A 113,338-nucleotide genomic window follows, 5' to 3' on the forward strand; every position below is an offset into this window, starting at 1 on the left:
TGAACTCTTTTTTTATCACTACAATCACTTCACTTTTTAAACCTATCAGAATATCATAATCAATAGTCAGTAAAAGCATTATTTAAAATAATAATCCTGAGTAATAATTCTTGCATCTAGACTTTCTTCGAAGTCAGAGGTTCCCAAACTTTTTAGACCCATGACTCCCTTAGTATACAGATTATTTTCAACATAGCCTTTAATACCAATCAATATGAGACTAATCTGAAATATGTTAGGCAGACTACATTTTGTGGCACAAGCTAACTAAATATAAGTGTTACTATTTCATAAGACTTCATTTCTTTATTATTAAACTTTACCGATATCTATTTTTCTTTCTCTTACATTTTTACGTACTACATTTACATTTTATATATTTACAATATATCACAATTTGAGAATCACTGCTCTAAGGAATAATAAGTCTAGGTAAGAATGCTTTGTACTAACTACATGCATCTTTAATTTGGTTTGTCCGCTGTTTTAAAGCCTAGAATTATTATTATAAATAATAGTACTTATACCGACTATCTGTAGTTTTAATTTCATTTCAGATATATCTTTAAAAACTATTATACTCATTATACTACAGTCATTCATGTTCATTTAATTAATATAGTATAATAGAAGACTGCACTACTTGAAACTACACTTGAAGGTCTTTAATTATTCAAGGTAGCAATTATGCTTCTTATCTGTCTACTCTTGCAATGTTAACAAAGATTCCCTAAAATTATTTTTTAAATAATTTCTATAACAATGGGTAAGACAAATGCAGATACGTGTCATTTCCTTTTATCTGCCCTTGTTTAAAATGGATGTTATTAGATTTTATACATCGCTACATCCATTAATATCAGATAGACGACACGCTATTCAATTGGATCCTTATTAAATAACGATCGTCGTATCTTTATCCTAGCCATACTGAAATTTTTCAATTACACCGCAATCTTCAGGAAAGCACTTTAAAAATGACGATGAGTCAGTGTTACGTATGGTATGGGCGTTATCAGTTTTTGATAACAACTAAGAAACAGAACCTAATGGAGCTACCTATTGCTATTGAAATTCCACATTTCTTCATACTTTTTCTTTTCTTTTTTTTTACTTTCTACTGTTTCACCAAAATTTCACTACAATTTTAATTTAATTCGGTATTTATTATGTGACTTTACACATATTTTTAAATAATAACACATTTACTTCTCCTTTATTTAACAAAGTAAAATCGAGGGGAATACTATTCTTTATCATAATATAATAAATTTCCTTTGTTCTTACTCCGTTAATAATTACAATTGCCCGTTAGAATTCTAGATCATTAAATTTTTATGACTGTTTATTTTGTATGGCGTTATAATTTCTGGAGTCGTTTATAATTCTCCAAACAAAAAATTTATTAACACGTTTTCAACTTGTACTTTTTTAAATAATTAATTAATAATTAATTTCAATATATATATTTTTTGTTTAATTAATCAAATACTATGTATTCTACTGCCTAAACACTGTAACTTTCTTGTTAACAAAATTTCTTACGTAACTATTTTCTATATTTTCTATAACTTTTACAGAAATAATATTTCACTGCTAAAAACTGTTCATAAAAATTTTTTATTCGGAGGATCAAGAACGACTTCATTAATTACTGTTTTCTACAACAAAACAAATCCGACAATTACTTATTATAATTAGAATTGAATAAATAAACTACTCAACTGAATAAACTATGACGTCTAATAAATCCATTTCAATTCTTACACATGATCGTGTCTGTCACGATATTTTGAGAAAAAATGACATTTATGGTTTTTTTTTTATCACGAGACTCGAGAGATATGATAATGATGCGCTCTAACGCGAGAAATAGCGAAACAGATAATTATAATTAGACGTGCAGAGGAGAAAAAACTTAATCACAACACTGTGAGATAATCAAATTCAGCGGGAAGCTTGAGTTAGGTCAGTGCCATTTTCATAGACTCGTCTGTTTCTCCTCAGAGATTTTTACTCGTGGTACATAAACAAAGATTCATATATCTAAATGCACATCAATAATTATATTTTTTTTGTGATTTATCTTTTCACTGAAAAAACATAATACTCCACATGCAAAATTAACATTGATGTACTATTGCTTGCATAAACTTGCCGTTCCAATAAAGCATTTTCATTTCAATCGTTTTTCAAGTGTTCATACTTTAAATAAAGTAATAATTAAGTACAAAGGAAAAATAGTTTTCGGATTAATTGTAAGTTTTTAATGTAATATGATTAGCAAAGAATGTAATTTGTTAGTAATATTAGTATACCTTACGAGTGAAATAAGAAAAACTTTTAATTATATACTTCAGATCGAACAGTAAATCTATAATTGACAATGCAGATATAATGGGACTATAAATTACAAATGCTTGAGAAGTGTAATAGATTTGAAATATATTTATGAATTTCATTCGGAAAGTACGAATATTAAAAACTCTTATTATTTATTTCTCAACAGACATGTCCAATATTTGATACTATTACTCTTGCTCAATCTGTTAAAACATAATCTACACTGTTTATAAAATGTTTGTTTATCTCTCAAAGTAATGTAATTTAGCAACAAAGCATGAACTTAACTACATAAGAACTGCTCAATACAAAACTGAACTTCCTTTCAATGGAATATTGTTTACTGATAGGACGTTTGAATACTTAAATAGTTAAGTAATCTAATACTTGAATATTATAACTGATAGAGTGGCTAAGGCCAAATGTTTTAAATTCCTATGCACAACAAAACACAAATACAACAAATGGATGTTATAATGGTGAAGCAAACCGTAAGGTTACATACATTTAAATATTAGGTAGACTGAAAAGTAACGTCGTTTTTAAATACTTGTTTATCACTCAACTCGTTGATTTTATCGATCTGGCATTGAAAATTTGTACACTAATAACAAAAGGCTGTTGATAACGATGGCGAATGCATAACTGATTAAAAATAGAAATTTATTAAAAATCTGTTTGAATTTAATGTAATAAAAAACGACATTACTTTTCAGTTTACCTAATACATTCGTTTTAACTGAAATTCTCAAGTATGAGTACTGAAACTACAGAAGCAATAACTAGAATTTACAATTATTCTACTAAAACTATTAGAAAGATCTTAAAAAATCTCAACACTTAATTGCAAATGACGATAACCAATATCTTTATATCTATTATCATTATTTGTTCTTTATCAAGAGTAGTGATAATATATATATTTAGAAATGTACATCCATGCAACTTTCACAATCGCAAAATAAAATTTTCTCCATGACATTTAGATGCCAGTGTACGTACAATGAATGTTACATTAGTCATAACATACGATTTACAGAGAAGAGATCAACTTTATAGATTACCAAGATTGATCGTATAGTAAATGACATTAGGCGTTACTACAGTTACGCAGTAATAACATATCAATTATCAATTTCAAGCTTCCGCAAAATTATTCACTCAGTTTCTCGAGAAACTAAAGAGAATAATAAAATTTTTATCGGAGAAACACCGTGAAAGTTCTCGTGACAGTTTGAATAAAGGTAAAGAAGAAAATCTGTCAAACTTACGTAAATGAGACCAGAGTAGTATCTGTCTTTGAGGTTATGCAGCACAGAGGCTTCGTTTAGACACGTTAACTCAGCCATGTCCTCGACCTTATCGAACTTCGGCGGATTCATCTTCTGGATATCATCTTTCGCGACGAAGACCCGTTTTCCAGTTTCAGCGATCTCCACCTCAACCTCGTCACCTCGTTCACCTTTTATCCCGGCCGCGACGAAACCCTGGGTTTCGTGTGGCACCCAGACGAGCTTCTTTTGCGTCCATTCCGCCTGGGTAGCGGGGTCATTGAAATTGTTTCTGTCAACGGAGAGGAACCGTAATTCGGGATCCGAATGATCCACCCTCGAGTCGATGTCCGCCATTTTTGTTTTCGAGATCACTAGCTCCTCGAGCCGGCTTCAGGGACGAGCGATTCCAAGGACGATCCTCGAGAGACTGATCTCTTCGTGACAAGGACACACATGTAACTATTCAACTCCCGTTCTCCCGTCGTACACGATTGTTAATTGTTCGACAGTGGACCGAGTAACCTGAATTATCAAAGATTCGAACGATACGCTATTCGTTCTCCTTCGAGACACAGTGTTCTTCTACCACCTTTAACGCTCTTCGAGATTGTTTTCTTTCTCGCTCCTCGCGGCCATCTTCTTTCCTTCTCAAGCCGAGAATAATGGTGGGGACGAAATTTGAAAGTACGCTGCGTAGCAGCGCTCATATCACTTTGTGACGTGTACCACGGGAATATTTCATTGGCCGGCGGCTAAACGTGCCGACCAATCGTTTAATCGGAAATTGTTTGCGCACAAAAGAATGCGTTGGCTGTTTCGCTTGTCTTATCCCTTCGACCACTACATACTTAGAGATACGGCTTCAGATAAATGCTTTGAAGCGAAGATAAAATCATCTATGTGACGTCACACGAGGGCAAAGTAACGATGGAACTTTGTCGTTCAGTCTGTAGTAAATATAAGGGTGTTCCAAAAATGTTGTAACACCTTGAAAGGGGTGGTTCGGGAGGTGATTTGAAACAACTTTTTCCTTAGCGAAAATGTTGTCCGAGGCTTCGTTGAGGAGATATTAACAAAAAACCCCGACCAATCAGAACGCGCGTAGCGAAGGCTACGCGCTAGGCGGCCGCGCTCCCCGACCAATCAGAGCGCGAGTATGCCAATGGAGCGCCCGCTGATTGGTCGGGGTTTTCCGTTAATATTTACGCAATGAAGCCTCGGAAACATTTTCGCTAAGGAAAAAGTTGTTTCAAATCACCTCCCGAACCACCCCTTTCAAGGTGTTACAACATTTTTGGAACACCCTGTATTTTGCATTATTAATTATTAATCTTAACTCTTATAATTTTAAATAATTCTTATCATAACTTATTTTAGAAATTGTAATTTTGAAATATTATATTTAAATTATAATATTATTTCCTTATAACTTGTTTTAGTTTGAAAAATAGTAAAAACAATATACAGATGTCAAGAGTAAAGTTATTTATTTATAATTATTGGTTACAAAATAAAATAGTTTTGAATGATGCAGAAATATTATCTTGTGACGTGACATGAGGTCATCTTTTCCCGTTATCTTTGCTTCACTTTGATTAGTAGATCCGTGTATACATACAGGCCGTGTCTCAAGTACACATATATGATCGAAGCTTATCCCAGGGCCGGCGCAAGGCAGGTTCAGCGCGTTCGCCGGAACCCGGTCTCGCATTTTGAGGGGCCCCGCGGTCTACGAAAATTTTGATTAACTTTTTACGGAATGATGATACCATTAACAGATGCAAGACATTTTTTTATTAGCGATGATTCAGTATAAAGGAGTGACAAAAATCATCAAAGTATTATTATTTAATATTTATCTTATAAAAGATATGTAACAGCATTTGTAAATAAATAATTCCACGTTGTAAAATTTAAATGTAGGATTTGAATGTAAATTCAGGCCCCGCAAAATTTTTGAACCCGGCCTCGCAAAAGATCACGCCGGCCCTGTCTTATCCATATTATAACTCAGAGTGTTTAATTAACTTTAACAGGGGTGAAACTTTTGTCAAAACTTATAATGTTCGCGTTCTCGTATTTTTTAATTATTGCCTTGTCGATTAAAATTGTTTTCATAAGAAAGTCCACTAAATAATTAATAAACTACATGATCATTTCAACGTTTTAATTTCTAAGACCTCAGCTGCGGTGGTAAAGTAAAAATATTCTGAAAAGGACCCTGCAGTTTCTATGTCCAGCACTTTCAAATATTTCGGAGGCAACCTTGCCGAAACTTTGCAGATATAAATATATCCATCACTTTCTATCGACTAGTAACTAAAAAAGGAAAGAGAGACAGAGGAGAACAGCGTAAAGCGCGGCAATATTTAAAACATAATATAATAAGAAGTAATTTTAAAACTCCTTGGGTATGTAGTGCATATTAAAGTATGCACGCATTAAATTACTAGATGTATAAACTAATTTTTTATATACTGTGTGTCAAAATGACATATCAGTTTGGATATTAACATTCCCACATACCCACCATTAACAGTCTGCTAATTATTTTCTATTGACAGAGCAAAATACAGCAGTTAATGAAGCCTTTGAAAATGTATTGTTATTAAGTAAATAAATAAAAATATTACTTTTGTTAATAGAGAAAATCTCAACGAAAAATGAGATGTTTGAAAATTTGAATAAATTTGTAACAATACTGTTACAATACTATTATTTTATTATTAATGTAACAATACTATTACTGTTTCCTTTATTATTTAAGGTAATTTAAAGTACATCAATTATATATTCATTATATTGTGAATATATTTATCATATAACAATATATTGTTATTGAGAACGAGTACATTTAATAAGAAAACCTATTTACTCTCAAAAATGTAATGTTTCAAATATATACAATACTTTTTCAAAAAATTTTTGTATCTAGTGACTTTGGCAATACTTTAAATTGTTTAAATTGAGGCACTTTGACTATACAGGGTGTCCCAAAATGTTGTAACATCTTGAAATGGGTGGTTCGGGAGGTGATTTGAAACAACTTTTTCCTTAGTGAAAATGTTGTCCGGGGCTTTGTTAAGGAGATATTAACAGAAAATTTCGACCAATCAGAGCGCGCGTATGCCGGTGGAGCGCTCGCGGTAGCGAAGGCTACGTGCTAAACGGCTGCGTCAATGTCCTTCGATCATTGAGCTCTATCCTAACTGGAGTGTGAACAACTATAGGAAGAAATAGAGGCGACGGAGGTCCGAGAGAAATACAAAATGGCTGGTTCCGGTATTATCCTATAGCAAATCTATTTGTAGAGGGGGAACAAACGTACGCCGTAACATAACCTACCCGAACATCGCTGAGCATCGTCGAGTGAGTTACTTTCAGATTCTTTTTCGCATAAAATTGGATAAATACAATATAAATTGAATTGTGACAAATAATAAAATTTAACTCTATACTAAATTGTATATATTTGTATGATCTAAATTATGGTATGTAAATTATCTATACTATTTCATTATTATATCATTATTATTAATGTTTCTATCGTTTTATATATAAATAAAAAGGAAATAAAGTTCAAATCTGTACATAATTAATCTGTAAATAATTCCTAGAGGGCCGCGAAATTCAAACAAAGAGGAGTCTATTCTCCCTCCACACATAAATTTGCTATAGGATAGTACCACCTGAACTACTCATCTTGCATCTCTCTCGGACCGACCTCTCTCTCGCAGTTCATACTCCAGTTAGGATAGAGCTCAATACCTGCGATGCACGTCGAGTCACTTGTTCGCGTAAAAGCGCGGCCGCTTAGCGCGTAGCCTTCGCTACCGCGGCCGCTCCAGCGGTATACGCGCGTTCTGATTGGTCGAGGTTTTCTGTTAATATCTCATCAACGAAGCCTCGGACAACATTTTCGCTAAGGAAATAGTTGTTTCAAATCACCTCCCGAACCACTCGTTTCAAGGTGTTACAACATTCTTGGGACATCCTGTATACCTATTGACTGCTAACAGCCGCCATTATGCGTTCCAAGACCGGTAGCGACATCATGTCCCAAAAGCGGCCAAACTAAGAACTAATAACTACTCATAACTGCGTGATTCTGATTGGTACCAATTGGTACTGCTCGGAGAGTTGTAAAGGTCAATCCCCACAATCAGTGTTGTAAGATGCGAAGATTTCCGACTGCAGCGCCGTCTGCGGTACAGTGAGGAAGTTTTGATAGTTTTCATCCGGTCCGGAGTATCGAGAATTTCCCCCACCATGCACATACACAACTCCACGATCCGCGCGTACGTGAGCCCAGCGCTTCGGATGACTTCGGACAATTTCGAGAGTTGAGAGGGACGGTGAATATGAGCCTTTCTCTCTCGCTCTTGAAACGTTGAGATTCCAGTCGCCGGCGCCGGCAAGGTTGCCGTTCGGGAATCTTTCGTCTTACTTACTCGTGCTGTACCTATCACGGACTCCTCTTCATTGTTACAGGCTTAGGACGGTATACGGCAAACGGCAACCCCAGTCGCTGGCAAGCGACACGAGCCATCGTAATGCGATTTTGACTCACCAGACATTTTCACTTGCCGACTGATATTCTTCTAATGAAAAAAAAATTTGAGACTATTAAAAAAATAGATTTTTTCGAAATCTCGAATGTTTGTTAACACAATTGCGTTTAAATGGCTGAATAGATTTTAATGAAACTTCATATTTAGATTTCATATTTTCGTCTCAAAATCTGGTTAATTTTTTAACCCAATCGGTTCATGAATAATAATAGTTACCTCTTATAGTTCTATCATTTTTCGTATTATTTAGTATAAATATTCGTTATTCGTAAAAATTAAAAGATTCACTAAATGAATCTCACAGGGAATTAAATACTACGTAAAAAAGTTAAATGAATTTTTTCCCTGTTTTCGCTCATAAAGGATTTTCGTTCGTGATACACGTAGGATTTTTCAATATCCGAATTGCAATAAACCGTTCACATTTTCGATAGACGCTTTAACTTACATTATGGGCACCAATACTTACTTGACAACTACAACTTGACAATTACAACTGTTACAGCGAACAATTTATTAAAATTGAATAAAATTTATTTTCTTATAATTTTCGTATAAAATAATTGACATAATTAACAATTAATTCAAATCTGTGTTGTTTTTTGCTTCCTTTCTATATTTATTAAACATCTATAGAAGACAAAAGAATCAATAAATATGTACATATAAAGGCGTGTTAAAAGTTATTAAATTTCATTATATCTGTTCGTGTTAGTTTATTTATTATTGTATATTTTGCCTATTATACGTACAGTATGTATACTTTTAAATTATTTTGTAATGTCATTTGTATAAATTATGTTCAGTTATGAGATAATCAGTTTGACAATAATTTTTTCGATGTATTATATATGTATGTATCTATTGGGTGTTCCGCCTTAGTGATACAGCGCTCTAACTCCAAAACTATCGGCCGAATGCAAAATTTCTAATATGGAAATTGCATGGTAAAGTGGGGCTCATATTTCAGCGAGAAGGGATTTTTGTTAAGTTTGTTATATAAAGAGATATAATGGTCAAGTTTCGTTTTTCAAATAGAACTATATATTTTTCTTTGATATCATGCGATAGTACTTTTCAAGACGAATTCATTAAGCTTTAATGTATTTACCCGATTTTTATTAGTTTTTACGCTATAACGCTTCAAAGTTTGCTAATTTTCAAGGAAAAATCTTGGTTCAGTCCCATTGATGTGGTAAGCACCATGGGGTTCGTAAAATCAATACGGAGGGCCTCGCTTGCGATTCCAGGCCCAAGGAAGGAATACGGAAAAAGTATTGACCGCTACTGATGCATTACTTGTAGCGCCGAGAATTTTCTAGGTAGGTAATACTTTTCCTGTTTTCCTTCCTTGGGCCTAAAATCCCAAGCGAGACCCTCCGTATCGATTTTACGAACCCCATGGTGCTTACCACATCAATGGGACCGAACCAAGATTTTTCCTTGAAAATTAGCAAAGTTTGAAGCATTATAACTTGAAAATTAATCAAAATCGGGTAAATACATTAAAGCTTAATGAATTCGTCTTGAAAAGTACTATCGCATGGTATCAAAAAAAATATATAGTTCCATTTGAAAAACGAAACTTGACCATCATATCTCGTTATATAACAAACTTAACAAAAATCCCTACTCGCTGAAATATGAATCCCACTTTACCATGCAATTTCCATATTTGAAATTTTGCATTCAGCCGATAGTTTTGGAGTTGGAACGCTGTATTACTAAGGTGGGACACCCTGTATATGTATAGGTATATACAATATGTGATGCAAAAGTGAATAAACAGTATGATAGGATGAAGCGATAGGGCTTATGAAGTGAAGGTTTAGTTTTTTACTTTATACCGATAGGCACACAACCGACCACACGCACTCACACAGCACTATGAATGACAGTTCTTTCTTACACCATGGTTACGGTATCCCGCAAAAAGGCTCGCGTAATTTAGTACCAACAATGTGCAAGCGGAGCGCTCAAGTAGAAAATCTCCAATTCTTCACAACTTGCATAACACAAAACCAGAGATGGGCAAAACCCTAGACTTCGAATAAATCTGAAGTTTGCCGATGTGTTTGTCTCGTTTCCTTCTTTGGAAAATGTTCAACAGAAGAAACGAGACAAATATACCGGCAAACTTGAGATTTATTCGAAGCCTAGCGTTTTGCCCATCACTGCACGAAACTACCAAAGAATATTATTCTATAGAGCGGAGATATCATAAGCTGAGATTCTTTACTCCACCGCAGGCGGCGCTGCAGTCGGAAATCTTCGCATCTTGCAACACTGCCCACAAGAATGTGGGTGAACTTTATTTTCTCTCACAGAACTGTTCCACGTTTTTTTCCATATTACTACATACAGGGTGTCCCAAAAATGTTGTAACACTTTGAAATAGGTGGTCCGGGAGGTGATTTGAAAGAACTTTTTCCTTAGCTAATAGAAAATGCCGACCAATCAGAGCGCGCGTATACCGTTGGAGCGGCTGTTGTAGCGAAGGCTACGCCACAACCGACTCTAGAATGGCTACGTGCTAAGCAGCGGCGCTTATACGCTACCGCGGGCGCTTCAACGGTATACGCGCGCTCTGATTGGTCGGGGTTTTCTGTTAATATCTCCTCAACGAAGTCTTGGACAACGTTTTTGCTAAGGAAAAAGTTGTTTGAAATCACCCCCCGAACCACCCCTTTCAAGGACCTCCAACATTTTTGGGACACCCTGTCTATGAGTTTTTCTCACACCTTTTTTTACTGTAACAATTGGCGTTCGATTTGAACATTCGCGCGCTCACTCGATTCTCACGCGCTTCACCTTTTCGCTCTCCACTTCTCAGTGAGCCATAATTGGTCGGAATGGTCGATCCCCACAAGGATCACTAGTTCATCTAATCGTTACTAGATTCTAAATTATCTTATGAAGATACACATTCTCAAATTATCTCGTTGATCCATGTGGTCTATACTTCTCCTACTTCGTTACTTGGCTACTTCAGGCTGCTTCAGGCTACTTGTAGCGAGGGTAAAAGGGGGTCTTTTTCATTTATATTGTTAACAAACACTAAATATACGAAATGTGTAAGATTCATCAATTATAAATTATAGGTTACAATGCTAGTATTTATAATTTTCTTCAAAAGAAGTTTCATTTATATTAAAAAATTTTAATCAATCGTCAATTTACTTAGCAGAGGTTGATGAAATAAGTTACATCTTAAATAACACTGCCAACAAACCACGAAAAGTTTCAAAATATGGCTTGTACCTTACTGGAATAACAGGTAATATAGCTAAAATGAATCAAATCAGTGTCTTCGTTAACCATTGTGAAATCCATCAAACATAGTGTTATACTTGTATAATTTTTGTGTTACTTTTTAGGAGGTATCGCAACAGCTATCAGCATAATATGTATTCCATTCGTGAGCCCTGCATTTCGTAAAATATGCTTGCCTTATGTGCCAGCTACTAGACAACAAGTTCAAAATGTATTGGAAGCCTTAGAGGGATGTACTGGGTCTTTAATTGATCTTGGCAGTGGAGATGGACGCATAGTAATTAACTTATTAATTTAAATTAACTTATCAAAATGTATATATCATAGCATTGTTATTCTGTGAATATATTTTAGGTTTTTGCAGCAGCAAAAGCTGGTTTCAAAGCTCATGGTATTGAATTGAATTCTTGCTTGGTATGGTATTCTAGGCTGAAAGCCTTATTTACAGGACTATCATCGCAAACAACATTTATAAAAAAGAATCTATGGAAACATAATTTGAAAAATTATGACAATATTGTTCTATTTGGCGTTGATCAAATGGTATATTCAGAAGATTTTATTTATGTCTTTCTGTGTCATTCCTTATTAACTAAGTGTAATTCATGTCCTACAATATTTACAGATGCAAGATATAGAAAAGAAATTCATAATAGAATTACAAAAGGATTGTACTATAGTTGCTTGCAGATTTCCACTTCCCAGTATGAGTGCAATGAAAGTAGTTGGTCAAGGAGTTGATACTGTTTGGATTTACAAAGTTTCAAAAAGGACATGAAATTATATGTTTATTCTTAGGTATGAATACAAGATATTTATTATTGTTATAAATATCATATAATTATAAATAGTACAAATCATCGAGATTCTGTGGTACACAGTCTAGTAAAATTTTTTGTAACATATGAATAAATAAATATTTTGTGTCTTATATTATTTGTATTAATATCCTATTAATATATGTATTTTTATGTAAAAATATATTGAATATTCTTATGGTAAAGAATTAATACATGGTTTGTTTTCTATTTTTTAAATAATATTTCTAATGTTTCATACAGAAAGTCAATCTTCATTCATATATATTTTACAATCAACATTCAAACACATTGCATACATTTTAAATATACTGCCAGGAAAAAAACTGCATTTTTTAAGTACTTTTAAAAATAAAAATTAAGTACATTCATTTTTCTGTAATGAAAAATTGAGCCATCAGATTTAAAAAACCCAGTATCGGTATACTTGTATGCAGAAGCATCGAGAATATAGTCAATTTTTTTTGTTCTTTCAAAATTGCTAAATACAATAAACTTGGTAATGTAAAGATATAAATAAATCCACTCAGTGCACCAGTATATCGTACTATTGTACCAATGTATGGTACAAAAACTGCAAACATAATACACACACATACTAAAATGATATTAACTAAAATGACACAGCATCTGTTGGATGTTTTGCATATCGACGAAAGCATTTGAACGCGTAACATATACGCAAGCAATGGAAAAACTGTCAGTAATTGAAAAAGTAGAACGATACGAGCACCGACTGTTAAGCCGCTCCATTTTTGAAAATTATTCAATACATTCTGTAAGGAAAACAACTTTCATTTAACATTTTCGTCGGTACATTTCACACGTTAAATATCCTTATATTTTACTTACGTCTTCGATGCATGATTTGCTGAGGGGAAAACATATATAAAATACTACACCAACTATAATATAAGTCAGCGTAACAAGAAGATATGCTATAGAAAGGTCTCTTCCCTACAACATAATGACATAGTTTGTCACTAAATCTGTAAAACTACAAATTTACGAAAGAATCGAAATTACTTACATTCTTACTTTGATCATGATTACTTTGCATTACAGTAATTATGATGTTATGAATAAAAAATGACATTGCCAACATTCCAGAAAGAGCAGGAAACGAGGATTTCAATGACCAATTAATTTCCCACTCTGTGTCATCCATGTTAATGCCCCATGATGCTGATTTCACCAAGACAAAGATAATCAAATATATGATTGATGCAGTTCCTGCGAGATACATAGAGTTTTCATAATTTGACAAAGTAAAACATAAATTTATAGGAGAAAGTCATATGTATGTTGAGACCTAAAAAAATATCAAGAAAGCAACTAATTACATGCAATGGAGCTATTGGTAAAAAGAAAATAATAGGTTTTACTTACCAAGGGAATTAAATTTCGTGAAGAACGTGGGACTACTAAAATTTAAAAATGGAAATATCAATAAACCAAGAAAAATGGGAACTGTTTTATATAGATCCCAAATTGGTCCTAAAGTATTGTATGTATTCTCATGGATTATACTGGTATTATTATAAATAGTGTTCTTTGGGCACAATACTGCAATTAAAATTAATATATCAACACATTAAAATAATTATAGTAGCTTTTTTTTATATGTATAAAATATGTACCTTCTGAGGGATGAGAAGCATTGTCTGCTGCAAAATGTTCTGGTGTTGCAATTATACTATCTGCAAAAAACATAATGTTAGTAAATTTTGACGAAATTAAGTTAGTAAATTAGACGAAAAATAAAAACTTTAGTTTGTATTTACCATATATAAAATTTACAGAATTGTATAAAAAGTTAGTCATCAGTACCCAGTAAGCAATGGTTGCACCCAATAAAACAGTAATACTAAAAATTTTAGCAACATATTCCGCCGATTTATTTAAATATATTCGACTTAGCTGCATCACTTCTATACCTTTGTGTCCACCTTAAATAAATTGCCATAACTTTACTGTTACACTGCAATTTTCAATATTATGTTTTGTGTTGCCTTCTTACCATGATATTTATGTACAAGAAGAAGACAGTAAGCTGTATATAAACAAAAACCGCTCATTAGAAGTATGAGAATAATACCAGGTATAAAACCAGCCATTTGAATACCCCAAGGTATTGTTAGCATAGATGATCCTAATATAGTGTTCCATATCGAAAACCTATAAATATATAATAATGTGTGAGCACAAACTATAACTACCTTGAATAAAAAAATGTCAACTATGACAAAAGAAGACGATCATATAAACATCTACTTTATAATGATTTTTCTATGAAGAAATAAATGATGTAGAATGTGTTTTAAACTCATAAGAAAATAAGTTGTAACAATTCTGTTCATGCATATACTTGGCAAAATTATCGACATATGTACATGATAAACCATGACAAACTACAAAAGTAACGAAATATATCAACAATTTTCGTAACGTAGAGTTTGTAAGTACAATTTGTTTCTTCATCATTTTTTGATATAATTTCATTTTATTATTTTATAGTTCTATTAATTGAATATTTGAAGTGTCTATTTCTTAATGAATAAATATTAAATCCCTTTTAAAGTTTAAATTATAATCAGTTTATTCTACTCTAAGGGGTCCCTAGACAAGTAAGGAGACATCTTCAATTGTGCATCGAATTTTTTAATCAAATTTTTTTTATATGTAAAAAAGGGTATGCAGAACAATCTCTGAAAGTAGGGAAGGGCAAATCTTTTCGTTTTCGAGAAATAAATTTTTAAAAATAGCTAAATTTCGATTGACGAGTGTCGATCATACAAGTGTGAAAGTTATCATAAAAACAGCGTAGCGCAGTCGGTAAATTACCAGGTTGCGAAGTCGATCTTTTGCGCTGGGCGCGGTTTGATCCCGGTAGGAGGTACTTATTTTTTTTTTACGTTTTCTTCTGTTTGTATCATATTTTGTTATGGAAGCTATCTTTATGTATCTTAAGATTATTTTATAAAATATCGTGCAATTTTTATGTTTTTTATCGTATTGAAAACACTTATACACTCATGCATGAGTGAGTGTTAGAATGAAAATACGTTCTGATTACTTGTTGTAGATATTTATATAAGTTACGCGGATGTCATTCTGAGGGAGTTTATGTAATGGCTGTGTGCAATGTTTGTTTGAAATAATTAAATTGTTATTTACAGACTATGTATAATGACGTATATTTTTATAAAAGCTTGTAAATACTCTTTTAATATATATAAAAAGGTAGTTTCCATAGCCAAACATGATAAAAAATAAGAAACCGTAAAAAAAAATGAAGTGACTCCTACAGGGTTCGAACCGCGTCCAGGAGCGCAAAAGATTGATTTCGCAACCTGGTACTCTACCGACTGCATTACGTTGCTTCTAACAATTCAACACTCCGATACGATAGACACTTTTCAGGGCCGGTTTTAGCAATATTGGCGCCTCAGGCAAGATTATCGTGGTGCCCCTTCAGAAGCTTACAATTTTTAAGAAAAGAAGACAAGGTAATAATATTAAACGATGAATCTGTAGGTAGATTGTAAAGATTGTTTAACTACAATATATACCAGCTTTACTAATCTACATCGGACTGCGACGCCCCCAAAAATCTGGCACCCCGGGCGGTTGCCCGACCGCCCCCCTCCCCTAACGCCGGCCCTGACACTCGTCAATCGAAATTTAGTTATTTTAAAAAATTTATTTCTCGAAAACGAAAAAGAGTTGGCCCTTCCTACTTTCAGAGATTGTTCTACATCATACCCTTCTTTAGATATAACAAAAATTTGATTAAAAAATTCGGTGTACACTTGGAGATGTTTCTAAGATGAAAAAGGGCGAAAGGGAAATTTGTTCATTTTTTATTTTAATATTAAAGAAAGTGCATAAGGGTAAGATGAAAAAAAGTAGCATATATGTAGGTGAAATGAAAAACCAAAAAATGGCTGGTACGGTTAGAAGCTAGCTACGGGCATTGACCTTTCGGGTGGTCGTCTGTTGCCCAGGCAACCGACGGAGCACTAACCCCTTCTAATGTGAATATACTGTGCAGCAGACACAACCACCCGATGGTCGACGAAACGTGAGCTACCGGTAACCGCGTTCACCTTGTATTCCCATTCGTTTCCATGTCTTAAAAGCATGTTGCCGCAAGAGATCAAAATTTTCAAAACTGTTGAACGTTCGATGAAGCTAGAAACATCTCGACATGTGTAATTTGGAGTTCCTTCTTCTTTTTCTACTAAGGGTACGTTAACCAGGCGCGTGCTTTTAGGATGTGGAAACGAATTGCCGTTTACGTGATCCCTAAATAGTAATCTAAAACACGATGATTAATAGTAGTGAAACTTATTACCATGAAAACGTCTGGGTGTTTTCACGATTTTTCATACTTAATCATGGGGTAGGATCCTGACAAAAGGAATTTAGACACGAGCAGGTGAGTCCAATGCATTCTAGTAATCATTTTAGTATGAAATATTTGTCATCGGCAAAAATAACTCGTGTTGAGTAAATTTTGGCCATTTGTTAATTTATCGATAGAGTTTATGTGTATTACTTCAATTAGACTCTATTTGAATAGAAAATTATAAAAATGTTGTATTCTTATATGCCACGATATATTAAAAGATAAAGCGTAATCCTGTTTATAAAATCAGACAAAAAAATTATGTTATCTATGCACACAAGACATTTTTTATGTAAACCTTCTTTAAAGTTTTGATACATATGTTTAATATACGTCATACAAGTCAAGGAAAATGATCTGAAGCTTAACAGAAGCATACATCGCATTTATCGTCTTCAAAATGCATGAAGACATTTCTGATGCAAGATTTCATTTTTCTCTCGTCATCATCTTTCTAAAAATAATGTCTGGCGACTGATAACAAAAAATTTATGAATGTGATTAGATTTCAGAACGCTGTACTAAGAGTATTGACCCAGAACCCTTATTGATGATAACATGATAGCTTATAATTTCTAATTAATATTACATTATTCTACCGTGCTAACTTTAATAATAGGTTTTGTCATGCACAAGTTATTTCCTCTACCTACTTGGATATTTTATAGCGGTTGATTTTTCATTCTACAATAGTATTTAATCATATTTAAAATATAAATTTTGTATAATACTTACACAGTGACTAAAGAGCTTTGTTTTGGTTTGATATCATTGCACACAGCTTCTTGTTCCAGCAAACAAGATTGAGATAAAAATTTACTTGTAAAATCATTCAATATAGATTGTTTACTGTTTGATTCATATTTTTCGTTATTAAATATCTGATACAAAATAGGAACAATAAGTTTTATTAAAATTACATTAATATTTTAATGAAATTCATATGCCAGGACACAATTAATTATCATCATTTTTACACTAAGGACATTGTTTTCAAATGAAATGATTTGTACTGGAGTATCTCGTGAATTGAAAGAGGTTCTAACAAAGACAACTAGTTATATATACATCTGTATGTCTATAAGCTATTCAACCTTGATAAATATAAGAATATTAGTCTTGTAACAAAACATGCAATTTTATATAGTTTGTGGTATTCTCACCATATCAGTATTATGAATTTCATAACATCTGTCTTGTGTTACATTTAATGGACAAGACGTATTTAATGATAGTGGTATAACTAATGCGTGATCTTGAGCAAGGGGTGGCGGTCTCTTTGGTATTACAGTACCAGTAGACTTAATGCTACAAGTTTCTACGCTACCATAACTATAAAAAACATTTCTAGTAAATAATTACTGTTAATAATACTATAATAAAGCTATTTAGTATCAGATGCAATATTTGTTAATACAACATATATGACTTTTTCCCAAAAAAGGAAAATTGAAAGTTTTTGTAAAAGTCAATCCCGATTTTTTTATTTGGATCTAAATTTGCATCTAAATTTTTCTTGAAAAGTTATTTTTGTTCAGAAACTTTCTTTTCTAGGACCAAGTCACTTATAATAATACTACAGATAAATTAATTTTAATACTAATTTGATAATAATATTGAAATAAGTACTTGAAATAGGTATTAGTAGGAGTACACTCCAAGTCGCTTGTTTCAGAGTCTTGAAATATAACAGAGTCTGTGCTCGCTTGGGACTCTGAAGAAAGTAATGGTGTACTTTCAGATCCACTGTCATGAATGTCAATATTCCAATCGTTTGGTGTCTTATGCATGTTGCGCTTAATATTTTGTTGCGCCACAAAGACAGAACTATTATAATAAACGAACTATATTATTAAACGAAATACATTTCATTTACATATTTTAAAAGTGTACTTACCTACTGTAACAATTAGTAGCGCATCTGAGTGTGATTCACAAAAAGTTTAAAACATGTTTTGGATTAACGTTTAAAGTAAACTGCAGACTCAATTTTAAACACTCACGAATGATATATTAAAACGACGGTTCCGAGTTTAGTTTGTTTTTTGTAGTATGGAAATTTATTCACTTTCAAATTACACTACGATTATTGAATCAACAATAAAAAATCGCTTTGAAAACAACACCTTTCTTGATGCGCACGCTTCGTGACTGAAACTTCAGGAAACCCGTTGTTTTAAACAACTAAGTGTCTGTTTTGTAAACCCGCGTACTTATATCGGACATCCTTGACATAACAAGCTCCCTCCTCCTCATTTTTCTTCATAACTAAACTGCCCATCGTAATGAGCAACGGTCATCTACAGGCGCGAGTAATTTTTACTTAAACATACAATCAAATTCTTTTACGTATTTTCGTGGGCTCTCAGCGTGAAAGCACCGAAACGTATATAATATAAAAAGACACGATACGTGTTTGTTACGCAATCATATATTTTTTTTTTAAATTAACATATACATATATATACATATACATATACATTATAATATATGAAATACACTACAATACAATCAAACAATTTCGAAAAAGAGTACAAAAACACGAATCAAGAATAATAATAATAATATCAAGAATAATAGGCTTATCATTAAAGATATACGCAATTGTTTTTCAGAAATTTATAAATAATTAGCAACGGTTGAACGAGAGGCTTGTACAGAAAAGCATCCACCGTACGCAATCAAATTGTTTTCTTTCATTCAATGTTCATTCTTTTTTTCTTACAATGCTATCTCTGACTTTATCTCGCCCTAAATCTGACACGCGTTCGATAATCCGTAAAATATTATTGAAGTCAAATTGTGGTACACATTCTTTATTATGAAATAACGAATGTTTTATGAATAATACAAAAATAAGATGAAATTTGTCATGGTGGGTAAGATTCTAGAAAAAGTGTGTACAATGGACATGTTTATCTTACACTCGAACGATAAGACAAGTATGATTTGCCATTTGGATTTGTAGTTTTGTACATTTTACGTGATTCATATCGAACGGAAAGTACTACGTAAATCAAAAATACTTGAATATTTTATGAATATTCGAATATGGAAATTTAGAGCGAAGTACACATTTTTACGTTTTTTATATATTTCTTATAAACATAAATTTGATAAGTTTGTGAGAAATGTATGAAGAGGTTGGAAAAATTTGTGAACGATTAATTGTAATTGTCCTCCAATTGCATTCGATAATTACAATATTAATTGACGTCAGCCGGAATTACAGTTGCAGAAATGATTATCCCCAATTGTGATACAAACATGTATAAATATCATTATACAGCGTGTCCCAAAAGTGTTGTAACACCTTGAAAGGGGTGGTTTGGGAGGTGATTTGAAACAACTTTTTCCTTAGCGAAAATGTTGTCCGAGGCTTCGTTGAGGAGATATTAATGGAAAACCGCGACCAATCAGAGCGCGCGTATACCGTTGGAGCGACTAGGCGTCCGGGCTCATACGCTACCGCGGCCGCTCCACCGGCATACTCGCCCTCTGATTGGTCAGTGTTTTTCGTTAATATCTCGTCAACGAAGCCTCGTACAACAATTTCGCTAAGGAAAAAGTTGTTTCAAATCACCTCCCGAATCACCCCTTTCAAGGTGTTACAACATTTTTGGGACACCCTGTATATCATTATATATTAACGTAAATACAAATACTTGTTTGCATCCTACGAGTTAGTGTACGACAGAAGACAATATCGTCGAGGCTTGTTTACAGTCGAAAAATGTAAACACATTAATTTTCTTCTATCGTAATGGAAAAATGTTGCAAATAATATCGCTAACGAAATATCTTAAACAAAAGTAAAGCTTGAAAAAGAACGATGAACTTAAAGAACTTCTAGTTTACATTATACTATTCATACAGTCAGTGTAAGAAATATTCTTACAGCAACCAATTTAAAATAAAATTAATAAGAAAAGAAATAAGAGGCCGACATTAAACGTTAATTTAAAACTTTAATTTACGCAAATTCTGCTCTAAAAATATGTAGGAATGTTGGTCAGTTATTTCTTCCCCTAAAATTTATTTAAAAATAAATACAAGAAGTATTATTTTGAATTGGTTTTTGTACGAATACTTATTAGACTGACTGTATTACACTGACTGTATACTACGAATGTTCATGATCAAATCGTATTCGTCGAATATTCGAATCCAGAAAAATGAACAACCCGGTCCCAAGAGACAAATTTAATTTGCCATTTCTAGTTCTTCCCAAGTATGATTCACATCGAACGGAAGCTACTGCGAAGATCAACAATACGTCAATGCGGGCTTCTATCGTCGAGATTCCCTATCAAATGTTTGCGACCGATTATCAATGTTACGCTATGAGAATATTTGTTTCGCATTCGAACAATTTCTACTCCCGGAGAACGATATTATTAGTCGTTGTTAAAGCGCGGGCGCAATGTTTCAAGATGGTGACCCGTGCCCTTGCATGTCATTGGCAGACAAAGTTCAGTCTGCTAGCTGACGCCGAGGACGTGTTATGAAATTATCGAATCTGATTTCTTACTGTTGACTGAATTAGATTGCAGGACGGTCGTATTCTTTGTTTCAGTTATCGTTCCGTTGAACTGCAATCCCGTCGAGATATGTCGAGTGCGGTGACGAGTAGAATAATCGAGACCCGAGTACACGAGGGCCAAAAGCCGGGTACTTCGGGATTACGCAAAGCCGTGAAGGTTTTTATGCAAGAGCACTACACGGAGAATTTCATTCAAGCGATACTCCAGGCCCTTGGCGATCAGTTGGCTGGTAGCACGTTAGTTGTAGGCGGAGATGGAAGGTATTACGGGAAAGAAGCTGTTGGGAAAATAATCAGAATAGCGGCAGCCAATGGTGTAAGTTGTCTCCCGTTTTATCAGTTTGCATTCAATTTGATTTGAATACGTTGATGACGGTGGCGAAGAAAAAATTTGAGGTCATTCTAACGGAGAAAATGTTGCTTCATATTCTGTTGTCTGGGTACACATATTACAGTTAGATCTCAATAAAAAAAATGAAATTGAAAAGAAGTAATAGATATATTCGAAGTCATAGACGTTTCTTATAATGATAACAATAGTAGAGGAAAAATGTCAGACTATGCAAATGAATAGAGGCTAAAGATATTTTATCTACTGCACGTTGAATAAAAATTAGAATAAGAATTATACATTGAATTATTTTACAGTGATAGATAAAAATTAATAAAACTCGATCACTCAGTAAAATGTCCACTGTCAACTTTTCATTTGTTTTATTGAAAGAGTAGCAAAAGTAGCGTAACGTTTTTTAAATGCTTTAGGTAAGAAAATTGATAGTGGGTCAAAATGGTATATTTTCAACTCCAGCAGTGTCCACTATAATAAGAAAGTATAAGACCCAAGGAGGAATTGTCTTGACGGCATCCCATAATCCTGGTGGACCAAATGCTGATTTTGGTATAAAATTCAATTGTGACAATGGCGGTCCTGCTCCAGATAACGTCACAAATAAAATTTATGAGATCACCATGTCATTGAAAAGCTATAAAATTGCATCTGACATAAATATAGACATAGATAAGATACAGAGTACTACTGTTCAAGTTGATGGAAACCAATTTACAGTAGATGTGATAGACTCTGTGGATGATTACTTAGAACATATGAAGAATATCTTTGACTTCCCAACTATCAAGAAGTTACTTCAAGGAAGTGCCAATCAACCTCCTTTCAAAGTACTTATTAATGGAATGAATGGAGGTATGAATTATATAGTAACATACATCTGATTATTGCTACATGATTGCATATATAATAAAAAAAAATATAAGTTTCTTGTCTTAAACAAGGTTTCATTTCATATTTCAATCTTCTTAATAGAAGTTAATGTTGTACTTTAAAGATTATAATTATTGGAATCATTTACAGTTACTGGACCATATATAAAACGAATATTCAGTAGCGAATTAGGTATTGATAATTCAAGTATCGTTAATGTAAATCCTCTGGAAGATTTTGGAGGACTTCACCCTGATCCCAACTTAACATACGCCAAAGACTTAGTAGATGCTATAAAAAATGGCCCATATGACTTTGGTGCTGCTTTTGATGGAGATGGAGATAGAAACATGGTAAATTGAACTTTTGAATGGACACGTAAAATAAAGTTAAAACATGTATAAATTTATGTTTACATTTGTCTCTCTTTAGATACTGGGAAAAAAAAGTTTCTTTGTCACACCTTCAGATTCATTGGCTGTATTAGCTGCTAACTTGGATACGATACCATATTTCAAAAAGACTGGTGTTAAAGGGTATGCTAGATCGATGCCAACAGGTGCCGCTGTAGATTGGGTTGCAGCTAAAAAAGGTGTTAAATTGTTTGAAGTACCCACAGGCTGGAAATATTTTGGTATGTTATTTTAAGCGTAACATTTTATGCACATCAGAGTTTATGGATTTTATCCAATACAAATTATATTTTATCGCTATTATCATATTATTAGGTAATTTAATGGATGCTGGGCATCTGTCATTATGCGGAGAAGAAAGTTTTGGGACTGGCTCTGACCATATTCGTGAAAAAGATGGAATATGGGCATGCCTTGCGTGGCTTAGTGTAATTGCAAATCTTGGAAAATCTGTAGAAGAAATATTGTTAGATCATTGGGAAACGTATGGAAGGAACTTCTTTACAAGGTAAATATTTATATGGAAAACTGAATCAATGCATAGTTTTGTGCTATATAACTGAAATAATGCTAGGTATGACTACGAAAATTGCGAATCCGAAGAAGCGAACAGAATGATGCACCACATTGAAACAGAAATACAAAAGCCTGAATTTCTGGGTTCTAAATTAACATCTGGTGCTAAAACGTATGTTGTCAAATTAGGTGACAATTATTCGTATGTAGATCCTGTCGATGGAACCAAAGCTACTAAACAGGTATTGTTTGAGCTCGTACATTATGCATAGTAAAGGAATGCGATATATCACAAATATTGAGATATTTATATAATTTTGTATGGCAGGGATTACGAGTACTATTCGAAGATGGTTCCCGCATAATATACCGTCTGTCTGGTACAGGAAGTTCTGGAGCTACTATCCGTTTGTATGTTGATAGCTACGAGAATGATCCTCAACTTATAAAGAAAGATGCTCAAGAAGTTCTTAAGCCGCTGGTTAATATTGCGCTAGAGTTAAGTAAATTGCGCGAGTTTACTAAACGCGATGCACCAACCGTTATAACGTAATAATACATGCCCTTTATTGTTGATCTTTATTTTATCCAAAATGTGCTTTAAAAAGGAAAAGTGAACTTGTCTGATAACATAAATTAGTTAAGTAACGAAAGTATTTCACGTTTTAATGTATTCACATACACATCGAATGATGTTACGAATGTCGGTATTTTAGTTACATTACATTTCATTCAAATTATCGTATAAATATCCACAATATGAATTCACAGAAAACAAGAAGTGTGCATGTACGAATCAATATTTTGTATTAAGTACGATTGCAGAATTAAGAGTTTGTACAATAATCGCGGTGGTGCAAATTGTTAGGACACAAATGATTCACGAAAAATATTCAATGTTCAAACCATAAATGACACCTTGTTTCATACTTTTCTATAAAACTTAAAACTGCCTTGTTTTATTATACAAATTTTAACTCTGGTATGGTTATCGCAGTAAGACTTCAAACACGTAAATTCATTAATCGGTAGTTCCAAGATCACGTGTCTTTATATGTGGAAGCATTGTTTGCAAAAGGTATTCAAGCATGCAGAAAGATGGAAATAGTTTAACCCTTCGGTGCTTGTATAATGTAAAAATTTGTAAAATATATTCAATTATATTTTTAGGTTATATCTTTTTAAGAAATTTTGTTTTTTTTTTTAAATTGTATGTGTCATGTAATCGATCGAAAGATGAAAGTATACAATTAACGTTAATTTATGTAGAATAAAAAGAACACATTATTTATACGTTCGGAGGAGACAATTTACAATATAGGTCTTTTTATGTGTACAAAAGTATTGAATAGACGTTTTGTATAGTTGAATTTTACTTGTACATGAACGAAACAAACGTATGTATATATAACATATTGCGATATTAACATCGGAGGGTTAATGAAAAAGCGTAAATTCAATTGTAATTGAAAGTAGCATACCATGTTATAGTGACTGATCTTCAAATATTTGAACTTTCAAGGTCGCTATGAATTTGACAGCATTATTTAAAATTACATTTATTACAAATTGCAAAATTATTACTATTAATTGAATCTGATATATGTAAACGAAATTATAGAATTTGAAAAAGAGAATATTTTTTGTTTAACTATTGTATTCAGTATTTTTTATTATGAAAGAAACTGAGTAACAGTAAATACATATGTAGATAGACACTAAGTCGATTGGTATATTTGCTTATGTAGATAGTAATCTTATTCATCTGGAAAATATTGGTAGATTTTTATGTTATTGCTGTACATTATTACTAGCCATTCTTCATATCGATAGTTATTTCAAATATCGTCTAATATTTTATTTTATAATTGTCTATTTAGTATATACAAGATAACTATATATTTTCTGTTCTATCGTGTAATGATAAAATTGAGATTTGAATCGATAAACTTAAAAAGAAACACATATGTGTAGAAAGTGTCGTCTCAAATTTCGTCAAATCGTGAGAATTATTTCTGGTATCATGATTTAACGAAATTTAAAATCATCAGTATATTTATATAGATTGAGAATCTTCGTTAATAGGATATTCGGTACATTATGTTAATAGCGTACAATATAAATATATGGAATTATATAATTTTTAATGATACAAATTTAACTTTGTCATATACAATGACTTTTAATTTAAATAAACTTGCGTAACTCTATAATTTATGAAATGTACTGAATATCTTGTTAAAATTAATTGATAGAATAGGATACATTTAAAAATGTGTAAAACTAACTAAAAAATTAATTGGTGTTATTTGTATGTGACAAAATTTGTAATCGACGTGATTGACGAAAATTTCCAAGAGGATTTGAAAATTCTTATGAATATTAAAGAAAACAGATATCTTTTCAAGAAAATTGTAAATCGTGGCAAACGATTTATATCGTGTAGATTTCTCTCTAAGAAGATATAAAATATCTTATAAAAGCGCATCGTTCATTTTAGTTACATTTATTTCATTTTCATATAAAGCGATGGCAGTATGCAGTGATAGATGTTTGAAGAAATGCAATCTATTTTTGTGAAACAAAATTATGAAACTGTAACAGTATATATCTAACACTACTGTAACTACGGAATTTTTGAAAGAATTTAAGGGAAAACTTTGTAAATAGTTGAAAGGGGGAAGGATACTTGGGGACCTGAGCCGACACAACTCCCATTCAATTTCTCAGTTACACCACAGACAGATATGCAAACGACATAATCCACGAATGCTCAAATTTTTCTTTCCTATCGATGAATGTATATATTAATCATTTGTATCTCAAAAAGAAACTATATCAGAAAGAATTGAAATGTAATTAACAATAAGTCTGTCGGTCACTCAACTGACCAAGTATTTATACGTGTTTGTGATCAAACATATATTAAAAATGAGTTACTCTTAAAAGAAGAATAACTTATATTCTATTTGTGATGTAACATGAATGTTGTAATGTGGTAGTAGTGTCATAAAGACCAGCAATGACTGCCGATTTTAATATAAAGCTATTAACATATAACATTTGTATCATATTGAATACTAATTATTCATTGTAGGTATATGAATGAATGACTTTCCATAGACACGTGATCGAAGATTGGATAATATTTTAAGCAATATCGCACTTTACAAAATGTAACTTGTTTTACACTGCTTTGTGTTCATTTTCATCAGAGCTGTAAATTCTTAATTACAATTACAAAACGATTACTTGGCCAAGTAATTGAATAATTGCCATTACAATTACTCTGTCGCATGTAATGGTATTTCCAATTACTTAATTACTACCAGTAATCCCATGCATTACTTAATAATCACTTATAACGGCCCAGAAAGTAATTAAAAGGCATCTCAAATCTAAAGTAGTCAAAAATACCTAAAAGTTATTATAACTACTTTTGGTATTACTTTCAAGTAATTGCAGTAGCATGGACAGTAATTGTTAAAAGTAATGATTACTGTCTTCCAATTATTTGTATTTACTTTGAATTACTTTTGCCACCGAAAAGTAATTAGAAGTCAGTAATCATTACTTTTAACAATTACTGTCCAAGTAGCTGCAATTACTTGAAAGTAATTTAAAAAGTCGTTATAATTACTTTTTAATTACTTCTAGGTATACTTAACTACTTTAGATTTGTGACACCTTTTAATTACTATCTGGGCAGTTATAAGTAATCATTAAAAAGTAATTGAATTACTCAGTAATTAAGAATAAGGTATTGCATAATTACAAAAAAAAGTAATCAACAATTACTTAAATAATTACTTTCCAATTCCAAAGTAATTGTTCCAAATTGTAATAAATTACAAAATAATCATTACTTTACAGCTCTGATTTTCATCAATTTCAAATAAAAGCAGGCGATACAACTGTGTAAAATAACCATATCAGAAGTATTTTTGAGAATAGCGTGTTTAACTCTACAAATGATCATTTTAATAAATTTTGCCTAACGAAGCGTGCACGTTGTTTGTTGTTAAAGTAAGATCAAATTTTTTGCGATAATACCAAAAATATTACCAACCGTGTATTATTTCAGCGAAATGTAAATGTATTCATTTTTATTACATTGGAATACATTTCACTTGCAAGTTTACAATATGTACATCGTAAGAAATAATGAAAATATGATTTTTAATAAATCGAATTTACTTTACTGAACAAAAACATTTTACTATTATGTAAAATTATTTTTTCCACGTATACGTCGCTGTTTTATCACGAAAGTATGATGGGTGGTAGACATGGAGGGTGAATTACCGACATTTGCCATTTAATAATTCAAAATGCAGAATTCCGTTAGCAATATGTCAGATATGAATAGCAATGAAGAATGGTCGAGCTTTTGTTCTTCTTGCAAATCTGTTTTACATTCTATATGTAGCATCGGAGATTTGTCTGTTTTAGACGAATTAATTGACGAAAACAATGTAAAAACTTGGATTGAAAAGTATCAGAATATTATCGAAACTAGCGACGCGACAAACAAGAAAAACGAAAAACGAGAAATAAATAAAATTAATAATGATCAATCAGATTTCCATATAAATAAGAAAGTAAAATGTATCGAACCTTTGAATAAAACAGACAAGTATCAATTTGATAGATCAAAGATTTTGTCTCGTGAGATTATAAACATAGATTCTATGAAAATAGCATATGATCAAAATATTGAGCAAGAGGAAATATATGAGATATCAAACACAAAAGTTTTACCACACAATGCTAAAGAAGATACTGAATCTGTTAATGATAGTTTCTTTGCATCAAATTTTGTGTCTTCCATAGAATCACAGAGTACCGCACAAAACATTTTACACCACCATAGGAACATACTCGACATTGCTCAATCAATATTAAGTCTTAGGTGAGTATTTAAAAATGTACAAACCCTATGAATAAATCTCATTTTACTAACGTTTTTCTTAGCAATTATATTGACGATATGGGTAAAATGATACTCCAAGGAATTCGTTCAAAACAGACTGTTCAGAAGTACCAAAATTATGTTAATAATGATCTCTCAGATGGAAATCAGGCTGTAAAGACTTTGAAAAGTCAAGATCTTCCTATATATGGTTACAATTCATTGTGTATTAATAAGAAATAATACAAATTTATCGATCTAAGGTTTCAAAAGGTTTTTATAAGTGGTTTATTAGCTATAAGAGATCAGAAATGTGGTAGTCTCTATATTAAAACTTTAATTCTATTAGAAAAGGTGTCAGCACAAAATATACAAAAATATAATTTGATATATTCATTTAATCTATGCCATATCAAAGTCATCCCTCTGTAACAAAAAGAAAACATATAATATTATTAAATATAATAAATGCAAATGCAATTTAGATATTACGTCACATGAATATAGCACTTACAGCGTTATTATATTCCAATACATGTTTCTTAATAGCAGACGTATCTACCCAAGTTACAAAATCTTCTAAATTTCTAGTTACTAAAAATGCTGGATCTTTTACAACTTCTGCGCCAACTCTGACATGCCCTTGTTCTACCAATTGTGTTGCCATTTTAATGTTTTGGCTCATCTTACTCTGTACCATGATAACTGGGAGTCGTCTTTTACAGAATGAAACAGCGCTTACATACTGTGTCAGTGCGAGATCCCACTTTGTCTTTATAAGGCCCATCATGTATAATTTTTCTAACAATAATGCACTCTGTTCTACTCGAAATGGGTGTCCTGCGTCAACTTCTTTAATTTTATTACCTAGTTCTCGAATTTCACGTGCTAACTTGTTGTACCTAAAATGTAAACAATCCTATATTAAACATTTCTTTTAAACGTACCTTATTAAATTTTAATGAATAAATAAACTTCCTACTTACTTTGCATAATCTTCTCGTTTTTGTATTCGATATCGTTTTAAAATTTTTACTTCTTTCAAATTGTTGTCTGCTTCCCATGATATGAAATCAACCTTTTTTAGCAACTTCTGTTCGTGGTACTTTAGTTTTCGTACCATTTTTATGACAAATTTTTATTTCAACCACCACGTAAAGAAGAATGTTATGTATTAGTTCGGTTTGCTTGAAGAATAGAAGAGGTGAGAAGAGGCTGAAGAGGTTAGGTCTTATTAGCACGAGAGCTTATATATACTTTTACTCATTTTCGAAGTAAAAATGATAAGATCATGACCTTTCCTAATAAATTCGACTAGTTGTGGGTCATTACTTTAACATTATTATGTAGAGATCGTTTTATTAACTATAAATAACATTAATATGTACATATATTCATTACGATAAGGTTCTGTTAACCTAATTTCTAAGAGAAAGTTATACATAAAAAGTTTTATAAAGAATAGCAAAAAAACAGTTTGATAAACTAAAAAAATAATTTAAATTTCATTAAACGATAATTATTATACTTTCTTCGTGTATGAATGATATTGTAAAGGAAATGTTGAAGATTTAACATTGATATTTGTTACAGAAATTTTAACGTTAACTTTATAAAACGAAAATATTTATCCATAATTAATTAAGCGAAAATAATAATTTACAATGAATAAAAAAGACTATGAACCAGCACCAGGTGATGGGATACGTTCACTCAGAAGTACAACATTATTTCGTGCGGTTAATTACGAATTATATATTAAACCGGTAAGATAATTCCTGAAAATTGAGATAAGTGTATGAGAATAAACATAATGTAAATAGTAATGTACTTTTAATTAGAGCTGTAAAGTAATGATTATTTTGTAATTTATTACAATTTGGAACAATTACTTTGAAATTGGAAAGTAATTATTTAAGTAATTGTTGATTACTTTTTTTTGTAATTATGCAATACCTTATTCTTAATTACTGAGTAATTCAATTACTTTTTAATGATTACTTATAACTGCCCAGATAGTAATTAAAAGGTGTCACAAATCTAAAGTAGTTAAGTATACCTAGAAGTAATTAAAAAGTAATTATAACGACTTTTTAAATTACTTTCAAGTAATTGCAGCTACTTGGACAGTAATTGTTAAAAGTAATGATTACTGACTTCTAATTACTTTTCGGTGGCAAAAGTAATTCAAAGTAAATACAAATAATTGGAAGACAGTAATCATTACTTTTAACAATTACTGTCCATGCTACTGCAATTACTTGAAAGTAATACCAAAAGTAGTTATAATAACTTTTAGGTATTTTTGACTACTTTAGATTTGAGATGCCTTTTAATTACTTTCTGGGCCGTTATAAGTGATTATTAAGTAATGCATGGGATTACTGGTAGTAATTAAGTAATTGGAAATACCATTACATGCGACAGAGTAATTGTAATGGCAATTATTCAATTACTTGGCCAAGTAATCGTTTTGTAATTGTAATTAAGAATTTACAGCTCTGCTTTTAATGCGTTAGAGGCAGACTTATTATTGCACAGCAATTTTGAAGAATTGAAATTTTCAGAATAAAGGAATAATGCTTTTTGGAACTATAGCAATATGCGGTTGTATAGGATACATAATGTTTATGCGACAAAATCATGATGGTGCGAAGTACTACTCTGCGGTAACAGCGGACGGAACAGTTGTTACGAAAAAGAAAACATCCAAATGGTCCGAGTGATTGAAATTAATTTACGTAAATTAGTAACATTTATTTATTGTTGATAATGTTATTTATACACTATATTTTATTTCACAATTACTAATTTGTAGACTACTCGTTTCGTTTATATGCGTTTCAATGATATGTAAATAAACATGTATAACAATATGTGTAACATATAAATGCAACTATATTTTGTACATAATACTATTTTCAAACATATACCCGTTAAAAATATTTGCTTTCAACTGTCTTTAAAGTAATATTACATTGTCACCTTCCTAATCTCTATTGCTTTATTTAAAATTTAAGACTTGCGTAAAAACTAGGGTAATATTCTTTTGGTTATATTGTAGTTTTTACAAAATTATACATCATTTTATAAAATATAATTCTGCACATTTATTTTATATAAATACATAGAAAAGTAATCCTTGCTACTGCTTACTCAAGTTATCAACTTTGGCAGTACTTATAATTGTAATTTTTACAAAAATTTGAAGGTTGTGAATTTGGTCCAGACTTTTGAACAGGGAGTGTTCTAAGCTTAAATGTTACAACAATTTTACTAAAAATATGTGTGTATATATACATATATGTATGCCTGTGTATATAGCTATTCTGTAAATGTTACAAATGTATACTTTTTCTTTTTTGTGTAATGTATAAACATTTAAAATACTAGCAATACATGTGTGAACTGAGATTTGGAACAGTAAAAATAAAAACCCTGATTGTACTTTCTCTATAGAGTACTTGGAAGATATACATTATTCATTAATTGTTTGTCATATTGACTTTGATTGAAAACTTTAGATTCTTTATATCAATGCAATTCATAAACTACTTTGGAAGCATCTACTAAATGAAGAAAATTTTTCTATAATATACATCAAACATCTACAAGATTTATGTTAAATAAAAATTGTGTATTCTTGAAATAACATTCCTTCTAACAGTTATGGTGAAACTATGTTTTTAAAGTATATTATATAGTTATATAAAATTGTTTTCTCTCGCTTCTCGTTAAAATAATGGAAATTACATGAATTAATTTACAAGATCATGTGTAATAAATGCCACTTGAAATAAAACATTTAGATTTTTTTAGTAAAATGTATCATGATTTCTAGTTACAATTGAATTGCAATCATTCCTTCATTATAGATCTTGAAAATACATTTAGTCAATATCAATTACGCGATTAGGCATTAATACTAATATTTTTAACTTTCGTAGTATTTCAAGATTTAATAAAAACATAGTATCAAAATGAACGTTTGCAATAAATACTTCTTGCTCTTTTCTAAACTTCTAAGCTCAATTGAAAATTAATTTCAATAATAAGCGGTTCTATTTGCATACATTAAAATTTGGCAATTCATAGTACTTTCTGACGGTTTGTACTTTTATAGATAAGGCGATTTGTGACAAAACGATTTAATTTCTGTAAGAGATAAAAATTTGTGTTGTTTTTTTCAGTTTATCGACAACGTAAAATGTATGCAAATATTTAGCTAAAAGCAGCTAACTGAGTTATGTATTCTCGTAAATTAAAAGAAGATTATAACAACATATGAAAATAGCATCTACAAAGGAGTTTTATAGCTCTAATGTAACTTGAATCCATATAAAATATTGCTATACTTCAACGATGCCTTTGGTACTAAAGCTTCAACAACAAGTAAACTTAGTACGATATTCCGTCGTATCTTAGGAACCCATTTCAACATACGCAACTTTTATCATTTTGTGGAAACATTACAACCGTTTCATAGATCGCGTTGGCTACATAATCTAGGTTCAGTTCGGTAAGTCCACACATATTTATTCGACCGCTACGTAACATGTAAACATGATAGTGATTTACCAAATGTTCAACTTGTCTCTCTGAAATAATAATTGGTAATTAACGATACGTGAAAAAAATGAATAGTTTTTTTTTTGGATACTCACCAGTGAGACCTGTGTAACAGAACATTCCTATTTGTTGAGTAATGTGTTCCCAAGTACCTGGAGTTCCTAATCGAAGCAGTCTCTCGTACAAACTTGTTCGCATTTCTTTTATTCTCCCAGACATTGTCTCTATATGACCTTTCCTGAAACATTTGAATATCATAGTTAACAAATGTAGCGTATTTCTAAAATTCATAATTTCTAGCAGTACAAAGACAATACCATTCTTGATAGAGATCCGGATTTCGTAGCACAGTTGCAACTATTCTTGCTCCATGATTAGGTGGATTGCTATACATTCCTCGAACAATCAACGTCAATTGAGACTTAGCTTGAGCCATTGCCTTTATATCAGACATAACAACTACCAAGTTTCCAACTCTTTCGTTGTACAATCCAAAATTTTTAGCAAAACTTTGTGCGCATATAAATTCTATTCCACGTTCAGCAAACATTCTTACAGCATAAGCATCTTTGTCTAAGTTTCCACTAGCAAAACCCTGAAAAGATTTATTTGTATCATTTTCAATATTATTTTATTTTTTAAATAGATATTAAATTATTAACCTGGTATGCACTGTCAAAAAGTGGAAATAGACGTTTCTCTTCTACTAAATCTGCTATTTTAGCCCATTGTTCAGGGGATGGATCACATCCAGTTGGATTGTGAGCACACGCATGAAAAATAATTACAGAATTCTCTGGAGCATCTCCAAGATCTTTAAGCATAGCATCTATGTCAGCACTACGAGTAGTTGGATTCCAATAAGTATATTCGCAAGCTCTTTTGAAACCACCATTAAGGAATACAAGTTTATGGTTCTCTGCGGACATACTGTAAGTTAAATATCATACACTGAATATGATTATTTCATTATATCAGCAGTTCTCAAACATTTTGGTCTCTGGAGCCCATTATATTCCTACAAATTTTTACAAAGTTCCAAAATGTTTCTATATGTGTGAACTTTAATTTTATTAATATATAATTTAGAGTTATCTTTTTTTAAAACAAAAATATTATTATTTTTAGTGAAATAAGCAGAGCCCCAGGGTTCCGTGAACCACACTTTGAGAAACTCTGCATTATACTATATTTTAAAACACTCACCCCAAGTAGGTCTGCTGTAATAGAATGTATTATAGTGTAAAATATGACTTAAGAATTCAGCTGCAACACGCAATGCCCCGGTACCAGATATCGTCTGAATACCAATAGCACGACCTTGTGCAATAATAGGAGAGTCTGATCCCAGCAACATACGTGTTGCTGCTTGACTAAATGCATCCAATCCCAAAACTGGAAGATATTCATGATTTTGTAATTCATCTGCTGCTAATGATTTTTCCACTTTTCGAACAACAGGTAACACCCAGGGCTTCCCCTCACTGGTACGATAAGCTGAAAATAATTTGAACAAATTGTAATTCTTTCGGACTCTTCCTAAAGTCTTTGAGAATATATATTATTAATAAAATATAATGTTCTTTGTTTTTAGTCATAGACAAAAATTTTGGAATAAATTCATATTTTCTTTGGCTATAAGAATAGAAATTAAATTATTTAATTGTAACAAGTTTTTGTTCATAAATATTTTATTAAACCTACAAAATCTTTGACTTGTCTCATTGTCAAAAATATAATTACTTCAAATGTTTCAGAATTATTTAAATTCATTTCAGGAGTATTCAAGGTTTGAGTGCTGATTATTTTTCACTGAACAATAAAATATCATATCTATCGTGTAATATGTTATGTAAGCACCAGATATTCATGGAGGTCGTTCAAGATCATTCTCATTTAGGAATGAAATGTACGAGTGTGAGAGGAATTCTGTTTACATATTAATCTTTCTGTATTTATTGCATATATGCACATATATATATATATATATTTGTTTTTTCAAATTGATTAAGAAACTTGTATACATATTAATTATTCATTTGTCACATTGCTCATGCATATGTTACGATAAAAATAATTCATATATGTACATACCTCCTATGGATAGATTAACTTTTTTCTCGTAACTATCTTCCACGAAAGCTTTTTGTAGAGCAAAAACCTCTATCGGTGGTCCTAATTTAACCCCGCTGAACCTCGAAGACATCGTTCCAGAGTTCAAATATCAGATGACAGCAACTATGTAATCGACGATTCAAAGTAAGAATTTATCTGATGACACCATTTTATATAGATCTACACATATACAAACCTGCTGTAATCGCTGTGTGGCACGTAATTCGAATATCAATCGCAAATATTTACAAACGAGAGGACCTTTCTATTCGCATATTCGCAATTGACTGATACCACTGGATACCACTGATACGAACAGTTGATATCCAGCGTATACATGTAAAATTCTACTAACGAATATAAATTAAGTTCATCTGTGTGCGTTAACGCGCTTTATGCTTCGTATATGTTCGTATACAGCCGCGATCAGCGATGTAACGCAATGTTATTCTTTATTGCTCGCAGGGCCGGCGTTAGGGGGGGGGGGCAGATTTTTGGGGGCGTCGCAGTCCGGTGTCCCTAGTATACGAATATACCGATATACAGGGTGTCCCAAAAATGTTGTAACCATTGAGCTCTCCTAACTGGAGTGTGAACTGCGAGAGAGATGCAAGATGAGTGGTTCCGGTGGTACTATCCTATAGCAAATTTATGTGTGGAGGGAGAACAGACTCCTCTTCGTTTGAATTTCGCGGCCCTCTAAGAATTATTTACAGATTAATTATGTACAGATTTGAACTTTATTTCCTTTTTATTTATATATAAAACGATAGAAACATTAATAATAATGACATAATAATGAAATAGTATACATAATTTACATAAATTACTCACTCGACAATGCTCAGCGATGCTCGGGTAGGTTATGTTACGGCGTACGTTTGTTCCCCCTCTACAAATAAATTTGCTATAGGATAATACCGGAACCACCCATTTTGCATTTCTCTCGGACCTCCGTCGCCTCTACTTCTTCCTACAGTTGTTCACACTCCACTTAGGATAGAACTCAATGGTTGTAACACCTTGAAACGGGTGGTTCGGGAGGTGATTTGAAACAATTTTTTCCTTAGCGAAAGTGTTGTCCGAGGCTTCGTTGAAGAGATATTAACGGAAAATCCCGACCAATCAGAGCGCGAGTATGCCGGTGGAGCGTAGACTACGCGCTAGGCGGCCGCTCCAACGGTATACGCGCGCTCTGATTGGTCGGGATTTTCCGTTAATATCTCTTCAACAAAGCCTCGGACAACACTTTCGCTAAGGAAAAAATTGTTTCAAATAACCTCCCGAACCACTCATTTCAAGGTGTTACAACATTTTTGGAACACCCTGTACATTCCCCTGACGGGGCGCGGGCGCCACGATAATCTTGCCCGGGACGCCAATATTGCTAAAACCGACACTGGTTATTCGGAATCAGTTTTATCGAGAGGTATGTAGAATTTTTGGAATTACTACCTTATCGACTGTCGCGTGTGTTGTATAACACTTTACCGATCGGTAGCGTTTCAACATCCTATGCCCTTCTCATCGGCCGCTCGGCAGCAGATCTTCCCTGGCACCGGGAATTGTATAAAAATACGAGAGCTTACAGAGCAAAGCAACTTGTATCTCAATTCAAAGTAACAAATACTTGCTAGTTACCATAGCAGTTACCGGTCGGTGAGCGTTGAGGACAAAAAGTCGATTAATCGACTACCGGTCGGTAAAGTGTTGAGAGAGGGCGTCGCGTTCGAGTAAACAGAACAGGTATACGAACCTGGCTCGACAGACGCACGGAATTCCAGGACACTTCAGTCGGTTGTTAGACGCTGTTGCGTGCTCGTTGTTTCTTTCTCTTCGTACCAGTTACCGTTTTCATTTTCTTGTATTATTTGCTTCACGTGCTGGTGCTGTACACTCTCGGATTACCGTGCGAAAAACGACTGCACAGTGAGTACTAGTAACGATTTTAATTTTTTTACAATTTATTGTTTCGTTCGAGCGGGATGCTGGGACACTGTTACGATCCAACGTTGCATATACATACATATATCATCGAATTCTTTAACATCGGGCACTAACCAGTTATTTACATATTGTAAATACCATTTCGTGTACCCAGATATTAATCGTGATTAGTGAAAGCTATGACATACATGTGCTAAAATTATCTTAATCGAACAGTAGGCGATTAACTGTTCCGAATGGTTTCGAACGCAACTCTCTTCGAAGCATTCGCGTGAAGGACATAACTTCTCGGTGCGACTGAATCACAAGTAGATTCTTTCTCTAGACACAAATCTTAACTAACAAAATGATGTTCGCGATTGAATGAATCGCTGTATGTTGTTCTCATTCGCTATTATTGAAATACTACCACCACTCGGGCGGTTCCGATTAAAACTAAATCAAATGTTTATTTTACTGTTATAAAGAATCCGTGTTTTGTATTTCTCGCTTTGCAAACGAGAGCCGTGGCGTGTTCTGAAACACAGCCAAGCTTCACTGGTCGCCTACATTCGTTTTCACGAGGTGAAAGATGAGGTTGTTGCTTTATTTAGTATCGAAAGCCGTATGTTAGGGATAGCGATTGTCCATCGGGGTTTTTGTACCTGGTCTCTCGGTGAAATTTGGAATAATCGATCAACAGGTTTTCTTTGTGGCCCTGAATGTTTACACTGAATTTTCTACTACCGTTTGCGATCGATCGAGGATCACGCTCTTGTTTCTTGGAGTTCATTTGCACAGTAATTATTCTATCGAAACGCCATTTGGATAAAGCTAATCGCTGATTTTTTTTCTCTTCTGTAGTGTACCTTGAATTTGTATAACGCTCATGTATCGATATGTACTACGATCGTTGTACTTGCGTGCGATTTCAACGTTTAAGTTTAAAAATAGACTATGGATTTCTGTGGTTATCGATGTAATTACAAATTATTTTAGTCCGCGATGGTTAATCTCGTGTAAACGCTTAGACCTTGAGACTTTTCAACTAGTTGCAAGGGTATTTTCATTTCTCCTACTGTTATTAGATGTAACCAGGGCTGGTTTCAGCAATATTGGCGCCCCGGGCAAGACGATCGAACCCGTCAGGGTTATATACAGGGTGTTCCAAAAATGTTGGAGGTCATTGAAAGAGGTGGTTCGGGAGGTGATTTGAAACAACTTTTTCCGTAGCGAACATATTGTCCGAGGCTTCGTTGAGGAGATATTAACGGAAAACACTGACCAATCAGCGGCCGCTTCATTGGCACACTCGCGCTCTGATTGGTCGTGGAGCACAGCCGCCTAGCGCGTAGCATACACTACGTGCATTCTGATTGGTCGGGGTTTTTTGTTAATATCTCCTTAACGAAGCCTCGGACAACATTTTCGTTAAGGAAAAAGTTGTTTCAAATCACCTCCCGAACCACCCCCCTCCACGAAGTTTCAACATTTTTGGGACACCCTGTATATTGGTATATTCGTATACTAGGGACACCGGACTGCGACGCCCCCATAAATCTGCCCCCCCCCCCCCCTCAACGCCGGCCCTGCATGTAACAAAGGGGGAACGTAAAATATTCGAAGTTTATTCGTTATTACAGAGTAGTGTTCAGAATAATCAAATATTAGCGAGAAATATAACGAGATATTTAATAATAAAGTTTCAAATTTGGTCCACTTTGAACATTTAATGGCGGAGTTTCAAATTTAATGATGATTTAATACGAAACGCGTGCTGATGGCGCAAGATGCCAAAAGCAAGGAGGTTCGAACAGGACCTACATAGATCCACAGGGCCGGCATGACCTTTTGCGGGGCCGGGTTCAGAAATGTTGCGGGACCTGAATTCACCTTCAAATCCTACACTTAAATTTTACAACGAGGACTTATTTATTTACAAACGCTATTACATATTATATATTTATAAGGCGAATACTAAATAATAATACCTTGATGATTTTTGACACTCCTTTAAACTGAATCATCGCTATTAAAAAAATGTCTTGCATCTGTTAATGATATCATTCTGTAAAAGTTAATTAAAATCAGTGCCTTTTAGTTGGGTAATTTTCGTAGACCGCGAGGCCGGGTTCCGGCGAACGCGCTGAAACTGCCTTGCGTCGGCCCTACAGATCCAAATAACGAAAATTGGAATGACAGCGAAGACTAGTTTCCCAACTCTTATTTTGCGAAATGTAAAATTACACTTTCTAAGAAATACTACTGGAATGAGTAATTCTGCAGGCTTATCATTTTCCGTTGGTTTATGAATGCATCGAGATTTATCTACTACGCGAATCAATGACCGTGCTACAATTTGCATTAGTCGAAGCAACTGATTCAATTAATTCATGGAATCGAGGTCTGTCATATTTGATTAGCTTCGTAGAATACATTTGTTTACAACAATCGAATGTTTGGAATGATGCATTTCAAAATGTTGAGAGTACAACTTGAATTGAAATTCAAAACTGAAGTTCAAAATTAAAGTTCAGAAAGTAACAGTGAAAAAAAGTGGACGTATTAGCACGTATTAGCCTAGATAGCGTCAAAGATTTTGCTCTTTGGAAGTAGCGTGGGTCAGCGATGACAGGAAACGCCTCGGTGAAAAGGGACATTTCGCCCGTATGGCCAGTCGAGAGGATCGTTCAATGAACGCAGCCACCGTATTGGTGGTTGCTTACGCGTGCTTGCAAGACCGGTCATAGGAACGCGGGCATGTTGTTCCCATATGTAAGTACACGGTGTTTCAGAATTAGAAGCATTATGTCGCAACGCTAGATCACTAGAGATGCCGTGAACTGTTACTTTTGAATCACTCGTGATTCAATCACGTTCATTCTCAATCACGATGATTTTTCACAGTGATTTGTAATTCTTCGTGATCGCTTCTGATTGGCACAGAACTTTCTTTTCACTTTTCACGAATCATGTTGTTCTTAGGTTATATATGTATTATAATATAGTTTAAAACCAATGTTAATATAATTTTAATACAATTTAAATTTTCAATTCGTAGTTTCTTGAATTTCCGCTAAGGGGAGACAGCGAGACACTAACGATAACAATTAACACTTTATTTACCGGGAGCCTATTTATAGGCTTTTTAATTGCAGTATTTAGTTATTCCAATTTATTTACTGTGTTGATGGTTGCCTACTTACAATCTTCAGTGTTTGGAAACAGACTTTGGTTTTAATGTACCCAGTAATAGTATGGAGGAATTATTGTCACCCTAGATTGGCATATGCTACTGTAGAAAATTCTTTTTTGAATTAAAGACTGTTTCTAAATAGCCCGGTAAATAACGTGTTTTTTTTTTTATTTAAAAACACTTGAGGCCCGATTCAGGCCTATGTGTGCGTCTCTTTATTGTAAAAAATTACATTTTGTATATATATTCTTACAACATGTAGAGAATTCGTACATAACAGAATTATCTTAATTTTAATAGGAACATTTGATAGTACTTTTTAGTAACTTATGTCTAACTTATTCTAAGTGTGCTGTCAGAAAGTATAAAGTACTTGCTTTGGACATTATAAAACTGATCACAGTTTTAAGTTATTATGTAACAAAAACATGAACTGCTTCTGAAACGCCATCTTCCGGATCACGGTCGTGATCGAAGTTTAATCACGACTACGATCGTGATTACGTGATCACCGTGAAAACTCATTGTTAGTGATTTTCCACGCCATCCCTAATCCTAGGCTTCAGCTAATCGAAAGTTTGCCACGTGTTTCGTCTTTTCCAAACGTTTTTCAAAGAAACGACCCAAACATATGGGAAAACCTCAGGTCAGTCGAAACCTAGGGTTTTCCCCAAATCTGCTGAACCGTAAATTCGTTTTTACAATGCAACCGTTACACCGACCAATCGCATTCGACCTCCAAAACCATTCACGCGGCTGTTCACTCGTGTCGGAGAAACGGAACTGTCGCGTCGATCGCGAAAATGCAAACGTGATATTAAGCGTAATTAGATGAAATGACGCGTGATGACTTGATTTTCCGAGAATGACAACGTGACATTCGCGAAGGGAACAATGTCGGGTACTCAAGGTCATTCGTAAACGAGCCTTTTACTGGAATTCGCGCAAATGTATTTTTTTGGAAGGATTCAGAAATATCGGTCGGTTAGAATTATGATTCCAGAATAGAATTATGCAAACCAATTTGCATTTGCCTCTTTAATTGATTAAGGTGCTCGATTTGCCTGATTGGTCGCTTCGCAGGTACATTTTCACGTGACGTAAAATTGTAATTGTCAACAGTAGAAATACACGTTTAATTTTAAATTATATAGTTCCAATGTTAAATGGAGACATTAAACATCATCGTGTTTATCATCGTGAAAACTGAAACGTTATCGTGACGTTCTAATCACAGATATCGCGTTCCCATGATATAAATCCTATTCTTCTTCTATTCGTTCTACTGTTTCTTGGTAAATTATTACCTCAGAATATCTTGTAAGGTTTTCGATTATAGATATATTCATTTCGTAATACTTTCAGAACGCGCCCGACTCGTTCCGCGGCTTTCGCGAGACTCTCCTGTTCTAATCCACATGTTCGGTAACATGGGTCGAGTCACGTGACTTTCGAATTCTCGAGAATCTTACAATCTTAATCATGATAAATTAACTATCGTAATTGAAAACAAAAAGCGGCTGCACTTTACTTTGGCGGACTTAAAATTTTTAAGTTTCTTTTACATAATCCCGTAGATTTTGTCGAGAAAAATCCGGAAATGCTAGTTTTAAGGCGAGGAATCCATTGGTTCAGAAGTTATGAGCAGTTAACCCTTTGCGCTCGAGGCATTGTTCTATAGAATCAGATCCAGTCCATTTTTATAATAAATTTCTGTAAAACCAAAAAACTCTACTTAGAAAAAAAAACATCTACGAACATTCGTGACTCAATGAATTATTATTACAATTTATAAATAGCTGTATTCTGATATAAGTAAAATTAAAATTGTACGTTCAAAAAGTCACTTTTAAATTACATATGTCGAGGCGCTAGTTCTAGAGGCGCTCCTCGAGCACAAAGAGTTAAAAGTGACATTCTACCGTATTTGACTAACACTTTCGACGCTATATTGCCTTGTAGCTATACCCTGTCGGTAAACCAGATTCTCGGTGGTGACGGACTACATTATGTACTACTTTGATACAGGGTGTCCCAAAAATGTTGGAGGTCCTTGAAAAGGGTGGTTCGGGAGGTGATTTGAAACAACTTTTTCCTTAGCGAAAGTGTTGTCCGAGGCTTCGTTAAGGAGATATTAACGGAAAACTCCGGACCAACCAGAGTGCGAGTATGTCGATGGAGCGTAGGCTACGCGCTAGGCGGCCGCGCTCATATGCTATCGCGGCCGCTCCACCGGCATACTCGCGCTCTGATTGGTCAGTGTTTTCCGTTAATATCTTCTCAACGAAGCCTCGGACAACATTTTCGCTAAGGAAAAAGTTGTTTCAAATCACCTCCTGAACCACCCCTTTCAAGGTGTTATAACTATTTTTGATAGCTGCCATATTTCGAATTAACAGAGTAGATTTGAGCCTATTTTTTCGGGGAGGGGGTCCTAGAGTACGAGTTCAACTTTTGAATTGTCTGTCAAGTACGGTAAAAAGGTTCACTTTAATAACTTCTAAACTAGTGGATTCCTCGCCTGAAAATCACCATTTTCGGATTCCACTCGCCGAAATCTACAGGTTTATGTAAAGACAACTTAAAAATTTTAGGTCTGTCAAAGTAAAGTTTAACCCAAAACGCTCCCAAGAAGCTGAAATGTGACGTCGATCGGTCAAGTGGCCTTGACCGGCCTATACTTTTGAATCTTCCTATAGCGAGACGTGCAACTCGTGTCACCGTTTTGTGCGTGTAATTCAATTAAGTCTGCGCGCGACTGATCGCAACGGTCGGTTAGGTATTTTGAGAAATCTGTCAACTCTGTCCTGAACGCCTGGGAGAATGCACTAGAGCGCGTAGGGAGATACTGGAGCTCCTTGAGAAGGAGAGTGGCGAAACTAATAACAGATTACCATATTCCAGTCTCTTGCATAGAAAAAATATATAAAAATAGTAACAGTGACTTTCTACCATGGGAAATGTGATCGCTGCATTTTTTTAATCGTTTAAAATTCCTACCTACTCTAGAATAATTAAATAAATCTCAAAAATATGTCTATTATTTTTTAATATCGGTGATAATATCGAAGATTCGAGCCTTTTATCGAGGCAAGAATGGTCGTCGAGACGAGTTCAATGTGTAGCAATAAAGGATCATTCAAGCCTGCAGAAAGTCGTGAATTAGTCCTTTGAAGACCAACGTTCTTTCAAATAAAATAATTCATGGGGGGTTTAGCACAAAGGACAGAATTATTTTCATCTCTCCTCGACTCGCACGATATGTCCCTTACCTCGCCTTTCACGTTCCATTATTTTTTTCGCAATTTATTTTTGCACGATTCATCCAACAGTATACAGTGGATGTAGTAAGTATTCGTACACTGGTCAATAAAAAAAAACTACGTTCAATTGTAATTTATTAACTTCTTTTTTTATAAACAATGACATTCTACATATTCTTGGATATCTCTACAATAGATTCAGTATAGAAAAAATTAGTTATTTATATAAGTTGCAAAATTAACAAGAAACAACAATAAATCAATAGTAACACAGAAGCAATAAGTATTCGAACAAATATTAAATTTTCAAAACTTCATTAAAAAAAAACATGAAATTTACATTAATTTATAAATAATTAATACTTCGTGGGATTTCATTTTGATTTTATAATTATTGCAACTCTTCCAAGCATTAAATTAACTAAATTTAATGTTATTCGGGATGGGATCTTCTTCCACTCTTGTATTCAAACATTTTTTAAGACTTCTTTACTGTAATTTTGATGTTTCTAATTCGTACGAAGCTATAAACTGATGTGTTTATGTTACAAATTCTACTGTAACTGGTTCGTCATAAGAATCGTACAAATACTTATTGCTTCTATATTTTTACCCATTTTTCGTATTTTTTTCGTTAATTTCGCAAATTATATTAACTAATAACTGAGGGGGAGAGGGAAAAAGGGGTGGTGGACAGAAGACAGAAGGAAGGAATTTGGGGAAGGGTTTGTACGGAAAGAAGGAAGGGGAAAAGAGGTAGAAGAGGTGTGGGGAGAATTAAAAAGGGAGGTATTACAGGTGTTAGAAAAGATGGAGAAGAAGTATAATAGGAAGGAAGGAAGAGACGAAGAAGAAGAAGAATGTAGCGGAAGAGGAATTGAAAAAATGGAAAAGGGAAGGAGGAAGTGGGGAAAGCTTTAGGAAGGCAAGAAGTGAGTTAGGTAAAATGAGTAGAGAGAAGAAAAGTAGGGAAAAAGAGAGGTGAGAGAAGGAGATAGAAGGGATAAGAACAGAGGGAGAGGTATGGAAGATTGTCAATAGGGGAAGAAAGCGGAGGAAAGAAGTGAATACAGAAATAGAGATTGAGCTTTAAAACGAATATTTTAGAGGGGTGTTAGGAGGAGTGGGCTGGAGGGTCGAAGGCGAAGAGAGAGGAGAGAGGGGGGAGGATGAAGAGAAGTAAGTAGAGAGGAAGTTTGGGCGGTAGTAAAAAAGTTAAAAGAGGGGAAAGCAACAGGAGATGACGGAATCCCGAACGAAGTATGGAAGTATGGGGGGGAAGTAGCAAGGTAAAAATTATGGGAAATTTGTAACAGGGTGTGGAGAGGGGAAGGCTGGCCACAAGAATGGTCAGACGGAGTGGTAATGCCAGTGTTAAAAAAAGGAGATGGGACAAGAGTGGAGGAGTACAGAGGGGTGACGCTTACGCAGACGGCGTACAAGGTGTATGCGGGGGTGTTGGCGAATAGGCTAAGGAAGGAGATAGAGGAAAGAGGGATTCTACCACCGAATCAGACAGGATTCAGGAAGGAAGTGGGGACAATGGATAATATTTATGTCTCCAACTATCTAATAAACAGGCAGATAGCACGGAAGGAGGGCAAGATGATAGTACTGTTTGTGGACTTGAAGACAACTTTCGATTCGGTGGATAGGAAAGTATTGGCAGAGTCGATGAGGAAGGTGGGGCTGAGAGAAGGGCTGGTGAGGAGGTGCATGGAGATTTTGAGGGAGACGAGAAGTAAAGTGAGGGTGGGGGAGAAAGAGGGGGAGAGTTTTTGGACAGAGAGAGGGGTGAGACAAGGATGTCCGCTAAGTCCAATGCTCTTCACGATATTACTGGCGGATATGGAAGAGGTACTGAACAAAGGAGGATGGGGAGGGGTAAAGGTCGGAGAGGAAAAAATATACACGCTGACTTATGCGGATGATAAAGCGGTGATGGCGGAGGATGAAGATGGAATGAAAGGGGTGGTGGCGAGATTGGAAAGGTACATTGAGGAGAAGAAGCTGGAGGTGAATGTAGGGAAGACGAAGATGATGAGATGTAAGAGTGTGGGTGGGAGGAAAGGGAAGGGCAGAGAGATTGAGGAAGTGAAGAAATTTAAATACCTACGTGTTAATGGCGAATGGGAAGCAGGAAGAACAAGTTAATGAGAGAGTTAAGAAAGGAATGATAGCGATGAGACAGGTATGGGGGATAGGAAGAAGGAAATTGGCGAAAGATTGGGGCAAAAGGGTATGGCTGTTTGACAAGCTGGTGTGGTCAGTTATGGGGTATGGGGTAGAAGTATGGGGATGGAAGGGGAGGGAGAAAATAGAGAGGGTTCAGGAGAGATTTTTGAAATGGGTATTGGGAGTGGGAAGAACAGTGCCAGGATACATGGTGAGGGAGGAGATGCAGAGGGAGTTGTTGAGAGGAAGGGCTGGTATGAGGGCATAGGGATATGAAAGGAAATTAAGTGAAGGGAAAGGAGGGGAGCTGGCGAGGAAATGTTGGATGGAGATAAGAGGGAGAGCACTGAGGGGTAGGGTTTTAGGAGAATATGAGGAGAGAATTTTGGGAAAGAAAGGGGTGGAATATAGGGGAGGTGGAGGAGTGGAGGGATGAAGGACGATTGAGAGGGGAAGAGATAGTAAGAAGGGAGAAAGAGGTGCAGAGGGAAGAAAGGTAGAGGAAGATAGTGGAGTCAAGGTACAATAAGTGGTACAAAATGATAAAAGGAGAGGGGGTACCAAGGTATTTGACGAAGAATTGGGAGGAAAGGAGGTGGCAGGATATAGGCTAGGGAGTAAAATGAAAGGGGGAAGGTATTGGGAAGAGGAGGATAGAAGGAGATGCAGGGTTTGTTGGGGAGGAATAGAGTCGTGGGAGCATATGTGGGAGGAATGTACGGACTGGGGTAGAGAAAAAGGGTGGCAGGAGGTTGTGACGGAGGTGCTAGGAGAAGAGGAGGAAGGAGAGGTGTGGATGAGGAGAGTGGAAGAGATGAGAGCAAGGACGAGCGGCGGAAGCGGAGGTCAGGAATGAGCGTGTGTGATGAGGGAGGGGATGAATGGAGTCTCTCTCTCTCGCAGGTGTGAATGGAGTGAAAAGTTATATGTAAGGTAGAGAAATAAGGCTTAGTTGTATAAGTAGTGTTAAGAGGAAGAAATGTAAGCGGAGCGGAGGTCCGCTTGTACTCCGCAAAGAGAATAAACTATAACTAACTATTAACTAATAACTGTTGTTTGGACTATATCTATTCTAGAGATTTCCGAGAATATGTAGAATATTATTGATTATATAAAAAAAAAGTTAAGAAACTACAATTTCACACAAAAGTTTTTTTTGTAAATTGATAGGTGTACGAATACATTCTACACCCACTGTATGTGTGCTTCTTGGAAACCAAATATTACGTTCTCAAAAGCAGCGACCATAATCGTCTGTAAAGATATTTACAGTATTCAAATATCCTTTCTACTAAATTATCACTCGAATCTACAAACTTTATGAACTCGTGCCTGTTTTCGTAACAAACAATACCCAGAACAACTCATCGTTTCTTACCGTTTGTCTTTCACGTTCGGTCGTTCCCTTTGTAACACAGCTTTGTACAATTTGTTCGAGCAATAACACGAGCAATTCTCACACACGCGGCCAGACTTTTGGCTACACTGGCCATTCTCGTTTTCATCGATAAAGGGATGCCAGTGGAAGAAAAGGGTAACGCCCGAGGACATAGGCTTGATGGAATACCAAAGTGGTCGTGCAAGAGTCCGATTCGTTTCGCGATTGTTCCTTGTTTACTTTCGCTGAAATCGCAGTTAATCTGTCGTACCATTCAGCAAACGGGGACGAAAATTATTTTGAATAACGAATGACGAATAAAAACATGGTACAGTCATTCGTTAAGCTTTTAAGAGTTTAATAAGAAATATAATTTCGTACTACAACTACAATTCTATAAAAAGTTGTTTGCTCTTTTTTCGTTATTCGATATTTGCACGCGAAGAAGTATTTCGTGTTTGGCCTCGTGCAGTATATAGAGGAGATATTTACACGTTACAATGGCAGTGATAAAATTAAAGATATAGCACGATTCTTTTGTTTTCGAGTCGAGTAAATCTGTGTATCACTTTTCACGAGAATATCGGTAGAGTTACGTGGCAGGTATTTTGGAACGAAATTACGGAATGCACGTGCACTAATGGCGGTGTCTAATTAACGTATGTATTGTGCTCGTCAATTACTTGTACCGTTCTCTGCGACTATAGTAGAGAGCTGGAAGAGAATGACTTCGGGGGAAATCGAAATGTAGCGATCAGAATTTTCGACAAAGATTATTTATCTTGGTTACGAATTTTAACAATTCTCAGATAGAGAAACGATACGACAATAATCGTTTTCGATTTAATTAGTTTGTCATTTATAGACTGCGGAAGTTTATGCACAATAAATATGTAACATGCATATGCCATTTATGCATAGGTATACAAAATGGTATATAAAATGTAGTATGATAAGCAATATATTAGTATGTTACAAAATATTTACTGTAAATATACATATATGTTAGCGTCCGATCAATACAGTCAGTGTAATAAGTATTCGTACAGGAAGCATTTATTTTAAACGGAGTGCTGTACGAATACTTTTTACACTGACTGTATATTGATGTTCGGAACAGCTGATCTGCCGCTGTTTGCAAGCGATGGGTTCGCGAGGAGCCAAGACGTCAGGGCGGACGTCTGACGATGATCCGAAGGCGTCTCCAAAACGAATGTCGCATGACCGATGAGTTACCATCGGTAACGCGTAAACTAGGCTAGCAACCTGACGTTGTATTTCCATAATTAATAATTAGCTATATTGAATTAAACAAATGATATATTGTTCTAGAAAGATCTGGTCACGGAGTGGGGAAGGCATGGCTTTCTAACCTGAAAGAGGACCAGAACTTTCATATGAAACAGATATATCCTTTGAAATCATTTTTATCATATATGTATATAAAATACTTTTCACAGTTACTCCGATATATCATAGTTCGCGTGAAAATAAATCACGAGCATTTTTTCCAAATTTAATGTTGTTAATTTATAGCGTTTGTCTGTCAAAGTTAATTTATACGCGGCGAATGACCGCTCTGTGTCACACGATGTAATCGGTGCGTACTTACATTTACTCCAACATTGTACTGGCACAATTATTGATCCTTGAACACCCTCGTTATTTAAAATACTGGAAATCATCGATGATGTAGAAAATTCTACATTCTTTTCTAAAGTAGTAGTATAACATTTTTTTCTAATTTTTTCACCGCAATCGCCAGGAATATTTTTTAAATGTATTATACTATTCATATACAGGGTGTCCCAAAAATGTTGTAACACCTGTAAGAGGTGGTTTGGGGGGTGATTTGAAACAACTTTTTCCTTAGCGAAAATGTTGTCCGAGGCTTCGTTAAGGAGATATTAACAGAGAGCCCGCGGTAGTGTATGAGCGCAGCCACCTAGAGCGTAGCCACGCCTACCGCGGGTGCTCCGACGGCACCCTCGCGCTCTGATTGGCCAGGCTTTATTTGTTAATGTCTCCTTAACGAAGCCTCGGACAACATTTTCGCTAAGGAAAAAGTTGTTTCAAATCACCTCCCGAACCATCCCTTTCAAGGTGTTACAAAATTTTTGGGACACCCTGTATATTCCGATTGAATTTTGCGATAAATGCTTCTATCATCGTTATCATTATTATCGTTGTCATTAATAACAAAATTGGAATCGTTTTTGATCCAACTTAGCATTAACGCTTTTCTGCTTTTTCTAACCTTTGGCATTATTAAAAAACTAAGGCACACTTAAATATATTCACATTTCCACAGAGATCACATTAACTGCAATAATCGAACCGAAGTATTCGAGTTTCAAACACAAATTGTCACAGCTAACGCTTGATTAGCAACAAAGAAATATGGTTTCATATGGCCTTTATGTATGTGAACACTACACAATTGCGATACAAAAGTTTGGCGATAGATATTTCACATAAGCATGATAAATAACATATGCAATAATATATTGAATATAAGAAATTAAAAGAATTCATCTGTCTTCCTGAATGCGTTCAATGGGTCTTTTAAATTATTTTTAAACGTAAATATACAAAGCATATGAATTATGAAAAATATATAAAATAAAATATGTATTTTTATAGTACTCTGATCACAAAACAAATTTCTGTCCAGGTCCCATTCTTTTAACTATTTCCTATAAAAATATGCATTTACATAATTGACTTGCACTTCTGCAGTCTAGTCATTTATAAATACAGGGTGTTGGTTTTGATAACACTCTACGTCTGTCGATCGAAAATAATACGTGATTTTACATTTTACTTTCCTAATCAACCGACACTGTTAAATACATGAATGTACTTTAATGCAAAGCAAGTATCTGGGTCAATGCGGCGCACATAGACCGATCCATGTGCCTGACATAATTCTAGCGAAAAAATTGAAAGTCCTCTTCGGGAGTATAATGGACAATAAGTATAGCACATCTTGTACACTTCATTTTCTAAATAAAACTCAAGGCTAGCTTTTATTAAACGGGTTATGTAGACAAACCTGTCCCATGTTTAATATCAAACTCTGCTGGCCTGTGTACATTTCACGTGATTAATGACATGCTATAATTAATGACCAGTATTTCATATTTACAAATGTAAAGTGAATGTAGCTTGATGCTTGTAACTTATTGAGCTTGTTACATATAATTTGTTGATGATGGGTTATTACTATACTGCGGATCTTTATGCATTTATAGGAAATTCGAATTTGCAATAATCTACAAAATCCAAACAATATGCAAGAATATAAAAAAGATTGAAAGTAAAGTTCATGTTATAATATTTGCAGAATAAAATAAATTCGTATTTAGGTTCAATTTTTGTAGGCACGTTCACGAAGATTTTATTTTGCGTAAACATCCGCAGTCTAGTTATTACTGCTTCAATCTGCGATGTTACCGATACCAGAGGAAGCGTCCTTGAGCAACCAAAATATTCGTCGTAAACATCCGTCGGTAGGAGTGCGACACGCGCTATTGATATCATGAAAAATTTCGTTTCCATGACCCGCGATAGAAAATTTTATCACAATGGTCAGGATGGAGCTTTTTTAGAGACAATCTGCACGCGAATCCCACGTTATGTAGATGGATCGATGCTGAACTGCGCCAAATTGTTGCTGCAGTTGACGTCCTAGAAAATGCACACTCTGTGGTCAAGAATTTTTTGTGGTATCGTCCCATCTCCGTTATCTGAACAGTTCATGTCTTTGTAGAGGATCGACTTTCCCATCGAATCGTTCCTCTTGCATCCACAGGGTGTACTATTAAATCCAAAAGACTTTAATATTTCAATTTTCTATATAAATGAATCTGTAGAGGTAGGCTACTTTGTAATTATATTTTTCCTCCGAATTTTCGATATTTTTGGATTTGTCTAATCTCATGAGGGACGAAATTTGAATTGGATTTTTGTTTTAAATAGATGTTAATTATGTAAATCAGATTTAACCCCTTGCGGTTGTATGTCTGCTCTCAGCCACCACAACAAAGAACCATACTAATCTTACAGGGTGTCCCAAAAATGTTGTAACACCTTGAAAAGGGTGGTTCAGGAGGTGATTTGAAACAACTTTTTCCTTAGGGAAAATGCGTGTAGCGCCGACGTTTATACGCTACCGCGGCCGCTCCAACGGTATACTCGCGCTCTGATTGGTCAGTGTTTTCCGTTAATATCTTCTCAACGAAGTCTTGGACAACGTTTTCGCTAAGGAAAAAGTTGTTTCAAATCACCTCCCGAACCACCCCTTTCAAGGTGTTACAACATTTTTGGGACACCCTGTATTGTATTCCGCAGACTGAAAAGATTTAAGCCATTAGACAGTAGTAATAGATTCTAAGATATTAGTGTAATAATAGATTAATGAAAAGATCGTTAGTAATTATATTAAGTTATACAAGAATATGTGAACCAGTGGGTGAAATATTTACATGTTAAATTTTTCAAAGACGGAGTACGGAGCAATAAAGTAATGTGTTTACGTTACAAACTCTAGTGTAAATGGTTCGTCATAAGAATCGTACAAATACTTATTGCTTCTATACTTTTATCCACTTTTCGCATTTTTTTGTTAATTTCACAAATTATATTAACTAGTAAATGTTGTTTGAACTATATCTATCTTAGAGACTTCCGAGAATATGTATAATATCATTGGTTATAAAAAAAGAAGTGAATAAACTACAATTTCACACAATAAGTTTTTTGGGAAATTGATCGGTGTACGAATACATTCTACAGCCACTGTATATACTTACACAATAATGTGTTTTAATGTAACGCTTTTATGTAAAAATTATATTTCATAGTTCTCCATCATGCGGTATCTTTAGGTAACTTTCTTCTTGCCATTTTGGAGTATCGTTTTTGAAATATTTTAAGCAGCCAGACTGCCTAATTACACTTTGTAAAATATTATTTGGAATTCTACCAAATATTTTCGACTATTTGGTATTTATTCCAATCTGTTACAGAAAAAGTAACAATACTCAATATTGTCTTTGAAAAATTTAACATGTAAATATTTCACCCACTGGTTCACATATTCTTGTATAACTTAATATAATTACTAACGATCTTTTCATTAATCTATTATTACACTAATATCTTAGAATCTATTACTACTGTCTAATGGCTTAAATCTTTTCAGTCTGCGGAATACAATATAAGATTAGTATGGTTCTTTGTTGTGGTGGCTGAGAGCAGACATACGACCGGAACGGTAAAAAAGTTTTGGTGGTTGAGAGTAAACATACGACCGCAAAGGGTTAATGCAAACATTTGCGAAACTTTGCAAACAATTGACTTATAATGTGTTTCTGATTGATGGTCTTCAGGATGCTTTGTATTATTCGCAGTCGACTCGATTTGAATATTTCTTGTTGAAAAAATTTATACAGACTACTCAAATATGTATGAAAATAGGATAAAAAGTTCAACAGAATTAATTTTTTTTGTCCATCTTAAAATAATTCACGAAAAACCACTTTTTTTTAGACCTTCTAATTCAGAATACCCCCTTAAGACGTCCCTGAACTGTCCCCATGCATATTATTTGTCTACGATTTTAGAAACTTTCGTATGATATAAGCGGTCCCCATCGTATCATTTACCCTGCGCACGTAATTCGTTTGACGTTTGCCTAACGAAACAAAAATTACACCGTCGAAGTGTACACGAGGGGGAAGGAAAAACACTACAGCTGGTCGAGTTTTGCGTCAGACGCGGGTTTCGTGCTTTCACTTCTGCCCTAGCGTTTCGGTTACGTAAGGAAAATATCGTGCCGTACGATTATCCGGTGCGTAAGTTCTTACTTCCAGTTGTAACGGACGCGCCCTCTGAATGCATTCGATCCGTTGCAATTCGAACGTCATGGAAGCATGGAACCTCCGTAATAGAAGGGACTGCGCACGTAAGACAAATCGCGCTAATATCGGTTTGCATAAACGACAGGCTTCTTGCCCGCCGCATAAGTGCGGTTATTATGTATACGTGCAGATGCTCCGTCAATTGTTCGCTATTGGTTATACGATAGTGATTCGGTTACACTTTGTTCTGCGGAACGTATTACCCTCGCTATTAAATATCCATAGTATACTTACCGTGCTCGATGTATAAATAAAGAATGACGTAATTCGCAGAAGTCACAACGTTAACATTATCCCTTAAAGTATTTATGTAGTATGTTTGAGATTCCAGCCACTCCTTGAAGGTACTTCTTTTATGTACTCGAGAAATATTGGTCGATATATTTGTATCGCATTCCGAAAGATAGGATTTTTCGCGCTTGCAACTTGCTACGAATGTTTATTTGATATGAGATATTAGATACTATCGATTCCTCGTAATTGATATTGATAATAGAGTCTCGATTACCTGATGCTCTACGAGAAAAACTGAAATGTTTAAATTTTTTTTAGTAAATAATGTTTAGATTGATTAATCAAATAAATTGAAATATGTTATTTAACACTTTCACTGCGGACGAAAGTAAGTAGCCATTCGCTGGGTGCTGCAATTATAATACTTTTTTTAATGAAAAATTTGTTACAAATGTTCTGATATGATTATTTTGAATAACATATACAGGATGTCCCAAAAATGTTGTAACTCCGTGGAGGGGGGTGGTTCGGGAGGTGATTTGAAACAACTTTTTCCTTAGCGAACATATTGTCCGAGGCTTCGTTAGGAGATATTAACAAAAAACCCCGACCAATCAGAATGCACGTAGTGTAGGCTACGCGCTAGGCGGCCGTGCTCCACGACCAATCAGAGCGCGAGTATGCCAATGGAGCGGCCGCTGATTGGTCAGTGTTTTCCGTTAATATCTCCTCAACGAAGCCTCGGACAATATGTTCGCTAAGGAAAAAGTTGTTTCAAATCACCTCCCGAACCACTCCCCTCCACGGAGTTACAACATTTTTGGGACACCCTGTATATTTATGGTATCTTATTTTATATATGGACCGTTTATTTTGAAAGTGGTGTAAGTCCATTTGCAGCCCGTAAGTATACATCAGTTTAGTAAAATACGCCTAAAACAAATTTACAGAACCAAATTACGTATTGATAAAACAGTAGAAACATTGCCAGATTTCATATAACTTGGCTAAATTTTTTTTAATTAACAAATATGTTAACCTTTAATTTTTTCGAAACAAGAGAAAATGGACCATTTTCAAAATAAACGGTCCATATAATATGATTGCCGAACAAAAAAAAATGAAAACTGAAAAATAATAAAACAAACCGTATACTTTCAGTTTGACGCACATGTGCGTCATCCGCAACGAAAGTGTTTAACTATTTAATCGTAATTAGTACCTCACAAATGTATAATTGCTCAGTTAAGATTAGAAGCCGTGTAATTAGTTAAAATTCATTGATAAGTGTATAATTGGAATTATGTATTACGCGTAGATAATAGATGTAAACAATGCCCACTGTATTGTGGGTCATTTCCATTGCATCGTTCAGTCTGAGGTCACGGTTCTATCTTCTATCCGTTCTGTGTTACTTTTTGTGTCCTGTAAACAGTGAATCTCTACTATTGCGAATATTATCAAACAGTACTAATGTAGACTGTGCATGTAGAACGCAGAATTACGCTTTTGACAAAGGAAAGGATGGTCTGGAATACCAAGATACGAAATAATCTCTACGATATCGCAAGCAATTGGTACTTCGAATGCATTCCTTATCTAATCCCTTAATTGTTATCTGTGATCCACTCTGATTAAAGCAACGCTTTAATATTTCCACCTTATCTCACCCTTCGGGAGTGGTCGTTCGTGATTAGATAAGAATATATGGCGATTTAAAATTGTAGTTCGTCGACCAACATTAGTTTTTACGTTAACTTTACTTCGTCATTCATGATACATATATTCGTAGAAATTATAATAAATATTTTCTGTTATATTCCACACGTACATTGTGTTATACAGGGTGAGTCTTCTAACATGAAGACCTCGAGTAACTCGTAAGATATTCGTTGTACGACAAAATGTTTCAAACAAAAGTTGTATGTTATCTAAGGAAGCATACAGTGCTCTAATCTGTTTTTTATTACCATACTTTTTTATTGAGATATTAGTGTCTCCTTCAGTCTTTTAAATGGAATGTTTAATATTTTTGTTCGAATTCGGATAAATCATCAAATTTTGCGTAGAAAAGTATTACACAAAGTCGGACTTCAAATGAATAATTACTAAGCTATCTTCAAGTTAATAATCTTCTATTAGGAAATACGCTTAGTCAACGTGATTCTTAACACGATTTTTATTACGTCGACAGGCCATGTCTGTAAACAAGTTCCCTGTTAGATATTAGAAATCATCAACACGAAATGCCTATTTACTATCTCAGTAAGCGTTAAAGTCGAAAGGTGCTACATTTGTATTACGATGTTCAGTAACAGTAAAAAATATGATATAATAATTGTTTATGGTGAATGTGAAGAAAATTCTATAAGAGCTAAGATCTTGTATCAAGCTAAGTATCCTGATCGATATCAGCCATCGCATTCTACCTTCTTAAGTCGTAATTAAAAAATGAAGTTTATCGCAAACCACCAACGACAGTGAAATATGTATATGCCAGAACGTATTATTAGTGCATGTGCTGTAATAATCACAGAAACACTGGAAAATGTTCATCACTCACTGGTAATTCGATTACGTATGTGCATTGACTGTAATGGACAGTACTTCGAACACCATTTGAAATAAAACTTTTTTTATAAATATATTAGTAATTATTCATTTGAAGTCCCAATTTGTGTAATACTTTTTTACGCAAAATTTGATGATTTATTCGAATTCGAACAAAAATATTAGAGATTCCATTTAAAAAAACTGAAGGTGACTCTAATATCTCAATAAAAGAGTAAGGTAACAAGAAACAGATTAGAGCGCTGTATGTCGCCTTAGATACCATGCAACTTTTGTTTGAAACATTTTTTTATGCAATGAATACCTTACAAGTTATTTGAAGTCGTCATGTTAGATGACTCACAATGTATGTATACATATATTGTCAAATGATTTAATAACGTTCTCATTTGGAACATTATTTGAATTTCTTAATGTTTATAGCACTTGTTACTGCAAAATTTATAGTTTTGTATGTATTTCGACAAGGAATTTACTGAACCCGATGAATCCTTTCACATTTAGTTGCACATGTATTCCTGATGATACCATTTGCAGCTATACAAGGTGTCCCAAAAATGTTGTAACACCTTGAAAGAGGTCGTTCGGGAAGTGATTTGAAACAACTTTTGCGAAAATGTTGTCCGAGGCTTCGTTGAGGAGATATTAACGGAAAACGTCAACCAATCAGAGCGCGCGTATATCGTTGGAGCGACCGCGGTAGCGAAGGCTACGCGCTAGGCGGTCGCGCTCATACGCTACCGCGAGCGCTCCATCGGCATCCTCGCGCTCTGATTGGTCAGTGTGTTCCGTTAATATCTCCTCAACGAAGCCTCGCTAAACATTTTCGCTAAGGAAAAAGTTGTTTCAAATCACCTCCCGAACCACCTCTTTCAAGGTGTTACAACATTTTTGGGACACCCTGTATAATGCTGATAACTATTGTTACTGCATGAAGCCTATTGCGTATAGATTGCCACTAAGAAGTGTGAAATAAAATAATTTTTGAAAAAAAATATACAACTGACTTTGAAAAACATTAAAACTGTACTAACAAGTATGAAATAAATTCTAGTTAATTTATATGAATACTCACCAGTTCTAAATATAATTGCTTAAGACTATGACATAAAATTGAATGGCCTTTCCTGTACAAAGCGTGATTTGTTCATGTTGTTGTATATACAATAATTAGTTGCAGTTTTTGTTTAGGAAAATTGTAAACAAACTCGATACCAAGAAAAAATGAAAATTCAAAGAAGTATAGTATTGTTTCGTAGATATCCATTACGGTAAATGGTACTATTACAAAATAAAATCATTTTTGGAAAAATAGTATAACCAACTTCGAAAAATATTAAAACTCCACTAAAAGGTATGAAATAATTCCTATTTCTTTTATATTAAATTTCTATTTCTTTTATAGTAAACTACGTTAAACAACCTTTTCGGAGGCGGCGCAAAATTAAAAATTAGTTACCCTCAAAATTATCAAACTTGGTTTAACTTTTTGTCGGAGGAACAAAAAATATGACTTTAAATTATTGCTATCATTATGCAATATATTTTAGACATCATATGTATTAACAGTATTCAATATTCCCGGACCCACCAAATACTATCATAACCGTACTCAGACAGTATTTCCATGTAAACAATATACATGTTTACATTAACACCATTCAATATTGCCGCCTCACCAAAGACTCACTCAAGCAAAAATTAAAAATATTTAATTTTGCGCCGCCTCCGAAAAGGTTGTTTAACATAGTTTACTATAAAGGAAATAGAAACTTAATATATTATTTAATATAATTTAATATAAAGGGAATACAGATTATTTCATACCTTTTAGTGCAAAATTAATATTTTTCAAAATCGATCATATTTTTTTCCAAACATTATTTTATACATATTAATTCTGTATAATAAGAAAGACCTAAATCAGAGGTCAAAGCGTGTATTACTGTAAACGATAATGCTTGCACCATCTATCTGTAAATAATTTAAATCTCAAGAGTGTACCCTCTCACCAATCGAATTATAATTGTTACGCAACGATTTAAGCGTATCGTTATTACAAAACTGTTATCATGTTTTGTTTCGGTTTACTTCCTCCATTTACAACTGATAGTGGGTAAAGCCTCGTTATGTTTCGTCTTTTGTAGATGATATGTTTCATTATATCTTGCCTTTGTCTGTTTCGACGTCGTTAGGCTTCGCATTCGTTCACAGGCTTGAATTGAAGAACGTTAATCCTGTTGTTTTCCACTAAAGGAAACGCTCTCACTTCTTATTGTTATTCGTGGTTTAGTCGTCGTTAATTACCGACTTACGTAAAGTCATCACTTCGGGTTGAAGAGGTCTCGAGAAATAGATTCAATAAAAATTCCTTTTCTTAAAGAAGATTTATAGAAGTATCCCTTACTCGACACGTCTACGCCATTGCAATTTATAAGATCGGGCTAGCGATAAGCGTAACTATCGCGTAGGATCAGACGATAGTTATAGGCTACAACTCGTAGCTCGTAACGTTCCTAGAATACTTTGTACCCCGAGAATATAAAGCATTTCCCGCGATAATGCTGATCGCGACACGCTTACGCCAGTGGATTCTGTAAGATGGAGGTAGAGGTGAGCGTAATAATCATCTAGAACCAGACAAGTCAACCGTACGTAGAACAGGTCGACAGAGGAGACCCTCTAATGGCTCGAGTTTTACAAAAACCAGACGGGACACACGCACGTATTGACACGTAGTACGACTAACGGTGTTATGCTTGTATCCCGGGAGAAGGAATGCAGGGACCAAAAAAGGGGAAAAGGGTATTTCTGCGTCTGCCTTGTTCGATAAATGCTTGAATTTCTGTGTCAAAGAATACTCGTTGCAATTACTGGTGGAATAAAAATTGGTAGATTATCTGTAATTTGAAAAATACCTCTGTTTTAGGGGTTCACAATGTTATGTTCCTTTAAGGGGGTTATTATGATAGGACATGAAAAATTTTTATTTAACAAGGGCAGGACATGACGTTCGGATCACGGATTTTCTTCAAACTTTGTACACTTTTAGTAGTCCATTAGGACAACTATGTGAACCTGGCAGCCGACTTTTCAAAAACTAATTTTTTTTTATAGAAAATGATAGTATTTCGTTTGTACTTGATTGTACCACCAATAGTTTCGTTTGTACCTTCATCAATTAATAATTAAAAGAAATTAAAGAAATGGTCAGCACCCGACATTGAGATTTCTGAAATCTGTCTTGTCCCTCTTCTTTAGAATCGTTTGTACTCGTTTGTACCACCTTTCGTTTCGTTTGTACCTCAATAGTTTAAGTTTTACAAGCAATTGTTGGTACAGTTGAATTATAAAATTTAAACTATTATGGTACAAACGAAACGAAAAGCGGTACAGACGGGTACAAACGATTCTAAAGAATGGGGAGAAAACAGATTTTAAAAATCTTGAAAATTGAGGATTTCCACTCTTACGCGTATAAATAATTGCTTGTAAAATTTAAACTATTGAGGCACAAACGAAACGAAAGGTGGTACAAACGAGTACAAACGATCCTAAAGAAGAGGGACAAGACAGATTTCAGAAATCTCAACGTCGGGTGCTGACCATTTCTTTAATTTCTTTTAATTATTAATTGATGAAGGTACAAACGAAACTATTGGTGGTACAATCAAGTACAAACGAAATACTATCATTTTCTATAAAAAAAAATTAATTTTTGAAAAATATAGTGCCAGGTTCACATAGCTTCTCAAGTGCCTGAAAGGACCCTTGGTATAGTTTACTAAATACTAAACAGATATGCTAAAACTACGCTGTATACTAGAAATTCTTTCTACTGTTTTTCTTTTAACGTTCATCAGTCAGTCTTGTGCAGCTCCACGTTGAGAAAAGATCACAGTTTGCTCATGACAATTTCGTGAATAAAGGTAAAGTTATCTATAAATTCAGTATTTTATTATTCACTTACACCCCATTTCCAATATGTTCCTTTAACGGGGTTATTATCATAGCACATGAAAGATTTTTATGTAACACTTTATTTACCGGGAGCCTATTTTTAGGCTTTTTAATTGGAGTATTTAGCTATTCGAATTTATTTACTGCGTTGATGGTTGTCTACTTACAATTTTCAGTGTTTGGAAACAGACTTGGCTTTCAATGTAACCAGTAACAGTATGGAGGAATTATTGTCAGCCTAGATTGGCCTATGATATTGTAGAAAATTCTTTTTTGAATTAAATGTTTCTAAATAACCCGGTAGATAAAGTGTTAAGAACTTTAACCTCTTGAGGGACGAATTTTAAATATTTTTCTATTGCTTTAATCGAATACACAAAGACCAAAGCATTCTTCATCTCTGAATCAATTTTGATGTAATATTAAATGTGAATAAATATTAAATATCTTGTCCCACTTTAATATTATACATATTTTTGAATTTTAAAATACATTATAATCGTAAATTTGGGCAAATAATATGCTACAACGAAGGATACACATGCGTAGAAGCCTGACTATCCCACTGTTGGTAATCCTATCCGAATTTCTTCCATGAACCTTCTCTACAGGTCCCTATAATACTCTTTATGTTAACGTAACGCCCATGTGCGTTCCACGCACAGGTTGAACTGATCAGGATGACCTTTCGCGAGCACACGGATCATAGACACTGCCGGAAGAGTCAATTCAACGCATTCTTTATGGTACACCTATTTATGAAGCAAACTGGAACGACCTGCTTGAGCGCGTTAGCCGATCATTGGAACCTGAAATACGCATCGAAACAATAGAATGTTTAGAACGCTTCGAACTATCGGTTTAACAAACCGACGAGTTTACTAAATTCCAAATCAGCACGCGTGTACCAAGAAGTAACGAAAGAATGCGACGGTATGTCATTGTACACGGGAATGTGATGATTTGGTCGGTAAAAGTCTAACATTTCAAGAGTCTTCCATTGCAACATCGATGAAACTTCTCTTCGTATTTCAGTGTTTCTCAAACTGGATCCAAAAATATGTTATTATTTCTAGATATATTTTAAAACTGCTTTCTGAAAGAGTGTAATTATTTTAATAATTTTACACGAATTTAAGAGGCTCTATTATATTTATGTATATACAAATTATGTATCTATAATACAAATGCATTATACAGGGTGTCTCAAAAATGTTGTAACACCTTGAAAGAGGTGGTTCGGGAGGTGATTTGAAACAACTTTTTCCTTAATGAAAATGTCCGCGGCTTCGTTGAGGAAATATTAACGGAAGACACTGACCAATTAACGGACGCTCCATTGGCATACTCGCGCTCTGATTGGTCGGGGAGCGCGGCCGCCTAGCGCGTAGTTTACACTACCGCGAGCGCTCCATCGGCATACACGCGCTCTGATTGGTCAGTGTTTTTCATTAGTATCTCCTTAAGGAAACCCCGCACAACATTTTCGTTAAGGAAAAAGTTGTTTCAAATCACCTTCCAAACTACCCCTTTTAAGGTGTTACAACATTTTTGGGACACCCTGTATATGTTTGAAATAGAGTATGATTAGTAACAAAAATTAATTAAACGTAACATTTTGTATAGAATTTTATGAAATATGACGTGGAAACCAACCGAGTTCCGTCGGGAAAAATTGTACACGCCAAGTTTTTCACGTGAAAGTTAACAAAGGAGCTCCCAATAAAGCGCCAAGCGTCGTTAAATATACATTAACGAATGTAAACTGAGACAGCGTTTGCGCAAATGGAAATATATTTATTCCGCGTGTGGCCAGGCACAGAATAAGGAAGAAAGGTATGCACGTTGTACGTATGTAGCCGTAAACTTATTCTGCGCACGCGCTTAACGACCAGGAATCTCGTGTCAATCGCACAGAAATGAATGCGACGCATTTTTATACAGCTATGCTCATGTACGACAAACCGAAATTCACATTCGAGTAGAATGCGATAGAAACGAATGAAATAATTCTGCGCGATGAGGCGATCCACGTATCCTTCTGCTAAAAATAAAAGAACGATACTTCTGCGATTAAAAACATTAACCCTTTGCCCTCGAGGCATTTTTCTATAGAATCAAATTCAGTCCGTTTTTATAATAAATTTCTGTGAAACCAAAAACTCTACTTCGAAGAAAAACATCTACGAACGTTCATGACTCGATGTATTATTATTTCAATTAATAATTATTTGTATTCTGATATGTAAGTGAATTTGAAATTGTACGTTCACAAAATCACTTTTAAATTACATATGTCGCTCTAGAGGCGCCACCCGAGCGCAAAGGGTTAATATTTCCAGAAGGGACTGAAGTAAAGTTTACGGAATACGGATCACGGTGGACGCCCCCGTTGTGCTAACGCAGCCATATTGGGAATCCTTTAACGATATCCTTCACTGGCTTGCTATTAACGTCACTCAACTTTTACCGAAGACCCGCAAGAAACACAGCCAGACACGAACCCGTTACACGTTGTCTGTGAGAATCGACTATAGATTGTATAACCCGTCAGTGAATGGAGAGACTTCGCGGACAACTTAACGGTAAGTTGGTCACCAGGTGATGTTTGCGTTCTGTGTATGAATTAAACTCGCAGTAATCCTATTACGTTCCACATTGTACTAACTGCGTCATCGTTTGCATCAGAATCACTTACCCGTTTACCTACGAAGCGTTTTAAAATCAGAATTTTCATTCCATTCACTGTCACGCAAATTTGGAAGCTATGTGAACCTTGCACCCGATTTTTCAAAAATTAATTTTTTTTTGTAAAAAATGATAGTATTTAGTTATTTAAAATCTGTTTGTTCCCTCTTCTTTAGAATCTTTTGTACCCGTTTGTACCGCTTTTCCTTTCGTTTGTATCTCAATAGTTTAAATTTTACAAGCAATTGTTGATATGGTTGAATTATAAAGTTTGAACTATTGAGGTACAAACGAAACGAAAAGTGGTACAAACAAGTACAAACGATTCTAAAGAATGGGAAAAAACAGATTTTAAAAATCTTGAAAATTGACGAACTTCTCTCTTACGCGTATAAACAATTGCTGTATAATTTAAATTATTGAGGCAGAAACGAAACGAAAAGCAGTATAAACGGGTACAAACGATTCTAAAGAAAAGGGAAAAAACAGACTTTAAATATCTCAATGTCGGGTGCTGACCATTTTTTTAATTTTTTTTAATTATTAATTGATGAAGGTACAAACGAAACTATTGGTGGTACAATCAAGTACAAACGAAATACTATCATTTTCTATAAAAAAAAATTAATTTTTGAAAAGTCGGATGCCAAGTTCACATAATTAAATATGGAGTGTTTGGCATTGAGCAAGGTTTTATACAGATATGTAATTTAATTACACTATATTTACTACATGATTACGACGCAATAACACTACTTTGTATTTTTATGAATTTCGAATAATTGTTTACCAGGTTTAGGTTTAAACTAGAGATGGGGGTATTCATATTCATAAATATAAATATGAATAAATTCACATCACTCGGATTTGTGAATATGAATACGAATAAATTCATGAATAAAAATGTGAATAACGCATTATTTACATTTTTATTCGTGAATAACACGCTATTCACATTTTTATTCATAAATTTATTCATATTCACAAATCCGCGTGATGTGAATTTGTTCATATTCATATTTATGTAGATATGTACATGTACATATGCATAATTTTTTTTCTGTAATTTCAATTACGTATACAGACCTGTGGAATATTTCAAATAATTTCATTAAACCGTTCATTCATAATAAATTCCTGAATAAAGTCTTATTTCCACCAATTTACTTACGTCTCCTAGCTTAAATATAATTAAGGCTCGATATAACGTTTTTCTATTCCCCGCCATAAAATACGTTGAAAAGGTGTACCCTCGTTTATCGTAATTCGATTTTCGTGTCGAAACAGCTACGCGTGAACCCAAATAATCCTGTTAAGGCGCGAAAAGGAGCACGGAAACGACGTTTGTCGAACGTCATAGAACTCGCACGCGCATGCGACGATGGAACAGGCGAAAATAGGGGTCCGACCCTTCGGCTTCGACCTAAAAGGGAGTTAATTCGTTTACTGTGGGGGCAGGGGGAGGAGAAAAAGTTTCAGGGACCCCGGGTGCTCGTACATACGTGCGATTGCACGCACGTGAGCGCGCGCATGAGTCACAGGATGTGGGGCGAGTTTCGTGATAAAACGCTGCATCGGAGTTATCGTCTGTCTCAGCACGGAATGTGCATCATTGAAATGTCACTGTTTCTGGCGAAGTCGGTCCCGAAGAAAACCATGAAGCCGTCGAGAAAACGCCTACTCGAGTTGTTTTTATTTTTGTGAAAGGAAAATCGCCGTGACGAGACGTCCTCCTGACGAATTTTATTCGACGTCAACGATTTTCTATTACTGGGATGCAGATGTTTCTCGTAGACGTGCAGATGTGACAGAAAATTTTATTTTTTTTATTACATTTATTATCAACTATTATAAATATTTTTATATGTACTTATTATATATTAAGATATTAGTGTATAATGTATATTAATATAAAAATAAATATAATTAAAAGTGAAAAATACAAAATGTGCAGTCATATTTTTCATGTATACAGGGTGTTCAGGCTATTATTAGCCAGCGTTTTTCTCGTAAACGATACATATGACGAAAGAAATGCAAGAGGAAAGATTTATATTGTTTTTTATGTGCAATGTAACCAGGTATACAGATCTTTCGTATTTGCACTATTTTCTGAGAAATGAAGGTGGCCTTCAGTTTTTTAAATGGAATGGTATATTTTTTATACAAAAATATGGTTGAGTATCGAATTCTAAATAAAAATGTATTGACGTTTATTAGCCCTAAACCTAATAGTTAACGAGTAATTTTATTGTATTGCTTGATAATTTTCTTAACGTAATGTCAAGGTGGAGATTCAAACAAGTGTACTACGAATTCCTCATAAAGAAAAACATCGTTCCTATCACCTAGCTCTTCATCAGGAGCGCCATGGCTGTAAACATCGCCGTACTGCGGAAATCTGTGATAAGGTTGAATCTCCATCTTGATATTACGTTAAGAAAATTTTCTAGTAATCAAGTGAAATTACTTGCTACTTATTAGGCATAGGGCTAATAAAGGTCAATACTTTTTTTATTTAGAATTCGATACTCTACCATATATTCGTATAAAAAAATATACCATTCCATTTAAAAAACTGAAGATCACTTTCATTTCTTGGAAAATAGTATAAATACGAAAGATCTATGTGTCTGGTTATATTGCAAATAAAAAACAGTATAAATTTTTCCTCTTTCATTTCTTTTGTCATATGTACCGTTTACGAGAAAAACGCTGGCTAATAATAGCCTGAACACTCTGTACATGTATGTAGAAGATTCCATCTCGATCGGATAATTCCTCATCGAGTTACATAAAAAAAAAATAGGAATTTTGCAATAACAATAGTTATAAACAATACAGATATTCATAAATTTTTGCAAACGTGACCATCGCGAAGACCTGTCCGGCAGCAAAATGTAAATAAATAAAACCCAATGAATAAATTAAAACCAAATGGTTTTTTATTGGACCAAGCGGCAGTGATACTCTACCAGATGCAAGAAGTGTCAATCCGATTGGGCCATCGTTCTCAGAGTAAGGAGCAGTACACAATTGTTCTGTTTTTTTTTTGCATAAAAAACGAGTAAAAAATGACCAGCCGCAAAATGTTTTGATAATGGGACCACCGGGGAAACATGCTCTACAAGATGCAAAAGGTTCAAATTCGATTGGTCAAGCCATCTCGGCGTAGTCGGTGAACATACAAACAAAAAATATACGTATACACAGTCAGTGTAATAAGTATTCGTACAGAAACCAATTCGAAATAATACTTCTTGTACTTATTTTATTAATAAATTTCAGAGAAAGAAATAATTGCCCAACATCCCTACATATTTTTAGAGCAGAATTTGCGTAAATTAAAGTTTTAAATTAATGTTTAATGTTAGCCTCTTATTTCTTTTCTTATTAATTTTATTTTAAATTGGTTGCTGTAGAATACTTCTTACACTGACTGTACATGTCGAATTGAGTAACCTCCTCCTTTTCGAAGTCGGTTAAAAAGAATCACACAAAAATTGAATCCACTTTTAAAAGATACGTGGTAGCTTCAACACCAGTATATACTCGGTGACGGATAATGTTTCCTGTACTTGGCACCGAGACGCTACCGCGTCTCTAAATACAAGCAGTGAAGGCATTCTTAGATCATCAATACCCATACTTTCTCTCTCACAGACTTTCAGGTAATTTGTCAATTTAAAACTCTGACAATATTATGAGTACACTTTTATTGTATTGCGTTTTAAAATATGTCTAAGGTCATTCATCGACGCTAATACCTTTACTCTCGCAAGCAACATCAACAGTGGAGGACTCAAGGAGTTTTGTCTTTCAATTCACGAGGATCAATTGTGATTTTATTTTAACAGAGTAATCATCTCAGTGTAGACAATTCATAATCCAGCAAAACATTCTAGGATCATTATGTTGGATTCAAATCATACCGCCAATACATTACGTCACTCAAAGGAGTGTAATTGACTATCGCAGTAGCCCATCCAATTTTTTTTTCGCTCTACCGGTTCTTCTATGTATTCATGCTTGTATTTAGAGACGCGGTAGCGTCTCGGTGCCAAGTACAGGAAACATTATCCGTCACCGAGTATATACTGGCGTTGAAGCTACCACGTATCTTTTACAGGAGAGATGGTCCATTCCAACCTAACCTGAAACTTCTTTCATGAATATCTCAACACGCCTGCAATATTTTCTAAATTTAAAGGCATTTTTCTTATGTAAACCGTACATAAGCTTTCGAATAAAACCAAAATCAATAAAATCGGTCCACGTACATATATATTCGTTTTTGTTATCCCCTCTCTCTTTATTTTACTCTATTCAATTAAAGAAACAAATAATTTAGACTTCTTATGTAGAGTTTACAAAAATATCAATTTTATTTTTATAAATTTAAAATAGATTCTATATAATAAATTATTTGTAAAAAGAAGTGAGATCTGATAAACAACTTCAAAAAAGTAAAAAAATTACGCCAAGTACATGAAACAGTGAAGGACTCAAGGAGTTACCATTGAAAAATAGAAGATCCCCATAACAAACTACAAGAAAATAGAAAAAGATGTGAAATCGAAATGAGCTGCTAGATGATTTGCCTAGATTTCCGCGGCCTAGAAGTCAAATGCTTGGCGTGGCCAGGCAAGGTCAAGGTGTCGATGAATAAGAATTCTTTTAAAACGCAAAATAATGAAAGTGTACTCATATTGTCAGAGTTTTAAACTGACAAATTATCTGAAAGCTTGCGAGAGTAAAGGTATTGGCGTCGATGAATGACCTTAGACATATTTTAAAACGCAATACAATAAAAGTGTACTCATAATATTGTCAGAGTTTTAAATTGACAAATTACCTGAAAGTCTGTGAGAGAGAAAGTATGGGTATTGATGATCTGAGAATGCCTTGCCTGGCCACGCCAAGCATTTGACTTCCAGGCCGCGGAAATCTAGGCAAATCATCTAGCAGCTCATTTCGATTTCACATCTTTTTCTATTTTCTTGTAGTTTGTTATGGGGATCTTCTATTTTTCAATGGTAACTCCTTGAGTCCTCCACTGTTTCATGTACTTGGCGTAATTTTTTTACTTTTTTGTATTTATAATCTGTTCAGTTTAACAACGTATAAATATATTAGGTTGTCCCAAAAGTTTCTTCCGTGACTTGTATTCAGTTATTTCATGTGGCATTGTTTATGTATAGAATTAGACAACCTAATTTCTTAGATGTTAATGTCATAATTGTAATGGAGCAAAATGAATTGTACGCAATTCAATAATGAAACATTATACATAAAATGTTGTGCATGGACTATTACTACTAACATTGCTATTAAAATGTTGTGCATGGACTATTACTACTAACATTGCTATTAAAATGTTGTGTATGTACTATTACTACTAACATTACTATTTAAGGAAATGGAAGAAACTTTTGGGACAACCTAATATTAAGATGTAAATGTGTTTCTTCTTATTTTTAACCGACTTCGAAAAGGAGGAGGTTACTCAATTCGACATGTATATTTTTTTTTAAATGTCTGTTCACCGGTTACGCCGATATGGCTTGACCAATCTGAATGGAACTTGTTGCATCTTGTAGAGCATGTTCCCCCGGTGATCCTGCTGTCAAGACTTTTGCGATTTGTCATTTTTTACCCGCATTTTGACCAAAAAACCGTGATTTTTAGGTATGCTTGCCGATTACGTCGAGATGGCTTGATGAATCGGAGTGAAACTTCTTGCATCTTGTCGAATATTTCTTCCAGTTGGTCGCGTAAAAGAAACATTTTGTGATTTGTCATTTTTTACCTGTTTTTTTTTTTAAACAGAAACATTTTGTCTTGCTTCGTACTCCGAGACGGATGGACCAATCAGATTGAAACTTCTTGGAAGAGCATTTGCCATTTGGTCCCATAGCAAAACATTTGTCCTTGTCTTATTTTTTACCACAATATATCACTTTTTATCGCAAAAAGCGTACTATTTCACGTATGTTTGGCCTTAAACCGATGAAATCGATGAAACCCCTTACATTTTGCTGCCGGAGAGGTTTTCGCAATGACCGCAGATGCAAAAATTTATGAATTTCTGTATTGTTTATAACTATTGTTATCGCAAAATTCCTATTATATGATGCAGCTCGACAACGAATTTACCAAACGCAATCAATCCTTTCGCATGTAGTTGCAGATGTATTCCTGATAATCCCATTTGCAATTATACAGGGTGTCCAAAAAATGTTGAGTGTCCTTGAATGGGGTTTTTAGGGCGGGGATTTGAAACAATTTTTTCTTAATGAAAATGTTGTTCGAGGCTTCGTTATGGAGACATTTTGACAGAAACCCCCGACCAATCAGAGCGCGAGTTTCTGTTTCTGTCAGAATATCTCCTTAACGAAGCCTCGAGCAACATTTTCGCTAAGGAAAAATTGTTTCAACCCCCCCTCCCCCGCGGAACAAGTCTTTTCAAGGACCTTCAACGTTTTTGGATCATCTTGTATATTGCTCATAACTGTTGGTATTGCATGAAACCTATTGGTTGTAGATTGCCACTAAAAAGAGTGAAATAAAATAATTTTTTGGAAAAAAAATTTAACCGTCTTCAAAAAAGTTGCAGTGAAAAGTATGAAATAATTTCTAGTTAATTCATATGAATACGCACTAGCTCTAGATATAATTGCTTAAAAGTATGGGAAAATGCAGTGAAAAGCATGAAATAATTTTTAGTTAATGTATATGAATACGCACTAGCTCTAGATATAATTGCTTAAAAGTATAGGAAAATGCAGTGAAAAGTGTGAAATAATTTCTATTTAAACTGCATTGTTATTCACCCTCGTTTGATGAATTTGGTTAAATTATTAAATACATCATATCAAATGCAATGCACCTTTTTCGGAGGCGGCGCAAAATTTAGAATTAAGTATATTAAAAATTGCTAAACTTGGTTTAACTTTCTGTCGGAAAAACAAAAAATATTGTTTTTATTTATTGCTATCATTACATCCACTTTGACATCATATTCATTAACACTATTCAATATCGCCGCCGCCACCAAATACTATCCCAAACCTATTCACACAGTATTTCCATGGGTAGAGTTTATACATTAGCAGTAATCAATATGGCCGCCACTCCCCTCCAAAAAAAGCCTCAAATCTACTCACACTATATTTCCGTGTATATACTATATATATTAACTATTAATTCCTCATAGTCAATAAACATGTATACATTGACAGCATTCAATATTGCCGCCTCTACCAAAAGCTAACCCAAACCGGAATTAAAAAATTGTTACATCTGCGCCGCCTCCGAAAAAGGTGCATTGCATTTAATATAATGTATTGAATAATTTAACCAAATTCATCAAACGACGGTGAATAACAATGAAGTTTAAATAGAAATTATTTCACACTTTTCACTGGATTTTCCCATACTTTTAAGCAATTATATCTAGAGCTAGTGCGTATTCATATACATTAACTAGAAATTATTTCATACTTTTCACTGTACCTTTTCTGAAGTCGGTTAAATTTTTTTCCACAAAATTATTTTATACTCTTCATTGTTAACCACGCTATGCTGCCAAAGAATAATCTTAACACATTACGTATCAGGGTTTGAATAATAATCAATTTCAATCTTTTAATTAAATAATTGATTTAAACAAATTTAATTCAATCAACTTAATTAATAAATATTTTGAATAAATGTAATTAAAAATTATTTAATTAAAATTGAATTAAGCAGAGTTAATCGAGAGTCGTTTAATTGACGATTGATATGAGCGAATTTAATCGAAGATATTTAATTGACGATTGATATGAGCAAATTTAATCGAATATATTTAATTCACGATTACTTTAAGCAGAATTAATTCAAGCTATTTAATTCACGATTTGTTTATATCTTCAATATTAAAAGACATTCATATAAAATTCAATTAATTATATAAGTAACACATATAAATAAACATATATATAAACCAATTTGTAATGACAAATGCAATATACTAAATACTGTTAACTTCATCAAAATGAGTTGCTTGTATATATAATAATGTAATAATGTAATTTATAACGTAAATAAGAACAAATATGTATTCTTATTCAATGGCGACAAAATAAAACAAATATATACCATAGGTATAAGTTAAAGTAATATACTAAAAACATAAAGTAGTTCAGCTAATTTGGCATTACCGGCATAACTCTTTCTGTACGAGCGCCGGATATATCTGGCATCCATCTAATAACAGCATCTAATAACCTTATATGTGTTACTTATACAATTAATTAAATTTTATGTAAATGTCTTTTAACATTGAAGATATAAACAAATCGTCAATTAAATAGCTTGAATTAATTCTGCTTAAAGTAATCGTCAATTAAATGACTTTCGATTAATTCTGCTTAATTCAATTTTAATTAAATAATTTTTAATTACATTGTTTGTAATTAATTGTTAATTAAAGACGGAAATTAATTTTAAAAGTAATTAATTACTCGCAACCCTGTTACGTATACATAATTATGCGAAGCGCATCGTTAATACGCGTTTATTGCCCCGTGTAAGCATTCTAATATTGGGAATAGGCTGCCGGCGGTTACCGTGTCAGAAACATGTGGGTAGTTAGCGTTTAAGCAACTGTTCAGCCCACGCAGAATCGACGAAACCTATCTCGCAAAAGGTCACGTAGGATCAGAGCCTTCGCAGAGGGGAATCGAGCCTGAAAAATAGCTTAGGAAGACGGGAAGCGAATGTAGAGCGAATTTCAAGCACCACTCGGCATTCTTTATCCGGGACAAGTAGCCTTGAATGAATCCGCGAAGACAACACTCTTCCTTCTTCGTTCTACGCCGTTTATATTCTGCGCGCGACGACCGACCTTTACGTGGCTAGAAAAGAATTACAGAATAGGTTAATATTAACAGACGTGCAAAATGTATTCAAAGAAATTCCTGTCTAGATTGAATATGCCATTAATTGCAGGCAAATTTCAATTTTCGAGAGGGAATAGAAGAATGAAAACACAGATAGCGGTAGCTACAGAGAGACTGTGGGGTTAATCACATCACAAGAATCTTTACTGATGAACATGCACCATTTATTATATTGAGCGCGACATAAGAATCGACGCCAAGTATTTACATCAATCGCGACGCGTTTGCCCATCTCTGGTAGACTTAGTCAAAATAAACTATATGACGTCCTCCAGTGCTCTACATTCAGTCTTTTTTATTAATTAATAATTCACTGATTAATTTCGTGTAGGAGTTTGTGTATTAGTTTATATATATATATATATTATATCAATCATATTGACGTTAAATATCAATTCTTTATTATTACACGCGACTGTACTCGCGTATTTTTTGTGCACACGCATAACGTAATTATTTTATCCATGTACAAGATTGCTAAAGACTATAATCATGTTACAGTCCATAAGAGCCTGCAAATATTAATTTACCCGATGAACTTTATTGACTCATCGTGATCCTTCGAACCTCCGAAGATAAACACTGTTTAGCTTCTGCAACGTCAATTACGAATCTCCAGTATCTTATCGACCAACCAAAACATCCAAACGTACCGATAAACCGAGCACCATATCGAAATTCTTTTTCGAGACTCGCAGCGAGTTGACACTTGCTACTTCCGGTCGCAGGAGTCATTCGATACTCGATTTACACACGTTCGCGCATGATTCATGCCCGACAGTCACTTTGCGACAAAAACGTGACACTGGGATCGTAGTCCGTGATTCAGAGTCTTTGTCGAACGGTTTCTGCGCTAATGTGTTCCAACGTTGGCGTGTTATCCTTTTAAGATATATCGGAGCTCCCAAAATTAACGTTGAAAACAATCGGGCTCGAGACGGTTTCGTCGTAGAACGTCTCGGGAACAGGGCCGGGGGTGGGGGGTGGGGGGGGGGGGCAACATGATGGACATCCACCCGGGGCGCCAGACTTTTTGGGGTGTCGCAGTCCGGTGTCCCTAGTATACGAATATACCGATATACAGGGTGTCCCAAAAATGTTGTAACACCTTGAAAGGGGTGATTCGGGAGGTGATTTGAAACAACTTTTTCCTTAGCGAAAATGTTGTCCGAGGCTTCGTTGAGGAGATATTAACGGAAAACACTGACCAATCAGAGCGCGAGTATGCCGGTGGAGCGGCCGTAGTAGTGTTGAGTGCGGCCGCCTAGCGCGTAGCCTACGCTCCATTGGAATACTCGCGCTCTGATTAGTCGGTGTTTTCTGTTAATATCTCCTCAACGAAGCCTCGGACAATATTTTCGCTAAGGAAAATGTTGTTCCAAATCACCTCCCGAACCACCCTTTTTAAAGAACTTCAACATTTTGGGGACACCTTGTATATACCCCTGACGGGGCGCCACGATAATCTTGCCCGAGGCGCCAATATTGCTAAAACCGGCCCTGCTCGGGAACTCCAGATGGCGTTCAAGCAGTTTACTATGTCATTTTCAAAGACATTATAAACCCTAAATTGACTACACTGGTCATTTCTCGACATCCCGAATAGACCTAAAGGCCAGTAAATAATAACAATATCGTTATGGTCACTTTAAGCAGAAATATTTGTTGTACCTTTTCTTTAGACGGCACTTCCAAGTTTCACTTTGTCTTGGTCTTCGTGAATGTATAATACGTCACTTGCCTCGGACAGCTGTTATGTTAATCATCGAACATATCGCGCGTTATTGAATTAACGCGTAATTAATTCACTGATACGTAACTGACAAATTTAAGCTACTATGTGTTTGATGTAGCGTTTGTATTTCAGAACATTTGAGATATCCTGGATACACTAATAATGATAATAGTATCATACTATTTTTCAGTTACAAGTAGAAATGTCAACAAAAATTATTACTGGACTCGAGTTTCTCGAAAACAGAATGTCGTTTAGAAAAGTATACTTCACATTTTATACCTACAATTTTTTTTTTTTTTTAAATATTGGATTGTTCGGAAAGTTCGTGCCTATTTTTAAGAAAAATTCAAAGGCATATTTGAATTTTGATGTATATTTATTGAATTATATATGTACCATCCTGTTCCACAACCTTTCCACTTTTTAACGAATGTACACATGTTATTTGTTTTCAGCCATTCCGATATATTCAGATCCTGTGTCGCCTACTAAAAATCGGCATGGACTTTCCAGACAGCCCAATATACATATAAGCTACAGGAATAAATGTCATTAAAAAAATAGAACAATGTTACGATTGCCTTCTTGCTCAAAAATAGTAGTTATACGTAACTTATAATATTATCTGACTTCGCTAATATTATATTTATTATCGTCAAGCCTCACTAAAGTGATTTTTACCACGAACAGTACGGTTCAGAAAGCGTTTCAAGGCGATAACGCGTCGCTCACCCTTCGTAGACCTGCAATCTATTAAATAGAATTAACGTAGCCAGAAAAATAAACAGATCACAGACGATTCAAATTGCGATATTATTTTCAATCTTCCGGCATATTGACGTGGGACATATGTTATTTTTCGCAGTGCTCGACGTTAAACTTTCTATTCGTCGAATTGAAGACGACAATCCGGAAGTGGTAATCAGCCTTCAATGGTCGTGTACAATTTTTTCTAAACTCTCGTGACGTACGATGATCGGGACACGTAGTACGAGTACGTGCTCATTAGACTTACTCATCAGCGTTCGCTTCTAGATGAATGAAAATCGCTTTAACGATTTTTAAAGCGTTACTCGTACACCAGGGGCGGATTATGGAACGTTAAGGCCACGATTCAAGGTTCTTAAAGCTTTATGACTTGTACAATTCTCGTATCGAAGTAGGGAAAAAGCAGAGTGTTTCTCGTTTATGTAACGCTTCTATTAAAATAGCGAACTAGCAAAGATCGAAAGGAAGTTAACGCGTTGCGTATTCATTCGAAAGGTCGTCCAGTTTCTCGGTTTATGAGTAAATTAACGAATGATTGTATTACTTAAAACAGTGCCTCTCAAAGTAGAGCGAGGAAAAAGAAATTTTATATTATAAAATTATAAAAATAAATAGATATTATATCGAGAAATAGAATGAACAATTATTGCGTCCTTTTGTTGGAAAATTTTTTTTTGTAACTACTTAATACAGATTTTTCATATGTATATATACAGGGTGTCCCAAAAATGTTGTAACACTTTGAAAGGAGTGGTTCGGGAAGTGATTTGAAATACAATAAACAAGTATTGCGTCCTTTTGTTGGGAAATTCTTTTTTTATAACTGAAAGGGGTGATTAGGGAGGTGATTTGAAACAAATTTTTCTTTAGCGAAAATGTTGTCAGAGGCTTCGTTAAGGAGATATTAACAGAAACCCCCGACCAATCAGCGGGCGCTCCATTGGCATTCTCGCGCTCTGATTGGTCGGCCGCCTAGCACACAGCCTACGCTACCGCGAGCGCTCCACTGGCATACTCGCCCTCTGATTGGTCGGAGAGCGCGTCCGCTCCAACGGTATACGCTCGCTCTGATTGATCAGTGTTTTCCGTTAATATCTCCTCAACGAAGCCTTGAACAACATTTCCGCTAAGGAAAAAGTTGTTTCAAATCACCTCCCGAATCACCCCTTCCAAGGACCTCCAACATTTTTGGGACACCCTGTATATTGTCAGACGATTTAATGACGATGTCATTTGGAAAATTTTTTGAATTTCTTAATGTTTATAGCAATTGTTATTGCAAAATTCCTATTTTTTTTTATGTAACTCGATCCGATCAAGATGGAATTTTCCACATACATATATTTTATTTATAAAAGTGTAGACGACAGTTTAAATGCTTATAAATGAACCTGTGTCTAAGTTAGATACTTAGCTAAACGAGTTGAACAAATTAAAAATTTAAAAGAAGTCGACACTCGTCGACCATTTCCTTTTTAACGATTATGGAATTTCTCGCGTGGCACAATATGGAAATGATCGACGCCGTTAAATTGCAATCGAGGTACAGAGTCTAAAGTCAGTAATGGTTTCTTCGAAGAAATGACGAACACATCAGGATCATGCACACTTTATTCTGCATTACCGAAGCCTTTTCATGAATCCCATGTAACTTTTTTGTCGCAACATTCCGGCATCACGCATTTCCCGATATCGCAACAGATATCTCACGTTTGCAAGCGTGTTTCTTCTTTTTTTTTGTTCGAGAAAGATAGTGCCTCACACCTTTATGATTCACGAACGTAATGAAATAATTATTTTTCTTTTTCAGATACAGAGTCATGCTGAACACTCGGAACATACGAAGCTCCTGAAGCTATATGTACATACAATAGCTGTTTATTATTTTAAGAGTGTTAAGCCAGGATGGCTTCGTTGATTTGGTTGGTAGCTTCGATTGCCATTCTAGGAATAGCTCATGCTCTCGAAGGACCCAATATATGCACCATACAAAAGACGTAAGCGAAACAATTAAACTCATTGTGGTTCACATATTAACATTAAACCTACCAAAGTTCATTTGTAACTATTTCTATTGTAATTGAACAAACGACTAGTCTTAGAGACACTTTTTTCAATTAAATGCAAAAATATTTTACGTGGTACCAAGTTGAATAATAAATATAATTCATGTATTGCATCGTAAGTACTGTATACAAGAGTTTGTAAACGGTCGTGTTTAATGTAAAATTCCAAATTTTCTATTCTTCTATCGTTCCCTTTTCGAATGTTTACAAATAATTTTCAAGATACATTTTCGATACCTTTTAAAAATAAAAGCAAAAGTAGAAAGTAATAAACTTGTTTTTGTGTGAAACGAGTACATCCCTTAACGACGTACTTTTTTACAATAGCCTCTAACGCGTTGTTTTAACACTCTGCTGGTGTCAGGTACACGGTAACGGTGAAGATATCGGAGCAGAAACCTTACACGGTACGGGAGAACACTTGGTGCTTCAGCTTTCCACCAAGATGCTCCAAATACAAAGTCGTGTACAAGACGGTGTTCAAAGAACAGGTGACCGAATTGAAATATTCATTGATTTACAATTAAAGGGAAACTTGTATTCGATACTATATAGATGTGTTTTTCTTTCATCAGGAATTAGTCAAGGAGAGGCCGGTGGAGGAATGTTGCAAAGGCTACACGGAGACTACCGCTGGTGATCGTTGCATACCTATCTGCTCCGAGGACTGCGTTCATGGCACTTGCATGGCACCTGACTTTTGCAAGTGTGAGTCAGGATATGGAGGCCCGTTATGCGATTTCAGTAAGCACGATATTCTTCATCTATGCGATGTGCTGCTCGAAATGACGACGCAGGACCGCACTCTAAAGATCACACCAGAAAAAATGAAGAGTTTTTAAATAGATTTAAAAATGTGTTATATAAAATATGTATACCAGGTAAGTAAATATGAAACCGGAATTTGCCCATAGATGGCCCTAGCTGTCAATATACAATAGTTATCGTCAAACGGCGTCATTGGCGCCAATTTTTTGTTTTAACATCTGAGAACGATTTGCAAGACACAACAATACAAGTTTCATACAATAGCATTGTTTTTAATAGTGTTAAATACACTGCGGTGGATAACTATAGCACCACTGATATTTTTAAGGGTGCGCAGGAGCCAGAACAGAATTCCGAGTTGACTTCAGCGACAGTCCCGGAAAAAGTAGGAAACTCCGGGACAAGGACAGAGAGGGCGATACAACAATTGCAGAAGAGACGAGGACAGGACGATTAGGCTAGCATGATATTTTTCAAGGATATTGAAGCAAAGAAGCAATATTTTCTAATAATTCTGGTTTTAATATATTCGTTACACTTTGACGGATGCGACTCCAAGGTCTGATTTTGCAATTTCGGCCTTAAAACTTTATAAACAATAAAAGTACGTTTTTCTTTTCTTATAGAAGAAATTTGTTTATATATACTTTTTCCAACATCAGGCCTTGGAGTCGCATCCGCCAAAGTGTAACGAATATATTAAAACCAGAATTATTAGAAAATATTGCTTCTTTGCCTCAATATCCTTGAAAAATATCATGCTAGCCTAATCGTCCTGTCCTCGTCTCTCCTGCAATTGTTGTATCGCCCTCTCTGTCCTTGTCCCGGAGTTTCCTACTTTTCCGCGTCTGTCTCTGAAGTCAATTCGGAATTCTGTTCTGGCTCCTGCGCATCCTTAAAATTTTTTAAACATAAAAGAAAAATTCAAAGAAAGTAGTTGGATAATATGAAGAAACGATGTAAATAATTCATTTTAAAGGAAATATACTGAAGTAGTCTAAGCCTGTATCGAGATAAAGTCGAAAAGCATTATAGAATCGGTGCAAAACTATAGTACCACGGTCATTTTCATCACACTTCAAACGTGTTTGTCACAAAATTTTCATCTGCTTCAGAGTTTTACTTATTAATTAATACAATGCCACGCGGTAAATATCTTACTGAGAAAGAGCAAGGTGAAATTTTGGCTTATAACAAGCTAGAACTGGGAATTAGGAAAATTGCACGTAAACTTGGGAGATCTCCTAAAGTAATATCAAATTTGTTACATATTCCGTCGAAATATGGCCAAAATAAGAAAGGAGGACCTAAGAAGAAACTGTCCCCACGTGCTGAGAGGCAGGTTATTAAAATTGGGAGCAATAGTTTCATAACATGTCAGGAAATTGCAGCGGAATGTAGACTCGAAGTGTCACATTGGACCATTCAACATGTCTCTAAAAGGAATCCAAACGTTGCCAGACAAAAACTAATTTCAGCACCCGTTCTTTCTAACTGCCACAAAATAGCAAGAATGGAATATGCCCGCGAAAACATGAATAAAAACTGAGATCATCTAAGTTTAATGTTAATCGACAAATTAAGAGGTGACATTATTTTTCTCCATTTAACGTTCTGTGTTAGGTAATATTTTCCGATAAGAAAAAGTTTAATCTCGATGGCCCAGATGGGTTCAATTGTTACTGGAGAGACCTACAAAGAGACCCAAAATATTTCTCTAAACGCAATTTTGGAGGGGGAACGTTAATGGTATGGGCTGCGTTTTGCTCGAGTGGCAGGCTGGAATTAGCGTTTCCTTCATCCAGAATGAATAGTTTACGAGCACATTGAAATATTGGAGATCAATTTGTTGCCGTTTATTCATTCAAAGAACCACATTACTTGGACGTATCGACAAGATAATGCCCCAATACACAAAAATCGAGCAATACTAAGATTGTTTCAAACACTTAATATAAATTTATTAAACTGACCAGCATGTTTCCCGGATCAAAATCCGATGGTACATTTATGGGATATGATGGTATGGCTGGTATATTTATGCACACTCAAAACTAGTTGAGAGTATGGCAAGTCGCATTTTTGAGTTAATCGAGAAGAAAGGAGGTCCTACTCATTATTTAATCATTCCCTTTTATTCATTGAAATTATAATTTAATCATTACATTATAATTTAATATTGTTATTATGTTATAATTCCATTGGCGCTATAGTTGTGCACCTATGAAATATCTATAGTATTATTATTAGTTGTCTTAAATAAATGTTATGTTCGCCGTTTTATCATTGCTATAACATATTTTTACCCACTTTCACATGATACTATTAAAAATTAGAAATTATTAATTAAATCTACAGAACGCACGAAAATTGTAGCGGTGCTATAATAGTCATGGACCGTAGTGTATGTCGAATTTTGTCCCTGGAAGCTACGATTTGTGGACAGCATTGATTTTCTGTTACCATTTGAAGAAAACTGTTGCTGAATCGCATCAAATGCTTGTAGAAGCTTACGGTACATGCTCTTGGAAAATCACAGTGCATTGAATGGTTTCGAAAATTCAAAAGTGGTGATTTTGACGTAAGAAACGAAGAACGTGGAAGACCACCGAAAAAAAGTTGGAGACAACGAATTGCAAGCATTAAAAGCCATGGGAAAGATCCAGAAGGTGGGAAAATGAGTTCCACACGAACTGAATGAAAAACAGCAGGAAAACCGAAAAACCACTTGACGAATGCTGCTCGCCAGGTACCAAAGAAAGTTATTTCTCCATCGAATTGTAACTGGCGATGAAAAATGGATATATTTCGAAAATCCTAAGCGTACAAGATCATGGGTAACTCCAGACGAACCATCGACATACACTGCAAGGCCAAATCGCTATGGATGGAAGACAATGCTCTGTTTGGTGGGATCAGAAGGGTGTGATCTATTATGAGCTGCTAAAATCTGGCGAAACCGTTAATACTGAACCCTACCGATAACAAATCATCGATTTGAATCAAGCTCTGCGTGAAAAACGTCCAGAATATAACACAAGGCAACACAAAGTGATTTTGCTTCACGATAATGCACCATCACACACAGCAAAACCGGTCTAGGAAACGATTGAGGAGTTTAATTGGGAAATACTTCCGCATGCGGCTTACTCGCCAGACTTGGCTCCATCTGATTATTACTTATTTGTATTGCTAGGACACGTACTTGTTCAGCAGCGCATCACTTCTTACAAAAATGTACTAAAAAAGCTCGAAAATTGGTTTGCCTCAAAAAAGCAATAGTTTTTTTGGCGTGACATCCACAAATTGCCAGAGATATGGGAATAAAATAATTTTTTGGAAAAAAAATTTAACCGACTTCAAAAAAGGTACAATGAAAAGTATGAAATAATTTCTAGTTAATTTATACGAATACGCACTAGCTCTAGATATAATTGCTTAAAAGTATATGGAAATGCAGTGAAAAGTGTGAAAATTACTATTTCTATTTAAACTGCATTGTTATTCACCATCGTTTGATGAATTTGGTTAAATTATTAAATACATCATATTAAATGCAATGCACCTTTTTCGGAGGCGGCGCAGATGTAAAAATTTTTTAATTCCGGTTTGGGTTAGCTTTTGGTAGAGGCGGCAATATTGAATGCTGTCAATGTATACATGTTTATTGTCTATGAGGAATCAATAGTTAATGTATATAGTATGTACACGGAAATATAGTTTGAGTAGATTTGGGACTTTTTTGGAGGGGTGGGGCGGCAAAATTGATTACTGCTAATGTATAAACTCTCCCCATGGAAATACTGTATGTATAATTACAGTTCATATTTTTTGTTCCTTCGACAGATAGTTAAACTAAATTTGGTACTTGTGTCTGTAGGTAGTTGTTTGGTATCTTTGCTCGAACAGAATTTTGTCGAGTTGACAGAATTAATGTAAGAAATTTCCCACTTCGCAAACGAAGCAAATACTCGCGCTCTGATTGGTCGGATGTTTCTGTCAATATCTCCTTAACGAAGCCTCGAACACCATTCTCGCTAAGGAAAAATTGTTTCAAATCATCCCCCCCCCCCCCCCCACCCCCACCCCCCAAAACACCCCGTTCAAGAACATCCAACATTTTTGGGACACCCTGTATTGTTGCAAATGAGATTATCAGGAATACATGTGAAAGGATTGATTGCGTTTGGTAAATTCCTTATTGAGCTACACCAGAGCATAGCAATTTCGCACCAACAAATGGTTTTAAACAATGAAAGTGTCTATAAACTTTGCAAATGGGAACATCACGAATTCATCTATCATGAAATGCGGAAGGTTCCATCGCGCTCGGTAATTTCCTCACCGAGTTACATCATATAATAGGAATTTTGCGATAACAATAGTTATAAACAATACAGAAATTCATAAATTTTTGCATCTGTGATCATTGCGAAAACCTCTCCGGCAGTAAAATGTAAGGGGTTTCATCGATTTCATCGGTTTCAGGCCAAACATACGTGAAATAGTACGCTTTTTGCGATAAAAAGTGATATAAAGTAGTAAAAAATAAGACAAGGACAAATGTTTTGCTATGGGACCAAATGGCAAATGCTCTTCCAAGAAGTTTCAATCTGATTGGTCCATCCGTCTCGGAGTACGAAGCAAGACAAAATGTTTCTGTTTAAAAAAAAAGAACGGGTAAAAAATGACAAATCACAAAATGTTTCTTTTACGCGACCAACTGGAAGAAATATTCGACAAGATGCAAGAAGTTTCACTCCGATTCATCAAGCCATCTCGACGTAATCGGCAAGCATACCTAAAAATCACGGTTTTTTGGTCAAACTACGGGTAAAAAATGACAAATCGCAAAAGTTTGACAGCAGGATCACCGGGGGAACATGCTCTACAAGATGCAACAGGTTCCATTCTGATTGGTCAAGCCATATCGGCGTAACCGGTGAACAGACATTTAAAAAAAAATATACATGTCGAATTGAGTTACCTCCTCCTTTTCGAAGTCAGTTAAAAATGTATAGCTAGCAATGGGCAATACTTCGAATTAAATATTTTTTATCATTTTCATACAATAAACGTGTATTTTGTATATAATAATTCCGGTTTCATATTTACATACCTGGTATAATCATGGAAATGTAAGTACATATTTGCATTTGAACAGAGTGTCCTACTGGGAAATGGGGTAAATCTTGCGAGAGGGACTGCATGTGCCAGAATGGAGCCACCTGCGACCCCTTCGATGGCAAATGTCAGTGCACCAGAGGTTGGACTGGCGACCACTGCGATCAGAAATGCTCTCCAGACCGTTATGGATTAGAGTGCGGCGAAGAGTGCCGCTGCAGGAATGGTGGAAGCTGCCATCACATCTCTGGCGAGTGCCATTGTGCTCCTGGCTACACGGGACCTCTGTAAGTTCCTCTTCGGTACACTAAATACACTTGTGCCAATTGTCAGGGGTTTAAAATTTAGTCTTCGATGCATACTAATTATCCTTTCCCTTAGTTGCGACGATTTATGCCCGCTTGGGAAACACGGCGACGAATGCAAGTCGGAATGTAAATGCCAGAATGGTGGTTACTGTAATCCTACCACTGGCGATTGCTACTGCACCTCTGGATGGATTGTGAGTATTCGTTACAATGAAAGTGACAATACGCAAAAGCCTTTATTTTATTTAATTTATTTAATGTCGCATCAGCATTTATCCCATTAGCGACCACTGTGGATTACAGTCTGTCTCACAAAAGCGTGTCAGCTATATTTCTGTAAATGTTTATATATTTGTGCAAAATTTATTTGTGCAAAATGGGTCGAATCTACATCTGAAACACTAATACGCATTTACCTAGTCAGGTGTCCAATCTCCTCCATTAGCAATTATAGCTTGGCACCATCTCCACACGTTTTCTATTAATTTTTTGGGGTAAGATGCTGGAAACGACCTACATATCTTTCAAATATGGTGTAAAATTGCTCTTATTTTGGTAATACACCTTCCTCTTAGTTTGTACTTCATTATGGACCATACATTACAGCATCGTTATCACTAGACTGCGGATCTTTATGCAAAATAAAATCTTTGCAAACGCACCTACAGAAATTGAACCTAAATAGGAATTTATTTTACCCTGCAAATATTATAATGTGAACTTTATTTTCATTATTTTCATATTCTTGCACATTGTGTGCATTTTGTAATTTTTTACGCATTCAAACTTCCTATAAATGCATAAAAATCCACAGTCTAGTTATCACCATAGTATGGTAACAGCGTTTTCCCCTTTCCATCTTTTACAGAAGCGACTTAGACGTTTAGGGTCATTATCTTTTTGCAACATCCACTAATGTTTAGTTTGATTGAACCAACGTTTCATGGATGTGAGAAGTCCCCTTTAATATTATTTCAGCATTGTTTGTGCATTCAGATTGAGAGTGAAGATACATAAAGTCCCAACATAAAACCTCTTGCGATAAAGCAACTCCAAACATGCACTTTTATGGGGTGTTTCACACTTCTTTGTATTATTCTTTTTCTACGGACAGACCAAGCATGTCTAATAGGACACCAAGCTCGAAACGAAGATTCACCACCGAACACTGTATTGCTCCAATCACAGTCACTACTTTGGTGAGCCAATGCCAGACAATTTTTGACAAATTAGTAGAGAGGATATTGATGCAATGTTTCTTTTGTTTCATCACTCCGCATGCCATTCTAACGCCCGATTTTGCAATTTCGGTCTTGACACTTTGTAAATAATAAAAGAATGGTATTTTTTTTCTTATAGGATAAATTTGTTTACAAACACTTTTTCCAAAATCGGGCCTTACAGTGGCATGCGCCAAGGTATAAGGAATATTTTGAAACCAGAATTATTAGAAAATATTGCTTCTTTGCTTCAATATCCTTGACAAGAATCATGCTAGCCTAATCGCCCTGTCCTCGTCTCTCCTGCAATTGTTGTATCGCTCTCTCTGTCCTTGTCCCGGAGTTTTCTACTTTTTCTGCGACTGTCGTTGAAGTCAACTCGGAGTTTGGCTCTGGGTCCTGCGCACCCTTAAATCGTTCATAAGTAATCGTCTTTTGTGTGGTTTCATTTTTATATACCTTAACAGAGGATGTCGAGATGGTACCAAGCTATAATTGCTAATTGAAGGATATTGGGCATCTTACTAGGTAAATTCGTATTAGTGTTTTAGGTGTAGATTCGACTCATATAAAACTTTGTACAAATATATAAATATTTACAAAATATAGCCGACACGCTCTTGTGAGACAGACTACATTTTCTTTACATTCTATACATTACATATGTTAGTCATAAATAATTTACGTAGATAATTACGTATACTTAGATAACAAATTTCTTGCATCTAATAATAAAAAAAAATAGTTAATAATTTAATTGTAGTGTCCTGTCTATATGTGGCTTATATTTCTTCTGCTAATCTTGTCCTTTGTAAATATGATACGATTTTTAGTATGCAACTCTTGTCGTTTAAACTGTTCTTCAGGGTGTTTGGTTGGCTTCCTGTTTCGCGTATATTATCGTGCAATGGACATTCTTCTATTATATGTTTAACTGTGATTTTTGTACTGCAGTTTGTGCAGTATGGGGGGTTTTCTTTTGTAATTAAGTGGCTATATGTTAGTCTTGTGTGATCTATTCTTAATCGGGTTATTAGAATTTTTCTCTTCGTGGCAGAGAAATAGCACGATTTTTTGAAAATATATTTTCTCTTGATTCGTGGAGATCAGTATGTTTAGTCATTAACCACTCTTGGTTCCATTTTTCTAAGATTCTTTTTGCTATATCAATCTGTGCATCTTCCTTTGGTATTCCAATATTACTGAGGTCTATATTTAGTGGTCTCTCAGTAAAAGTCTTCTTAAGCTGTATTCGTGTTTATATTGAATTCTCCTTCAATAGGGTTCAGTCTGTGCGAATCGTTGCCCGGAAGGTTTCTGGGGGAAAAATTGCTCTCAAGTCTGTGACTGCTACAATGGAGGTGGTTGTCATCACGTTACAGGAGAATGTGAATGTAAGCCTGGATACTACGGCGACAAGGTGAATAGAGTGTTTTATTAAACATAATCTTCGATTGCGTTGAGTTACTAATTTTGATCATCTTTGACAGTGTTTAAATATATGTCCTGACGGAAAGTTTGGTTTGAACTGCACCAACAACTGCACCTGCGAAAATGAAGCAAAGTGTTCTGCAATTGATGGTAGTTGCTCGTGTAGTCCTGGCTGGAAAGGTGAAAACTGCAATGAACGTATTTGCGATGACGAACATTGGGGCTCCAAATGTGAGGTGATTATATCACCCATATCATCTGAGTATTGTGATAGTTTTTACTGATATTTTATTTAATGCAAACATATTTTTGTTAATTATTGTTAAGGTTTGCGACTGCGACAGCAAGAATACAGAACTGTGCCATCCTTGGACTGGGAAGTGCATCTGTAAGACTGGATGGGATGGCGACACTTGCGCTAGGCCTTGTCCATTCTACACCTATGGCAAGGGCTGCCAGAATCGTTGTAACTGCAAGAATAATGCGCAATGCTCGCCTGTAAATGGAACTTGTATTTGCGCGGCAGGATACAGAGGTGAGGATTGTAGCGAAGTATGTCCTGAGAACACTTTCGGCGAGAATTGTGAACAGAAATGTGTCTGCAAGAATGGTGCCACTTGCTCACCTGAGAACGGACGGTGCAACTGTACAGCAGGTAATTAATTATATTTTTACGTTATGAAGGCAATAGAGAATCAGAATTATCACATTGACTATTCTGCTAACCCACGCGTGGATCATATAGAAATTAACTGCAAAATGTTACAAAATAATCAATAAGCTATGTGCATTTTATTATCTCTATGAACCAGGGTTGCGAGTAATTAAATACTTTTAAAATTAATTTTATCTTTAATTGACAATTAATTACAAACAATGTAATTAAAAATTATTTAATTAAAATTGAGTTAAGCAGAATTAATCGAAAGTCATTTAATTGACGATTGATATGAGCGAATTTAATCGAAGATATTTAATTGACGATTGATATGAGCGAATTTAATCGAAGATATTTAATTGATGATTGATATGAGCAAATTTAATCAAAAATATGTATTTAATTGACGATTACTTTAAGCAGAATTAATTCAAAGCCATTTAATTGATGATTACTTTAAGCAGAATTTACAGAAAGGGTTATGCCGGTAATGCCAAATTAGCTGAACTGCTTTATGTTTTTAGTATATTACTTTAACTTATACCTATGGTATATATTTGTTTTATTTTGTCGTCATTGAATAAGAATACATATTTGTTCTTATTTACGTTATAAATTATTTATTCATAGAATTACCTTAACAAATACATTATTATATATACAAGCAACTCATTTTGATGAGGTTAATAGTATTTAGTATATTGCATTTGTCGCTACAAATTGGTTTATATATATGTTTATTTATATGTGTTACTTATATAATTAATTGAATTTTATATAAATGTCTTTTAACATTAAAGACATAAACAAATCGTCAATTAAATAGCTTGAATTAATTTTCCTTAAAGTAATCGTCAATTAAATGGCTTTGAATTAATTCTGCTTAAAGTAATCGTTAATTAAATCTTAACTTCGATTAAATTTGCTCATATCAATCGTCAATTAAACGACTTTCGATTAACTCTGCTTAATTCAATTTTAATTAAATAATTTTTAATTACATTTATTCAAAATATTTATTAATTAAGTTGATTGAATTAAGTTGTTTAAATCAATTATTTAATTAAAAAATTGCAATTGATTATTATTCAAACCCTGCTATGGACATTCGAGAGGTATTCACGTTTGTAGGTACAGACAGTCAACGTGTTAAATAGAGACTCGCAAAAGAGAGATAGAATTCCCGTTTAATATATTTCTCGTAGTCAAAGCGTTAATATTGTTCGTATGTTACTTTTTTCGTGTAATAAGTATGAACTACTAATGAGAGAAGTACTCTTAACAAGATGAGCATCTTGTGATTGTATGAACTTGAATATTTTTTAGTTAATACTGATTGGCTTTTCCAGTTTGTTTGTTTGGACGATCATTAACAATTAACATAGTCTCTCATTATACAATTGTGATTTGCATGAGAAAGAAAAAAACGATTACTAACGGTAGTTGTTGATATTAGTGTTACATGCAAATTTTGCCGTTCGCACATTACATTTAGATATAAGTTGTAATTAAAGAAATGCAATAGAAATCTAGTGTAAGGTAAGTCTCAGAGTTCCCAGAGCATCGACTGTTATTATGACGTTAAAATATCGGTATAGATGATAAGGAAACATTACTCCTGCATGTATTATTATTACATTTTGTTAGGATGGGTTGGTGTTTCGTGTAATCGTCCCTGCGACGACAAGTCATTCGGCAAGGACTGCGAGGGCAAATGCAAATGCTTTAACAATGCTGCCTGTAATCCGCAAAATGGTAAGGGGGTTGGTTGCAACGATTTTTATTATTAAATAAATATAAAGTTAATGTTTCCAGCTTCTCTAACTGTGAAGCATTAACTTTTACTGATTCTTAATTGTATTGGCTACTTTCACAAACTTCTCTATCAAATTATTTTTATATCTCAATCTCAAGTTTTATCATTTTTTCTTTTATGTTTATTTTGCGCACATTTGCAAGGGTCACGTTCTATCGAGTACAGTGATTTTTAACCACTGATCTGTTTTGTTCTCGTTTCATTCTCGTTGCACCTGCACCAAAACACATTACTTTTTTTTCAACGCGCAGGCACATGCACGTGTGCAGCTGGCTTCACCGGCGAATTTTGCGAGGATCATTGCAAAAATGGATCTTTCGGGCAGGGATGCGCTCAAGTCTGTGATTGCCACAAGGAAAATAGTCTGAACTGTGATCCTGCCACAGGCCGTTGCATCTGTAAGCCAGAATGGCGAGGTTTGTTTCCTCCTCGAATAGAATAGAATAGATATTTTGCAACTGCGTTTTCCTCCCTTTGTGTTTCATTCACTTTACTGTACTAAATGCTTCGTTCAGAATTTAAAAAATGAACCTAACGAATAATAAAGAAGTAAAACAGTATCGGAGATTGGAAAGCGTTGTTCGATGGCGATTTGATCTTCGATAAAGTTTTCCAATTTAATAATATAAAACAGGCATCCGCTGTGAGACAAAGTGTCCAGAAGGTCTTTATGGCAAAGACTGTCATTCGCACTGTGAGTGCATGAACAATAGTTCATGCGATCCAGAAACAGGCACTTGTATTTGCGCCAGAGGCTGGGAAGGATCCGATTGTTCTCAACCCTGCAAAGAGGGCTGGTATGGCGTGAGCTGTAAGGAAAAGTGTCCAAAGAAAATGCAAGGTACGAATGATAGATAATTTATAGTTGAAAGTGAAAAGATATGGGCTTTCACAGGCCTTATATAAAATAACAGTTACAGTACTATACGTACATCTAACACAAAACAATTTTGAGTTTAACCCTCTGACACCGGTGCTGGGTCACTTTTCCGACGTTAATTTCGAAGTCCCATGCCTCTGTCATCGAGAGTGTCGAGCCATGTATTTACATTGTAACTCGATCCGTAGCAATCGACTATTCCCACTATTCTAACTTGTAGCGACAGAAACGTTCCGAACTTTATTGCAAAAGAAGTAGTTTCCGGGACAAAATATTAACAAAAACAACTGGTTTTGAGGCATTATTAATATGATAATAATATTTGCATATAAAAATTTGATTTTAAGCCTTCTTTTGTAGCGCGTATGAACTTTGATTTCGATGCGAGCTCCCAGTGTCCGAGGGTTAACTGCATGCATGTAGTTCGATGTTGTATTTTACATAGATTACATTATAAATTTTGCACTGTAGTTAGAAAATGATTAATTCGATTAGTTGTTAGTGGTTACATGTGCATGCGTAGAGTTAACTTGCACAAATTTGTTAACACTTTGTATCAGTGAAACAATATAGTGCAAAAATGCTTTGCAAACTTCAAAATGAGTGGTAAGTCGAGACTACTATAATACATTTATCATAAATATCGAAGCGAGGCAGAGTACCATAGGCAGAGATAGAGTGCTACATTCGTAACTAATCTACAATTATTTAAAAACATGCAGTACTTATTTCTATAGCTGAGATTTCGAGTATATGTGTATAGTAAACGTGGTCTTTCAGGTAACATGAGCTGTGATCACGTCACTGGTGAATACGTTTGCCGTCCAGGATACTTGGGCTTAACTTGCGAACATCCTTGTCCCCCCAATCGGTATGGACTGAATTGCGCTAATCATTGTCGTTGCAAAAATGGTGGAGAATGCCATCATGTAACAGGTAAGGTTTCTACTTTACTTCTCTATAGATTCTTTTTTATTATATACGATATTACTGGTTTAGGTGTATGCCAGTGTCGACCAGGTTGGCAAGGTGAACACTGTCAAACACCATGCGCAGAGGGAACGTACGGCATTAATTGCACTCAACACTGTACGTGCCAACATGGGGGTAAATGCAGATCTAACGATGGACACTGTCGATGTGCACCTGGTTGGACTGGCACCAAGTGTACAGAGGGTAAGTGGAATCCATACTTTGCGTGAAATTATATTTACGATAAAACTGAACTTTCACGTACTAGTGGATTGTTTGAATATATCAAACACTTTTTGTATTTGCGGATAGTCTGTCCGGAAGGATATTATGGCGATCACTGTATGGAACCTTGTGATTGCAAGAATGACTTGTTTATGTGTCACCCTGCCAATGGTTGCATTTGTAGACACGGATACGGAGGTATATTTTTAACTCGAAATCAATCGATATTATCCTCACGATGAACACTTCAATTGATAACGAAACTTTCAGGTCCAAATTGCGACGTAGAATTATTTTTACGTAATTATCAAGCGAAAGATGAAGGCGGATATGGAAGCATAGTTGCAGGATTCTTTTTCGCTGCTGTCGTTGTCATCGCTATGATTTTAGCCGGTTGGATATATCATCGACGCAGAGTAGCCGATCTGAAGAATGAAATCGCGCAAGTGCAATATATCGCCGACCCTCCATCTCCTCCGGGTATATAATTTTTTAATAAATATATTAATTTACATTTGAAAATTAATTCATGTAACCAATGATTATATCTGTTGTACAGAACAAACACAGTTCGATAACCCTGTGTACGCGTATCAGGGTTCCTTGAAGTTTGACGATGGAACAACCACTTTGTTGAACAATTTCCAATTTAGAAATAATCTCGGAGCAAGCAAGAAAATAAATAACGAGACAGCAAAACTCGGATTAGGCATGGACGACGATGATGATTGCAAAGGTAGTTTTTATAAATTGTTGGGAATTTGTTCATATTCTTTTGAAGACATAATACTATTTCATTCTATAAATCGGTTTTAGAATCATACAGTCGATACGACCTCAAGAACAAAAATGCTGATATGGGAAATCCAAATCTCAACGTGTACCACAGTATCGATGAAATGGACGGGAAAAAGATTGAGCACGTTTACGATGAAATAAAACAAAACAACGACGAATCAGAATATGATCAGTTGGATAATCCAAGGCCCGTCAGTGGTTATAATCAGTATACTCGAATGCCCAATGGTATCTGTTCGAACTCCGATACTGCAGGGCCTAGCAAGATAAAGGATAAGGATATAGAGCGTGGAGAAACTTAAAATTTATTCATTACTCGCGAATGCAGGTTAAATCATACAATCTTTACTTTCAAATATGTGTGTTTTTAATGTGATCTGAAAAAGCAAAATCAGATCAAAAGCTTAATGCTTCTGATCCCTAATATATTGACTCTTGTCGTTTATCATTTCAAAGACAGTTTTCACGTGCTGTTAGTTGTGAGCTCTGAGGAAATATGTTAAAAATTGAAATATTTCCAGTAAGAATATAAATGTACTCCAGTTGCTCAGTATGCGCATGTATATAATTGAACAGTACGACGTGAATGGTTAAATGAATATTTTATTTATAAAATCATAACATTCGTAGCAATCGTTCACCTTCAGCGTTTTGGACTGTCTGTTATGTTAGGCGACATTTAGTGATGTCTGATGCAATATTATTACATTGAATAGTTAGTATAAAATAAGTGGTATAATCGGCCTTTCAAAAGTTTATTCAGAAGAAATTGAAATGTTTATTCGTTACTATAATCGTTTATAACTGAAGTTAAAAATTAAGAGATCCATAGTACAATGATGTGATAGAATTACGCAACAAAAATGTGCGATGTTTATAAAAATTGTACAAAACTTATGAGTGGCAAATTTTAAACGTTTGCGTGAGAATGTGATTGCAAACTTTTGCATACGAGGATGCTTTGGAAGTTTGAAAGTGATACACATTACGAAATTTTATATAATCATTTCATACACAGTAGATACATCAATCGAGTTTAGAATACTTATCGTTAAATCTTTAATCAACTCCTTTTACGCATATCAACGATTAAGTTTCTTCTTCGAGTCTCTTGTAAGTAAATCGACAAACGTATAAAATCGTTGTGTGAGTTTGTTTAAGCTTAATAAGAGACCGATCTTACGATCTCAAAGTAAGCATATGATTCGAATAACATCTTACCATTAAAGTCTCATATTACTTCTTGTATTTTATAGAATTTTAGAGAAATTATTATGCAATACTCATACATATTCATCGCGTATAAGAATGATAAAATTGTTATTATTTTGAAAACAATCTATTCCATGTATATGCAATATATTTTTAAGCAATTCGAAAAGAGTAATTCTACAATTAAGGTAGTATCATATCAATATACATTTTAAAGTACATATTTTATTTCTGTATATTTACACGCATGAAAGCAATCATTCAATGGAAATCATTCGAGATACCTACTGTAAATCATATTTATTCCTTTTTATATTAGAAAATATTTGAAGCCTATTTTTTAATTTCTAAGAAATGTCTATTTTTACGATTTTATATATACTATTTTTATTTCTAGATGAATCCATGAAAACAGATTATTGTGATTGATATAAATATTTGTAAATACCGTTAAATTAAGATACAATGTAAAATCAATATTTCGAATTATTTTTATTATGTCTCGCCTCTACTCGTTCTGTGTATTGCATGAGAATGTGTGTATCGCGAGTCTTTAATTAAACTCACAACAGGCGACAAGATCCAGTAGAATCCACCGATAAATAGTAAGAGCGCCGTAAAATTCAGACAGAAATCAACACCTGTAATCAAAAATTCGTTTTTATGGCGTTTCATTAATAGCTCTTAGTTTGTAACTCGATCGTTTGATCCGTTCTTTAAACAAAATTGATAAAATAAAAATTTGTTAAGACGACATACTATGTACGAAACAGAAGAACAATATACATAAACCCACGATGCTGTAGAATCCCTTATGAACACAACGCACTGTTTCAGCACCGAGAATATCATACAAAGGCAAATCCTGACAACTTGACAAGCTGCCAATACTGATACCGCCTAAAATAGTATAAATTATTATCCATGAATAGTTCGTTGCGTAATTTAGACCTGGGAACAAAGAAATTTCTTTAATATAGTGAATATATTACACAAAAAAAAAAAAAAAACACTTTGTAAATATAGTGATGGAATAACAGAAATTACATGCCTATCAGAGCAACGCTACAAAGCCAAGATGATAGACCAAAATATAGTCTTCTGGTTTGAGTCGTCATTTGTAACACTTTTATACTGCTAACACTTGGGAAAAATGTAAGGAAGCCAGCCAGAGTAGATAGTGACATCCAACCATAAGAATGGTTCGCAACTCCATAGAACAAAACCGGTAATAAAATCCAGAAAAAGAGTGCAGACACTTTCACTCCGACCCACCCAACTACTACACCCCAAAACCGAAAGGTTCTAAGTGGTCGAAGCTGGTGTTTCCACTTGCTATCTGAGTGAACAATTGGATTTACAAACAGATCTACATCCTCGTTTGGGTTTTCATAAGCGTAAATGTTATTTCCCTCGCTGTACAATCCACCAATGTGTGTCCTTCCTTCAACTTCAGCATATTCCGGGTTTTCAAAATTATTTTGGCCATTTGAGTGGTGCGTGCTCTCAGGAATATCTGGAGAGATTCTTATCGGAAGTTCGTTGTCCTCTTCGGTTGATAGGAGAAGACTGCGCATTATTTATACATTTACATCACACGTTTGAAACATTTTGATTGTTAGGACTTACGACTTATTTTATTTCAATTACAGATTATGTATGAGAATGACCTGTAAGGAGAAGAAATTTCCTGTGGAGTAGGCAACCGAAACATTAGTATTCCAAGGGCGGTAGGCATCAGCACAATCGTCATGAGGAGTAGACCACTTTTCAGTTTGACCTCGTGCAACAGCACATTCGTGACAGTGGGGATGAGAACAAGACCAAAGGAAGCTCCAATATTTTTCAATGTTAAAGCTAAAGGAAGCTTCTTTCTGAAGTTTTTCCGCAAAACGTACTCGCTTAGTAACATGACGAAACTGGCGCCTACGCCCATCACCGCACCAGCACTGGAGCTGGCCAAATATGCTCCAACTCCGCCAGTTGCTAGGTAGCCTGTTGCTATAATCCCAACTGCCAGGAGGAATACTCCTATTATCCCTATCAAACGAGGGACTGATGCCATTATCACTATCATCCTCGTCCAAGGATCTAAAATATTATAAACATTAAAGTAAAAAGACTCTAAAATAATATCCTGCACTCTGATACCCCATAAAGTATTTTACAATTAAGTATTTATTTTAAATTCTCAAATTCTCATATGAGAGAAGTGTTCTTTTATCTATGATGTTCTCAAAAAATATGAAAAACTTGCATCGATAGCAGAATTGGAGCAGAAGTATAACAGTTGATCCTTTTATATACCTGCTAAGTTGCTGAACGCGGTGAACAGTATCGGCGCGAGAATAATTTCCTCGCTCCACACATCAAAATCATTGGCCTCATTTTCATTTATGTAGCCCAATACTATTCCATACATGGACAATAAACTCGGTATGGTCATCTGTAAAGACAACAACATTCAAAAACAATGTTCTCAGCAACATGAAAGCGTTGAAGCAATATAATTGTATTAATCATCAAGGGTTTATTATACAGGGTGTATAATAGGATTGCATATTAATTTGATGAAAAATATTGACCAACACTGCGGCACGTAAGACGAGCGTCTATGTACTATAATACCTGTAAAAACATTACTTTGAATTTCTATGAAATCTCATGAGAGAATTTGGTTCTTAGTTCCTTTTGTAATCAATTGGAATTGCGTTTTTAAATGCAGAGTATATTCCATTGTCATTTTAGAAATATAACACACTCTATATCTTAATATTTAATATTAAATGTAAGATTCCTAAGTGCCGGTGTTCTAAATACCCTGTATAAATAATTTTCAACTGTTTGGGAACATATCCTTTTTTTAGAGCGAGTTACTCTTGAGATTTTGATAATATTTCCAGGGTCGAATCCATGACGTAGGAGTTTTTATATTAAACATTGAAGTGCACTAAACATAGTAAAATTTCTATTCTGGAAATACTCTACAAATCCCGTCATTCGACCTTTACATTCACCCTTCCAAATATCATAGAAATCTCCAGAAGAGCACCCGTGGATTCCCTCTCTTGCGAGTTACTTTTAAGTAACAATTGCGCTATTGAAGAACGTATCTTATTTGGGTTGATAAGCAAAGAGTTGATAAGCCTGCCAGTGCCGACCGGTTCCGCTTATGTTTTCAGTCATACCTGCACCAGAAATACTCCATAGAGAACAATCCATGCGTAACCACCATCCGGGACTGTGGGGCCCAGCTCTGGGAACGACGTGACGACATCATCGAGACGAAGACGTCTGGCTAATGGCATTCTATCTGTCTGTTGTTCCTCTCAGCAGAAAGAAAAAGTTGGACGGCAATTTACTGATGCGTTTAGATGTATAATAACACCTTGGTGCACATTGTGCACATTAAAACAGCCTGAAAATGTTATCTTATCTCCGGCAAAAAGTGTCAGAGGTTTGATAGCCAACGATAACCAATGGAAAATGTCCTAAGAATACTTGATGTGAGTGTATGCTTTCTTTATGTTCCATCTATTTGATAGCCATCGATAGGCGAATGATATGGGAATTGGTCTGCGTATTTGTGCGGTGGAGGTTTGGAGGAGGGGAAGATGGTTTGATAACAGTAAGACTATACTTGAGCAACAGGTATTGCGGGATCCGCGAGATCATACTTCCTCAGCAACTGACAAAATTACAAACAATATGCCTATAAACCTTTTACGTACCATGCCACATTAATTCATGAGGTAACCAGCATGTTACGAATGAATAAACCATAGAATACAAATGTATGTAACATTTATTCGTCAGTGGACATGCACGAGGCAATAACAATATCAACATCTCACGTACTTCATTTTAAATCGTTAATCGTATTAACAAATTTAGCATGTTAATACCGTAACACACAGTTTCGAGAGTAGCATCTGCTCCCACTTTTACTCGTCGTTTAAATGCTTAAGTACTAAGGCGTATTATAAATATCATCTTATTATATTATCTTATTCTTTCTGTCTAAAACAATGTATAATAGTAAGAAACGTGTATTTATCTATTTTACAATAGAAAAAGTGAAATTTCTCTGTTTAAAAAGAACAGTCTAGAAGTACAAGCGTGCGAACGCTAGCGTTAATCGTTATTAAATCTTTTCTCTATCGTTCCAAATCAATAGACGTTTATACGTATTTGACTTATACAAGGTAATAAATTATCGGCTATACATTCTCGCGAGAGTCGCCAGTCGCTATCGAAGTGTACCGCACCCTTTTGTTGACCGAATCTAATATCGGTTCGATTTTCTTTTGCAGTTTTATCCGTTGTACGTAGATCAGCGCGCACACGAGTCCTATCAGCACCAGCGAGAGGAAAAATAATAAAACGGTTGCACCACGCGGTGCCGACGAGTACAACTTTGCCATGCAATCTTTCGTCTCGTGAATCTCGTGTGCTGTTTTACCTGTAAAAAAAAACAAACAAACATTAATACATTAAAACCAATATTAATTTGTTTACAATACAATTGAAGGAAATGCTATACAACAAAATACAAAAAAATACTATTTTCATCTAAGGTGACCCATGACAAAATGGTTTCTTCATGCTCCCTTGTACATCGATTAAGAAATAATTTCTTTTTTATAGTATTCTATCAAATTTTTGATGACGTTAACGTCCCATAACAAGCCTGAATGCAGAACCACTTATGGACGACATGAATCATGGCACTCCTTCATTTGTGTAACACTGGGAATGAGACAACAGGCAAGTACCTTCGTTACACTTCAAGCTGTTCTTATTGCGAATGAATACACTCGTCTTGTTCATCCATTTAACGAAGGGATTCAGCTTGCAGGAACACTGGAACGGATTCCCACTGAAGTCCACCGCCAAGCTCTGATTACGCTTGACGATGGCGTCCATGGTATGAAGGTCGCGTTCGAGGACTTTTGTGAAGTTGTTACGCTGGAGGTCCAAGAAACGCAGCTTGAGAAGGCAGGATATGTTGAAGTGCATACCAGTCAGTATGTTGTCGCCCAGGTAAAGGTCCAAGATATTCGGAAGATCGCAGAACACGTTAGGATCTCGGAATTCTGATATCTCGTTTTGTTCTAGGTGGAGCTTCATGAGCTGCGTTAGATTGCTAGAAGAGGTAACAAAATGTACTTTAAAGAGTGTCCTTTTGCCTAGCTTGGAGTTCTAACCATTGGATGGTATTTCAAACTTTTTATGAAGAAAACTAGTGGACTGTTCAGTTTTAAAGATTGTATATAAATTTGAGCATACAATGTATATACAAATTTAATCGTTTAACAAAATGTAAGAGAAGGGGATCAATCCTCGTGACAGAGACGGGCCAAACCCTAGGCTTCGAATAAATCTGAAGTTTGCCGATGTGTTTGTCTCGTTTCTTTCTCTGGAAAATGTTCAAAAGAGGAAACGAGACAAACATATCGACAAACTTCAGATTTATTCGAAACCTAGGATTTTGCCCATCACTGCCTTGTGAATTTTCAAACTAGACAGAACCTTTAGTATTCAAGGGAGTCCTGAATATACCTATTTACAAAAATATCATGCAGAGTGGCTGCAAGATCCCTAGGTGGACCGTCCTCGAAAGCATCGGTCAAGTGAAGTTCTAATAAAGACACAAAATTGGAGAAGACTCTCGGATGGCTTCTTCCAGGATCTAACGAGAGCTCGTTGAAGTCAAGAATAAGACGCTCGACGCGGTGTACATGGTGGTACGCTTTTCCTCGAATTTCCTTGATCTTATTTCTCGACATGTCGATTACACGCAGATCGGGTAAACTGTCGTCTAGGATGCCAAACACGTTCCAAGGCAGTTGCTCCAGGAAATTTCCAGTAAAGATTAGGACCTGTAAATAATTCAAATAGTATGTACTATTTCTTTCAGAAAAAGATTTCGAATTAGTAGCGAGTGATGTTTTCATAGGATTTGTGCAGTGTGTCTCACAAAAACATGTCGGCTATATTTCTGTGAATATTTATATATTTGTGCAAAATGGGTCGAATCTACATCAAAACACTAATACGTATTTACCTAGTAAAGTATCCAATCTCCTCCATTAGCAATTATAGCTTGGCATCATCTCCACATGTTTTCTATTAATTTTTTGGGGTAAGATGCTGGAAACGACCTACATATCTTTCAAATATGGTGTAAAATTGCTCTTATTTTGGTAATACGCCTTCCTCTTAGTTTGTACTTCATTATGGACCATACATTACAGCATCGTTATCACTAGACTGCGGATCTTTATGCAAAATAAAATCTTTGCAAACGCACCTACAGAAATTGAACCTAAATAGGAATTTATTTTACCCTGCAAATATTATAATGTGAACTTTACTTTCATTATTTTCATATTCTTGCACATTGTGTGCATTTTGTAATTTTTTACGCATTCAAACTTCCTATAAATGCATAAAAATCCACAGTCTAGTTATCACCATAGTATGGTAACAGCGTTTTCCCCTTTCCATCTTTTACAGAAGCGACTTCAATGTTTAGGGTTGTTGTCTTCTTGCAACATCCACTGGTCTTTAGTTTGATTGAACCAGCAATTCAAGGATGTGAGAAGACCCCTTTCATATAATTTCAGCATTGTTTGTGCATTCAGATTGAGAGTGAAGATACATAAAGTCCCAACATAAAACCTCTTGCGATAAAGCAACTCCAAACATGCACTTTTATGGGGTGTTTCACACTTCTTTGTATTATTCTTTTTCTACGGACAGACCAAGCATGCTAATAGGACACCAAGCTCGAAACAAAGATTCACCACCGAACACTGTATTGCTCCAATCACAGTCACTACTTTGGTGAGCCAATGCCAGACAATTTTTGACAAATTAGTAGAGAGGATGCAGAGACGATACCAATCTATAATTGCTAATTGAGGTTCTTGGACACCTTACTAGGTAAATGCATATCAGTGTTTTAGGTGTAGATTCGACTCATATAAAACTTTGTACAAGTATATAAATATTTACAAAAATATAGCCGGCACGTTCCTGTGAGACAGACTGTATATATTGAATTGTTCTCTTACTTGCGTTTTATTTGGTAGATGCAACAACGGTACAGTATTAAGGAATCCCGCGTCGGTGCAGTTGACAACATATTGGTGATGGTTCTCATAACACGTCATCATACAGTAGCAACGATTTTCGAAGAACTGACCGCATTCCAATTTGGCGGACTCGAGGGTCTCTAACGAGTGCCAATTAGGATCGTGGCAATCGTTAGATAGTTGAGCAGTGGACACGCATATTAAAAGGAATATTGCGTAAAATTTCTTCATTATGCACCTAAAAATTACAACGATTATAGTTTTTCTCAAACATCGTGAAAAGTACCTTTAATTTACGATCAATTTCTTGTGCAACTTACGTGCAGGATCATCTGCCAATTCAAGGCAAATCTGAATATTTTTATTCTGAAACCATTGCATCTACTTTGTTATTCTCAAGGAAATTGAATTTTCAAACTGTTGCGTGCAATTTTAATTTTCTTTTGTTCCTATCTGAAAAAGAATATTCCCCGTTAATATAAATTTAATAGAAATTAAAATAACTATAATTATTTACAATTTATTAATTATAAAAACGTATCATGTGTAAGAATTCGTGAATATTGTCGTTAGTGTTTTAAATATTTCCTGTCAATATGCAAGGAAAGAAAAGGGAAAGGGTAGAGTAATGGGGAGAATAATCACAGGAGTGAAGCATCAGTGGAGGACAGACGAAGATGAGGTACAATCAGAGGGCTTAGTGGGAAGGAAAGCAAGAATTGATAACGAACTTTGGAACATATGGACGGTATAGAACAGAAGGGATATGAAGGGACTGGGTGCAAAAATAAAAGAGCTAATTAAAGAGGAGGATGAAGGAATGCTAGTCATGGGACTGATAGATAGATATAGTTTTTATTCCAGCTTTTAAGCCACGAAATGGACTTAGATTACAATCCACTAAACCATATACACCCTCACTCATATCACCATACTCAATATCTTACATGCTAAACTTAAAATGAATAACCCTTAATCTACATACATCGAATCCTTAAACTACCCTTAACATTAACTTTGGTCTCTTTCTATTTTACATTTTTTCCTTTCCTTCCTCTTCGTCTCAATCTTCCTTACCCACTCTGCTACCCTCTCATCCGCCCTCCCCTCTACCAACGTTTCCTCTTTTAATTCTCCTCTTTCTAACTCCTAGCAGTCCTCTATGAGGTGTTTCAGCGTCCCTTTTTCCAATTTGCACAAACCGCACTTTCTGTCCTCCTATTTCAGCCAATATCTGTTTCCCTCTTCTAAATTCCCACACCTTATCCTAGCTATAAGTTTTTGATTATCTCCCTTTCCTGTTTTATTTAAATACTCTGGCCGTAGTGCTGTTACAATGTATTTATATCTGCTGTTATATGTTGCCTCTCTTATCTTATGGTATTATACTTGTTTTTGCACTTGGATATTTTTGGACTCTTTCACTACATCTCTCTCTCCTTCTCTTAACTCCTCGACTCCCGCTTGACTATATCCGTTTCTTCTCAGGTAATCCGTTCTTTGATATATCTTGTCTCCTCCGCCGATGTCTCCTTTTCCTTCAGCCATTCTTTTAACAGCTCCCTGCCGACTGCATTCCTAATCTTCTCTTCAAATCTTCAAGTTTTATCCCCGTCCTGATTCTATTTTCTTCCTTTTTGTTTCCTCTAGGATCATGTATTTTGGTGTACAGAAATCCAAACCGAGACACCACCTTATATACTTTGTTTGTACCCCTTCTAACTCCGCCCTCTCCCTCCATCCAAAAACCTCCACCCCATATAGCATCACTCCCAACACCAGACTATCAAACATTACAAGCCTTCTTCTAAAATCTCCTTTGAACTTCCGTTCTCCTATTCCCCATACCTGTCTGATTATAACATTCGCCTTCTTTACTCTCTCTTTTACATGCCTGGCCATGTCTTCGTTCCTTTGGAAGTGCACCCCCAAATACACAAACTCTTTCACCGTCTCCAAAACTTTTCCTTTCCACCTTCACACTCGTTCTTTTCCCCTCTCTCACCCCCTTTCTTAAATATCATTACCTTTGAGTTTTCTGTGTTTAGGCTTAACTTTCTTTTATCTAAATATCTTTCTAGTGTTTTCAGCATCTCCTCCAGTTCTTCTGCTCTCTGTGCATTGGGAGGAGACTGGAATGCAAGAATAGGAGAAAACGGTTAGATATACAATGAAGAAAGTAAGGGCTAAACTAAGAGGAAAACTAAGGATAGAGTGAAAAACATAGAGGCAGAACATATTCTACAGTTAACAGAGGGCAGAGGTTGGCAGATAGCAAATGGAAACAAACAGGGAGATGAGGAAGGAGAATGCACGTATACTATAGGTAGCAGAGGGGAAACGGTGATCGAGTATGTGATATTAAATTCAATGGCCTTAGAAGGCACCTAAAGGTTTGAGGTGGTAGACAGAGTGAAGTCAGATCATCATCCCATTGCGATTACGTGTTGGGGGATGGGAAACGGAAAAGAGGAAGGAAGGGAGAAGGAGGACAGGGAAATAGAAATTTGGTGTTGGAAAGAGGAAAATGTGCAGTCGTTTAAAGGTAAGACAGGTAACAGAACATTTGGACAGGAGGGGGTGGAGGAGGGTTGGACGGAATTAAGGAAGGCAATTCGGGAATGTGGAGTAAAGAGAAAGGTGAAGATCACAGAAAGAAAAATACGTTATAAGTTTTGGTGGGATAAGGAGTGCGGAAAAGGCGAAAGGAAACTAAAAAGACTATACAGGAAATGGAAGGCAGGAAAAGTAACAAGGGACGAATATTTGAAAGGAAAAGCTGAATTAAGAACAATTATATGAGGAGAAAGAAAAGAGGAAAAGGGAAAAGGAAATAGAAGAGATCAAAAAGGCAAAAACGGAGGCACAGATGTGGAAGTATATCAACAAAGAGCGGAAAAACAGAGTCACCATAGGAGAGACTATCAGAATGGTGGATTGATTAAAGCATTTTAGCAACTTATTAGGGGGAAGTCAGGAAAAAATAACAGGTTGCAGAAGGGAAAGAATGAGTGAAGTGAAGTGGACGAGGAAAAGAAACTATCACGCGGAGAAATAGAGTATCAGTTACAAAGGCTAATGTAGCGGTATATGGTTTGCAGATGCGCGAGGGTAAAACTGACCGCTTGCAGATGTTAGGTTTTAAGGTAATAAAACCTACCTGGTATTTGCAAGACGGCAAATTATTTTTACATTCTTAAGAAACCGTTTCCGTAAAATGTGTCCTTCTTTACAACTTCTGCCAGCCATATACCGCCAAGGTCTTTCCGACCGCGCGGGTAGTGCGGTCCCGAAATGACCTTATTGCCTACATGTGGCAACCACCTTTGCTAGTCCCGAAAACTCATCGACCATCCCCGCCAAATTAAGGCGGTGACAAATTCCACCCCCGGTATCTTCGGAAAGGTAACGCCTTTCCGAAGAATACTATAAAGGTAGTGGAATTTGCAGAAGGATACAGTCAGTCGCTCGTTGTTTACGGGACTCCGAGCCTAGAAATACTCTTTGCATGATTTACTTTGTAAACATTTTAATTTACATGTTTATTAAAATATATATACAAATATTAAACTCACGCGCAATCATTTTAGTAACCCCAGCTGTTACAGCTATAGAAAGGGAAAGTAGCAGGAGGAGATGGGATTCTTCCGGCGGAGGAATGGAAATACTGCCAGGGTAAAACTAGGGAGAAGTTGATAGATATATTTAGAAAAGTGTGGAGAGGAGAAGGTTTCCCGGCGGATTGGAGAAAAGGGGTGATAGTTCCTATTCACAAGAAAGGAGATGTAGAGGAGACTAAAAACTACAGGGGAGATTAAAGAAGGAAGTGGAGGGAAAGAAGATTTTACCAGAGTCGCAGGCTGGTTTCCGCAAGGACAGAGGAACGATGGACAACATATATGTGCTACAACACATAGCGGAGAGCTAACTGAGAGCAGTTCCATATCTGTGCCTCCGTTAAAGGAACTGCAAAGAAGAGAGGAAAACTATATGCGCTATTTATAGACCTGAAGACAGCGTTTGATAAAGTAGCAAGAGAAGAGCTGTGGAGGGTGATGGAGAGAAGGGGCATACGTAGAGGACTTATAGGAAGGATGAAAGAAATATATGAAGCAACAGAAAATGTAAAGTAGGAGAAGACTAGGAGAAGAAGTATCGGGGAGTTTCAGGACAAAGACAGGAGTAAGACAAGGCTGCCCATTAAGTCCAACGCTGTTCACGATATTTATATCGGATCTGGAGGAGGTATTGAGAAAAGGGCGAGCAGAAGGTATAGTCATAAGAAAGGAAAAGGCTTGGTCGTTGGCATATGCTGATGATATAGTAATGATGGCACAGAGAGCAGAAGAATTGGAGGAGATTCTAAGAACACTAGAAAGATATTTAAATAAAAAAAAAAGTTAAGCCTAAATACAGAAAACTCAAAGGTAATGGTATAAAGCTGGAATAAAAACTACAGGGTGTCCCAAAAATGTTGTTACACCTTGAAAGGGGTGGTTCGGGAGGTGATTTGAAACAACTTTTTCCTTAGCGAAAATGTTGTCCGAAGCTTCGTTAAGGAGATATTAACGGAAAACACTGACCAATCAGAACGCGCGTATACCGTTGGAGCGGCCGCGGTAGCGTATGAGCGCAGCCGCCAAGCGCGTCGTAGGGTACGCTCAACCGGCATACTCGCGCTCTGATTAGTCGAGGTTTTCGCTTAATATCTCCTTACTGATACCTCGGACAACATTTTCGCTAAGGAAAAAGTTGTTTGAAATTAGTGGTTGTCCTGAACCACCCTTTTCAAGGTGTTATAACATCTATCTATCTATTTTAAATATTTCCGCGCGAACTGCGTTTGAAATCGCCGCTTCTGATTGGCCCACGCGATTCAGGCGTTACCAATGAAATTCAAAGCTTGCGCTGTAGTCGTCCAGTCAATCCAGTTGCTCGTGGATCCACGTGGACGTGGATCAAAACATGCGAAATTGAAGTTTTGAAAGTACCTTTTCGAGGATAGTTTTGACTTGATATTACGAACAATTTTAAAGTGTAACAAAGTGCTTAAAAATGAATTATGACATATCTAATCTAACGGGAGTTCTGCGATCTGTGTTTGGTTATGAAAACTTCAAAAATGACGTTCAGAAAGAAGCAACTATCGCGATCAGCACAGGTTAGTAATTCTTTCCTATTAAAAGTTTAACTAACTTTTTTTATCATGAAATTTTCATCGTTAGTCGAAAGCACTTTTTTGCTGTACTTAATTAATACAAGGGCGGATCAAATATAAACGAGACCTTATTTTTAAAATAATTTTATTCAGTGTAAACAAATATCCAAGTACGTATCACTTTTCAACATAATCTCCTGTTTGGAAATGTATTTTCCTCAGTGGATTGGAAGGTTTTTAATCCCAGTATCGTAGAACAAAGAGTGCTGCATTAAGAGCCAATTGCCCACATTAGCCTCCACTGGCGAATCGTCTTGGAATCATTGTCCTGCTAGTGCTTCTGGTCCAAAGAGATGGAAATCGCAAGGCGATAGGTCAGGACTGTAGGGCTGCACTCAAATGAAGTCCATCTCATTTCCTCTAATGTTTTTTGCAAGTTAGAGTTAGACTTCGATCACTTTCAAGTAGGATTCGAATCGTGCGAATGTTCTCCTCCGTAATGCTGTTTCGAGGACGACGATCATGTTCCACATTTTCAACTTGTTTACGTCCTTCCTTGAATTTCTTTGCCAGGCAAACACGTAAGCCCTTAATAGTGTTTGATCCCCAAACTGTGCCATCAATCTTTGCAAACTTTCAACTGGTTTGACATCTTCATGGGTAAGAAATTGAATAATTATGCGTTGCGCAACGAGACATGCACTTGTTACTCTGACATTGTGAATGTTACTGTCAAACTTGTCTGAATTCAACAATGCCTTGCTCTCCCCACTCCTGACATCCTAAACAGTACACTGTAAAAGAAGTCATCCACTCCCTTTAAATTTTCGTGATCAGAAACAAAAGTCTCGTTTATATTTGATGGACCCTCGTAAATTTAACAAAACAGACATTTTTATAAATATTGCACTTCTGCTAAGGATAGCTACCTTTTGCACTTTTTAATATAGTAGTTTATTAAGAAACAAATTTCACTGTCTGATGCAATATAAATGATGCATCTAATATACAATTTTAGGTTCAGAGTATGTGTGCATATCTATGCCTCCTGGGTTCGGTAGAAATCTTTGCTTTCAGTTACCAGTCATTTCACAACAGGGCAAAATCGGTGTAATTTTTTCACCAAAGTTATCTTTGATGAAGGTAAAGATTTTAATAGCTTTAAACTATACATACGCAATGCACTGTGTATTCCTTCGTGTCATAATTTTGTTGTCATTTGTTACATATTCAGATGTTTCCAGAAACATGTAGATTTTTTAAGAGGCAAACACATCAATGCACGTTTATTAAACAAGAGCTTATTCGATAACGAACGGAAAGCAATTTTAAAAGACTTAACATCGGATACTCCTACAATCGTATTGTTGTATTGCTCGCTTGAAATAGTTATGTGTCCATATTTTAAGGTAAACAGTACATTCTAGAAATTTGTACTGTGCCCAAATGCTCCTAATTAACGTAAATGTACATTGCAGAGTCTCATGTTTTCATTAAAAGAACGTAAAGTATTGTCTTATATTGTGTTCGACGAAGCGCATTGTTTAAGCGAATGGGGATATGAATATAAAGCTTCATACAAAAAAATAAGTGTATTACATGGTATATGTATGGGTGTTCCTACAGTTTGGGTGACTACAACCGTTACAGACATGGTAATTACTTAGAAATAGCTAAGAACGAATTACATTTTTACTTGAATTGTTTGTTTTATTTTCTTAAACACTCAACATGTGGTTACTTAACATTTTGTTAGGTGATCGAAGACATTTGCAAACTGTTGACACTGAACGTTCCAAGAATATTTAGAATACCGGTGCAACAAATCAATGTACATCACGATGTATGGTTTGTAGACACACTTTCTAATCCGTTAGAGCATCTTAAAAGTTTTGTGATAGAAGCACTTGGCTTCTTACATTCGTCTACTCATAAGGTAACTCAATTCGTACTTTCATAAGAGTACAAGATATATATTTACAAACATTATCTGTACTCAGATACATACAGGTCTTGCCATTGTTTACTGTAGAGAGGAAGTCACAGCAGAGTTAATAAAAAACAAGTTAAACGCTTTTGGTATACCCACTGTTACATGTCACCACAGTAAGCAAGTTTACTATCTAAATTATTCATTGTTTTTCTATTCTCCAAATATAAATGCATGATTTATTCTAGAACAAAATAATAGCACACGACGTAATGTAGAAAATATGTGGATATCTGGAGAAGCTACTGTTATTACTACTACGTATGATTATGGATTCATTTATAAAAAACCAATTAGGTCGGTATATGATATTCCATAATAAAAGAAACACGTTCTGCTAACGCACAGTTCCAACTGACTTGTAAAATGTTTATTCGATCAGATGCACAGTCTACTGGACAGTACCTAAAAATCTTAGCAAATACTATAGAAAATCTGCGCAAACGTGTACAGAAAACGGCCATACATATTGCAGAATATATTTTAGCATGAAGGAATATTCTTCTGTGAAGTTGTTGATTGAAAAACACGATACAATCGACGATTCGGCGCTTATTAGAAAACAATTATGCGAGTACGACAAGCTAGTCAATTATTGTTTATCGATTAAGTAAGAAATCAATTCTCAAGAATTAATCAATCAGTTTAACTGTTATGTCAACAAAATTACATTTGAAATTACGTACAGATGTCGTCATGCAGTTATTAGCGAATATTTTGGGTATACAACAATGTCTTGCGAAACGAACTGTGATGTTTGCAAAGACAAGGAAATGGTGAATATAAGAACTCTTAAGTTTATTACGTATTCCGAAAATGTAGGAGTTAAATACAGGTAAATTAATTTTTGGAAATAACAAAGGACATTAGACGATCAGATAGTTAAATAATATATTGGTACGAGCATATAAGTTCATCTACATAGAAAGGAATGAAATATTTGTAGCTTAAACTCTTTTATGGTTTATACCAATAAATTGTTCAATTATCCACTACTGTTAATAGCAATGTGTATTATCAATGCAGTGGCAATAGTTTTTTTTTTTGTTATATTAGTTGTGACTCAAACGAGGATGATAAAAAGCAATCGATGGAAATTTTAGAAGATAATTTGAATAAATTCGAAATTTCCTGTAAAAAAGAACCTGCTGCAGACAGGCTCGATGAAAAGGGGATTGTGCAATGTAACGATAACTTGGCAATGAATAAGCAAAAACCGTCGTCCAGCGAAAGTAGTTCAGTAGGCGCGCAATTATTTGTAAAGGACTCTTCACAAACTTCCATGAAGGATACGATAAAATGCGTCAGACGTATTTCAAACGTAATGAATGCGTGTAAATTGAGAACAATGCAGGTGGAGAAGCACACCGTAATCAATGGGGCGATATCGTTCGTACCGCCATCGTGTGGTTCTAAGAATAAGGTTAACAAAAAATCAGCAGAAAGAATAAGTAGCACTCGGGTTTCCAGCGAACGAAAGGAATTGAAAAACGAGTCGAGGACCAATTCTGGAGACGTAAACAGCGTTGGTAGCAAGCAGGAGGTTCGAAAGAGGGATCGAATTTCAGAGAGCATTTCGGGTCGAGAAGAAAGAACGAAACCTGAAAATGGACATGACGATGATAGTATGCGAAAGATCGAGAAGAGGGATCGAATTTCAAAGAGCGATTCTTGCGATGTCATTGTCATCTTCGAGGCGATAGAACAAACGAGAAAACGAAAAAATCGTTCCGTTTCCATGGACACGTATTCCGATGAGTTCAAGTCAAAAAGAAGGAAATTGAGAACCGAAAATAAATCGAGCAGCGCGACACGGATACAGATGGTTAGAGGAACTTCCGATCAGGATAAACGCGTGGAACGCGTCAAGGATAATGCGGATGAGATCGCACCGCGTGGCCAATCGATGGTAGAGCATTTGATGGAGAAATACAAGTTGAACAAAGATTCGATAACGTTGGTTCCGCGTAATGCAGATGAGATCCCGCTGCGTGGCCAATCAACAGTAGAATATTTGATGGAGAAATACAAGTTGAGCAAAGATTCTATAACGTTGGTGCCGCGGAGGAAATAATTGCGGGACAATGCAATTATTGTGAAATTAATAAGAACGTTTATTCGATTATAGTTGCAGTTTTATTTTTTGAACATTTTTAATATTTAATCAATTTGGGCGATGTTAATGTGAGACAATCGAATGTACAGGGTGTCCCAAAAATGTTGTAACACCTTGAAAGAGGTGATTCAGGAGGTGATTTGAAACAACTTTTTCCTTAGCGGAAATATTGTCCGAGGCGAGAGTTGGAACGCTCGCGGTAGGCGTAGACAGCGCGCTAGGCGAATGCGCTCATACGCTACCGGCATCCTTGCGCTCTGATTGGTCGGAGGTTTTCCGTTAATATCTCCTCAACGAAGTCTCGGACAACATTTTCGCTAAGGAAAAAGTTGTTTCAAATTACCTCCCAAACCACCTCATTCAAGGTGTTACAACCTTTTTGGGACACCCTGTATGTTGTACTGGTGTGCGTACGTCGTTTTTTATTAAAAATTCTACAAATAAATTACTTTGCAATAATATAATTTTGGAAAATTGTGAAATTAATAAGAACGTTTATTCGATTATAGTTACAGTTTTATTTTTTGAACATTCATTTCCTAGCGTCGAATTCTAATTTTTAATCAATTTGAACGAAGTTAATGCGAGACAATCGAATGTACAGTCAGTGTAATAAGTATTCGTACAGAACCAATTCAAAATAAAACTTTATGTATTTATTTTATTAATAAATTTTAGGGGAAGAAATAATTTACCAACATTCCTACATATTTTTAGAGTGGAATTTGCGTAAACTAAAGTTTTAAATTAACTCTTAATGTTAGCCTCTTATTTGGTTTCTTATTAATTTTATTTTAAATTGGTTCGTGTACGAATACTTCTTACACTGACTGTATGTTGCGCTGGTGTTCATAAATCGTTTTTTATTAAAAATTCTACAAATAAATTACTTTGCAATAATATAATTTTGGAAAACAGTATTTTACATGTGTAAATGACAAATTTGAAGAGAATAAAAAAAGTGTATTATTTGGTATTTTGGATGAATTCGAACGTGCCCATGCCTGATCCGAACATTATGTCATCCGAACGCTGCATCATCCCTGTAAATATCACATTATGTCCCATGAACTTAAAGTTTTTCGTAATATGTTTAAGGAACGCCAAACCATATTTTTGCAGCTATGTACTTGGATTCTAAAATGTGTTAGGTTTTGTATACTGTTTGATCACTAACCTATTGAATCAGTGTATACAAGGATATCGGAATCAATATGTTCAAAGTAAGTTAGTCAGCCTTGTTTCTTACATTTATTATTCTTAAAATATATGGAGTTTTTTAAGTTTTTAGACATAGACAGAATATTAAACAAGGAATTCAATTCCAAGGTACATATATGTATCGAATATGAAAATAACAAAATAAACTTAGCTTTTGATACTCACAGGCATCGTAACATAAACTTAAAGTATCTTAAGTTTTTGAAAAACTCATCACGCAGAAAAACACACCTTTCTCATTCCGCTAAGACACCGGAAGCGGGGAGCTCGCGTAGGCGACCATCTCATTCCCATACATTAATTATACATATTTTTAAGTGTACAAATCATAATCTTAAAATCATAATTTTAAAACTGTAATTTTACACGTAACTGCTATATCTTTTTGAACGGTCTTTATTATTTCCAATTAAAGTGTTACAAAAATATGTATTTGAATATATATTTTAAAAGAAAAATATAGTAACTGAAATTAATTCTAAAGTTGTGCGAAAGAGCGTCGATGTATGCTGAAGTAGTCTAAGAGCTGTAAGGTTTTCGATTATAGATATATTTATTCGTAATACTTTCAGAACGCGTCCAACTCGTTCCGTGGTTTTCGCGAGACTCTCGTGCTCTAATCCACACGTTCGGTAACATGGGTCAGGTCACGTGACTTTCGAATTCTCGAGAATCTTACAGAGCTAACTACGAAAAACACGAATGATAAGGTGCAGCTTTGTATCTAAAAACACTCCTTACTACTGTGCGCTCACAACAAGTTGGCGAGGCAAACTCATTTTCTTTCTCACTCTGACCCTCTCTCCTGCTACCGTGCGCTACGTACAAACGACGACAGCGAACATATCGAGACAGAGTGAAACAGAATGACGACTGTATGTACAACATCGGCGTAACTTACTAATCAAAGTGCCGACTATTAAGTTTAAGGGTGTTTATATTAACATACAGTCCTCGACACATAATCCTATCAGGGCCGGCGTGACCTGTTGCGGGGTCGGGTTCAAAAATTTGGTAGGGCCTGGATTCACATTCAAATTCTACATTTAAATTTTACAACACGGAATCATTTATTTACAAATGCTATTACATACCTTTTATAAGATCAATATTAAATAATAATACTTTGATGATTTTTGTCACTCCTTTAAACTGAATCATCGCTAATAAAAAAATATCTTGCATCTGTTAATGGTATCATCATTCCGTAAAATGTTAATGAACATTTTCGTAGACCGCGGGGCCTCCCAAAATACGGGGCCGGGTTCCGGCGAACACGCTGAACCTGCCTTGCGCCGGCCCTGATTCCTATAAACACTTATAAAGATAACGAAAACTCGAGAATGATTAAGAAAAGAAGACTGAAGCCAACAGCATCACTGTGTTGCGGCAATGTTGATGTTTATAATGTATGATTATACTTTAATTCAATATCTCTTTTAATATTCCTTTAAGTTGGCACTGCCTACATGGTTTTCTTTTGTTTTCTTTTTCAAACTACGGGCTCCGTACGCTTATTGCGCAGTATAATGTTCTACACATGTGCTCATGCGGTGTGTTTTCTAATGTAAAAATAAATGTACCCGAGAACAACAAAACGTTGCGTATTTCACGAACCACCAACAGGCAATAGATAGAACGTATAAATTGTATCTTTTTCTAGTTGACACTACAGGGTGTCCCAAAAATGTTTGTAACAATTTGAAAGAGGTGGTTCGGAAAGTGATTTGAAACAACTTTTTCCTTAGCGAAAATGTTGTCCGAGGCTTTGTTGAGGAGATATTAACAGAAAACCTCGACCAATCAGAGCGCGCGTATACCGGTGGAGCGCTCACAGTAGCGTAGGCTACGCGCTAGGCGGCCACGCTCCCCGACCAATCAGAGCGCGAGTATGCCAATGGAGCGCGCTCTGATTGGTCAGTGTTTTGCGTTAATATCTTCTCAACGAAACCCGCACAACATTTTCGCTAAGGAAAAAGTTTTTAGGATGTTACGGGGATGAATAAATCGTATAGACGAAATGTAACAATAACAAGAGTAAACTTTATTATATAGTCACGCGATGTTCCGATATCGACCTCTCATCATAGACTGCTGTGTCGAACTCCGACCCGTTGCTCCTCAAGGAGCAACCAGGAAGGGGAGGAAAAACTCTCCTCATTAGTGGTCAGCGGCTTTGTAATACCGCTGTCCAAACATTGCATACCCTGGCTATGATGAAGTCAATGCCAAACGCCGCCGCGCCATCGACTTTGTTCATACAAAGTATGTCGCAGTTCTTAGACCTATGGCGCGCAGTCCGCTACAAGTTGTTTCAAATCACCTCCCGAACCACCCCTTTCAAGCTGTTAGAACATTTTTGGGACACCCTGTATAATGGAAAGTCACGCCGGTGCTGTTAAATCAATTCATCTCACTCTGTCCCGATCATTGAGCTCTATCCTAAGTGGAGTGTGAATTGCGAGAGAGAAGCCGGTCCGAGAGAGATGCAAGATGAGTGGTTACGGTGGTACTATCCTATAGCAAATTTATGTGTGGACGGAGAACAGACTCCTCTTTGTTTGAATTTCGCGGCACTCTAGGAATTATTTACAGATTAATTATGTACAGATTTGAATTTTATTTCCTTTTTATTTATATATAAAACGATAGAAACATTAATAATAATGACATAATAATGAAATAGTATACATAATTTACATACCATAATTTAGATCATACAAATATACATATACAATTTGGTATAGAGCTAAATTTTATTATTTGCCACAATTCAATTTATATTGTATTTATCCAATTTTATGCGGAAAAGAATCTGAAAGTAACTCACTCGACGATGCTTAGACATTACAAATAAATTTGCTATAGGATAATACCGGAATCACCCATTCTGCATTTCTTTCGGACCTCCGTCGCCTCTACTTCTTCCTACAGGAGTATGTCACACTCCAGTTAGGATAGAGCTCAATGTGTTAAATCAATTCATTTCACTTTGTCCCTGGAAGCATGGGCGGGCGTACAAACACGTTAATTTTTAATAAAAATAAAACCTTTGAGTGCAGCCCTGAAATTTTATGTAGTTATACTTTTTAACTGTAGAAATCGCGCAAAATTAATGCCAGAAGTCTAGGTCGGGGCTTAAACGTTGCCAGAAGTCGATAAAGTTGTACAAAAATTGTTTAAATTTTAATGACATGGTGCAGTTCTGGCGGATACGTTTTCATATTATTTATTACTTAAAAAACCTGGATAACAATTGCCAGAGGACAGAATGGTGGCTAAGTACATGAAAAATGATAATATCGCCATAAGTTGATAAACCGGAAAGCAATTCTTTAAAATATAAATAATAAGGTGCAGTTCTGGCAGTGTGTTTTTTATACTATTTATACTATTAATTAACTACATATGCAATGGCAGAAGGCTAAGGCGAGGCAAATGCATAGAAAAAAGACAATAAAAATTTATCATTCGTGATTTTCGTAGCCAGCTCTCCGTCTAAAGCAGGCCTGGCCACCAACTCAAATAGTTTCACGGGCCACTTCGATGACGCGTAACGATACAGCGGGCTGCACTTTAGGTAAACATACAAGTTAAAAAATAACATTAACATTAGGTTAAAAAATATAATACATGTATATACAAAATACCGCTCGACGTCATTGTTTCACTCTCCTCTATTACTAAGAGCAAAAATGTGTGGATTGTTTCTTTATTCATTTATTACATAACTGTATACAAATTACAAATGAACATTACTGATGGTTGCCTATTGAAACCGATTCATTCAGTAACATTTGACGTTCGTAGATAACAGATATAGAACTGGAGTTCGTAATCGCACTTGCGCATTATAGCAATGACACACGCAAATTTTTATTTATTCAATATTTTTTGCATATATACAACGAGAAACAAGAGTTTCGATAGAAATTCAAAATCACCCGGGGCAAAATGGGACGACACTGTATAAATGTTGGACATTGAGACAAAAAATAACATTCAAATTTTAAAACCTAAATACATTTAAATGAATCTTTAAACCTTTGACAATTATGTTTCATAATATTATTACGTTTTGCTTCACTATTTACCTCATGGCATCTGAAATTAGTTACGTTGATCTATTTATCTTTTCTTTAAGTTACATTATAATTCTTGTATTATATGACTTTACCAAAAAAACGTGTGCAATATCTAGTGTTGGTATTGTAATAATTCTAAAATAAACAGAAAGATGATTTAAATGTACAACAGAACTTTGTTACATTTGATTGTAGAAGTTATAAATGTTTTATTCAATTATAATAAAATAATTTTTTGGAAAAAAACTTTAACCGACTTCAAAAAAGGTACAGTGAAAAGTATGAAATAATTTCTAGTTAATGTATATGAATACGCACTAGCTCTAGATATAATTGCTTAAAAGTATGGGAAAATGCAGTAAAAAGTGTGAAATAATTTCTATTTAAACTGCATTGTTAGTCACCATCGTTTGATGAATTTGGTTAAATTATTAAATACATCATATT

General features: G+C 35.1%; 12 protein-coding genes across 22 annotated transcripts in view; 6 read left to right on the forward strand and 6 right to left on the reverse strand.

The window, feature by feature from the left end:
- The window catches only part of LOC128875734 (myosin heavy chain, non-muscle), a 73,648-nt gene extending 69,387 nt beyond the window's left edge, over positions 1-4,261 (reverse strand). For both annotated transcript variants that reach the window (XM_054121593.1, XM_054121592.1), the window contains exon 1: positions 3,615-4,261. In XM_054121593.1, the coding sequence (XP_053977568.1) occupies positions 3,615-3,971 (357 nt within the window). In that variant the 5' untranslated portion in view covers positions 3,972-4,261. The remainder of the gene's footprint in view (positions 1-3,614) is intronic.
- A 6,808-nt stretch (positions 4,262-11,069) lies between these two features.
- LOC128875803 (ATP synthase subunit C lysine N-methyltransferase) lies at positions 11,070-12,392 on the forward strand. Its single transcript, XM_054121692.1, has 5 exons — positions 11,070-11,262; positions 11,373-11,465; positions 11,566-11,738; positions 11,816-12,004; positions 12,087-12,392. The coding sequence occupies exons 1-5, from the start codon at positions 11,259-11,261 to the stop codon at positions 12,237-12,239; spliced, it is 612 nt and encodes a 203-aa protein (XP_053977667.1). The 5' UTR covers positions 11,070-11,258; the 3' UTR covers positions 12,240-12,392.
- A 153-nt stretch (positions 12,393-12,545) lies between these two features.
- Positions 12,546-18,957, reverse strand: LOC128875799 (sodium-coupled neutral amino acid transporter 9 homolog). Of its 3 annotated transcripts, none has more exons than XM_054121687.1 (11): positions 18,592-18,957; positions 18,320-18,517; positions 17,854-18,022; positions 17,426-17,571; positions 14,300-14,457; positions 14,064-14,228; positions 13,920-13,979; positions 13,669-13,845; positions 13,310-13,512; positions 13,132-13,236; positions 12,546-13,055 (listed from the first exon to the last, which is right to left on the reverse strand). In XM_054121687.1, the coding sequence occupies exons 2-11, from the start codon at positions 18,478-18,480 to the stop codon at positions 12,648-12,650; spliced, it is 1,752 nt and encodes a 583-aa protein (XP_053977662.1). In that variant the 5' UTR covers positions 18,481-18,517; positions 18,592-18,957; the 3' UTR covers positions 12,546-12,647. The 3 variants fall into 3 exon arrangements, with proteins under 3 accessions (XP_053977662.1, XP_053977660.1, XP_053977663.1); XM_054121685.1 differs by having other exon boundaries at positions 18,588-18,955; XM_054121688.1 differs by lacking the exons at positions 17,426-17,571; positions 17,854-18,022 and having other exon boundaries at positions 18,588-18,950.
- On the forward strand, positions 14,339-25,030 carry LOC128875800 (phosphoglucomutase). Its single transcript, XM_054121689.1, has 8 exons — positions 14,339-16,720; positions 21,267-21,549; positions 21,996-22,434; positions 22,603-22,805; positions 22,885-23,086; positions 23,181-23,373; positions 23,440-23,623; positions 23,710-25,030. Exons 2-8 carry the CDS (start codon positions 21,301-21,303, stop codon positions 23,932-23,934), a joined length of 1,695 nt encoding a protein of 564 aa, XP_053977664.1. The 5' UTR covers positions 14,339-16,720; positions 21,267-21,300; the 3' UTR covers positions 23,935-25,030.
- Positions 25,031-27,384: 2,354 nt separating this feature from the next.
- LOC128875802 (uncharacterized) lies at positions 27,385-28,536 on the forward strand. The gene is made up of 2 exons (XM_054121691.1): positions 27,385-28,293; positions 28,356-28,536. Exons 1-2 carry the CDS (start codon positions 27,713-27,715, stop codon positions 28,534-28,536), a joined length of 762 nt encoding a protein of 253 aa, XP_053977666.1. The 5' UTR covers positions 27,385-27,712.
- Positions 28,537-28,610: 74 nt separating this feature from the next.
- On the reverse strand, positions 28,611-29,731 carry LOC128875804 (U3 small nucleolar ribonucleoprotein protein IMP3). Its single transcript, XM_054121693.1, has 4 exons — positions 29,590-29,731; positions 29,280-29,508; positions 28,808-29,195; positions 28,611-28,719 (listed from the first exon to the last, which is right to left on the reverse strand). The coding sequence occupies exons 2-4, from the start codon at positions 29,414-29,416 to the stop codon at positions 28,696-28,698; spliced, it is 549 nt and encodes a 182-aa protein (XP_053977668.1). The 5' UTR covers positions 29,417-29,508; positions 29,590-29,731; the 3' UTR covers positions 28,611-28,695.
- A 187-nt stretch (positions 29,732-29,918) lies between these two features.
- Positions 29,919-31,206, forward strand: LOC128875805 (small integral membrane protein 8). Its single transcript, XM_054121695.1, has 2 exons — positions 29,919-30,059; positions 30,861-31,206. Exons 1-2 carry the CDS (start codon positions 29,958-29,960, stop codon positions 31,017-31,019), a joined length of 261 nt encoding a protein of 86 aa, XP_053977670.1. The 5' UTR covers positions 29,919-29,957; the 3' UTR covers positions 31,020-31,206.
- A 116-nt stretch (positions 31,207-31,322) lies between these two features.
- Positions 31,323-35,375, reverse strand: LOC128875801 (aspartate aminotransferase, cytoplasmic). The gene is made up of 7 exons (XM_054121690.1): positions 35,174-35,375; positions 34,957-35,100; positions 34,069-34,359; positions 33,525-33,781; positions 33,180-33,457; positions 32,958-33,100; positions 31,323-32,891 (listed from the first exon to the last, which is right to left on the reverse strand). Exons 2-7 carry the CDS (start codon positions 35,066-35,068, stop codon positions 32,728-32,730), a joined length of 1,245 nt encoding a protein of 414 aa, XP_053977665.1. The 5' UTR covers positions 35,069-35,100; positions 35,174-35,375; the 3' UTR covers positions 31,323-32,727.
- Positions 35,376-36,756: 1,381 nt separating this feature from the next.
- On the forward strand, positions 36,757-91,702 carry LOC128875612 (protein draper). 5 transcript variants are annotated; one of them, XM_054121342.1, is made up of 18 exons: positions 36,757-36,906; positions 75,554-75,740; positions 76,174-76,300; positions 76,385-76,553; positions 81,742-81,988; positions 82,083-82,203; positions 84,512-84,649; positions 84,720-84,896; positions 84,988-85,315; positions 86,966-87,073; positions 87,386-87,550; positions 87,769-87,975; positions 88,795-88,950; positions 89,014-89,190; positions 89,299-89,409; positions 89,482-89,691; positions 89,771-89,947; positions 90,028-91,702. In XM_054121342.1, the coding sequence occupies exons 2-18, from the start codon at positions 75,649-75,651 to the stop codon at positions 90,309-90,311; spliced, it is 2,994 nt and encodes a 997-aa protein (XP_053977317.1). In that variant the 5' UTR covers positions 36,757-36,906; positions 75,554-75,648; the 3' UTR covers positions 90,312-91,702. The 5 variants fall into 5 exon arrangements, with proteins under 5 accessions (XP_053977317.1, XP_053977318.1, XP_053977320.1 ...); XM_054121343.1 differs by lacking the exon at positions 86,966-87,073; XM_054121344.1 differs by lacking the exon at positions 36,757-36,906 and having other exon boundaries at positions 75,632-75,740; positions 76,137-76,300; positions 90,028-91,701.
- A 1-nt stretch (position 91,703) lies between these two features.
- Positions 91,704-94,887, reverse strand: LOC128875614 (monocarboxylate transporter 3-like). 3 transcript variants are annotated; one of them, XM_054121350.1, is made up of 6 exons: positions 94,410-94,887; positions 93,529-93,667; positions 92,892-93,312; positions 92,273-92,790; positions 91,981-92,121; positions 91,704-91,862 (listed from the first exon to the last, which is right to left on the reverse strand). In XM_054121350.1, exons 1-6 carry the CDS (start codon positions 94,527-94,529, stop codon positions 91,717-91,719), a joined length of 1,485 nt encoding a protein of 494 aa, XP_053977325.1. In that variant the 5' UTR covers positions 94,530-94,887; the 3' UTR covers positions 91,704-91,716. The 3 variants fall into 3 exon arrangements, with proteins under 3 accessions (XP_053977325.1, XP_053977324.1, XP_053977326.1); XM_054121349.1 differs by having other exon boundaries at positions 91,981-92,172; XM_054121351.1 differs by lacking the exon at positions 94,410-94,887 and adding an exon at positions 93,850-93,876 and having other exon boundaries at positions 91,981-92,172.
- A 121-nt stretch (positions 94,888-95,008) lies between these two features.
- Positions 95,009-98,783, reverse strand: LOC128875616 (phospholipase A2 inhibitor). Its single transcript, XM_054121352.1, has 5 exons — positions 98,642-98,783; positions 98,301-98,559; positions 96,784-97,103; positions 95,997-96,367; positions 95,009-95,683 (listed from the first exon to the last, which is right to left on the reverse strand). The coding sequence occupies exons 2-5, from the start codon at positions 98,550-98,552 to the stop codon at positions 95,442-95,444; spliced, it is 1,185 nt and encodes a 394-aa protein (XP_053977327.1). The 5' UTR covers positions 98,553-98,559; positions 98,642-98,783; the 3' UTR covers positions 95,009-95,441.
- A 192-nt stretch (positions 98,784-98,975) lies between these two features.
- Positions 98,976-108,093, forward strand: LOC128875613 (ATP-dependent DNA helicase Q5-like). Of its 2 annotated transcripts, XM_054121347.1 has the most exons (10): positions 98,976-103,482; positions 104,498-104,622; positions 104,724-104,888; positions 104,958-105,134; positions 105,236-105,415; positions 105,480-105,585; positions 105,658-105,766; positions 105,852-106,079; positions 106,158-106,304; positions 106,526-108,093. In XM_054121347.1, exons 1-10 carry the CDS (start codon positions 103,377-103,379, stop codon positions 107,541-107,543), a joined length of 2,361 nt encoding a protein of 786 aa, XP_053977322.1. In that variant the 5' UTR covers positions 98,976-103,376; the 3' UTR covers positions 107,544-108,093. The 2 variants fall into 2 exon arrangements, with proteins under 2 accessions (XP_053977322.1, XP_053977323.1); XM_054121348.1 differs by lacking the exon at positions 98,976-103,482 and having other exon boundaries at positions 104,493-104,622; positions 104,714-104,888.
- The last annotated feature ends 5,245 nt before the right edge of the window (positions 108,094-113,338 follow it).

The sequence above is a fragment of the Hylaeus volcanicus genome, chromosome 4, assembly GCF_026283585.1.
Source record: "Hylaeus volcanicus isolate JK05 chromosome 4, UHH_iyHylVolc1.0_haploid, whole genome shotgun sequence".
NCBI lineage: Eukaryota > Metazoa > Arthropoda > Insecta > Hymenoptera > Colletidae > Hylaeus > Hylaeus volcanicus.

Excerpts from the sequence above, each read along its gene's own strand:
- LOC128875803 (XM_054121692.1), top strand. Across the intron at positions 11,466-11,565 it reads GTACCTTACTGGAATAACAG|GAGGTATCGCAACAGCTATC; the intron begins GTAATATAGCTA and ends GTTACTTTTTAG. Across the intron at positions 11,739-11,815 it reads GCAGTGGAGATGGACGCATA|GTTTTTGCAGCAGCAAAAGC; the intron begins GTAATTAACTTA and ends AATATATTTTAG.
- LOC128875799 (XM_054121687.1), bottom strand. The coding sequence starts at position 18,480 with ATGCATAAGACACCAAACGATTGGAATATTGACATTCATGACAGTGGA. Across the intron at positions 14,458-17,425 it reads CAAAGCTCTTTAGTCACTGT|GTTTTCGATATGGAACACTA; the intron begins GTAAGTATTATA and ends ATATATTTATAG. Across the intron at positions 13,513-13,668 it reads CACGAAATTTAATTCCCTTG|GAACTGCATCAATCATATAT; the intron begins GTAAGTAAAACC and ends TGTATCTCGCAG.
- LOC128875800 (XM_054121689.1), top strand. The coding sequence starts at position 21,301 with ATGTCGAGTGCGGTGACGAGTAGAATAATCGAGACCCGAGTACACGAG. Across the intron at positions 22,806-22,884 it reads GAGATGGAGATAGAAACATG|ATACTGGGAAAAAAAAGTTT; the intron begins GTAAATTGAACT and ends GTCTCTCTTTAG. Across the intron at positions 23,087-23,180 it reads CACAGGCTGGAAATATTTTG|GTAATTTAATGGATGCTGGG; the intron begins GTATGTTATTTT and ends TCATATTATTAG.
- LOC128875802 (XM_054121691.1), top strand. The coding sequence starts at position 27,713 with ATGCAGAATTCCGTTAGCAATATGTCAGATATGAATAGCAATGAAGAA. Across the intron at positions 28,294-28,355 it reads CAATCAATATTAAGTCTTAG|CAATTATATTGACGATATGG; the intron begins GTGAGTATTTAA and ends CGTTTTTCTTAG.
- LOC128875804 (XM_054121693.1), bottom strand. The coding sequence starts at position 29,416 with ATGGTACGAAAACTAAAGTACCACGAACAGAAGTTGCTAAAAAAGGTT. Across the intron at positions 29,196-29,279 it reads AAACGAGAAGATTATGCAAA|GTACAACAAGTTAGCACGTG; the intron begins GTAAGTAGGAAG and ends TTTACATTTTAG. Across the intron at positions 28,720-28,807 it reads TATTGGAATATAATAACGCT|AGGGATGACTTTGATATGGC; the intron begins GTAAGTGCTATA and ends TTTTTGTTACAG.
- LOC128875805 (XM_054121695.1), top strand. The coding sequence starts at position 29,958 with ATGAATAAAAAAGACTATGAACCAGCACCAGGTGATGGGATACGTTCA. Across the intron at positions 30,060-30,860 it reads ACGAATTATATATTAAACCG|AATAAAGGAATAATGCTTTT; the intron begins GTAAGATAATTC and ends TGAAATTTTCAG.
- LOC128875801 (XM_054121690.1), bottom strand. The coding sequence starts at position 35,068 with ATGTCTTCGAGGTTCAGCGGGGTTAAATTAGGACCACCGATAGAGGTT. Across the intron at positions 33,782-34,068 it reads TTACAGCAGACCTACTTGGG|AGAACCATAAACTTGTATTC; the intron begins GTGAGTGTTTTA and ends GTATGTCCGCAG. Across the intron at positions 33,101-33,179 it reads CCGGATCTCTATCAAGAATG|GAAAGGTCATATAGAGACAA; the intron begins GTATTGTCTTTG and ends CAAATGTTTCAG.
- LOC128875612 (XM_054121342.1), top strand. The coding sequence starts at position 75,649 with ATGGCTTCGTTGATTTGGTTGGTAGCTTCGATTGCCATTCTAGGAATA. Across the intron at positions 84,897-84,987 it reads ATTGGGGCTCCAAATGTGAG|GTTTGCGACTGCGACAGCAA; the intron begins GTGATTATATCA and ends ATTATTGTTAAG. Across the intron at positions 85,316-86,965 it reads ACGGTGCAACTGTACAGCAG|GATGGGTTGGTGTTTCGTGT; the intron begins GTAATTAATTAT and ends ACATTTTGTTAG.
- LOC128875614 (XM_054121349.1), bottom strand. The coding sequence starts at position 94,529 with ATGCCATTAGCCAGACGTCTTCGTCTCGATGATGTCGTCACGTCGTTC. Across the intron at positions 93,313-93,528 it reads CGCGTTCAGCAACTTAGCAG|ATCCTTGGACGAGGATGATA; the intron begins GTATATAAAAGG and ends ATAATATTTTAG. Across the intron at positions 92,173-92,272 it reads TTGTAGCGTTGCTCTGATAG|GTCTAAATTACGCAACGAAC; the intron begins GCATGTAATTTC and ends CTTTGTTCCCAG.
- LOC128875616 (XM_054121352.1), bottom strand. The coding sequence starts at position 98,552 with ATGAAGAAATTTTACGCAATATTCCTTTTAATATGCGTGTCCACTGCT. Across the intron at positions 96,368-96,783 it reads CATGATATTTTTGTAAATAG|CAATCTAACGCAGCTCATGA; the intron begins GTATATTCAGGA and ends TACCTCTTCTAG. Across the intron at positions 95,684-95,996 it reads CAGCTTGAAGTGTAACGAAG|GTAAAACAGCACACGAGATT; the intron begins GTACTTGCCTGT and ends TTTTTTTTACAG.
- LOC128875613 (XM_054121347.1), top strand. The coding sequence starts at position 103,377 with ATGAATTATGACATATCTAATCTAACGGGAGTTCTGCGATCTGTGTTT. Across the intron at positions 106,080-106,157 it reads AATTATTGTTTATCGATTAA|ATGTCGTCATGCAGTTATTA; the intron begins GTAAGAAATCAA and ends AATTACGTACAG. Across the intron at positions 106,305-106,525 it reads AATGTAGGAGTTAAATACAG|TTGTGACTCAAACGAGGATG; the intron begins GTAAATTAATTT and ends TTGTTATATTAG.